Source organism: Manihot esculenta, chromosome 13 (genome assembly GCF_001659605.2).
Source record: "Manihot esculenta cultivar AM560-2 chromosome 13, M.esculenta_v8, whole genome shotgun sequence".
Lineage (NCBI taxonomy): Eukaryota > Viridiplantae > Streptophyta > Magnoliopsida > Malpighiales > Euphorbiaceae > Manihot > Manihot esculenta.
In genome coordinates this window covers 35,416,435-35,559,239 of record NC_035173.2, presented here as the reverse complement: position 1 = coordinate 35,559,239, position 142,805 = coordinate 35,416,435, and the positions used below count along the sequence as shown (strand labels likewise).

General features: G+C 35.0%; 14 protein-coding genes and 1 long non-coding RNA gene across 21 annotated transcripts in view; 4 read left to right on the top strand and 11 right to left on the bottom strand.

The window, feature by feature from the left end:
* The first annotated feature begins 3,002 nt into the window (after nt 1–3,002).
* LOC110630360 (dnaJ homolog subfamily B member 13) lies at nt 3,003–6,214 on the top strand. The gene is made up of 3 exons (XM_021777816.2): nt 3,003–3,487; nt 4,015–4,436; nt 5,554–6,214. Exons 1-3 carry the CDS (start codon nt 3,323–3,325, stop codon nt 5,990–5,992), a joined length of 1,026 nt encoding a protein of 341 aa, XP_021633508.1. The 5' UTR covers nt 3,003–3,322; the 3' UTR covers nt 5,993–6,214.
* An 852-nt stretch (nt 6,215–7,066) lies between these two features.
* On the bottom strand, nt 7,067–27,450 carry LOC110629833 (homeobox-DDT domain protein RLT2). 2 transcript variants are annotated; one of them, XM_021776987.2, is made up of 18 exons: nt 26,622–27,450; nt 25,913–26,389; nt 24,139–24,218; nt 23,556–23,984; nt 23,391–23,480; nt 23,135–23,299; nt 22,773–22,995; nt 21,726–21,826; nt 20,407–20,493; nt 20,163–20,315; nt 19,906–20,061; nt 16,874–17,083; nt 16,106–16,795; nt 15,479–16,024; nt 14,478–15,101; nt 14,272–14,376; nt 8,972–9,235; nt 7,067–8,143 (listed from the first exon to the last, which is right to left on the bottom strand). In XM_021776987.2, exons 1-18 carry the CDS (start codon nt 26,770–26,772, stop codon nt 7,367–7,369), a joined length of 5,328 nt encoding a protein of 1,775 aa, XP_021632679.1. In that variant the 5' UTR covers nt 26,773–27,450; the 3' UTR covers nt 7,067–7,366. The 2 variants fall into 2 exon arrangements, with proteins under 2 accessions (XP_021632679.1, XP_021632678.1); XM_021776986.2 differs by having other exon boundaries at nt 7,067–8,146; nt 26,622–27,438.
* Nucleotides 27,451–37,757: 10,307 nt separating this feature from the next.
* Nucleotides 37,758–38,565, bottom strand: LOC110630371 (protein DMP7). Its single transcript, XM_021777833.2, has one exon. It carries the CDS (start codon nt 38,472–38,474, stop codon nt 37,821–37,823), a length of 654 nt encoding a protein of 217 aa, XP_021633525.1. The 5' UTR covers nt 38,475–38,565; the 3' UTR covers nt 37,758–37,820.
* A 3,029-nt stretch (nt 38,566–41,594) lies between these two features.
* On the top strand, nt 41,595–44,350 carry LOC110629541 (NAC domain-containing protein 73). Its single transcript, XM_021776560.2, has 3 exons — nt 41,595–41,996; nt 42,077–42,266; nt 43,438–44,350. Exons 1-3 carry the CDS (start codon nt 41,841–41,843, stop codon nt 43,977–43,979), a joined length of 888 nt encoding a protein of 295 aa, XP_021632252.1. The 5' UTR covers nt 41,595–41,840; the 3' UTR covers nt 43,980–44,350.
* Nucleotides 44,351–49,090: 4,740 nt separating this feature from the next.
* LOC110629540 (zinc finger protein NUTCRACKER) lies at nt 49,091–51,822 on the bottom strand. The gene is made up of 3 exons (XM_021776559.2): nt 51,442–51,822; nt 50,964–51,360; nt 49,091–50,461 (listed from the first exon to the last, which is right to left on the bottom strand). Exons 1-3 carry the CDS (start codon nt 51,557–51,559, stop codon nt 49,525–49,527), a joined length of 1,452 nt encoding a protein of 483 aa, XP_021632251.1. The 5' UTR covers nt 51,560–51,822; the 3' UTR covers nt 49,091–49,524.
* A 6,312-nt stretch (nt 51,823–58,134) lies between these two features.
* LOC110629629 lies at nt 58,135–61,285 on the top strand. Of its 5 annotated transcripts, none has more exons than XR_006348306.1 (4): nt 58,135–58,505; nt 58,649–58,868; nt 58,968–59,182; nt 60,728–61,285. It is a non-coding gene; the product is annotated as an uncharacterized LOC110629629 (long non-coding RNA). The 5 variants fall into 5 exon arrangements; XR_006348307.1 differs by having other exon boundaries at nt 58,137–58,505; nt 60,752–61,285; XR_006348308.1 differs by having other exon boundaries at nt 58,142–58,505; nt 59,109–59,182.
* A 626-nt stretch (nt 61,286–61,911) lies between these two features.
* On the bottom strand, nt 61,912–62,785 carry LOC110629449 (glutaredoxin-C9). The gene has a single exon (XM_021776421.2). The coding sequence runs from the start codon at nt 62,624–62,626 to the stop codon at nt 62,156–62,158; it is 471 nt and encodes a 156-aa protein (XP_021632113.1). The 5' UTR covers nt 62,627–62,785; the 3' UTR covers nt 61,912–62,155.
* A 21,149-nt stretch (nt 62,786–83,934) lies between these two features.
* On the bottom strand, nt 83,935–89,437 carry LOC110630359 (prohibitin-1, mitochondrial). Of its 2 annotated transcripts, none has more exons than XM_021777814.2 (6): nt 89,310–89,437; nt 87,174–87,362; nt 86,031–86,147; nt 85,213–85,383; nt 84,668–84,880; nt 83,935–84,445 (listed from the first exon to the last, which is right to left on the bottom strand). In XM_021777814.2, exons 2-6 carry the CDS (start codon nt 87,348–87,350, stop codon nt 84,251–84,253), a joined length of 873 nt encoding a protein of 290 aa, XP_021633506.1. In that variant the 5' UTR covers nt 87,351–87,362; nt 89,310–89,437; the 3' UTR covers nt 83,935–84,250. The 2 variants fall into 2 exon arrangements, with proteins under 2 accessions (XP_021633506.1, XP_021633507.1); XM_021777815.2 differs by lacking the exon at nt 89,310–89,437 and adding an exon at nt 89,159–89,182.
* A 1,398-nt stretch (nt 89,438–90,835) lies between these two features.
* Nucleotides 90,836–91,749, bottom strand: LOC110629516 (fasciclin-like arabinogalactan protein 9). The gene has a single exon (XM_021776522.2). The coding sequence runs from the start codon at nt 91,699–91,701 to the stop codon at nt 90,949–90,951; it is 753 nt and encodes a 250-aa protein (XP_021632214.1). The 5' UTR covers nt 91,702–91,749; the 3' UTR covers nt 90,836–90,948.
* Nucleotides 91,750–93,265: 1,516 nt separating this feature from the next.
* On the bottom strand, nt 93,266–97,741 carry LOC110629515 (MLO-like protein 9). The gene is made up of 14 exons (XM_021776521.2): nt 97,066–97,741; nt 96,906–96,963; nt 96,605–96,795; nt 96,284–96,400; nt 96,022–96,082; nt 95,502–95,590; nt 95,311–95,385; nt 95,153–95,238; nt 94,962–95,011; nt 94,718–94,758; nt 94,436–94,609; nt 94,269–94,304; nt 93,970–94,098; nt 93,266–93,873 (listed from the first exon to the last, which is right to left on the bottom strand). The coding sequence occupies exons 1-14, from the start codon at nt 97,180–97,182 to the stop codon at nt 93,364–93,366; spliced, it is 1,734 nt and encodes a 577-aa protein (XP_021632213.1). The 5' UTR covers nt 97,183–97,741; the 3' UTR covers nt 93,266–93,363.
* Nucleotides 97,742–100,538: 2,797 nt separating this feature from the next.
* Nucleotides 100,539–105,387, top strand: LOC110629886. The gene is made up of 2 exons (XM_021777080.2): nt 100,539–101,409; nt 105,047–105,387. Coding segments are annotated over exons 1-2 (711 nt in total). The 5' UTR covers nt 100,539–100,699; the 3' UTR covers nt 105,048–105,387.
* Nucleotides 105,388–106,804: 1,417 nt separating this feature from the next.
* Nucleotides 106,805–108,093, bottom strand: LOC110629655 (trans-resveratrol di-O-methyltransferase). Its single transcript, XM_021776730.2, has 2 exons — nt 107,246–108,093; nt 106,805–107,154 (listed from the first exon to the last, which is right to left on the bottom strand). The coding sequence occupies exons 1-2, from the start codon at nt 108,053–108,055 to the stop codon at nt 106,849–106,851; spliced, it is 1,116 nt and encodes a 371-aa protein (XP_021632422.1). The 5' UTR covers nt 108,056–108,093; the 3' UTR covers nt 106,805–106,848.
* A 14,475-nt stretch (nt 108,094–122,568) lies between these two features.
* Nucleotides 122,569–123,931, bottom strand: LOC110629743 (trans-resveratrol di-O-methyltransferase). The gene is made up of 2 exons (XM_021776847.2): nt 123,114–123,931; nt 122,569–123,025 (listed from the first exon to the last, which is right to left on the bottom strand). Exons 1-2 carry the CDS (start codon nt 123,885–123,887, stop codon nt 122,711–122,713), a joined length of 1,089 nt encoding a protein of 362 aa, XP_021632539.1. The 5' UTR covers nt 123,888–123,931; the 3' UTR covers nt 122,569–122,710.
* A 10,787-nt stretch (nt 123,932–134,718) lies between these two features.
* On the bottom strand, nt 134,719–136,102 carry LOC122721619 (probable O-methyltransferase 3). The gene is made up of 2 exons (XM_043949943.1): nt 135,513–136,102; nt 134,719–135,167 (listed from the first exon to the last, which is right to left on the bottom strand). Exons 1-2 carry the CDS (start codon nt 136,035–136,037, stop codon nt 134,838–134,840), a joined length of 855 nt encoding a protein of 284 aa, XP_043805878.1. The 5' UTR covers nt 136,038–136,102; the 3' UTR covers nt 134,719–134,837.
* Nucleotides 136,103–141,102: 5,000 nt separating this feature from the next.
* LOC110629742 (trans-resveratrol di-O-methyltransferase) overlaps nt 141,103–142,805 on the bottom strand; it is a 1,717-nt gene continuing 14 nt past the window's right edge. The window contains exons 1-2 of the mRNA XM_021776846.1: nt 142,058–142,805; nt 141,103–141,436 (exon numbers count right to left, since the gene is read on the bottom strand). The exon at nt 142,058–142,805 is cut by the window's right edge and continues 14 nt beyond it. Of these exons, the coding sequence (XP_021632538.1) occupies nt 141,110–141,436; nt 142,058–142,805 (1,075 nt within the window). The 3' untranslated portion in view covers nt 141,103–141,109. The remainder of the gene's footprint in view (nt 141,437–142,057) is intronic.

Below are 142,805 nucleotides of genomic sequence, written 5' to 3'. Positions count from 1 at the left end.
TAATATAAATTAAACTATAGTTTATGAATTAAAAATAAGTGAAATTATAAGTTTTTTTTATTTTTTCCTTAAAAATAATTACATCATAATATTATTATTATATTATTTAAAAGCCATCATTTATATTTATTAAATATATTTTGATTTTTCTATGGTTTGATATCTTCAACAGTTTTCTACTAAATTGAATAACTTTTTAGCCAATTTTTTATGAGTAGCTAAGAAGATCCAAAAAAATACAGTAGCTATCTAAATTTGTAGTAGGTATGAGATTTCAGGATTTTAAAAAATTTAATTTAGCATGTTCAGTTAAGTAGTGTTAGCACTTTATTAGAATTCATCTACTTTGTGTACTCAATTTCTTAAAACTTCATACTTTTCTTGATCTTCTATTTGAAATACTCATCTTCCAAAGTGATGCTTTTTTATTTAGTAAGGTATAATAGCTCATAGAGATATTTTGGCGAAAGGCATTAGAATGAATGTTGGCAATGAAAGTAATACCCTCATTTGGCAATGATCCGTGGTTATCAATGTGGCTAGTTTTCTTGTTGTTTGACTACCTTGTTACTTCCTTGATGGACTAGCATAGCCTAGATTGAAATCACAAGTTGGTGCACCACCTTTTTTTATTGGCTCAAACTCACGCTATTCTCTCTTTATAAGTGGCTTTTAGAGACACTTTTAATTTCTTGGTCTTGCACTTTGAGCAAATTGAAAAGTATACTGTTAAGCCTGACTATGTGTATCTCATTCAGCATTCTTCTAGCTAGCTTTCTATCTCACAACCTTCTTCTTTGCATTGCCTCTCAAGGTCTATTTGGTAGTGAATTTGGGCTTACATGTTCATAATTTGCATAATTTGGTGTTGCATAGATTTAAAGTTTCTTATATACGTCCCCTTTTCTATGTACAATTAAAAACACTAGCGCATACTTTTTTTTCTCTATCCTCATACTAATGTCCTCTGGTTTATTAGCCTTTATTTGTAAGCTGGATGTTGCAATTTTTTTTAGCTTTCCATCATAGTAGGAGACTCTTCGGGACTATTTTCGGCATGAACTAGACTGTATATCTGTCATGTAGTTTGTTTATTTTACTCATCGAAATATACTAATAAAGGAGTGTTTAAACTTATTCTTTTAGATCCCTTTGCTGCTTTATTTCACATTGCTCTCACCCACTTAGAACTTCAGTAGTATAGTTTTTTTTTCCTGCTCCTCCATCATGCGCTTTTCAATTTTTACTTAGACGGGAGGTCTGATTACTTCTTCATCACGAAGTCTTGAAATTTAATACTGATAAGGTCTGGAGGATCAGTTTCTCGTGCTATTGTTTCTGTCGTGGTTTGGGACACTACTGGTGCTCTAGTAGATGAGGTAGTTAAACATGTCGTGATTTGGTATACTCTGACTTTTATTATTGATATTATAGCTTTACATTCTTAACTGTCTGGTCTTGCATTTGAACTTACGCATCAACAAAGTAATAGAGTTATTGACATGGTACCTAAGTTTTGTTTGAGAAATATTTTGCCATTTGACTGGTTTATAATTAGTTTGCTAGAGCTAACCGCTCTTATGAAAATCTATCCCCTTTATTAAGGGAGTCATGCAATACATTGATTTGCAAGAAAAAGGAAATTTATTATTTAATCCCTATAATATAAAGAAATTCATTAGCTAGTTCATCTATTTTTGAAAATTCATTAAAATATCTAAGACATTTTAAAAGTCTATCGATTAGTTTATTTGTTAATTTTAACAGTTAAATATTGTAATAAGGTCTAAATGCTCTCAGTATGGAAAGACTAATTAATAAATTTTTTACAATTCTGAGAGACCAACTAATAAATTTTTTCCAACTATAAAGACTAAATAGTAAAATACTTATTAGTTAAAATCAATGGAGAGACTAACTAGTAGACTTTTTAAAATATTAAAAATATTTTAGTATATATTATAAAATCGAAAAATACAATATAGAAGCTAAATAGTAATTTTTTCAAAAATTTAGTTGCATGATTATTTTTATAGTAAACTTCAATTTAATCCTTATAATTTAATTAAAACTGTATATTAGTCTTCGTATGTTTTGAAAACAAGCTACTAAGCCTTTACAACTTTAAAAAGATAAATTACTATTTTAGTCTTTGAATTTTTACAAAACTTATTAATTTGTCCATATTTCAAAATCATTAAATTAAAATGTTCTTATATTTTATAAATCTAACATTTTTAGTTCTTTTATTAAAAAACCATTAACCTTCTTTAATATTTATACTGTTTAATCCTAATAATTTTAATTATATATATATATTATTTAGTTCTTATAATTTTAAATATTTATATTATTTAATTCTTTTACCGATATTAAAATAAATTGATTATAATTTTTTTAAAGAATTAAAGAGTTCTATTTTACAAGAATATTTTAATTAAATAATTTTAAATTAGAGATGAACTAAAATTTTTTAAAAAAAATTTAAATACTTCATAATAATTTTTCCTTTTAAAAACAATTAACAAATTAATCTCTATATAATATTTTTTTTTCATTCATGATTTAATTATATGCTCTAACAATTTAGTTTATATATTTTAAATACATACATCAAACTAGTTCTTGAAGTATAATATAAAAAGGGTAATTTAATTATATCTTCTTATATTTTTTAGATATAGTTCATAATTTAAAAAAAAATCTATATTTATACGGAATTAAAATTGTATAGATATATAATCGAATTCATGTTTAATAATAAGCATATATAATTTAATACTATTTTTTTAATTTATACTTTTAAATAAATTCAAATAACTATATTAAATTATATTATAATTATATATTTGAATCACATATTAATTATATAGTTTAATTTTAGATGTTAATTATATATGTATTGTTTAATTTAAAATTATATCATTAAAAATATAATTTTTACTAAAAATTGTATATATATATATATTTTTTATTTTTAAAAACTCGATGTTGGTACTGTGTGAAGTACACGGAGGAAACAGAAACGAACACGTGAGCAGTCATTGGAAGGGCTGTGATACGTATTGTGTGAGACCCACTGTAACCTTACCAGGCTAAGAAAGAAACATTTTCTGATTCGGGAAACTCTCACATCAAGATTCTCAAATCATCGAAAGAGGAAAACCTTACAAGAACACCATACACAAGCGTTGCACCAACACCACCACTGCCGCCAGCAAGAGCAGAGCTTTGAAACCCATCATCACCGGCCGGAGAGCCGAAGTTTGTGTTTGTTTGAAGGGAAGGGAGAGGAAAGTGGAGAAGAATAGATCAAGTTAAGATGGGGGTGGATTACTACAAGATCTTACAAGTAGATAGGAACGCAAAAGATGATGACTTGAAGAAGGCTTATAGGAAGCTTGCCATGAAATGGCATCCTGATAAGAATCCCAATAATAAGAAAGAGTCTGAAGCTAAGTTTAAACAAATCTCTGAGGCCTATGAGGTATCGTGCCTATGATTTATTTGCTGCTTTTCAATATGTTTCTCAATCTTTTCTTTTTTTTAAATGTGTTTCCATAAGCATCAATCTTCGAAGTTACACCCACTGATCTTGGTATCCTTTTGAGTTGCCTCAATGACATGCGTTTTCTGGGTTTTGACTGTTCTGTTAATATGATAATATTAAAAAAAAAAATCCATTTTTATGTTTGGGATGATTACGATTACGTTTCTGGAATTGCTTTCTTCTGTATTGAACCTCACTAGGCTGTTGCTAACTGTCTTCTTTCTTGTTTCTCTGTTTGGAAATGATGGTTTTTGTCAAATTTCTTGAACACATTCTCAGTGTTGCTTGTAATTTATAATGCTTTTTTGGCCTGAGGGGTTTTATCTTGTAGCTCTCAAATTTTCAATCTTACTGTCTATGTAGGTAAAAACTAGTTGTAGATTACCCATTAGCAAATGTATGCCAAAATTTCATTATTTGATTTACCCTTTTTTTAAATTGAAACTTAATTTTTTTTCTTATAGGTTCTTACTGATCCTCAGAAAAGAGTAGTGTATGACCAATATGGTGAAGAGGGTCTAAAAGGCTCAGTACCACCCCCTGATACAGGTGGAACTTCCTACTACTCCACTGGAGAGATCCCTACATCATTCCGATTCAATCCCCGGAATGCTGATGATATTTTTGCTGAGTTTTTTGGGTTTTCAAGACCATTTGGAGGCATGGGAGGCGCTGGTGGAGGCATGAGAGGAACAAGGTTCTCGAGTGGAATATTTGGTGATGATATGTTTGGGTCTTTTGGTGATGGGGGAGGAGGGTCAATGCATCAAAGCGGCCCTAGAAAAGCTCCTGCAATTGAGAATAAGTTACCTTGTAGGCTTGAGGAACTCTACAAGGGAACTACCAAAAAGATGAAGATTTCTCGAGAGATTGTTGACATAAGCGGGTAAGGGTTACATTGTATTTTTTATGTTGTGGTGAAACTGAGCATCAATTTGTTTGCTTTTGCTTTAGACATTCTTTGCATAGAGCTTAAGATATGTAATGTTTATTATTGCTTAGATCAGGAGAAAAAAATGTATGTTGGTTATAAGGATTTAACTCAATATGTAGCTAGCAAAAGAGTTGGCCTTTTCCTGTCATAGAGAAGGAAAATTCCTGTTCTGGGTGTAATTTAGTCGTAATGATAGCTAAACATGAAATTGTATTTGAATCATGGAAAATAGTCTCCTTATTTTTAATCTATATTTAATGTTATGATGTGCATATTGAAAAGTTGGGACTTAGCTATTGATGGCAGGGCCCTTTTGCTACTAATACTACAATAATGGCAGTTTGTTTTGAGCGATAAGGAAGTACCGCACTAACTTGTTTGTCATTAGTTATAGTTTCTCATCTAAGTCTTAGCAGTTCTGACTGTGCTTGCAAGTTTGTTAAGATGTAATCTTATGATCCGACGTTGCTAAGTGACAACCCTGATGAGAGCTTAATAAGCCTCTTGGCACCCTCCCTTGTAAGCTGGCTTACTTAAAAGGGTGAGTTCTAACTAGTTGGCTTGTTCCTCACATGGCTAATATCAATGGCGTGGGGTGCTCAGTGGTCCATATCATGTCTGGAAACATCTAGTCATAGACTTTGTTTTGGGGGAGGTTTATGATGTCAGATTCTCCCTTTTAATTTAGGAGAACTCAGAATCTCCATGGACTTGGAAACATAAGTTGCAGTATAGTTGGCCAAACATGCAGGGACATCTGCATATCTCTTTTCATTTTACGGAGCAATAAATGGTTTTCTAGTGTAAGACTCATTAGTTATCTGCATCATCAACAGACTCGGAAACCTGAAACTTTTCTATACTTGTAGTATCTTGTACATGTTAAAAAAGACGATCTATGTGAAGATTCTTGCAGCAGGATCTGCATTGTTTAGAGTACCCTGCTTTGTAAGAAGAAGAAAAAGAAGAAGGGATAATCATTAGATTTGGCATGATTGTATCAGCCAATTGAATTGAAGCGGTTCTTGGAAGTTGGTTTTTCAATGCCTGTGTTTTCTTTTGGGTGCAGCAAGACCATGCAGGTGCAGGAAATTCTAACAATTGACATAAAGCCTGGATGGAAGAAAGGCACAAAGATCACCTTCCCAGAGAAAGGGAACGAACAGCCAAATGTCGTACCTGCTGATCTCGTCTTCATAATCGATGAGAAACCCCACCCCATGTTCACTCGCGATGGAAGTGACTTAATAGTCACGCAAAACATTTCTTTAGCCGAAGCACTGACAGGATATACTGTCCATCTCACTACCTTAGATGGAAGGAATTTGTCCATTCCAATCAGCAGTGTGATTCATCCGAACTACGAGGAAGTCATCCCAAGAGAAGGAATGCCAATTCAAAAGGACCCGACAAAGAGAGGAAATCTGAGAATCAAGTTTAATATTAAGTTCCCTACAAGGCTGACATCAGAGCAGAAAGCTGGAATCAAGAAACTTCTGGGTTCCTGAGATCAACTTTCAGAGAAAAAGAGAGCTTGTTTTGTGAATAGTCAAAATAGGATGAGGTATTGTGGAATGGAGTTTGTTGATGAAAGTATGCAATTTAGTGACAGATTTTGATAGTTTTCTGGTGCATGTGTTTTCTTTCTTGGTCATAGTTTGTCCCTAAATCTAAACGTAATATAGACAATGTCTAGTTATAGTTATCAATGAAAGCTTTTTTATTCCCCCTGTTGAATGTTGATCAAAGCATGTTACTGCCTTCTTCCTTCTTTTTTTTCCCCTCTGCTTCTCTGGCAGCTTGAAAATTAGCATTTAAAATAAAATTGCAGGTTGGATGGAACATTCTCTTTTTCCTTTTTTTTTTTTTAATACAATATAATTTTACAGATCCATGAGTAAGTTATTTGATTCTGTTTTTTTTTTCCCCACCCATTAGATGCGTTGAGTTGACTATGGGAATCCCTCCTGCTCCCGTCCCAAAATATATATGATGAAAAAAAAATTTTAATTATGCTTTTATTTGTTTATTATATTTAGTTCTGACCAAGTTCGAACTTAGAATTAATTTATCATATTTTTTTTATTGATTTTCTATTTTATTATTTGAGCTATAAAACTACTTTTTTAAAAAAATATTTATAAAAATCGAAAGTTATAATTTAATAAATTTTAATTGTAAAAACTTTAATACAAGTTTTAAATGATATTAAGAGTTCTTGTATGGACGTATAGAAAACCTAATGTTTTTAAATCAAATTATAAAAAATGATTTGTAAAAATAAGTAATTTTTCTGAGTCATTGTTTTTTTTCAAGAAGTATTTTTCTTTATTGACCAAGTTTATCCAAGCACTAAAAAATATGAAAATATTCTCTAAAAAATGCCTTTGCAAAATAAACAAGCATGTAAGAATATATATATTTGAGAGAATAAATCTTAAATGAGCTTTTTATTCTCAAATGGAACTTTGCGTTCTTACCTAGATAAAAGATGTATTATATCACGATTCTCAGATACTTCTTTAAAATAAACAAATAAACAGTGAAACCCAAATCTAAAATCCGAAGCAGAGGCCAGAGCGTAAAAAATCCGATGGTTTTCTTCCATTTGATATAAATGGGTGTAATAAGAGCAATTTCGAAGCAAAACCTCTTCTTCCTCTGAAAGAGCTTCAGAAGACTGGTTGGAAACTTCGAAGAAAGAACTACTGATTGTTATTCAATTTCAAGTACGGTGGAGGTGCTATTGGCTATGCACAATTACTGTTTTCTTCTATAAATTACATCTTCAAGTTCTGTTAGTGCAGAATACTAAAGAATACAAATTACAAGTAACTTCACTCATGCATTTAACATTTCTCTATGCCTGCTACCTTACTTGTCTAGTCACTGAAATCTGAAGATGTAGATCCAATGCCTTCTTCATCTGGGTCCCCATTCTGTTCCCTCATTTCATCCTCATCTGAATCCCCATTTATATATCCCTCCACTTCCATATCCCCTTGCTCATCTTCATCTTCATCTAATTCATCTTCTTCATCGTCATCATCTTCATTCACATCTATATTATAATCACTTCCCTCGAGCAACTCATTGGACTTGCCATTAAAACCACCTCCATAGTCGTCAACTGCAAGATCATCATATTCATCTCCTGTAGCTTGACCATTGTCATCATCATATTCTGATTTTTCTGAGCTACTGCTCAGATTTTCAGCATTCTGTAGTTGGAATCTTGCTTCATCACCATTCCAGTCATCTCTTTCCAATCTCCTTGGTGTTTTCTCATAGATTGTTTCTTTGGGAATTTGGGGCTCAACTGGTCTCTTCACTTGTTTCTGCCTACTTCTAATGCTGCGACGACCCCGCTTACGCCCTCTTCTACCACGCGATTGTGTTTTCCATGAGAGTACTTGGCCTAATCTGTCATTATTTGTGCTCATTCTTCTCTTGCTAGATTCTGATCTTGAACCAGTAACCTTTCTCTGGGATCTACCCCCACGGGTACGACCACGACCTCGGCCTCGAATCCCCCGCCCACGACCCAATCCAGCTATGTCAACCCAACTCTCTTCTTGCAATAATCCAGCTTGATGAGGAGGAGTTTCAGCGGCTTCATTATCTTGGGTATTCTTAGCAATGGCAAACTTGGAAGGAAGCTTCTAAAACAGGGATAAAATCGTCAGAAGCTGAACAAACTGTCAAATTAAATTAAATTAAACCATTGCATTAAAGATCCAGAAAGAAGATCCCACTAACATATGAAACCAGAACTAGCACTATGGACATCTGAAAACTATGATATATCAATGTTTTACACAAACACAAGGCCCATTACTTCATTCTCATCCAAGTAGGCGGAGATAAGTTACTAAATGGCTACTAGCTTCTCAACTTTGACCCCTCAAAGCACTCCTAACTCTCCAGTTTCATAGATGAAACAAGGAAACCCACACCCATCTTTGACTGGCTCCTTGAAAACTATAGGCACCTGAGCTAAACCATGACAACAATGCACCATGCAATTCCGGGCGGATGCCCAAGATTATGGATATTTGAAAACCAGGCTTTAAAATCAGAAATTTAACTTCTGCCTTGACTATAATTAAGCTGTAAGCCTGTAAACATCCTTGTCCAACTATCACTATCACCCATCTCTTTTGCATGTGCTCACACAACATGAAACTTTAAATTTAGGGCGTGCTTTGGGAGTAGAAGCAGCCATTCTATTCATGACATCGTCAAACTCTTTACAAGTAGTGCAGGATTAAAGCATTAGTCATTTTCTGATTGCAATTTTCAATAAGATGCAAAATGAATTGCAAGAAGACAACTGATGGGAAGAACCACTTCACTTCATAACAGCAGCCTCTAGTTTGAAAAGCAAATAATCTTTATACCGAGAGAGAAATGTAAGTGATCAAGAGAGAGAATCTATTCCATATCATTCAGGATTAGAGTGATGCTCTGTCAGAAGGATTACTTACAATGAAGTCTCCATTGCCTCTGTCCTTCTGAGACTCCACTTTTTGATGCAGTGTGTATGAAATGGATGAGTCAAACTCCATGATCCTCAGAGCGGCAGCTGCTGTGGTTCGTGGTAACCATGGAAGAACAGTAACTTTTTCCATTCCATAATAATCATTTGCAGCAAGTCCAGATGGATTGTCTGACCCTAAAAGTTCACTGGTGGTTTCAAAGCTCGAGGACAAATAATCTCTCTTAATGGAACCCTCCAACAGTGTCAGAACCTGAGGAAAAATATGGTGTTCAAAAAGGATATTCAAAGAATACACAAACACAGAAGAAGGAAAATTTTAGTGACCCAGGTAATTTGCGTAAAACCCAGTCACATTGAAAACCATGAACTCATAATCCTAGGATAGATAAGTGAATGCCAAATTATATATGCATCACACACACAAATACACAGTATGAGGAAAGGGGCCTGCAAAATTACTAAAAGCCTACAGACTCTCCTATTGTTGTCTAATTAATTTTTCTCTCTTATAAATTTATTTTAGTTTTAATTATTTAAAATTTTACAACAAATTAAATATTTTCATTTCGTATAAGTCAATCTATTCACATTAAGGATAGACTGGTTTGTTTGACTTGTTAATTATTTAATGATAACGACAAAAAGGGATCCAACAATCCACAAAAATGTTAAAAAAAATTAATAAACCCAATTCATGTGAATATATTTTAATAATTTAATAAGAGAAATAACTTAGAGAATATTACTTTGATTTGAAACAAATTTACATTAAATCACAATGTATATTTACTTCCTTTCATTTCCCTACAATTAAATGATCCTTCTTTTTAAATAATTTGATTACATGATATATTAATCTTTTCTTTCTTTTCAAATTTTTCCAAATTCAGTATTTTCTACTTGTGTTTATAACCAATGATACATGTGATTTTGTAACAAAAGTGACCGGGAGAGAAAAAAAATCACCAAACAGTTCTTTTCTGCATAAGATAACTAAATAAATTAAAATATTGATTAAGATTTTATATATTTTTTCCAAGGCAATAAGTAATGTGATTTGATTACAATCCATGCAATATACTTGCAACAATAATGTCATCTTTAATATTCCTTAGTGCATAAACATCTTCATTGAATATGGAATTTCTATTTCTATTCCTTTGGTGCTTTAGAATTTTTTAAATGAGATGAGGAAGTGGAGATTCAAACCCCCGACCTCTTGCATTAGAGGCAAACACTCACAATTGAACTACTGGCTAAATAGCACAGCTTTTGTTTCTATAATCTATTTACTATATATTGACTTATTTGCTTATTTTAGTGATATGATTTGATTTAATTACAAATTCTAGACATAAATTAGATCTTAATTATCTCTATAATTATTCTTTAATTATTTGCTTTCTGTTTAATTGTAATTTTTTGTGTATAAATAGTAATGTAAATCACTTGTAAAGGCTAAGAGTGAAATATAGAAACACTCTAAAATTCTTCAAAATTCTTTCCTAATTTTAGCATTTAAATTCAAATTTTCCTCTTTAGGGTTTCAAAATCTTAGATTTACCTTTTTGATATTACCCTATCTAGAAGCCTTTCCACCTCTCGCCGCCGGCACCATGAGAATCGCTGGATCATCGCCGGTTTGACCCCCCAACTCCGACCCAGAAAGTCCCGCATGTGAGGCTCACGCGCCCTCCCTTCCCAGCACGTGAGACATCGTTCAATGCTGCTTGGCTGCTCCGATCACTCTGGCGCTGATTCCAACAGTCTTTTCGGCCTTCCCGTGCCGCTACCTGGTCTTTTGGTGATTCGGTTGGGCTCTCTTGTGTGTACAACCTTGGGTACCTCTTATTCTTTCATGGTTCTTTTATTTTTACTATGACAAAAGGTAAAAAGGTCTCAATTCCTAACTCTGATAATCATTTCTTGCAAATTCGTCCCGTAAAACTTTATGAAACCAATTAATTTGCTTGGTCAAGTTCTTGTTTGTTGTTTATCAAAACTAGAGGACCGCAGGACTATGTCACTAGTAAGAAGAAGCAACCGGATGAAAGTAATCCAGATTTTCCTCAACGAGACTCAGATAATTGTCTTATTATGACATGATTACTTAACTCTATGCAACCTCATATCCCTAAGTCCTATTTTTTAATTGATACTGTTGCAAAAATATGGAAGAAGACTTTGTCCTTAACTTATTCCATAACTTATTCTAAGATTGAGAATGATGCACAAATTTATGATATTCAAAATAAGATTTATGATACTAAGTAAGGAGAAATGACTATTTTCCAATTTTATTCTGAGTTATGTGGCTTATGGCAGGAACTTGAGACAGACTGTACTGGAGATGCAGTCAAATTACGGAAAATAATTGAAAAGGAATGGGTCTATGATTTTCTTGCAGGGTTGAATATCGAATATAATCCAATTCGGGTCCAAGTGTTGAGGAAAAACCATTTTCCTTCTCTAGAAGAGGCCCATTCCCATGTTCAACAAGAGAAAAGTCGCCGACATGCTATGCTCTATACTGCACCAGTTGAAAAAGCTGCGTTAGCTACTAGTTTGAGCACACCGCAGCCTCCTAATTCTAAGAAAGATCACCTGCATTGTGACTATTGTGGAAAACCGAGGCATACCAAGAAGACTTGCTGGAAATTACATAGTCGTCCCACTAGAGGCCGTGGAGGAAAACGATGTACCTCTAGAGCTCAAGCTAATTTAGCAAAAACTATAGAAGAGCCCTTTAAGGAGGCAACAACTACTAAGTTTCTTTCCCCTAATGAAATTCAGTGTCTCAAGCACCTCCTGTCTTATATTGACACCTTTTCCTCCTCTAGTGCTACATCTAATTTTGTAAATTCAGGTAATGCTTCCTCCTCTTCTATTTCCCATGTGTCCGATCTACAGAATTGGAAGAAAGCTCTTGTAGATTCTGAATAGAAGAGAGCAATGATCGAAGAGATGAAAGCACTAGTTAAAAATGAGACCTAGGAGCTTGTTACTCTCCCACCTGGGAAGAAATTTATTGACTGTAAGTGGATATTCAGTTACTCACAACTCTTAAATGCTCCAATGATTTAGATAAACCCATTGCACAAAGAAAAGATATCAAATCTTGTACTAAATACTCTATTTCTAACACCCTATTTCTAATTTTGTTTCTTATGAATTATTGTCTTCCTCTTGTAGAGCCTTTGCCTTCTATTTCCCCTGTGTCCAATCTACAGAATTGAAAGAAAGCTCTTGTAGATTCTGAATAGAAGAGAGCAATGATCGAAGAGAGCAATGATCGAAGAGATGAAAGCACTAGTTAAAAATGAGACCTAGGAACTTGTTACTCTCCCACCTGGGAAGAAACGTATTGACTGTAAGTGGGTATTCACAGTGAAACACAAAACTGGTGGCAAGATTGAATGGTTTAAGGCCAGATTAGTTGTTAAAAGATTCACCCAAACCTATGGAATGAATTATCAAGAAACATTTGCCCTAGTTGCAAAAATGAATTCAATCAGAGTCCTATTATCTTGTGCAGCCAACTTGGACTGGGACCTATTGCAGTTTAATGTGAAAAATGCTTTCCTCCATAGAGATTTAAAGGAAGAAGTGTTCATGGAGATCCCTCTTGGGTTCGCTGATGAGAAGACACAAGAAAAGGTGTGCAAGTTAAAAAAGACTTTGTATGGGTTAAAACAATCTCCCAGAGCTTGGTTTAACAGGTTTAGTAGAGCCATGATGTCCTTTGGTTATCAACAGAGCAATACTGATCACACTCTGTTTATTAAACATCACAAGAGTAAGATCACGTGATGACAAAGAGGAAATGGCTCAACTAAGAAGGTTGTTAGCTCAAGAATTTCAAATCAAAGATCTAGAAAAGCTTCAATATTTCCTAGGTATTAAGGTGGCTAGATCAGAAAAATGAATCTTTATCTCCCAAAGAAAGTACATTCTGGACTTTTTGGAAGAAACTAATATGTTAAGAGTGTAAACTAGCAGAATCTCCCATTGAAAGTAATCATAAGATGCAAGCAGGAACTGGTGAGTCCATGGATATTGGAAGATACCAGATATTGATAGGGAGGTTGATTTATCTCTCACACACTCGACCGGATATAGTCTATACTGTTAGCTTAGTCAGCCAATTCATGCATGACTCTCGCGAGACTCGTATGCAGGCTGTCATTCGCATTTTGAGATACCTTAAGCCTGCACAAGGGAAAGGGCTTTTTTACTCTAAATATGATCACTTTCGAGTTGAAACTTTTACAAATGCAAATTGGGCAGGATCTCTCGATGACAGGAGATCCACCTATGAATACTGCACAGTTGTGGGAGGGAACTTTGTTACCTGGAGGTGCAAAAAACAAAGTTTTGTTTGCTCGGTCAAGTGTTGAAGCAGAATACAAAGTAATGGTCCAAGGTGTGTAAACTTTTATGCTTGCAGAAGTTATTGGGAGTTGAGATTGCCCGAGAGAGACATGATAACTTTGTAATGTGACAATAAAACTGCCATCGGTATAGCATAAAATCCAGTTCAACATGACCGAACCAAGCACAATGAGATTGATCAGCACTTCAATCTTTAATGAATAAACGGTGTGTTGAGCTTAGTTCATGTGACTTCTACTGGACAACTTATGGATGTTTTCACTAAAGGGCTCAACAATGGAATCTCTATGCACCAACTTGAGGGGAGAGTGTTGACTTATTTATTGATTCCAGTGATATGATTTGATTTAATTACAAATTTTAGGCATAAATTAGAATCCTTAATTATCTTTGTAATTATTCTTTAATTATTTATTTTCTGTTTAGTCGTAATTCTTTATGTATAAATAGTCATATAAATCACTTGTAAATATCAAAAGTAAAATATAAGAATACTTTAAAATTGTCCAAAATTCTTCACTATATATAAGTAAAGAACAAAACGGACTATCCAAATTCCTTAAACTTCGATCATTGAACTAAACTGGAATTGAATAGAATCACAATTATGATGTTTAGATTGAATAAGTATAAAATTGAGTTACAAATTTTAATTTTATCCGAATTTCATTTTTTAAATGTCCCATGCAACTTTTTAAACATAAAATAATATAAATTAAAAATTTGAGAAAATTTTATTGGATTAAAAGCTCATAGTATTGTGTATATCTTGAAATGCAATTGCTTAAAAATCCAAAAAATAATAGTCTCTCGTTTGGAAGTTGAAAAAAAAAAGGAAAAGAAAATTTTATAGTATCATCACCATCTTATAATAAAGAAAAGAACCAAGCAGACCTCAAGCAAGTCTTCAGCTGATGACGAGGACTGCAGCTTTGTTCCCCATGATTTTCGATAACCATTAGTCCAAAAAGGTTGAAGAGCTTCTGGCGTCAGAGAGACCTTCAAACACGCAATCCAGATTGAATAAGCTACATTCCAGTTGCCAAATTTTCATTCACAAATAACAATAATAATAATAATAATAAAAGGCAGGCGATCACCTCAATCAAAGCTAATTGCAATTTAAGCAACCTTATCCTCAGTGGAGAAGATGAACCATTAAAATTATAGTCAAGTCCAATCTTCAGTTTCTCTTCACGAGTCGAGTGTTTAGAAAAATTGAAGTCACTCCCAGAGTGCTGATATGTATTATTGCAAGAAGGACAACAGTCATCTTCAGATAAATAAATATCATGGCAGTAATCACAAACAGCAAGCAGTTGTCTGCATCTTTTCTTTCCATGCTTCATGGCACATAATGTTGAAGAATTAAAACACTCTTTCCATATCCACTTCCCAAAATCTTGATATCTCCTCAAGGCATTATTCCTCTCAGTTTCATTTCTTCCAAGCTCAATGGAAAAAGATGTGCTCTCAGACATATCAGAATCTACAACACATATAGTGCTGTTTGGGCTATCGATACCAGTGCTGCATTCAAGGCCAGTAACCACTTCAACTGCTTCTGCTTTAACACTTTCCCCACTTTGTCTTTCTATGCCAGCACACTGCATGTTCCTCCTGACAGCCTCCTTAAAGGGCATCTCAATCTTTTGTAACATCATGTGCAAGTAGGATTCCCGAACACCACGTACATCCAAAGATGCAAACAGAGAATCTAATGCCTGCATGCAAATTTTTGGAAATAATGAATGCACCGAAAAAGCAAGTGCATCCGGCAGTTCCACAAAAAGGGAAGATGAAGGGGAACGGGGAAAAGTAGGAAAAATAAGACAGAAGAAGGTGCACCAGTCATTGTTGCAGGGTTAAGAATAGTAAATCATACAAGCCCTGCAAAAGACACATATTGCATGTGGCAGACATCTCTTGCTTTTGCTTCCATCAAAAATTCTAGCAGAAAATGAAAGTAGAAATGTGTGCCACAGCCAGGATATTGCAGATACAACACCATGCACAAATGCACACACAAGATACATTCAGTATAGTATTGCTCATATATAAATTTTCAAAGCTAATGAGTGAACAAGAAAAAAACTGCTACCTGCTCAGTATCAATAAGCCTCCAACGACCATCATGAAGCTCAACAAAGATCCTGCCGCATCCAGGGTCATTGCAAGAAGCAGATGCCACAAACTGCCAGTATCGATTACGTCGACGATCTTGACCAAGAGGCAATGATCTGTACACATACATCTCTTCTGCCTTGTGACCAATAAAGGATTTTAGCTGTGATCTTGACTTGTCAGCAGCAAGTCCTGGTTGCTGATATGCGAGATTATCTGGACCTGCAGAGAGATCTTGCATGTGCATGTTCCCTTCAGAAGGCATATTATTTGGATAAGTCATGTCATTCTGTGGATCATCAGATTGTTCTTGCTGGGCGGAAGCATTCATAGGCATATCAACGGTAACCAATGGGCTTTGCCTAACCTCAGCTGTAGAAGTTGTAAGATTAGTTTCCACCTTGTTTCCAGTAAATGATGGATAATGCATCCTCGTCACATACTCTTCTTTCATGCGACGTTTATCAAGTTGCGCCTCTGCCCACATTTGCTTCTTCAAAGCATTCGCTGCTTCTAACCGTTCCTGAAATTCCCTCATTTAAGAAAATATACAAGCAAATTGTGTAATTTTCAAATTTTCACCAGGAGGAATAAGTCATTATACCTCGAGAACAAGCCGGATTGAGTTTCCTTCAATTGCCACACCAATCAACGAAACAAGTGCATTAAGGCGTTCCTCAACACTTAGATCAGAGTACTCCCCCTCCATCAGTCCCTGAACCCATGGTTCACCTAGGTTGCTTTCGTCAATATCTGCATCTTCTTGTTCAGTGTTAGTGGGTACACCAAGAAAGTCTCCAGATTGATCAATGGAAGAACCGACATTTTTTGCTTCATGAGTGCCTTTAGAATGCATTGAAGAGAAACCCTCACCAAGATTCTGAAGCCCAACTTTTGGAGTCCTCATGACATCACTGCCCTCCTTTCCATTTTCAAACTGAGTTTTTGCATTAAACTTGTTTGCTTCTGGAGAATTGTGATCCTCCTTCTTAGGGTTCAAGTCAGTACCAAAATCATCAACCTCAGGATCATCTGCAACATCACTTTCAGAATCTTCATCTCTTTCTGCTTCATCAGCATCTTCTCCATCTACAAAACCACTTTTAAATATCCGTATTCTTTCTCTGGCTGCAGAAAGTATTGCCTCAGCATCCACTGGGTCCTTCCTATATGCAGGTCGCACACAATACGTTGAAGGAGCCGTTCTCTCAAAAAGTTTTGAATCCCTTGACAAAGCAGCAGCAATTGAAGCTTCTGGTGTCTTGCTTGTTGTGAGATCCCTCAGTCCAGATCTCTTTAATTAAAAAAAAAAGGCGCCAGAAAATTAGGGTTGGGAAAGCAAGAAAATATGAATAGTTATTAATTAAATTACCTGGATCTTTTCTGCAACTTCTAATATTGTCAGACCCTTGCTTCCTTCAAGAGACAGAACATGGAAAGCTGCAAACTTAACAGTACCAGGTGTCAAGCAATGCCTAGATCTGCGATGATTAGAAAATCCTCTTTCTTGCATTATGGCAACAGCATTTTCAACTGCTGCACCATTGCGTAAGTTAGTAATCACATCTTCACCATCATTACCCTGAATTTAACACCAAAAAGCGTAAAAAACAATAATCAATTGAAATCAAACACAAAAAAGAAATACACTTAGAATTGAGTGAAAAACAAACATATCAGAAACATTCAAAATTACCCAATATAACAAATTATCTCTGATTGTTATAGCTGGATGCCAAATACGGCAACCATCAGAGTAATCAACCTAAGGATTTATTTTCTGCACAAGAGAACAAAATGCCCTCATATGATAATCTGTTTTCCTTGACAAAACCTTTAATCTTAACAAGCACAGGATTTTGCTCATTTGAGAAATCCTTTAATAGCTCTTACACTGCAAAAAAAATGCAATGCTTTAAGGCACTAGCATAATTTGGACAACCCTAAGAACCAATGGAATTGACTTGCCATTTTCAGTTTGGTTGATAGGCAATTTAAATAGATAACCAACCCAGTCACGAAACTTTCAGCCAAACTCAATCCAAGGAGAGACCATCATGTCTATGCTAGAAACAAGCATAAGATTCAGTGTCAATTAACTGTGGCTTATCAACCAAAAAAGCAAAAGTGAAAGCAAACTACTGAATTGGCTTGAAATTACCATTAATAATGAATTAAATTATCTAATGGCTTCAATTTCAATTGTTTTACAGGATGGCATGACAACTGATACCATTAGGGATGAGCATTAAACGGTTAAAAATGTAGAAACAAACCAAACCAAACTGATTTTTTTATTCAGTTTGGTTTTTGTTTTCAATTTTAAAAAACTTTGGTTTTTTGGTTTGGTTTGGTTTGGTTTGGTTAATTAAGTAAACACCGAAATAACCAAATCAATTTCCTAAAAGTGCTGCCGCTTTATATATATATATATACACATTACTAAAAACCCTAACTCTCCTCATTTGCATCTTCCAATCCACTGTCCATAGCCCTACCTCACCTTCCTCTTCTTCTTCTTCTTCTTATCCTTTGATTTGCTCTTTCTATTCTTCTCCTCCTTCAATCTGCTCCTTGTCTTCTTATTCAATCAATTATTTGATCCACCCATCTGCTGCCCCAGGCTCCCAAAACCCTCAGGTCTGGTTCTTTTATTGGTTCTCCTTGCAATCGTGCCTTGAAGATTGAGATTTATGTGGACAGCATGGAGACTCAAGTAGTCATGGAGAGTGGAGATGCAGGTCTGGCCGCCTCTGCTCCTTTGTTCTTCTACATGCGCTCCATAGGGCTCCACGCCTCCTCCACCTCTGCTTCTGCTCGAGCTTTGACAGTAGTTGCATGTGGATTTGTTGCATTGTTATAAATTTGATTGGTGTTAATTTTAGAAAGAAAAAGACAACAAGAAGAGAGAGAGAGCAATGAACATAAAGGCTACATCTTTCATTCACATCACTTGCAACTTAATACATAAGCTTTCATATTGATGATGAAAGATACAAAATATAGTTCCACAAATTACTCCTAAATTATTGATTTTGGTGAATGTATAAATTAAGGAGATTTGTCTTCCATTATCCCTTGTGAAAACAACTTATCCATACTTTAAGGAGTAATCTTCACCTTTAATTGAAAAAATTCTCATAAATTCTAATACTCCCTCTTGATGAGATTTTTCTAAAGTTACAAAATCAAGCCATTTTTTTAGTAGAAAATGTGGAGCATATGTGGGCTTAACACACCTTTTGATCTTATAGACTGAGCAAGCCAACACCTGGTTTTGCTTCCCTGATGGGTGGTGAACGTAAAGGTGCTCTTCTCTTATATATATATATATAAGTATTTTTTTTCTCGAGAAATGGAGGAGATAAAAAATTGAACAAACAGAATATGGACTTTAACCCTTGGCTCTAATGAAGGAGAAGTAGAGAGGAAGGACTTCAACCATTGGCTCTTAAATCATGAAGGAGAGAAGAGGAGCTTGAGAGTAAATCTCACAGCTTTGATATCTCAAATTCACAAGGCAAAATAGCTTTTGAGACTCAAACCCATAGCTTCGACAAGGAGAAGGAGAATAAGAAAGGAGAAAACCCTTTTTTTTAAGGCTTCGATACCATGTTAATTTTAGAAAGAAAAAGAGAACAAGAAGAAAGAGAGGGAGAGAGGAATAACACAAAGGCTACATCTTTTATTCACATCACTTGCTACTTAATACATAAGCTTTCATATTTGTAATGAACGATATAAAATATGGTTCCACAAATTACAACTAAATTATGGATTTTGGTGATTGTATAAATTAAGGAGATTTGTCTTCCATTATCCCTTGAATTATGGAGACAACTTATCCTTACATTAAGGAGTAAACTTCACCCTTAATTAAAGAAAATCTCATCAATCTAATAATGGGTAATTTTGATTGTATTTGTGGTGGGTCTTCTGCTTTTGGTAGTTTTTGTTGTATTTTCACATTAAGTTTGATTAGCTCCTCTGTGTACATCCTATTGTATTTTTTGAATTCTTCGTTTGAATCTTTGTATAAATTTGATATGAGATTTGATACATAATTCGGAGGGTTGGGGGGGAGGTTAGTGCGCCTAGTATTGGGAATTTGGGGAATGAATTTTTGGAAAATTGTCATTATCTCTGTCTCAAAACTGACGGTTTTTAACTGAATCAAATCGAACCAAGTCAAATCGGTTTGATTTTGTTCTTCTGTCATTTCGGTTCGGTTTAGAACCGATCCAACCAATTGCATAGTCCTAAATACAATAACTATAAAATGCTTATTGTTAAGAGTAACACAAGAACATATTATTAACAGTTCTGATTTCTGAAAGAACACCTCAGCTTTCACAAGACACATTTCAATGTTGAATAAGGGAAGCTGATGAAAAAGGTAAGCACCTCATTATCATCACGGATATATGCCTGCTCTACATTTCTTTTCTTCAGCTGTGGCCCAAATCCTGCAGATAGGGCAAACTGTCGCAATATTTCAGGCCAGGTTAATGGACTTAAGTGACGTTGCCAGATGCGTATATCAAAACCCCATGCATATGCCTGACACAGACAGCCAAAAATAATTTAAGATGAAAAACAAAGGATCAGCTGAAAATATGAAACTCCCACAGTAATCTGAGAGAGAGAGAGAGAAGACCTACCCCTTCAACAATCTGTGGATGTCCACCACCTGGATTAGCAGCGCTGTTCTGATTTGCACCCAACCCAGTGGCAGGTGTCCTTGCAACGTCCTCAATATCTTTAATTATGGTTCTTAAAAGTGCAAAATGAATCTCACCTAGTAACCTTGGATCCTGAAAGAGCAGAAAAGGAAATGCATATAAATCCCACTAAAAATTACAGCTTAGCTCATATAAATTTCAATAACGATAAGAAAATTCTCACATAATCATGAAATGCTTGGACAAACTCATCCAGAGTGAATGGCCATATCCCAAGGACATCTGCAAAAGTAATCAAGAACCTCCAAACCTGTACATTTACAAAGTATTTCAAGAGTCTTACAAAGAGCAAAAAAGAAAATAGGACAAAAAATTTGATTAAAGAAAGGCATTGGCATTCAAATCCAATGCCTTCAAAATGTTGGATTTCCAACCCCAGTAATCCCCTCCAACAATGTAATATGCCCACATCAGAAAAGAAAGAACTAGAAGGAAAAGAACACAATGTTCATAATGGGGTATTAAAGGTTAGCACACCAACGCGACATGAGGTCTAAGAGCCTAGGCGCGTAAGGCACTGGTGCACGCCTAAGAGAAGCGAGGTGTAAAAATTAAAAAAATGTGAATATGCCATCAAATTTCAAATAACAAAACATATAGTGCCACAATACTAAGCAAAATTCGAAAATATAAATTTGCAATTTAAGTAAATAGTCACAGTCACACACGACTCTCAAATAAAAACTAATCTTCAATTAATTAAATTCGTATAAACTATTATTTATTACATCCACAATATGGCATTTTCAGAATTTAATTCCAGTAAAATTTAATTTATTAATAATTTCCAATCTTCAATTTGTTATTTGCCATTGTAGTATCTCAATTTCACAATATTATTCAGCTGGCATCAAGCACAATCAAGAAGCAGGGCAGAAAGACCAAAAACTTAACAATCAACTTAGACCATTGAACAAATAGGCAGCAGCAGATATGAGAAAGACAAACCAAAATAGCAAGACTAATCATTGGACGAACTTAATGCCAAGACAGCAAGGAGAAATAGAGCAGCAAATGACAAAGATCAGCCAAAATTTCAACTCAAAACATTAACTTAACGTATGGCCATGCAAGAGAAGCCATGTACTTACACAATGGACTTCTTTCATCTGCTGTAATTAGAATGCAAAAGGTATACTTATGAATTACATATGGAGACTTGGAAGGGAAAAGATGCCCTTGCCTAAGGTAAATGGCCATTTTAACACCCAAAAAAAGTATGATTGGCATTCTATATATTTTAAAACAGAAGGTGGGTCATCCATTTTAATCTTTTTCTCTAAAGCAATCACTTCGGTCCATAATATGATGGCAAACAAAAGATTAGTGTTACAGGCTCACTGCTTAAAAGAAAATTTTGCAATGAAAATCAATTGGTATACTTATAAAACAATCTTACTGTGGTATGCTGATCATAATCAGTATCATCTCCTAATCAGGAAAAAAGCAAGGCAAAGAAAGATTTGGACCACTGAAACTCACCATTAGAAGATTCCCTACATTCTCTTCAGAATCACTCCAAGGTTGAACTGCAAAAGGCCGCTTTAATAGCACAGATTTGGGAGGGAACCTAACCAGCTTATCTATGAAAATCAAAATATGAAAAACATAAGCTCATAAGTCGTACTGAAATCAAAATTCACCTATAGTTCAACCCTATAAGCTTCTCGAACATATCTAAGCATGTCATAACAAATATCATCACTTCAGGTTCTGACTTATGGACCCATTTGATTAACAATAACAGGAAACCAAATCCTGGCCTCTAATAGCCAGCCCAATGTGGGCAACTCAGACAGCCAAAGCATTTCTATTCCTGGTTTCTCATTTCCATTCTCATCATTCCAAGCTACAGACACCTCAGAAATGGGAATAAATGCACATTCCCCATTGACGGACATTCATTCTAGATGACCACACAAGGCCTAGAGTTAGTGTTTTGACTAATTCTTAATAATTCACTATATATCTGCAAGAACAAACAATATTAATATTCTAACAGATAAAGCTGAATGTCAAATGACACATGTGCTATAGTCCTACTTTATATGAACATTTGAAATGTACCATCACATCCTCTAGTTTAGTCCATTACTTGAATGTTTGCAGACAGCATCAGAAGATATCAAAGATAAACTTTATGTTTTACTTTTAGAATTAATAGCATAAATGGCCTATGGTGCATGAGAATAACCACTCATCTCTTCCTCTTAAAATGTTCATTTTTGTCTCTTCTCTTTTATTTAGCCAGATAAGACACAAGAATATACGGGTAACTGAGCCACTTCCAGAATTACTAATGAAGGAACCTGGGATTAGCACGTTAGAAAAACTTAGGAGCATACAAGAATTGGACAGCAGTCTTCAGAAGAACATGAATCCATTAAACTACCACTTCATTGTAAATGGCATAAAATTCAATCATTGAGAAGACCCATGACAACAATAGAAGTTCACATAGCCCAAGGACAAAGTTCTTATAAGTAAATACACATCTCTAAACTGAAACTGAGGTCAGATATAACCAACCTCTAAATGAATCAAGATTCTGCAGAGTTTCAAAGCTAAGAGAAAGAATTGAAGGCAATCCCTTGGTTGAGGCAGCCAATTCCATGAGTTCTAAGCGTTCATCCTCTATTAGCTCCATTGACTCTTTAGCAATTCTCCGTGCAATTGCTCTCTCAGTAGCAGCTTTTTGTCTTGCTGCCTCCTTTTCTCTGCGTAGTTCTTCTTTTTGTCGCATTTTCTCAGCCTAAGTACAAAGATTAACCAAAATGTAGGGATAAAATCTTATGCATTCTCACATGGAAACATACGTGTGGATGGCTAAGCATCATCCACACATGCAAAGTTATAAAAAGAAAGCATGGAAATGGGGTTTCTGAACTTACTCTGATGGACTCCTTCTGCAAGAATCTCTCCCTCCGCTCCAGTTCACGCCTTTGCTCCCTCTGGTACCTCTCCTCTTCCCGCTGTTTTTCACGCAAAATCCTTTCTTCTTCCTTCCGCCTTTCACGGTCATGCCTTTCCATTTCTTTCCTAATCTGCTCCTCTCTCTGAATGTATAGTATACACAAGTAATGCAACACCATCAGAATAAAACTTACAGGTTATAGAAGAAATGATATATGGACAGTTAGATGGGACCTTTCGCCTCAAGAGATCTTGCTTTTCAAGCTCTTTTCGAATCCTCTTCTCATGAGCTTCAACTTCACGTGCTATCCTTGCCTCCTCACTCTGCAAGAAATTAAATAAGAAAAAACACTGGTACCAGTCTGCAATATGAAATATGACAGAATGCAGAAAATCTACCTTCCGCTTCCTCTCAATGCGCAAAATATCCTCATCATGAGTAACTCTCCTATCAGATGGCACAAATGGATTGTCCAATGCAGTAATTGGGAGAGCACCAAATTGTGAATCCACACCAATATTAGTTAAGGAGGTCTTTCGCAGCATATTATCATATTCTGCTGTAGCAGATGGCAACAGGTGGTTTTGCCTGCCTTCTTGGGGCATAAGATTTAGACTGGGCAACTGACTTGGAAAACCATAACTGGAGGGCACTTGCTCATTTGCATGCACAAATGGCCGGACTGTCGATGATGCTGCAGTCTTGGAATTATGACCGTCAAGCGGTGAACCGTATTGGTAGGATGGGGCAACTCTTTCATATGCTTCTCCTCTAACAGTCGGTTGCTGTGGAAGGAACTGGTACTCATGCACAGGTCTAGTAGCACCCTGAGTATGAGATGTGTGGACAGAGAACTTACTTTTCATATAAAAATTAGATATGGGCGGACAGTATTTAACACATGGAAAGCATAAATAGCAATATCAACTCCATTGCTGTCATCATATCTACCAATGCATAAATAAAAGACTGCAGCCTAACCTTGACAGGTTTCAAATCAGGTCGCTCATACACAGTGGCCTCAAAAGGCCGGCCAGGCTGCTTCTGCTGCCCAGCTGAAGCTGTTCTCAATACCATATGAGAAAAACTATCAGAATTCAATTTCAGCATTCTATCAAAAACACGTACAAAGAAAGGCAACGTGAATGTGCAAGTCAAAAGGCAGCATGATCAATGTTTCAGTGAAAGAAAAGAAAGAAATCTTTAAATTGGATGGAACAAATAGGGATGCAATAAATAAACATAGATCAAAGGACTTGTCACCAGGGAGTTAAAAACCTTGATTACCTCGCCTCTTTATGCACAAAGTTACCATGCATGTGAATTTCTCACTTCACTGATTCCATCTTCTCACAATGGTTGCTCACTATATTCCATTAACATGCCGCCTCCCAAGTTCTAACCCCAATACTTAATAAGACATTGGTCCATCTCCCTTAACATTCTCATACAACATACACACTTGCGCGGCATCCATTAATAAGCAAATCCTACTAAGCACAGCTGTAATGTTACTCTCCAAAAAAAGTCTCCCCTCAATTTCATGGAAACAAATCCTACTAAAAACTCTAAAACATGTCATCAGGACCACCATCACCCACCTTTGTGCAAGGGAAAAAATACCAAAAAATTATTCCCCCCATCTCTTTCTTGAAAACTGATATAGGAGCAATAACAGACAGTTGTCAAACAACCAGTGGACTTTAATCGATCCAGTGTTCAGATATTTTTTAAAATCTATGTTTATCCATCTCAAATTTAGAGTTAGCAAATATACATTCTTTTTCCCTTCTTTCTCATGTTCAACCTCTTTAACTCAGAATCACAAATCAGAAATCAAAACTTTGGAAGAATCCTCACTAACTAAAAGCAAATCTTTGTCTGTTCAAAGACACATCTCGAAAAAAGAAATAATATGCAATGTTGCTATTGTATTCCAAGATGATCATTGCACCACAACATACCAACTCAAGGAGTGATGAAAAAAACAAAGAAAATCATATTAACATAGGACTCTCTCTCTCTCTCTCTCTCTCTAATCAGATGGAGAAATTTTATATAGGCCAAATTCAATGTCAGTACTTATGTAAGAAAAACAATGTCATGTAAGCTTCTGAAGTAGTCAAACTTCACCTTAGAAATTTGAAAATTTTATAGAAAGGTTGTCTGAACTGGGAAACCCAGCTGCTAACACTTCTTAGGCATGTGATTTCCTCATTTCATTATAATTTGAAAATCTTGTTATAAAATTGCTTCCACAGGTAGCCCAAAGAAATTCATCAACTATGGATGTGGCTAAAACACATATCCCTCCCTACTTCATAGTACACTGGCAAGTAATTAGTATTTTATATTCCATTTAAGTTATGCTTTCTTCATTTGCTGATCTAAAAAACAAGGCACAGAATGCCTCATCTGAGTTAACATTATAACTTAAGCCATATAAAAAGCACCAACATCATCTGTAGCTGACATTTTTGCATGGAAAAAAAAATTCCATAGATTCATCCTCTCCATCTCATTGACAGTGCAACTGTCTAATGACTAAAGAGTACATGCATGATGCAACAATGTTCCACGCCAAACATATATCATATATCATTCTGCTCACTATTATCTGTGATGTTGTACTAACTAAAACTGCTGAGAATTCTCAATTAAAGCAAGTTTCCAATCTATAAAAAGGAATTCAGTTTCAATGCATGATCATCAAAAATGAAAGGACCAAGTTAAGGTATCTAAGAACCAAATATACCTAGAGGTGCACCAAATGCATCTGGTGGCAGGGGATCAAACTCCATTCCAAGAATTGGACCATCCTCTCTCAGTGGCTCTCCCAACTGAGCTTCCACAAATGCTATAGCTCTAAGCTCTGTTATGGACTGCTGTGGTTCATAGTACCTCTTCATTGCTGACATGTCAGCACCAATCCTCGGGACAGCCACTCCCGGAGTCCTGGCAACCAGCCGTCGTGGATCCATCCCATGACCAAATGGACTCGACCCTGAAGCAGATACTGACACAAGTTCATTTCCAACCTCAGTCACCGGCCCCATTTCCTCCCCAGCCGGTGTTGCAGAAGGTGCTGGTGAATCCTTGTTTTGGCGCTTCACTGACGGCGCCTTCCTGTCCTTCAAACGCCGGTGGCAGAACCACATCTGCAACTGGCGATCAGAGAGACCTAATTGAGCTGAAAGCTCAGCCCGTAACGACTCTGAGGGGTATGTCTCCACTGAACGAAATACAAATTCCCAACACAAATAAGCTAAAAATTTGACAAACGCCATAAGGAGAGGAAATATACAAGTTGAAAACTAAAGAGCAAGCATTCAACTATACGAAATCCAAATTTCGAACCAGAACAGAAAGAAAAAAAAAATTAATACAAGTAAACATATGACCTCTTAAGCTCAAAAGAATTTAAGTAGTAAGCTGCATTTCAAAAAGCATCTAAGTAAACAAACCAGCATAAGTTCTTTCCAGAATCTCAAGCTGAGAAGCAGTCTTCATTTTCCGCTTAGACTTAACTTCGCCTTCAGGAGGCTTCTTCTTCTCTCCTTCCACAGAACCACCACTACCACCATCACCAGCAGCAGCACTACCATTTCCGTCCATTGATGAAAACCCTAGAAGCCGAAGCTACCAGATTGAAATTAGCAATTAGAAATTAGCAATTAGCAATCAAGCATAGAAAAAAGGAGGAGATCGAAATCGAAGCAGAGATGAAGCTTAGTTAAGGAGAAGACGAGAGAACATCAAGCTTGATTGATTGATTGATTCACACAGTTTCATTTGGTCTCTCTTTCCTTCTATCTGTAAGCTTTGAGAATAAAAATAAAAATAAAGAAAATCAAAGATGAGATGATGATAGTGTGTGAGCAATTGGTGCGTGTGATTGAGATGTGCGGTTGTGAGATTTGGGAATATATATAAACAAAAATCATCTCAGTAATAAATATACTAATAGAAAATTAGAAATTCTTCCTCTTCTTGAAAATGATAAATAGTTTTTTGATTTTTCATTTAATTGAAAACTACTATCATATGAACGAGCAATTCTCTTTCCCATCATTTTCGTTTTTTCAATTTATATTTATAATTTTTTTGAAATAAAAATTATTTTTTTCAATAGAGAAAGAAAGGAAGAAAGAAATATATAGAGAGAGAGAAAGCGTTTGGTATGGTATTTTGTCAGATGATGCTTTTGGGAAGTGAAGAGAGAGTGGGAAGAGATTTTGATTCATTCGCGAATTGGTTTTTATTAATTTTGGTTTTTTTCTAAGGGACTGTTTGGATTTTTTTGTATAGAGAGGAAAGGAGACGAGAGAATGAGGTTTTGGATTCTTTTTTGGCTTTTGGATTTCGTAAGTTCTTACAAATCGAACCATTTCCTTTTCGATTTCTAGTCTACGCTCTGTCTTTCTTTTTATTCCCATAGACTACTCGTGTTTTCTTCACCACTTCAACCTAACGTTTCGGGAGCGTGCATTCACGCTTTCTTCGCATGGATTTGTTTAGCTAATTGCTTTATTAATCATAATAATTAATACTCTTTCCGCATAAAAAAATAAATTTATTTTCTTTTTGAAATGATGATTTTATTTATTAATTTTAATATAATTTTATTTTATTTATATTTAAAAATAAATTTTAGTAATTTTAAAAGTAATTTAATAATTTTTTTATCCATCATTTGATCATAAACTTCAATTTTCTTTTATAATTTTCAACTTTACTACCACCTAACAACGAAATGCTTCAATATCTCTTAAATAAACTTTTATTTATCATTAAATTTTATTATTATAAAAAAATTTATTCCTAAATATTTATTATTAATAATAATTTAATCTCTTATTATTTATCTTTTTAACTCTTTGATTATCAGTTAAATCAGTAAAATTAAATAGTAAAAATATGCGATGCACTTAAAATTTTTAAAAAAAATTACTATTTAAATTCTGTAATATTAAAAAATTAACTAATTAAAAAATTAACTAATTAATGTATTAATTTTAAAAAATATATTAAAATATTTCTATTATTTTTAAAAAATTATCAATTAGTTAATTATTTTATTATTTAATTTTTATAATTTTAAAAAATTTATTAGTTGATTCATTAGAATTTTAAAAATTTTGTTAATTAAATTAATATATATTTTATTTTATAATAAATTTAGATTAATATATATATTTTAATCAGACTGAAATTAAATTAATTTATTCAATTTCAAACAATCATTTTTCTTTAAAAGAGATACTCTTTTAAAAGAAAATAATATTACATTAGCTTGAATTAGTCAAAAAATTGAAATTGAGTGGATTTAATTCCAAAAACCCTTGTTTTGAATAACCAAAATCAATTATTCTGGATTAAAATCAGACCAAATCGATTGACATGTCTAACCCTAATGTGGGTTTGGTTGGGTACATTAATTTTGGTCCTTTGATAATGAATTAGCTACCATTTCTATTAAAAAAAAAAAAAGTACATGCAAATTTCAAACTTGTCATGTTGTTGAAAATTGACCAAGCTTGCCCTCAATTTTTATGATAAATTATTATGTAAACGTTCACCCTAAATTACATAGCGAAAACTTAATTTCAATTTTTGATAAAAAAATTCACTTAAATTATTATTAAAAAATTAAATAAGATATTTTATTTATAATAATTTTAAAATATAAGCCATGTTATTAGTTTTTTTAACATTGTTTGAGTTGATTTGATATTTGAATGATTATTAAGAGGTAAATTTGAAGCAAAAAATAAAATTAATTAATTTTAATTATGTGATTATGCGATATGATTAAGTCAAATAGGAATAAAAATTCAGTTAAGTACTGTCTTATTCAATATTTATTCAATTACTCTTTAAACTGTAAATACAATATAATTATTAGGTTCAGTAATAATATCTCTCAAACTAATTTTTACCGACCGTCGATGATGAAAATTAAAGATAATCGACTGTGGACCACGAAAATTAAGATATTATTATTCTTATATAGAAGTAAATTTACTTTAGTATTTTTGGCATAAATTATTTGAGGTAAACGTTTTAGTGCAAAATCTACTAAACAATTCATGGTGTTTAATTTGTTAACGTGGGCTTAACTCTTGAGTGGTCCACTTTTAAGAATATTAAGTAGAGATCTTAATTTTATTTGATTAATTTAGATTTCATTGCCTCTCTTTAAGGTCTATGTAAAATCTTTTATGTAGTTGAAAATCTTCTTTGCTTTGCATTCCACTCTTGACTTCTACATTTTATTTGTTATTTTATTTCACTTGCCCTATCTTTTGAAGGAATGAAAATGATAATTGCTGTGGAAATGCCAATCAAGTGCATTGGAGTGTGAGATATAGGAGTAATTAAATATTAATTTTAAATTAATTAAAATCAATTATATAATTTTTTTACTACTTAACTTTGTTTGATACTAATTTAGATTAATTTTTAAAAATCATAAATCCACCTTACATATAAGAGACAATAAGGCATAAATTATTTAAGTAAATTTATTATAGGCATAACAAATTAAATAATTTATTATTTAATTTATGTGGTATATAAAAAATCACTAATTAATTTTTAATTTTAAAAAATATATTAAAATGTTTATAAAATATTAAAATATTTATTAATCAGTCATTCATTAATTTTAATCATTAAATATTCTACTATTTAATTTATATAATATAAAAAAATTTATTAGTTGATATCTCAGTATAAATTAATTATTATTTTTTAAATATTTAACAGTTAAAATTAATAAAAAAATTAATTAATAGAATTTTAAAAATTAAAAGAATATTTTAATATATTATTTAAAACTGGTAAATTAATCGGTAAATTATCACAAAAATTAAATAGTAATTTTTTTAGTAAAGTAACTATAAATATTGATTATACGAGATTTACATGAAAAATAATAAAATTAGTTACAATATAACTCGTTTACCCACAATTAACAATTAATATTATTTTAATAAATAATTAATTTTAAATCGTTATACAACGTGTGGAAAAATTATAAAAAAAAAAAAAATCTTTGTGAGAGGAGATTTAATTAAACTAAGACAATATTTGAGTGGTAAATGATTAATGTAGTCAGAAATGTTTAGTTATAAATCCTTTACAAGACTAAACTGTATAACTTTAGAGTGACAGAGAAATTAGACAAATATGTAAGAATATCTAAATGTGATACTTAAAATATTACAGAAAATTAACTAATAAATAATTATCACGTAATCATTAATTTAAAATACAAAATTTGACCTATACAAAAATATCCACTCTTTTATCGGCTAGAATAATGCTTGAATTTCTCCATAATAATTATTGAGTTAAAATTAGAAAAATCTAGCTATAAAATTTGGTGATTACAATTAATAAAATTTTCATTGAAAATTATGAAGAATTTATTTATAATTAAAGTAAATATTATATTTATTGACATAAAGCGAAAATTGTCTACCCTAATGATTCATCTTTTATTTTTTTCATTGTCATTTCAAAATATATATATCATAAATGACAAATCCATGAGATAAGAAAAGATAATTTTTAGTAAACTTTCTCATAATGAGATAATTTTTAGTAAACTTTATTATGATGTTGAGATTCAGCGAGGTGTTCAAACAAGAGCATTTAGATAAAGGTCTTATTTGCTGAGTCGATCATCATTCTGTGATTGGTCCATTAGATTTCTCTATACTTGATTTTAAGAAATGAGATCTGTAAAATTAAATGGTCGGGAGAGAAGTTCTCAATGAAAACCTGTAATACCCGGCTAGACTCCGGTATCGAAATTCCTACCGTCCGGTGGGATCTCGGATGTCAGAGACCTCTACAGGGGTAAAATTATGTTTTCATAAAATGTTTTAATGTGCTTTATGATTTTAAGTAAGAAAGAAATTGAAATTTGAATGAAAAAGACCATGGAGGCATTTCCAGGTTCGGCCGCCGAACGTGGGATAGTTTAGGGGGGCAAGTTAGGCTTCCGAAAGTGGCTCAGGTTCGGCCGCCGAACTTGCATGAGTTTTGGAGGCACTTTAGACTGCCAAAAGTGGTCTGGCCAGCCCCTATATAAGGGCCCCATGGCCGAAGCGGGCGAGTTTTCTCCCCATTTTCGGCCAACGGTGAGTCCATGCTCTCCCATGGTCGTTTTTGACGATTTTCCTCCAATCTTTCAAGTTTTAACAAGTTTTAACTTGGTTTGAAGATATTTGAGCAAAAAGAATGAAGTTGGAAACTTGGAGACCTCAGGAGCTCGATCTCTCCCATCTCCGAGTTGGATCACCTCTTCTCTCGATCTTCAAGAGGTAAGAGTAGATCTCTAACTCATTCTATGTTTTAAACAAGTTTTATGTGATTTGTGGGGTAGAAATGCATGTTTAGGTTATTTTTGAGTTTATGGGTTAATGTTGAGTTTTTGAGCAATGTGGGTTGTTTATGTATGTTTGATGTGTTGTAGTTGGGGGTTTAGGATAGTTTGAAACCCCTAGGAACTTATGTATGTGTGTATGCATGTTGTGGAAGTGTTGGTTTTGAGTTAAATGGTTTGGGAGGCAAATGTGCATCATGGAGGCTGAGTTATGCCCTTTGGAAGAACTCAGGTTCGGCAGCCGAAGGGACTTTCGGCCGCCGAACCTGCCTGTGGAGGCAAGTCTTTGGCTGCCGAACCCTGCCCCCGAAAGTGGACTTTCGGCTCTGGAAGGGAGTTTCGGCCGCCGAAGGTGCCGCCGAACATGCATGAGTTTCGTCTCTGGAAGGAACCTTCGGCTAGGGGTGAGCAGTATTCGGTTCAAACCGAAAAAACCGACCGAACCGAACCGATTTAAAAATTTAGTTCGATTTTTTATATATTTCGGTTCGGTTCGGTTTTCAATTTCAAAAATTTCGGTTAATTCGGTTCGGTTCGGTTTTGATAAAAAAAAACCGAAAAAACCCAACCGAACCGATTAGTAATAATAATATGTTTTTTCAATAATATATAGAAATTAAATCATATTAAAATTAAAATATTTTAATTAAATTTTAAAATATTAAAAATAAAGTGTAAAAAATAAAAAATTATTAAAAATCGAAACCGATCAAACCGAATCGAACCGAATCAGACCGGTTCGGTTCGATTCGATTTCTGACCAAAATCGATTCGGTTCAGTTTTCATAAACACTCAAATTTTGGTTTTCAGTTTATTCGGTTCGGTTCGATTTTGAACCGAACCGATCGAATGCTCACCCCTACCTTCGGCCGCCGAAAGTGCCGCCGAAGGTGCATGACTTTCATCTCTGGAGGGACTTTCGGCCGCCGAACCTGCCCTGTCCAGCCTTCCTTTGCATGTTTTCTATGATTGTTTTAAGGTGTTTTAGGGGGTTTTTGGGGAATTGTTTAGAGTCATGTTCTTGTATGTTTGGTCCCTCATTTGAGTCCACCTGTGTAGGTTCGGACCCGAGGAACCGAGGACCCCAGCAGTGAGTTAGCTGCTTCCGAGTCTTTTCAGAGCTAGCCTGAGGTGAGTAGAATAACTCTTTATGTTTCAAAGTAAATAAATCAGTTTTAGAGCATGTTCATGCATCACGAATGCCATGAGATATATTAGGTTGTTTGCATTAGAATTCACGAATATGTTGCATTGCATAATATGATGATGATGTGGATGGGTGTTGGATGATCCTTTAGTCCTCGTATGATACGATGTGATAATGATATGATATGGTATGGTATGGAAGTCCAGGTCGAGGCCCATTCTACGCCTCTGGCACTATGTTAAGAGAAAGACCAGGTCGAGACCCATTCTACGCCCTTGGCATTATAGGAATGTTATGTTATGTATGTTATGTTAAGAGAAAGACCAGGTCGAGGCTCATTCTATGCCCCTGGCACTATTGGATATGTAGAGGACTATTGGTGACAAAACCATCCTTGATGTGATTTGTCTGTGATGTGATACATTCCATTATACCATATGTTTTAAATGTTTTATTATTCTGCTCACTGGACTCTAGTAGCTCACCCCATTTCCCTAATCCCCCAGGTATGCAGGTACGGGATAGGTCAGGAGGTCAAGAAGAGTAAAGTTATGTTTATGTAATAGTTAGATGTGGACATGATGAATTGTAAAGTATTGAATAGTCATGTAATAATGATATTGAGGATTAGAATTGTGCTTGACCCTATATGTATGGTATCCCCTTTGATACATGATCTATAAAATGTTTTTATGATGTTCATGTTTAACCAAGCTTAATATATGTTATGATACCCCATTGGAGCATTTGGTGAGGGCTCCAGTGTGTGGTTTATGTTTATGGTTATGTGCATGCACATGTTAAGTGTAACGACCCGGAAACCGATACCCTACCGTAACGGCCCGAACCGCCACCGGCGCTAGAATCCAGATCGGCTTAAGGCCGCCGGGACCCGTAGCAAGCCAAACATACCTCCTATCACCTGGTCAAATCCCATACATGATCAAAACTTTAACATAAAAACTGAAACATATGATGTATAAACCGAGCTTGATCTGTATGCAACATAACTGGAAACATAAAGAAACCCCCCTTACTAGAGCCCTCATCAAAACTCTAGCTGGGTCAACACAACATACATCAAGCCGGAGTCACATCCAAAGAACCAAACCTAACCTGTGCATGCATCAAACCACAAACATAAGACCTCCACTAGGGTCCTCATAAAAAACCATAGCGTGGTAAACAACACATGCCACAAGATTAGTTCAAACACAACTCAACATCTAGCACATTACATACATCATGTATTAAACAGGGACTAACCAAGTCTTAGGGCCAAGCACAGCACTATTCCATAAACATAACGCTACTATACTTGTATTACATCCATTATCTCAGTTTGCAATACATGTCCACACTAAAAGTACTAATCTAATACTATTACATAAGCAAAACCTTTACTCTTAAGACTTCCCGATCAACCTCAAACCTGCAACACTGGGGTTAGGGGAGAGGGGTGAGCTAAAAAGCCCAGTGAGTAGAAACAAAGAAAATAGTTCATTAATTACATGCTTTCATGAAATGCGTCACAGCACCAAACAAGTCATATCACGGATTGGACCTAACCCCAAAACATCCCTTCCAGTCTCAGTATGCCCGGCCCGGCCGGGTCTCACAACCTTCGTATGCCTGGCCCGGGCAGGTCTCACAACATCTCTAGGGCTAGTGGGGTCATCCTTGGTCCAATCTCCATCAACAGTAAATAATGCAATGCTTCATATTCGTGTAACTAGTGCAATCAACCTATTACATATAAACATGATGCATGAGCATGCTTTAGGCATTTGATTTCTTTAAAATAAAAGATTAAGTTAGTTCTACTCACCTCTGGCAGACGCTGGACTGACTCTGCAACTGCTAACACTGATGGCCTCCTCGATCCCTCGGGTCCGGTCCTACACAGGTGGACTCGAATGAGGTGCCAACACACTCTAAACAACTCATAAACAACTGCCCAAAAACCCCTCTAAACACCACTTAAACAAGCATAGAAAACACCCATGAAAAGGCTGGACAGGACACTTTCGGCGGCACCTTCGGCGGCCGAAAGTCCCACTCCAGAGACGAAAGTCAGGCACTTTCGGCGGCCGAATCCTTCCTTCGGCGGCCGAATCCTTCCTTCGGCGGCCGAATCCTTCCTTCGGCGGCCGAAAGTCTGCTTTCAAGCCAAAACTCAACTTTCGGGGGCAAGGTTAGGCGGCCAAACCATGCATCCAAAGGCAGGTTCGGCGACCAAAACCACCTTCGGCGGCCGAACCTGAGTTCTTCCTAGAAGGGCAGAACTCAGCTTCTCATGCATTCAAGCCTCCCAAACCTTCCAACACCCCAAAACAAGCACCCAACTTAACCAAAACATGCATAAACCCTTAACCATGCACAAAGGAGCTTAATAGCTTGATTAAACTCCAAAAACAACATCAAAACATACATAGATAGCTTATGACCCACATAGGCCAAAACCATCAAAACAACCCATAATCTCACTTGCTCTTTCCCACTCTTGCATACTCTCTCCCACATGCATAAAGGAGCATAAACTAACATAAACTCCTCAACACAAACATCACATAACATACATTGGGCATAAAAACCCACATAAAGCCTAACATGCATATCTACCCATACTTAACCATTAAAACCTCTTAAAACTTCAAAAGACACTAGGAAAGCAAAGATCTACACTTACCTCTTGAAGATCGAGGGTTGCGTGATCTCTAACTCGGAGGTGTGGAGAATCCAAGCTCCAAAAGCTCCAAGCTTCCAAAACTTGATCTAAGCTTGAAAACTCTTCAAAACAGCCATGGAACTCATGAAAACATGAAGGAGATGAAGAAAAACATGAAAATGGCCAAGGGAGGACAAAAACTCACCTGAGCTCGAGAATGGGGAGAAAACCCGCCCATTTTCGATCTGAGGGCCCTTTATAGATGGCCTGGTCAGAGACCTTCGGCAGCCTAACGTGCCCCCTAAACTCATGCATGTTCGGCGGCCGAACTTGACTTTCGGCGACCGAACGTTGGCTCGTTTAAACAAAGCTTTCGGAGGCCAAAGGCGCTCTCGAAGCCTTTCCATGTTCGGCGGCCGAACTTCACTTTCGGCGGCCGAACCTGGCAAACGCCTCCTTGGTCTTTTCTTTTTCAAAACTCAATTCTTTTTCATTTAAAACCATGAAATCAAGTGAAAATATTTTAGAAACACATTTTACCCCTCTAGAAGCCTCTGGCATCTTCAGAAATTCCAGATTCCAACGGAGATTCCGCCGGAAGGTAGGGATTCCGATGCCGGAATCTAGCCGGGTATTACATTAAGCTTGGTAAAGGAAGGAAAAAGTTTACAGTTTCATGTATATGTTGATAATGTATGGGATTTATTAGGTATACAGGATGTATGTTAGGCTTGCTACGGGTCCCGGCGGCCTTAAGCCGATCTGGATCCTAGCGCCGGTAGCGGTCCGGTTTCTGGGTCGTTACAAAACCCTTCAATGCTCAAATCGGGTTTAGGAATTTCATAGAGTTAAGGGAAATAAAAAAGAGAAAATAATAGAAGAGAATGGTAGTTATAGATTCTCCATGTGTGACAGAGAGAGATAGATCCCTTTTTCAAAAAAGGAGAGATTCATTTTTTTTTTCAGGGTTAGTCTGGTGCATAAATATTTTTAAATAAAGTTGATACTCCTGGCGCCATGTCCCCATTTTGATGGAGCAAGTATACTTTTGTGCAAGTGTGTCAGGCAATACATTAATGATAAGCTAATAAATGCAGAGCTGGCCAATTCGTATCCTCTACATGTGCGCTTTATAATTCATGTGTTGAATTAAGGAGACGATCAGCTCATAAGAGGTCGGCATCTTTACTCTAATTTCGTCAGGTCGTGCTAGTCTCATTCGACTTATATAGAAACGAGCTCATTTCAATTACTGAGATTGGCCACATTGGCGTTCAAAGTCTTGTTATAGTATAGACTTTTGAGAATATCAATCTGTCAGTCCCCTTCGATTTTTGAGGAGGTCGGTCTATTCGTCCCGAACTTGAATAAACTCATGCTAGTCTGATTCTTTATACTTAATAAATCAGATTTTTTACTATTCAATCCAATCAGATAAAAAAATTTTCAATCCATGTATACATGTGTCATTGAAAGTTCTATTTTTTATACATTATCACTTAAAACATTTGAATTTTTGGTAATATGATATTTTTTTTATATGAAAAATAAAAGAGGTTTGAATAATTAAAAATAAAATAAAATTGAGTGCAACTCTACCTATTATATTATTATATAAATGAAATTAAATATTTATTTTAAAATAATAGAAAGGATTTAAAATATGCAAGTTAATAGGCGAACGTATTTATTGCATATGTTCTTTTACTCGCAAGATATAGATTCTACCATCTTTAATTTAAGAAAAATTAAATTTTTATAAATGGAATTGTACGGTGATACACCAGATTGCGGGTGTAATAAATAAACATTAAAAAGAGTTAAAAGGAAAAAGAAGTGAAAGAGTTACAACAAAATACACTTCCCAGTTGCTATAAGGATGAGAAAGAGTTACCGCCATAAAAAAACACTTATCACTTGCTATAAATTAAAAGAAAAATTATTATTTAGTTTTTATATTATAAAAAATTTATTAGTTAATTTTTTAATTTTTAAAAATATATTACTAATATTTTTATTTTTTAAATTTATAAAAATTTCTTAATTAATTTTTTAAATTTATAAAAATTTTATTAATTAATTTTTCTGTAATAAATAGTATTTTAAATTTTTTAAAAATATTTAATAATTAAAATTAACTATTAAATTAATTAATAAATTTTTAAAACGTTTGAATTTATTTTTCGATGAATATATGCATGATAAATTATACAATAGTTAGCTAAAATTACCATCATAATATGTATGGTAAATTGCATAAGTTAATATCAAATTAATCCTTCATTAATACAGATTAATTCATTTTACATGCATAAACTTTTTTTTTTTTTTTTTTGTTTCTCAATTTGTGAACTTTCAGAAATTATGGCAAATCAGCATTAATCCATGCAAATATTTCTTGAAATAAACCCAGAAATTAATCAAGTACACATAAATTCAGTGGAATATAGTCCTATTGACGAGATAAAGGAGAGCCAATTCCATGACGTTTTGTAGGGAACACAAGGAACAAAACGCTACAAATCACCCCAACCCCAACAGGAATCACAACCAATAAATCCTTAACCTCATCAGTTGGTGCAGGATACAAGCAATCCACCACATTTTTGTCAAACAAAGCCACTGCTCCAAAGACCAATATGGACATGAATCCATGGAAGAAATCAATAAACCTTATCCGATAATTAGCAGCCTCTTCTGGCGACAGCTTTAGCGACGATGACGAATATCCATCGATAACCCACAAACCCTTGAACGTAGCCATTCCATATCTAACTTTACCTCTTTCATCTCTAAAACTATCAGTGAAGCATAGAACAAAGCAAGCAAAGGCACAAAGAGATAAAAGGGCTATGGTGAGTGAGATGCTTGTCGTGGTGTGACATTGGCCTTGATGGGTTAAAATTGGCGATAGAATTTGGAATGCAAGAACTGAACCTGTTGGGAGAAGCTTGGCTAAATGAGCAGTTCCTTTGAAAGTCTTTCTAATGGCTTTTTGTGCTGGAGTTTTTGGGAGCTTTTGGATATTTTCTAGAAGAGGCTGCTGTTCTTGAACTGATGTTTGAGTTTGAAATAACAATCCTTCTTCCATTGCCTTAATGTCCATTGTATAAAATGTTTTGATTCATTTGAATGCCTAGGGTTTGGAATTTATATAATATATACACAATTGAAGAACTGAAAATAGGAGATTTGGTTTGTACTTGTGTCATTTTTGTAAATTTTGTAACAGTTTGAATATTTTTATAGTGGGTGAGGGAATTTACTGTTGGGGAGTTTCATTAATTATTAATTAATAGTAATTAATAAATGGGGTTACAAATTTAAATACATAATAATTAATATAAGTTGTCTTATTGCCCTACAACTTCTCTCCATCAGTATTTATCAGCAATAGGTTGTTTGAGTATTTGATCGGTTTGATTTAAAATTAAATCGAATTGAATAAATTAAAAATTAAAATTTTAGTATTTATAAAAATTAAATCGAATTAATTTTAGTAAGAAATCAAATTGAACCGGTCTAATTTGATTTGATTTGATTTGATCAGTTTAAATTTTTAATAAATTTTTTATTTTTTATATTTTATTTTTAATATTTTAAAATTTAATTAAAATATTTTTTATCACTAATAAATTCGATTTATTTTTTTAATTTTTTTATTAAAATTGAACCGAATCCAAATTATCAAAATTTTTAAAATTAAAAATCAAACTGAATTGAACCGAAATGAATAAAAAATTAACAGTTCAATAAATTTTTTCAGTTTGAACCGAATACTGCTGATAAGTGGCTTACATAAATTTCCATCTCATATACGATTTTATTAAGGGAAAAAGTTTTTTGAATATAAATTTTCTTATTCTTATTGCATATGCCATTTTCCAAAATGACGTGATATTTTTAAGACATGGTGTAGCAAAATCCTGATGCTAAATGGTTTTCTGGAGGATTAATATTTTGCATATTAGCACAAATATTTAAATTTGTAAAGAAAATATTAAGAAGAAAGCTTAATTTAAAAAAAAAAAACATTTTTACAATTAAGAAGAAATCAAATTGGGAATTGATTTTTGTTTTTTTGGAAAAGCCCAAGAGAAATTGTAGAAGAAGACATTTGAGCAAATTTAATCTGGCCTACATGGGTTATGCATATGCAGTTTTTCTATTGATTGTGTTTGTGGACTTTGGGCCAGCTATACTATCCTAATAAATTACAGAACCTTCCCCATGATTATTTGATTCTTCTGTCACGATGGCCCAAAAGGCCGCATATGCTAAATGTATTTTGAAAATTTTTTAATTTTATTAATTTTTAATTTAAAATTATTAATATATTTTAAAGGTATGATAAATGTTTTTTAAAAATTATTAATTTATCAATTTTTTAATTAATTTATATTTTTATAAAATTGAAAGATTGAAATTTTTCATACTATAAACTCTAAATAGTGAAACACTTAATATCTAAAATTAACGAAATCCTAATCAGTAAAATTTTGAATATATCGTTAATTTAATATATTTTTTAAAATTAAAAAATTAATTAATGGGTTTCTGTATTATAAGAACTAAATAATAAGTTATTATTAAATATTTCATTAATAAATTTATTTTTATTTGAAATTAAATCAATGTAATATATATATAATTAATTGAATAATAAGTACACATATGCATAGTTTCATAAATAGTACCTAACTTGATGGTAGGACTAAGTATATTGAAAAAGGGAAACAATGGAGGAATTTACTTGTTTCCATGTTGACAATGATATATCATAGCTATCTAACATGGCTCTGCTCTTTGTCCTTGAGTTTCCTTTTCTCCTTCTTGAGACCAAGTTCATGACTTCATTTTTTTTTAAAAAAAAAGAAAAAGTATTCAAGTAAAAAATAATAATTTTTCCAATTATTAAAATATATTGCATTTTTATTAAAATTCATTAAAAGAGTAACATTATATAAAAAGAAACTCCTGTTTTATTTTTTACACAAATTAAGAAAATAATACATATATTAAATAAAAATAAAAATATTATGTTACCCTCTAATTAAAATACCTATACAAATATAATAAAAATAATATATTTATTAAAAGATACATAAAAAATATTTAATGAAGTATTAAAATATTATTTTCTAGAAATTTTTTTTATATTTCTAGAAAAATTTGGAGATGTTCTATTCTCGAAAAACAATAAGCATGCATATTTTTTTTTATTAAAGTAGTTAAAAAAATCTCCATTTTTGTAAAATTATTATTTTTTCCATTAATTAAACTCACAATTCTCATCTGGAAATTTTCAAGATATCAACTTTTTTTTTTTCTTAATATTTCCTTTTCTACAAGCATAACAAATTAAACACTCTCCCCTTAAAAAAATTCCAATAATTAGAGAGATGGGAGGTTTCCTGCTTTACATGAGAAGTCTACGTGAAGAAATAGAATAATGGTTGCTGCTGGGTTTTAATATTAATTTACTATATTTATTTATTTATTTATTATTTTAATTAATTATATAAATATGTTACGTAGCTTTATATACACTCTAGATTGACGTTGGAGCTGAAATCTCTTGTTATATCTAATGTGGTGAAACAGTGCAATTGTGATGTATAGAGCAATATAGCAGAATTGCCCAATCTCCACTCAACCTTCATTAACTCTTTGATTATAATCTTTATTTCCAATTTTATTAATCTCTCTACACTACTGGTTTTCAAGAAAACAAAGCTGCTCTTCACCCTGAGTAAAAAAGACCCCAAACTACTTTTATTCTCCTCCAAGTTTTCACACACAGTCACAAATCCAAACTTAAAATCTAAGCAACCCTATTTTTTATTTAATATTCAAAATTCACTAATTTAATTGTTTGGATTTGCACTAAACGCTATATTCTTATTAATGTACTGTAATTAACGTGATTGATCCTAAGATGAGTATATTGAGAAGTCTGATTAAAAATCTTTCGTACCAAATTTTTTAGAATTTTATTAATAAAATATGGCTCATAAAAAAAACATACCATTTCATCTCACTTTTTAGTTAAGCAATTTTAATTTATATTTATATATTTTTATAATTTTTTTTGCCTTTAATTCTTGCTCTTAATCATGCTATATTTGTATTAGATCATTTTCACCTTAATTTATTTTGATTTTTTAGGTGGCTCTCATGGGGAAAGGACAAAGAGGGTAGAGAGAGAGAGAGAAGTGTTTGATCAATCATGCAAAGGACTAAAAAGTGAGCAAAGGATTTAATTCCTTCCACTGCCCTCAAGAAGAAATGGCTTGAGGGACAACACATGCTTTAGAAGAAGAGACAAATTTGCTTTTCTCCTTTTCTCTTCTTCTCATCACCCATTCTTTCTCTCTCTCTCTCTCTCTATCCCTTAGTCTTTTTTTTTTCTCCATTTTTCAAAATTAAGGAGTAGCAGTAGAGGAGAGAGCAAGAAAGAAAGGATTCATTAATGACTTGGTGCAATGACAGTAATGATGTTCAAACCATTGAAAGAAGCTCTCCAGCTCCTTCCAATTCAACTACTGTTAATCTTTCTCAAACACACAAACACAGCCTACTTAAAAGCTGCCCTTCTTGTGGTCACCAGATCAAATGCCAAGATCAGGTTTTTCTTTATAAATTATCGTTTTCTCTTCACATTATCATCATAATTTTCTAATCATTTTCCTTTTGTTATTATCATAGGCGAGAATCCATGATTTGCCAGGGCTACCTGCTGGAGTGAAGTTTGATCCAACTGATCAAGAGCTGCTTGAGCATTTGGAAGGAAAAGTCAAGTCTGATGCTCGTAAGCTTCATCCTTTAATCGATGAGTTTATCCCCACAATTGAAGGAGAGAATGGAATTTGCTACACTCACCCACAAAAGTTGCCAGGTGAAAACATCCCTTGGATCTTGTCGAAAATTTCTAGTTCCTTATAGTATTTAAGATCTGGTATTCTTTTTAATCATCACATTCAATTTATGACTATTAAAAGTTAATTTATGATCAAAGTTAATCAATGGGAATCTTCTCCAGAACAGTAAAGTCTCATGTTCAATTAAAACTCATGCATGTAGGTTTCTCATGTTTGAAGTTAAAGATTAGGTCATTAATGATCTGAAAATCCAATAACTGCAAAAACTGAGGTGATCCATGTAGCTCTCTCTCTCTCTTGTGCTTAGGTTGATATCTGAAGAACCTGTAGACCCACAGTTATGGAGACGATATGCATTTATTTATGCATGAAACGGAGTGCACACAGTTTTCCATTGGATTCCAGTTTGCTTTGTGTGAGAAGATGAAAAAGAAAGAGAAACATTCTTCAGAGATTCAACCATAATAGTAGTTAACCTATTCTTCTCATTTGATGAAAACCCACCAACTAACTTTGCTATACATTTACAGCATTTTTCATTATAAAAGAAAGAAAGTAGAAAACCTTCATACCTAGAAATGAAGACACCCTCCAACTAACCCTAATTTTGCACAATATAATTCTTCTAAGCATTAGTTTTCCAATTATGGAAACTAAAACAATTACCCTAAACAAGAATGTAGGTCCAAAAATCATCGGGTCATTCTTAAGCAGATTGATTCAATAGCGTAAATTTTAGTCAAAATACATGGGGCAGGCTAGATCCTTAGGAGCACGGGTCCAACAGCCCGGTGATGTGATGTGAGGGAGAACAGCTGGCCCAGTCACTTCGCAGCCCTATCCGCATGTACGCCATAAAGAATTAAATGGCCGCCTGACGTGGAGAGAGGCTCTGATGCATCCGTACGTATAGATCAGTAATAGAGATAGGTAGCACTACAATAAATAGGCGGTTAAACTGGCAAACAAAAGGAAAAAAAAATCTCTGACTAAACTAACTTACACACTCACCGTATCCCTATTTTTTGAATATCAAAATATCGATATCTAATTAATTAACTGAGTGTTGGGATAAGTGATTTGCACTCTTGTTCTAAGATTGAGGATTCGATCTTCGTGCAATTCGTGTAAAGCATTTTATTTTTAACTCACCGTAAATATCACATATTTGTATCTTTCCCTTTGCAGGAGTCAGCAAAGACGGTTTGGTTCGCCACTTTTTCCATCGACCATCCAAAGCATACACAACAGGAACAAGAAAAAGAAGAAAGGTACACACAGACGCCGAAGGTGGCGAGACCCGGTGGCACAAAACCGGCAAGACTAGACCAGTTTTTGTTGGTGGAAAGGTGAAAGGATACAAGAAGATTCTAGTGCTTTACACCAATTATGGGAAGCAAAGAAAGCCAGAGAAGACCAATTGGGTAATGCACCAATATCATCTTGGTAATAACGAGGAAGAGAAAGATGGAGAACTCGTGGTTTCCAAAGTTTTTTACCAAACACAGCCTAGACAATGTGGTTCTTCCATGAAAGACTCTCCTCCTAGTTCAAAATTAAAGGGACAAAGTGGCCATGAAGTTGCTAATAGCCTTAAGAATTCTACTCTTGTTCATGAGTATTATAATCCTTCTTTCATTTCTTTTGATCAGAGTAGCCAAACAAGAGTAAATCCTCCACAACTGCTTCCTCATTTTGCAGCCCATGATGGGTCTTCTTTCATTCCTTGAAAAATAAAAGCAGCAGATGATTTGGTGGTGGAGAGCACGAGTTCCAATTATTGTGGAATTAAAGTGAAATAAATTACCAAAAAAGAAAATTAAGATTGTTAAAATTAGGGCAAAAGGGAACATGGGAAAGAGTAAGGTTTCTTTAGGTAAAGAGTAGAAGCCATAGCTAAAACTTTTTCTTTTTGTTTCTTGTAATTTGGGTTTTTTTGTGAACATATGAATGGCTTTGTACAGTGTGAGGAAGATGTAAATTTCACATGGGGTCATGACCCTTTTTCTCCGAGCATGTGTTAACTTTGGAAACTGTACAAAGAGGATTCTTACCATGAAAATATTCCAACTAGTTTTATGCTTTTTATTCGTTTCTTGCATCTTCTTTTTTGAACTTTACAAAATCATGATGATGATGATAATGATCCATGATGTTGTAAGAATGTTGAACTTCATGATGATTTAATATTGTAATTTTACATTTTTGTAATTAACTAATTAAAATTTGAAAATTTTTCATATGTATTTAATATACGTATACTACGATTTTTTTCCATGTATTATTTATTTATTAATCAATTAAAAAGTTTCCTTAAAGTTAAGATTGAAGTTTTCAGCACATATACTTTTTTTTTTAAAATAAAGAGAGATTTACAATTTAGTCCCTGAGTATTGCTATTATTAATAAGCCAATCCCTGTATTTTTAGAAACTTATTAAAATGTTCTTATCTTTTCTCTCCGTCAACAAAATAGTCCTTCCGTCTATTTATGCCTTTAAAAATATAATAAAAGACTAAATTACCTCCTTCTTCTTCTTCTTCTTCGGAGGAGGAGAAAAGAAAAGATAGGGACTATTTTGTTGTCAAAAAGAAATGATAAGGACATTTTAATAGATGTGAGAAAAAATAGGGACTATTTTGTTGACAAACAGAAATGATACGGACGTTTTAATAGATTTCAAAAAATATAGGGAGGGATGATTTCGTTGACGGAAAGAAACGATGAGGAAGGACTATTTTGTTGATGGAAAGAAACGATAAGGACGTTTTAATAGATATGATAAAAGATAGAGACTATTTTATTGAAGAAAAAAAATGATAAGGACATTTTAATAGATATGAAAAAAGATAAAAACGTTTTAATAGATTTTTGAAAATGTAAGGACTAACTTGTTAATAATAATAATATTCAAGGACTAAATAAAGGATTTTATTTGAGAGTAAAATTAGATTTTAAAAATTTTTTCTCTCCTCCTTTATCTAATTTTAACGGAAAAGAGGACGGAAGGACTATTTCGTTGACAGAAAGAAAACATAAAGATGTTTTAATAGGTTTCTAAAAATACAGGATTAATAATGATAATATCTAAAGACTAAATTATAAATCTTCCAAAAAATAAAAGTTAATTAGGTAATTCACTTATTTTATTTTATTTATTTTTTAGTAAATATTTGAACAAATAAAACAGAACAAAGATGAACATAATGAGTGATTTGACTAGGCCTTAACGGGTTTTTCCAGAATGGGCAGAGGCCCGGGGCTATTACACTAAGCTTTTCCAGAACTACACCCACTAATTTCCTTTTTTTTTTTTAGCCCAATTCTAGAATGATTTTGATCAAATATTATAATTTCAAATGGATTCGTGTTGCATCTCACAAATCGATTTTTATTTTTATATACATTTAACAAAAAAAAAAAAAAAAAAAAACCTTCATCGACAATAAGAACCCTCTCATAGCCACCTCTCTCTCTCTCTCTCTCTCTCGTCTCCGTCCTGCATGCAGAACTCAAGTCACCACTTTCCTAAATCCAGCAAGCAAAGGCTCGCCAGAGACCAAACTCACATGTTGGAAACACTCTTCAATGCCAACCAGAAACTCAAAACTGAGCTCGAGCTCGCGTACCAACTAGGATCTGGTATCAAAACAAAGGAGCCAGGCACAAAATCGAGCTAAAAAGGCTCAAGATATATGTTAGTACTTGCATCGACCTCACCTCTGAACTTTCTTACCAGGCACAACCATTATACACCTGGAAACATGGCTTGCAGCTTCAAGCATAGATAGAGATTACATAAGAGATGTTGATAGCTTCAGATGCAAAGAGCTATTGCAAGGATATTTTTAAAGCATACAGAAATGACCTTGGAAAATAGATGGAAGCTGTAAGTAGGAATCCTGTAATTTCATAACATAGAGAGTACAACCTGGATTTTAGGACATCGACACGATACTAGTTGGTAGCTTCAAGTTCCTGACTCTTAAAGTGTCGGATTGCACATTTTTGTCATTCCTAGATAAAAATTCCAATACTCATCTGTGTTCTACATGATTTGTTCTTGGGCACCAATACCTTCATGTTTAGATTTGGGAACATGCATGTACTTGAAAACTTCTCATTTTCATTATCCCGTTATAGGTCTTGAACGACTAGCCTGGCTGGAACTATTCATAATGCTTGGCTGTATCTCATTCAAAAGGGGTCCCGCTTAATGAGTTTCTCCCAAAATGTGTACAGAGTCATTGTTTTGTTTTCACTCTGTTTGAGAAGCAAAACTGACGCTTCTCATCTTTCTCCAAAATTGTGACAACTTGGTCTGCAGATTGTGTAAGAACATATAAGCATTATCCCAGGCAAAATTGATACCATATCAAATTGAAAAAAATTTCTTTTCTATATTGGACGTTTACAGCAAAATAACTTAATTATTATATGAATCGAGTACTGTAATATAAAATGCACTGTACTTATAGCAGCAGTTATAGATTACTAACGAATAAAAGAAAAAAAAGTGATCTTCTCAATCCTATTTCAAAATATTATATAAAAATAATTCGGTTGAGATTAAATGTATAAAAATAATTCAAAAGATATCATATAGATTTTTTATATTCGGTTAAGATTAGATATATAAAAATAATTTAAAAGATATCATATAGATTTTATACAGTGATAAAATTTTTTATTATTTTAATAAATTAATATAATAATACTATAATTAAATAGTACTATCAATCGTGTACATATTTAATCACATAATAAATCAATTACAAATAGTTATTATATTTTATAAAAATATTTTTAATATATAAAAATATTATAAAAGTTAAAATTTGCACACAAAAATATTTAAAATTATAATATAAATCTATATAATATTATTTAAAATTATTATATTATTTTGCTATTAAATATTATATGAAAACACTTAATTGTTTATAATTTATTAAAGATAAATAAATAAATTAATCTAATCATAAAATAAATTAATTAAATTTATTGTCTTTGATAAACTATAAATAATTGAGTTATCGCGTATAATATTTAATCACCGTATATTTTTATTTTATAATTCTAAATATTAATATATTTTATATATTAATATTTAATATATTTTATTATTAATATTTAAATTAAAAATATTCCTGATCTTATATAATTTCAATATTATAAAATTAATATTATTCTGTAATTATATACATTGCCATAAAATTAATATTATTCTGTGATCAAATACAATTATATTTCAATAAAAAATAAATTTAATTTTTATAATTTTAAACCTTCATATTAATTAATTAATTAATTAATTTAATTTTTTAGCATAAAATATTTAAAATTATTATATTATCTTATGAAAATATTAAGTTGTTTATAATTTATCAAAAATAAATAAATAAATCTAATCGCAGAATAAATTAATTAAATTTATTATTTTTAATAAACTATAAATAATCGAATCATCGCGTATAATATTTAATGACAATATATTTTTATTATATAATTCTAAATATTAATATATTCTATATATGAATATTTAATATATTTTTTATTAATATTTAAATTAAAAATATTCCTGATCCTATATAATTTCAGTGTTATAAAATTAATATTATTCTATAATTATATACATTTTCATAAAATTAATATTATTTTGTGACTGTGTATAATTATTTAATTTTTATAATTTTAAATATTTATATTAATTAATTTATTTAATTTTTTATTAATGATTTAATTCAGTGAGCTTGTAAATATATTTAATAACAAATAAATAAATATATAATTAGTATTATTTAATTATAATATTATTGTAATAATATATTAAAATTAATAAAATATATTATAAAAATTTTATTATAATAAAAAATATAATATAAATAAAATTATTAAATTAATATTATATAAAAATAATATATTAATTAATTAATATAATTATAATATTTAATAATTAAAAAAATAAATCATGGCATGGTGCCAAACCTAATTTTTATAAAAGGCGTTACGAACTAATTTTGACGCCACACGCTGATCAAACTTCAAATTTACAAATAGGTTTTTTATTTTCAATAAAAAATCCAATAGTGAGGCTAATTCCATATGGTGTTCTTAATTTTTTGAAACTAAAAAAAAAATTAATAATGAATTTACCAATTCTCTTAAAACATTACTTAAGATTCACGTCTTATGCCTCTTGAATTGTTTCAATATCTCAATTACAACAAATTTATATTGGAAAAAAAAAATTTTATTGAAATAAAAAGCTAAAATTTGGAGGTGGGAAGAAAGCAGTGATGTTCTTGACTGGCATGAACATGTGATTGTGAATTTGCTCCAACTTCAATCAATCAAATCAATAAAAGTTTACAAAACCAAAGAGACTGTCTGCTTCTCTTTTTTCTCTTTACACCCTTTTTCTTTTTATATGTCTCTGTGTCATCTTCTCTTCATGTGGGTAATCTATAGTTTGTGCTCCATCATTTTTACCCATAAACCCTAGCTTAATATTTGTCTAAACATGTAATGGAATTAGTGTGTCCTCTTAAATCAAATCTCTTCATCAAATATTTTTTGAATTAAAATAAAATATCAAATTGAGCAACAATAATAAGCTTTTAGCTCATTAAGAAGAGAAAGAAAAAAAAAAGAAGGAAATTTGTATTACATATGTACGGTCATGGAGGATGCTGAGTTTGATTTGCTTGGCTTCATCCATTTTCTGTATGAAATACTTAAATCATAGCTAATTTTTTTCCTATATTATATATGCATGGTTTGGTGACAGAAGAAAATTAGCTGCATTATATATATATATATATATATATATGAAATATGCTTTTTGCCACTGGAAAATGAGAATAATATTCTTTCTTTCAAGTCCTATTTCGACAAGATAACAACCACAATAGAGATGAAACAAATGCAATAATGGAGCTCAAAAGTTGCTCATACGTACTTTGCCCCCACTCCTCCCTTTCCCCTTTTATCAAAAATGAAAAATAAAAAAAAAAGAGCCACCATTTTTAAAGTGGTCAGCTTTTCAATGCTCAACAGGAATATGCATGGATCTCTTCTTTACTTCTTCAATGGCTTTTAGCCCTCATCATGCCACTCAATGTCACCTTTTCCTCCCTACAAAGTTTCCCAATACTAAAATCTCTCTTTCTCTCTCCTCAAAATTCCAACTTTATTGTTACCCATTTTACTAATTTCTCTATTCAGATTGAAAGCATGCGACCCATGAATCAAATTCCCCATATCACATCAAAATCAAATCCACCCATTCATAGTTGATGGGTGGCATATGGCTTGTTGTACACCAACTCCAAGAAAGTCTCTAGTTTGCCCTCCTGTATTCTCTTGGTCGCTCTGTATTTTTTGGCGTTTGGCTGTTGGGTACATTTGCAGCTGATGATTTAAGCTGGAAATATCATTCCCTGCTGAGTTTTCCACATCACTTGCGAGATTTGTACTTGTGTTTATTGAGTTTGAGCCATATAATCCACAGTACTTGTTCCCAGCTTCTTGAATACTGTTACTGTTGCACTTTAATCCAAAACTTCCAAGAAATGATGGGTCAGTTGAAGTTGCACCAATTTGAGCAGCTTTTTGAAGTAGGGCTGTGGCTGACATATTTGCTGCTGAACTTGTTTGATGGGACTGCTGTTGTGTGCTATATAAAGAAGGAACACTCACTAGTTGAGCTGCTGCTGCAGCATCCTTAACGTTGTTTAATGGAAGTGAGTTTGTGCTTGTTAACTCTTCATGAGCATTGCTTGAAGAGAACTTGTTTCCCAAGAAAGGCCAATTTAACTGATAATGATCAGACGGTGAAGGATTTGAAGATGAAACAAGAGGCTCACAAAATATTGTTCCTGATGAAACCATAGATCCAAGTTGGTGAATCTCTTGCATACCATTGTTGCTGCCTATTGCTTCATGGTGAACTTGGGGTTCTTGGCTCACCCACAAGGAGAGTCCTCTTGGAGTTTGGTCCATTGCCTGGTCATTGCTTGAGATTGGCTTGAAAATTGAAGGGAAATGCTGTGCCATGTTAGGCGCTACAGGACTCGTCCCCATAAGATGATGGTAGTTGAAGTTGGCGGAAACTGCAGCTAAGCCATTTATGTTAGCTTCTGCATTTAATCTTGCTGTTTCTTCAGCTAATGCATCACAGAACGCCCTGTGGGTGATGAAGCTATCTCTCCTGCTCACAGATTTTTTTTTAAGAAAAAGAAAAAACTCAATAAGCAATATAACTCCAAGATAAATCATTAGTATATATCATTAACTTCAAGAAATATTTTTGAGACTTCATGCCAATAATCTCTTTATCATGAATACCATCTCTTTTTTCTTTTTTTCTTCTCCAAAACAGAGAAAGAAAGGAAGCTACAACCACAAAAATCACTTTCTTCTTTTAAGTGTCTATGAAAATTTCTGTAGACAAAGAAAAAGCTTTTCTTTCCATCATATGCATCTATCACACAGACAAACATCTTACAACCACAAAAATCACTTTCTTTCTTTATTAATTATCTGGCTAAAGCTCCTTAGCCTTCTTCATTATTATTTGCTCTTAGACCTTGCTAATTATAAACTCCTGTGTCAAAATGAAGTCTTCTTAGCTATGGAATTCGTATATTTACACTATTTGTTCACCTAGACTCAGTCTAGGTAAGCGTTTCCGTATATTTATTTATACGTACCGAGAAAATAGAGTTCCACAGTCGCATTTGTACTCCCTAGTGCCACAGGTTTTTGAGTGAGCTTTCCAATCAGATTGCACAGCGTATCTCTTTGAACACTTGTCGCACTTCCACTTTTTCTCCCCATGTTTTCTGCAGAAATGCTTCTTTATACCAGTTAGGTCTCCAAGAGCCCTAGAAGGATGGTGATGGACACAAGTCTTTTCTGGGCAGACGTAGACTCGTTTTCTCACTTCCTTACTAGTCCTCTGCTTGAGCTTCCATGGAAGATTGTGTCCCCGGCGATGGAGTTGTAGATTCTGATCTCTTTGGAAACCTTTCCCACATATTTCACACAAGAATCTGTTGGTTGCCATGAGAGTTTTCGGCGACAAGGCTATGACTTCGGCTTCAGGATCTGTACATATATAGAAATATTAGTACATCCCATTAAATGAATAACTTTGACTATACTAGAAAAAGGGACGAGAGAGCTTGCCTGGGTTTCCTGGGAGGTTTCTCTTCCTCTTTACAGAAGGAAGATTAGATCCAGCAACTGGGTTTTGAACAAAACTGCCATTACTGGAGATTGCTTCTTCATCCATATTCTCTAACATGCGAAAAAAAAAGAAAAGGAGTTTATCTTTCTCAGTTGACTTGGGTATAAAATAGAGAGATGTATGAATAATGAACACAAGTGAAAGAAAGTCTCATCAAAGAAGAGTCATATATATTAGAAGTGTGATTAAGAAAAACTCAAAGAGAAAAAGAGATATATGCAAAGATTTTGATTCCTCTCTCTCTCTCTCTCTATTTTAATTTGTTTGGCTAGGTGGAATAGAATAATTATAATTTTGGGGAGAGGCGGTGAAAAGTTAAAGTTGGGACATGGAGAGAGAGAGAGAGAGTGAGAGAGAGGTGCATGATGACACATATGATGAGGTTGGGAAAGCCAGTCTCTATGCCTTTTCCATTTGGAATGATTATCCCATAATTTCTTTGCTTTTTGTTCTTCTATTTTTCAAATCATCCTATCTCCCTTATTAAACTATAATTAACTGCTAATTAATTTGATTTCATTTTTTTGAGCTCTTGCTTGATGGAAATCTTGGTCTCATTTTGCAAAATCTGGCATGCACGTGCATCCATAACATGCACGTGCCCAACTGTCGAGGAAGGTAAAAAATCCAAAGGAAACGACGAAAATATAACACATAAAAGGGAATAATCGTCCTAATGACAGTAGGACCATGGCATTCCCCAGTTCAATATGCCCAGATATGTTACCCACTTGCCCTTCTATTATTAATCCTTAATTAATTTTAAAAAATGGTTTTTAATCAATTTCATAAAGAAATAATTTTTATATTTTTTGAGAATTTTAAATTTTTTAACTGAATTACCTCTAGCCAAATAAAGCCTAAGATAACGTTGAAGGCGTAAAGCGGAATATTATTACTATTTGGGAAGCTGAAGTATTATACAGCTAATTAATAAATTAATGAAGTAATTTGAATATTAATGAGAGATTAATTAGTAAAGTATAGGGAGGAGGTCTAAGAGACAGAGAGCTGACAAAGGCAGTGAATTTTTGGAAGTATGAGCAGTCGTCTGGTTGTGGGCTGACTTTTCCTGTTAACCCTTAATCATAATCTAATCATGTTTTTGCTTTCTAAGTTAGTTTATTATTTAATCCTTTGGAATTTAGCTGTTGAACTGTGGCGGCCTTAGAATATTCTCTCCTTCTCCAACACTTCTCCCTCAAAGGCTTCAACTTTCAATGTCTCATGGGATTCTTATACTAACCCTACATCAAAGTTTTAATTAATCCTCTCTCTCCCTTTCTTTCTCTCTCTCTCTCTCTCAACGTAAAATTAAAGAAAAAAAGTCTCTCTCTTTGAAGAAATTGATTGCATAAATAAAAAAAAGTTAGCTAATTTAAACCGATTAGAAACCATATATAGATTTATATAGGGAAAAGCAAAATGTTGTCACCATGGGTATGTTTGTTTCTCTGCTTGTCTTTTAGTTAAGAAAATTGAACCCAATTATTACTTTATAATTTCTTTGTGCAATTCAAAGAAATCTTCACAAGCTTGTGTTTCCTATATCAAAAGATGATTTACATTTACAATGTCCCAATTCCTGATTTCAAGAGATGGTTTACATTATGTAAATATAGAAGAAATTATGACATTTTGAAATTAAACTTAAATTTGAATTTTATTTTTTGGGTAAGATTGATTTGAATTGTGATGAAGACAAGCAGAGATTTTGGATCTAGGAATCCAACAGAAACCCACATGCTTTGGCTATATGAAAAGTTAGAGAATATATGCTTTTATGTGAAGCATGTTATTTTTCTGATTATTTATGTTTTCTCCTCGTTTTTCTTTATAACTTTCTTTTCTTATTTGTGATACACATGTACATTACAGAAAGGATCATTAAATCTAATCCAACCAAACTTTTAAAGACATAAAGAAAAAAAGAAAAGTTGATTTGAATATTCATTGAAGATATTGGTAATGTTAGCTTCTCTCTCTAGGAAAGCATTTACCTTTTATTTTTTACCTTCAAACTGTCAAAAAAAAAAAAAAACCTTAATTAATCTACAACTTTAATAAAATAGCTAAGTCTTCTAAGAATAATTTTATATCTCCATCACATCCCTTAAATTAAGTGTGAATATTTATTTAATAAATAAAATAAAGATGCTCCACAGCATAATCATAATTATGAAATTACTGTTTTAATACTATTAAGAGTTTGATAATAATATAAAATTCACAAAATTAATTTAATTTTTTACCATATATAAAAATATTTTTTAATAAAAATTTATTTTATATTTAATAAAATTATAATTTTAGTCACTTTTTATCTGTTGTTACAAAGATCCGAAAATCGGATCGCTACCGACGTTAGAATTGAAATCGATTTAAATTATTAGAGCCCGTAATAAGTCTATCGTACCTCCTGTTATATCTGATATAATCCCAACCATAATCTTAAAAATATAAAAAAATATTTTTATTTCATTAAACAAAACACGACATGTGCATACACACATAACTGAAAATATAAACTCATATTAAAATTCTCATCAAATGCTCTAATATAGTCATCATTATATGTCTCTTAAATTTAAAACTTTTATAAAAATAAAATCATAAATAAGGGATCATAAAATAAAATTCGGACAAAACATAATTTTAATCCATGATACATTACATGTCCATAACTATACTATTACATAAAAGCTATACCATAGGATATTGCTGACCTCCTAAGCTAACTTTGATCCTGCAATCTGAGGTTAAGGGGAAAAGGATAAACTACTAGAGTCTAGTAAGCAGAAACATAAATATAAAATATTTTAATAAAACATATGATTGTATAAATACGTTATAACACAAACAAATTCACTTCAAGATGAACTTGTCACCAATAACCTTCCATAATTTCAATAGTGTCCGGCTTACAATGGGTACTCCTCAGGACTTTCTCTTAAATATAATATAACATATCCACAATGTCAGGCCAGTAGAATGGACACTTTGATATTTCTCTTACATAATGTCAGGAGCATAAAATAGGTCTCGACCTGAACTTTCATATCTATCATACATTATATAATATGTTAAGGGCTAATGGGTCATCCAATATCCATCCTCAATAATAATTAATTATGTCATGCATCATATTCGTAAATTCTAATGTAAAATAACCTAATCATACACACATGACATTCATGATGCATGAGCGCATGGTCAGACTTTTTGATTTCTTTAAAATAATAGTTTAGTTTAATTCCACTCATCTCTAGTTGACACAAGCCTAGATATGAAGAAGTTGTCTTACTGCTGGCTCTACAGTTTTTCAAGTCTGATTCTATACATATGGATTTAAATGAATAACAAAACATAACTTTTACAACTCTTAAAACTATTTCAAGAAATCCCTAAAAGCATATAAGAAAGCATGTACGACACGATATGAAAATGGCTGGACAAGAAACTTTTAACGGTAAGTTCGACGGCCTAAAGTTCTCTTACAGATTCGAAAGACAAACTTTCGGAGGCATGTTAGGCGGTTTGAAGGACAGCCTTTACAGGCGGGTTTGACGGTTAAATCTGGATTCTTCTGCAATGCAGAACCTGATTCTGCTTCAGCCAACGACCCTCAAAACGCAATCAAATTCACAGGTAACAGCTAAACTAAGCTCAAACTAACAACCAATAACTTCAGAAGCCCTCAAACACATCATACAACACACGACATACCACATCCAACCCAAAGAGATTAAAAAAAAAATTTATATATTCCATTCATATATTTATCCTCACCTTGAATATCAAAACTTGCATGCCATAAAAGATGGATTCTAATAGCATGCATTCTAGGATAAAACTGAAAAAGAAGGTTAAGATTTCAAAGGAATATGAACTTATCTCTTGGAGGATCAAACAACAAAGAAAAGGGAAGAAAAAGAAAAATTATTGAGAGAAACTTAAACTTCAAGCTCTTAATCTCAGATGTTGATCTTCACAACCAAAAAGGAAGAAAAGTGAATCTTTTGCAAACGATTTAAGAAGTAAAACTCAAAAGTATCAGGGAAAGTATGTGGAACTCACCTCTGTCTTAAAATGGAGAAAAATTTCTCTCTATTTTCGGGCTAAAGCCCTATTTATAGGTAAACTGAAAAGCCATCTTCGGCGGCCAAACCTGAAGGTTTAGTAGTCAAACCTTAAAACTTTTCTAAAACATTATTTTTAAACACATTATAAAATATTTAAAATTTATTTTATAAACTCATTTTACCCTTCTAAAATTATCAGTTTTGAGATTCCGGATTCCAACTGAAAGTTTGAATTCCGATATTGGAATTTAGTCGAGTATTACAGTTGCGAAAAAAGTAACTACTTTTTTATACTATGATAATTGAGAAAGATACACTTATTTTCAAATGGTTAATATTAACTTATGACTTCAATTAAAGTATATAATACAACAGCCTATAATGCTGCTTTAGACTGTTTTTTATAGTGGTAAAAATTTGAATTCTAAACCTTATAATACGAGAATCTTTGATGATAATGTAAAAAAATCACTTGATTACCTAAAAGTTTAAATATGTAAATGGGTAATTATATATATATTTTTAACATTAATTTCTTTTCAACTAACAAATCAAATAAGAAGTCTAAATTCTGCAGAGGTCTATGCACATTTTTTCTAGGATTAATTAGATTAATGCATAAGGGAAGAGAAGCTAGATGTAGCTTTTTCCACCTTGGCAGAAAATAATGCATGGCAAGTGAAGATGGTGGACAACTTGTCTAGCAAAAGTTTCGTCCTTTAATGAGTTGGTGACAGTATCTAAGCATTTTGAATATGGAAGAAGACAAATAGTTTTCAATGAATGATTCAACCTTCACATATGAAGACACTATATGGAGAGTTTGAGAAGAGACTTAAAGTTTGTAAATGTCACCTAGTGGATCCATGATAATGCCTTGTTGTTTTTGTTATCATTTACCCATTTCCCTCTTTCCCTCTCATCATCTCTTTCTTACATGTATGGCTACTTTTGGTCAATTTGAAAAGATATAGTATAGGAGTATGTAGCTATCATTTGTTGACTATGACTTTGAAGTTTACATTAGATTAGTTTAGGCTTATGGGTTTTTTTTAGGGTTCATATCTATATATTTATATTTAAAGTTTCTTCAAATTAATTATTGAGCATCTAAGGTTCATTTTATTTCGCCAAATATATTTTTAACATTTTTCTCAAGTTACTAAAAAAATTAATGGAAAATATTGTTATTTGAGTTACTAAAAAAATAATCAACGAAAAATATTTTTATGAGTAAAGAAAATTTTAAGTTATATTTTTCTCTTTTTTAAAAAAAAATATTTTTTATACTTTGAAAATTGTATTGATATATTTATATATAAATTTAGTAATATATTTTATTTTTAAATTAAAATTAAATAATAAAAAATAAGTTATTTTGTTAGAAAATATATAAAATATTTTTTATAAAAAATACTTTTTAAATGTAAATTATTTTTCGTAAATAAACAAAGTAGTTTAAATATAAATCATTTGGGATTAGATTTAAATTAATTTCATGATTTGTATTGGAGTGATCTTTTTAAAATTAATCTAAAAGGACCGGAATTCAGTCTATTCATATTAATCACATGATTAATTTTCAATTTTTTTTAGTATTTTATGAGAGTTAATATAAATAATACTCTCCCGTCTCATATTTTTGTTTATTTTATTTTTTTACACAGGATAATTTTTTTTATTAAATTTTTAATATTTTGAGAAATTTCTTAAAAATAAAATAAAATATAATTATAATAATTAATTTATATAAAAAAATGAAAAATAATTTTGAGATAAAGTGAATAAAAATTATAAGGAGGGAATATGCTATTTTTAAACCGGTCGAGTTAAAATCATCGATTTGTATGAATATACATTTAATTATTGTTGGAACGGCAACATGCTTTAATATTGTTTATAAAAGAAAAAAGGAATAAGAATATCTGAAACTGGAACTGCCTTGTCCTAACATTGCTTGAAGCAGTGGATATCCTCTCCTAGAAACATTGAAAGAGACCACCACTATGTGATAATTCAATCAAATGACAATGTACCCATTTCAACAATATATAATATATAAGAAGATTAAAGATTCTCCTTTTGGCTTTGAAAGCAAAGTTAAAGCTCATCCCACTTCAATTCCTCTCTCCCTCCATGGAAATGGAGGGTCCCTACCTGTTCTCTTCAAAGGGAAATTATAGCAAACCTCTCATTTCACCTTTAAGTATATGTGTGTGTTTTAGAGAGAAAGAGAGCATTAATGCCCAAATCATAGAATTAAGTATTCATAATCAAAACATAAACAGAATTATTAAGTATTCAGAAGAACCATCAAATTCTTTATGAGCACTGAAATTCCACTAAGAAAAAAGAAGTTATAGATTGATGAGGATTTGGAATGGTGATTATCCATTGTTAATGATTGATATATTATTGCATGTATATGCATTTACACAAGGAAGCAATAAGAAAATACTACAACTTGTTCAAAGCATATTCACTAGCTAATTTAAAACCTGGCATGGTGAAGACATGTATCTTCCACTATAATTACTCCAACAAGAAAAAGGTTATAATGATTATAGAAATTGATTAAGAAAAGTATTCCATCTTATCTTTAATTAATAAAAATTTAATATCCCGAAGGATCTGTTTAAAGGAAAAAGGTTTGCTTCTTGGAGCATTCATGGGTTGGAAACTCCTATATTTTCTGGAATTGTGGAGCCGTGTTTAAGCATGATGCCTCTTCAAAGCTGGGCTTGTGAAAGAGGCACCAGCCCAACAACACTTCGTCGTCTACTTGTGTGCTGAAACGCCAGATATCATTATTTCTGGCGCAAAGCATTCGATTCTCGCAGTCCCTCAAAATCCATGTACGATTACCCAATTTACTCCGTCAAGGCTTCTTCTCTAGTTTTGCTTTAGCGGAACTAACCTAAGTGAGCTCCATTTTAACCATTTCGTGTCTTTCTTGTCCGTTTAATGTGTTTGATTTTGTTGTTCAGATGTTCAAACTGAAATTTCAAATTTCATACTGAAGTAAAGCATTTAGGTTAATTTTTTATTTTATATGTTGTGGCAGTGGTGAACTCAATATGTTTATTTTTCAATAATGGATGCAAATGCATTAGCAAAATCGAAGAGGGCTCACTCGCTAACCCATTGCAAAAAGCTCCATTCTGCTCCAAAATCAAAACTCCCGGGAACTGGAAATAAGGCATTGGTGGAAGCAAGCTAAGGAGAAGCTCCCCAGTCTGGTCTCCCTTCAAATCGGGATCGTTATGAGGAAGAATTCGATTCAGGTTCTGAAGACCATCAATTAAAGCCTCTGAATTTGTTAAAGAGTCCTGATTAGCTAATCTAGACATTTGACTATATGTCTGTTCTTTTTTTTTGTTTAGATGGCTTCACCACTGAGGCCATTCTATTGTTGTTTTTTTCTTCTTTCTTTTTTCTGATAACTTTGTTGATACATGGCATGAAATTTTTGGTGTATCACTGTCACAGGGGACTTTAAACTTGTAGTAGGGTCTTTCTATCAGTCAGGGAAGAGAGCATTCTATCGTGGATTGGGGATGATGATTTTGTTGTAGAGAATGAAACAGCTGTGACTGAGGTAATTGGTTACTTACAATTCCCTTTTAATGATAATAAGATATTGTAACTGAGAAAAGAAGGAATCTAGTGATTCAAAAACTTTGAAGCATACAGCTGCTTTACATGCCTGTTAATTCTGGACGGTGATTAATTCTCTCCTTTGTCGTTGTCCCCCCTGCTATATAAGTTATATGTTGGATGTGATCATGTGAGTGCTAATGGGATAACTCATTGTTAAATTTGGGCCAGACCTAACTCACCCCAAAAGCTAGCGCAAGGGGAGGATTGCCTGTGGCTCATATAAGGGGCACATTACCCTTTCCACAACCGATGTGGGATTCAACACACCCCCTCGCGCCCAGAATTTTATTGGTGCGTGACACATTTATGGGAGGCCCAACATCGGATGGGGAGGCTCTGATGGCATGTTAAATTTGGGCCAGACCTAACTCACCCCAAAAGCTAGCTCAAGGGGAGGATTGACTATGGCTCATATAAGGGGCACATTACCCCTTTCCACAACCGGATGTGGGATTCAACACTCATGTCTTAAGTGTCATGAAAATGAAGCAGGCCTCAAGGTAGATGCTATCCTTGAAATCAAGTAAGAGCAACGTCTTAAGCGTCGTGAAAAGAATTTAGCTCTGTTAAGTTTCTATATTTCTCTTAGAGCAACCCCACTTGCCTTAATTGATGTCTCTGTAATAGGAATTCTTATTTGACTTGAGATTATGCCTGATATCACAGCTTAGAATTGACATTCTGCCTTTGGGCAGCAGCATCATATGATGAGATAATTTAATGCAAATTAACATATCAGCAGATATGGTTCCCGGATCTTACTTTGAGGCTCAACTACTTTATTATACATATTCATTGTACTTCGTTTCCAACAAATCATTTTTTTGAATTCCCTAAGATAGTTGAACAGCCAACATGATCAAGAAGCCATATAGTTTGTATTGGAACTTTAAGCTCATCAAATTTAATGGAAATTAACATGTTGGCTTCATAATTTGTATTGGAACTTTATGCTCATCATATTAGGATGAGAATTTGCGCTCAACTCTAGATTGCATTACAATTTTACAAGTTTAACAAATGTTATGCTGCACTTTAACTTTTGCAATTGCAATTACCTGGAAAGGCCAAAAGCTGTATGAGATGTGTTAATATTGATAAGGGATATGTCTCAACTTCTTTTCTCCAACAAAGTTGATAAAGGAAAGGAGGTGAGGTACGCAATCATAGTTTAATGGAAACTTGTGAGATCAATTTCTTGTTTGATCGTTCCCTAGAACTCTATAGATAGGTGTGTTGCTTACTGGCTGTGAACCTTTATCGGATATCAAAAGCATGTGAATTCTGTAGGTTCAACAGGAAATGAAAATGAAACTGAAACATGGAATCTTTGGTTGAAGTTGCCCAGTGATTTGGAGTGTAGGCATTTATCATTATGTCAATGCCGATATTCCTACCACTATTTTGTTATTCTTTTTCCCTGGCTTAGCTTATCATATGTTTGCTTTCTTTCCTCTTGTTGCCATGCTGGAGCGCCCAACAGAATTCAAAGTGGTTTCTGTTTCAGAACCCAAGAAGAAACTATCCACATTTCAGGCCTGAGCTGCTGAGGCAGAACTGGATATGCTTCTCGACTCATTTAGTGAGACAAAGCTGCTTGATTCTTCTGGGTTCACGTTTGCTGCTGCCCCTGTGCACCAAAAAGAGGCCTCTGTACATCTGCCAAAACATACAAGAAACACCCTGGGTTCTTTGAAATCAACACCACTTTCTGCCAAACTAGATGATGGGCTCGATGATGTCCAATTTATCAGACTGCCCACCGTGAAATTCAATCATCTTCCTTTCAGCCTGTAACCAAGTCTAAAGTTTTGGATGATTTTGGATTCATGGTTAGATACAGTTTGAATCCCTCACTTGTGCATTCTTACTTCTTGTGTTTCCACTGCTACTTATTCATTACATAGCTTCACCCTTTTGTTCATCTTTCAACTGGAAGCCTGAAGACAGATTCTAATTAATCTTGTTTTCAATCATAATTTTGTCTGAGATGGGATTGGATTTGGGTTTTATTTTATTTTGATTTTGATTTTCATTTTCATTTTGAATTCATAATTGATGAAATTTGTCCATGGCTATATCCAATGAAGCAAAAAGTTGGTGAGATTTTGTAATATTATCTGCCTAATTGGATGAAGTATTAATATCATAACCATTAGGCATTAGCTGTTAATGAGAGTGACATGAGTATGACATTATCTAAATCTAACATGTTAGTGATGTCTCAAAGCTATTCATGTTAATAAGTTTAGTTTCCATGTGATCCAAACAGAACAAAGCTTCTTCTTTTCCAACCCTAATTTGCTAACCCTAAAATGCCTGGAAACAGCTGTTATTATTATTTTCAATACTATTACTTACTGGCTGATTAAATAGTCAGATTTTTAAATTTAGTCCAATCATTAACCGATGAATGCAAAAAAATTGAAAATTTAAAGTTTAATTAAAATAAAAAATATCAATATTTATGAAATATTTCTCAATTAATAACATAATTAATCTTTATTTTTTTAGAGATTAGCGGTATAGAAACTCAAACTTTCTTCAGATGAATAATATATTAATATATTATCTATCCAAATTAGACTAATTAATCTTTACTTAATTATATTTCAGATTATCTTAATTCATACACCAAGTATTTGAAACTTCCATATACAAATAAAATCACAAAAAAGGGAAATATTTATAGTATCCCAGAAAGCTTAAATTCCACAAATCGTGTTGGAGATATGGGAATTTGTATTTCTTTTCTTTCTTTCTAGCAAAATTACAATCTGAAATCTAAAACCCAAAAATAACTAATCCTCCATTTCTTGAGAACTAAACTGCAGCAATCAGAAAGCAAAAGAGGGTAAAAGAAAGAAAACAAAAGAAAAAAAGAAGTTAGAAGAGATCAAAACTGCAAGAATCAAAGCCACAAAGCTCCAGCTTCTTTCAGTATAGGCACCAATTCTCCAGAAATATGAGTAGCCATAAGCCTATCCAATCCTCCAAACAACTTTCCACCAATAAAAACACCAGGAAGCTGCACTTTTTTAACATTATCATTTCCACCTCCAACAATTTTATTAACAATCATCTCCAATTCTTGCAAAACACTAATCTCATCTTCTTCATCAATCTCATAGATTGGTGGGTTCACACCAAGACCCAATAGCAACCTCTTCACTACATGGCTCATACAGCACCCACGCCTAGCAAACACTATAATCGCATTCTCTTGCACCATACTCACCATGTTTTTCGACCCTTTTAAGAATTGTTCATTATCATTAGCCGTGGTGCGGCTAAGAGTAAGAGCCGGTGGTGGCCGTGTTAGAGGGTTGGTGGTGGTGGTGTAAAGCGGCACCCATGATTTGTAAGGGATTGCTTGCTGCATCTTAAGCTGAAGATAGAGAAATCAATGGAGAAATTGGCTAAGAGAGAGAGAGAATAGAAATGGGTAATGGGTAGTTGTGTGTGGTTTTTGAGATGAGAAGAGAATTGAGATATATAAATGGAGAAGAGAGAAGACTTTGATTATTTGGAAGGCAGAGAGAAGAGGGAGGCGTCAACGGCAGTTGGGTTTGCTTTTCTTGTTTACACGCTGTATGTGGGCTGTAAGGTGACGTTTCAATTGTGTCATCTTTTTGGGTATTTTATTAGGCACATGTAATGCACCTACGTCTTCTTTTCTATTCTCTTTTATTTATTTATTTATGAAAAAATTATTACATTTATAAGAATATCAATGTATTGATAAAATATTTATTAAGCACAATTTCACAATATTAATAAATAAATTAACTGGACAAAATATCTAAAAGAAAAAGACACACAAAATACGAAAACTGACGACTCGTACTTCTTTTTTGTCGACTTTTTATTCTTATTGTTCTTATTTATCCATATATTTTAATAAAAAATTATTGTTATTATGACATAATTTAAATAATTCTATGTGCGTTTCAATTAATTTATATTACTATGTGCGTAAGCTTACGTGCTATTTCAATCACATTCACTACTCATCCACAATGCTTTAGACCTTTGAACCACCAATAATTCAATTCTTAATTAATTATTTTACCAACTACATATTTAATATTAATTATAAAACATCTCCTTTAAATATACATTCAAAATACTACCTAATTTGTTTAATATTTTATTGAAGTATTATTAAAAAAATAATAAATTATATCCATCGTCAAAATAGAACTGTATTCCGATTAGTCAACCTAAAAAAAAAAAAACGTGAGGTAATTGGCAGCAGCTCGACACTTAAATCAATAAAGTGCAGAGCAGGGTTAGGGTTAGTGTAATGTAATGTTTAGAACTCAAAAATAATTATATAAAAATTACGTATTTTTATCTCTACAATCATTAACTTTTATATTGTAAGAAGATAGTATTAATTATAGTGTTTTATGAAAATTCAACTGGCGCCAGCTAATTGACAGGAGATCGTACGATTATAGGCGTAACAGGGATCTGCTAGATTATACACGTTAACAGTAACTTTATGTGAAAACTAAACTATAAACCCTAAACTTTCAATTTTTGCAGGGGAGGGTGAGTCTTGATAAAAAATCGGATACTATAGTATCTGAGTCTTCCTTTCTACGGGTGGGACTGCGTGTCGACTTATCAGACTCTTATCACATATTTCTGTCTTATGATAACAACTCATAACTTATTTTGGGCGATTGTTGTGATACACTAAAGGTTCCCGTGGTGGTTTTCGATTCTTCAGATTTGAATGTGACAATTGTCTTCACGATATGGGACACATAGCTCACTTAGATTGATTATTTCCTGCTCATGTCGCTTTACCTGCTCTTACCCCTAAATAATGATTGTCTTGTTCTATGAGCTGCATTCAAAACCTGCCGTTGAAACCATCGTATAAAAACACTACTTCTCCTCCAAATGTCACTTTTGCTTACATATGACTTTTGTGCTTTAGGAAAGGCTCGACCATTCCTCTTTTCTATTTATAGAGCTCCCAAGGTAACTTCTATTCGCTTTTTCTTTCATAGTAATGAATAGGAATACTTTTTTCTTTTCTTCTGGTGGAAGTTTTGCCTCAAGCTCTTCCTCCGACGACCCCATTTATGCTTTGCCTCCCATCGTTTCGCTAAGGGCGGTCCATGAAAGTGAAGGCAGCATGATCAATGACATTCCTTCCATACTAATCGAGAAAGATATAGAATATCTTCACGACAAATACCGCATCTCTCGAGAAATTTTTCACGTCTTCACTCCATGTCCGAGCGTTTGCGTAGATGACCAGATTTCTGCGGAGGATGCCACTATGGTGTATGAACAACAACTGAAGGCGGGTCTTCGGTTTCTCATAGACCCATTTTTTACTGAAATCCTCCGCTTTCACAGGCTTTCGGTCACCCAACTGCACCCTAATAACTAGAGAATTTTGGTGGCATTCTGATTTGTCTACTTCAACAATAATATTGAGCTGAGCATAGCGCTCTTCTCTTAACTGTACTAGCTGAGTACGCTTAAGAATGAAGAGTCCTGGCTCTTTAGTGGAAAGAAATGCTAGACACTCTTCGACTGGTTATCCTCACCTTGAATTGCTGGAAGAACAAGTTTTTTATCCTCCGTCACAAAGTATCTGGGGATTTTGGTCCTCTCCGTGCCAATTGAAACATATATGTGGAGCTGAGAAAAGATGGAATTCAGCCGCGAAGGTACAAGGAAGAGGCTTTAGACTTTCTCCAGAGGATGGCTTCAGCTTAGAGGGTGAACATCAACATGGTGATGAGGAATGCCATCTTGTCTTGGCAGAGCCATTTTCAGGTGGAACAGGCTAGAGCTCCTCACCCGCCCAGTCTCCATAGCCCTCGGGAAAACCCTTCCCGTGCTTTAAAGCATGGTACTTTTTCTTCCAACTTTCTTTATTTTTAGAACTGCCTTGCTTAATCATGTTTTGTTCTGTGCAGAAATGGCTGGAAAGAAGAACAAGTTTGTCGAGGAAGCTCGCGCTGCCCGCAAGGGTAAAGCTGTTGCTAAAACATCTGGTCCACCTCCCAAACGGGCTCGTCGGGTAGAGGAGATAATCATAGCTCTTCCCCCCTCCTACACTTGCAATTGAGGAAACAACCCCCTCTTAGCCCGAGTCTTCTTCTAGGGATACTCCTATGGCAGTCCTTGTTCATGATGCTAGTGTTGAAGCATTATGGCCCCAGGGCATCCAACATTTAGCGCTGACTCTGACTCAAACTGCCTCTCTTCTTGAAGAGCCCCGCCTATATATCCTTATTGCAAAGAATGTCTTGAGGCTCGAAGACTGTCATCGCCTGAATGTCATCGAGACCGACGATCTCTACGACAACATAATCCACTCCGCAATGGAGAGTGTTCTCTGTGCGTACATGACCAAGGAGCAGAACAAGACTCTGAGATGAGAGTTCGGGGCACAAGAGATGTATAAAAGTCTTCTGCAAGAGGAGTGCTTGAGAGTAAAGGCTTGGATTGATGAAGTGGAGGGTACCATAAAAGAGACGCTGGAGTCTGTGGACAAGCTCCAAGCGAGCGTGGACAAGCTCCAAGCGAGCCTGGACCAGGCAAACGCTTCAAAGTCAATCCTCGAGAATAAGGTAAAGATGGCCAAGGATCAAGTGGCTATGCTTCAGCACCAATTCCAGGAGCTGTAGTCTCAAGTTGAGGAGAACCGGGCTGCCTCTACTAGGATCCCTGAACTAGAAGCAGAACTTCAAAAGACGGTGGCCTGAGGAGGAGAGATATTCATCGAGGACCAAGAATCTGTCAAGAAAGAGCTGGTGAAACGATTTTCTTCTGAGGACTTTACTTGATAAATGGCATCTTTCCAGAGGGGGGAGAGATGAGGATGAGTAAGAGGAGGAGGGACAATCTGAGTACAATCCCATCAACCGGGTCTCTGTAGACAATGTAGTAGATGTAGAAAATACTGATGTAATGGAGACTCGAAAGGAGGAACTTGAAGATTCTTCTCTTATGTAATCTTCCATGATTTTATTGAAAATATCTTGTCATTATTTCCACTAAGTGTTTATATGCTTTACACTCCTTCATAAGCCTCATCCAACCATCGTCAAACAAGACTTAAATAATCTCTTTAAAAGATTGTTAAGGGGTTAAAATCTAACCATAACGTTTGGTCACTGGCCTAGCTAGTGGCCATAAAATAAATAACTTGGAAAATTCTCATAATGGGACCAACACCCGGACATGTGGTCTGGCGGATACGCGCCTTGTGGTCTGGGCATGAAATGCCTTAGTAACTTTTTGTGAGGCAGGACTAACACCCAGTCATATGGCCTAGTTGATATTTATCTTATGGCTTGGGCATGAAATGCCTTGTTTAGTAGGACTAACACCCAGAATATGACTTGATAGAATATGCCTTGTGGCCTAATATAAGACTCTTTATTTAGTGGGACTAATACTCAAATTATAGCTTGACGGAATTCTCCTTGTAGCCTAGCATAAGATGTCTTATTTAGCGAAACTAACACCCAAAATTATAGCCTGATGGAACCCGCCTTATGGGCTGGTATAAGATACCTTGTTTAGTGGGACTAACACTCGGATTGTGGTATGGCGAAATCCGCCTTGTGGCATTTTCTTGTCTCCTTCCTATCCTCGCATCTCTGGCTTTCGATTTTGCTTTTGACTTGTCCTTTTGTCCTCTCTCAACGCTCAGGCTCTATCATCCAACCTTATGTACTTTCAGACTTTGCCCATTAGCTGTTGGTACGTAGCGGCAGGACTCTTGATCGAAGAACCAATGAACTTGATGTTGCGCATTCCTTTTCTTAATGTTTCACATACTATCTCATAATTTAATTTTTCTACCTGTATTGCTTCTGCATTGAACTGTGAGATAAAACACCTTAAAGGCTCGCCCTCTTCTTGGCTGATCTTTCGCAAGTCAGAAGAGAGATTTTTAGGAGGTATACAAATAATAAAATTGAATTTAAATAACATAGCAAGTTGTGTAAAGTTCTAAATTGAACCTAGACTCAGATATTGGTACTATTTTTTAGCCAAACCTATGAGTGTTGACAGAAATACTCGGCACAATACGAATGTAATACTCGGGTAGACTCTGGTATCGAAATTCCTACCGTCCGGTGGAATCTCGGATGTCGGAAACCTCTAGAAGGGTAAAATCATGTTTTTATAAAATGTTTTCATGTATTTTATGGTTTTAAGTAAGAAAGAAATTGAGTTTTGAATGAAAAAGACCATAGAGGGAAATCCAGGTTCGGCCGCCGAACCTCATGTTCGGCTGCCGAACATGCATGAGTTTTGGAGTCACCTTTGGTGTAACGACCCGGAAACCGGTACCCCTCAGTAACGGTCCGAACCATCACTGGCACTAGGATCCAAATCGGCTTAAGGCCGCCGGGACCCGTAGTCAGCCAACTATACTCTCTGTGTACCTGATAAATCCCATTCATAATATAAAACAATACTCACAATCCTGTAAAACTCTGTAGGCTTAACCACTGCTACTCAGAAATGTCAATCTGAAATGGCCCTCAGGGCCTGTACCAGGGACTACTATCTGCTGTGGTCCAGGGATTAATACAATCTGTAACACATCCCACTGGTATCTCATCGAAGCCATACATTAAGCCTAACTCACACATTTCTCATCAAGAAACGTAAAACAGGATTGTGTACAAGGGATGAATCACACATCACACTATAGCAGTGACACTAGGGAAAGCATAAGTCTATCCAGTATATGACAGTACATATCTATCTATTACATTACAACTAATCTTTCAATTACATCATGTCCACTATCCTATTACAACATACATTCATGCATAACTGTCCTCTGTACTCTTGCTGACTTTGACTTCTCCTAGCTCTCTCAGAACCTGCAAAACTGGGGTCAAGGGAGTGGGATGAGCTCTAGAGCCCAGTGAGGAGGAACAATAAAAACAGTTCATTCATTACATGCTCTCATGAAATGCATCACATCACAAACATATCATCTCAAGGATGAACTTGTCACCATAGCCCTCTACATACATAATAGTATGTCCAACTGTGCCAGGGGCGATGAGGCCTCACCTGGACTACTCTGAAGTAACTCATATCATAACATGTCCAACTGTGCCAGGGGCGATTAGGCCTCACCTGGACTACTCTGAGCTCTGATCTGACAGCCCAGCTGTCTCACTCATAGTACCAGGAGCGACCTGGACTAACCAGGGGCGACCTGGTATGGCTATCTCATGCCACAACTCTGTATCTGTGCTCTATCAAGGGCTAAGGATCATCCAACATTCATCCACACAAATATCAGCTTATGCAATGCAGCATATTCGTGGAATCTAATGCAATACAACCTAATACATAACATGGCATTTTATGATGCATGGATCATGCTAGATTCGTGTCATTTCTGAATGTAAAATAGTACAGTTAGTTCCACTCACCTGTAGTCTCTACTTGGCTACCTCTAGGCTACCTCTAACTCTGAAACAGCTACTACTGCTAAACACCTTGGTTCCTCGGGTCCAATCTTACAGTGGAGGACTCAAATGAGGTACCAAACATACTCTAACATAACTATGAACATCTCTCCAAAAACCCTCTACAACATCACAAAACATGCATGCAAAACAAGCAAAGGAAGGCTGGACAGGGCACCTTCGGCAGCACTTTCGGCGGCCGAATGTCTCCTCCAGAGACGAAAGTCAGGCATGTTCGGCGGCCTAACTTGGACTTTCGGGGGCCGAACCTGAGTTTAGCCAGAACTCAGTTTCGTGCACAAGGACGCCTGTCAGTCCCTCCATCACCTGTTCAGACCTCAACACATGCATTTAACCCTTCTAAAACATGCATAAACACTTCAACAAGCCTAAGGGAGCTTCACATAACTTTAAACTCCAACAAACAAGCTCACAAGACACACAGCAAACATAAAGGAGTCATAAACCCTATGATGCACATCTCATGCAAACTCATGCCTAGCTCCCTTTTCCCTTTACAAAACTCATAAAAACATCATAAGAACCATGGATCAACACTTACCTCTTGAAGAACAAAGGCTGAGATGATCCAAACTCAAAGATATGGAGAAACCAAGCTTCAAAAGCTTCAAACTCCAAAACCTTGTTTAAAGCTCACAACTCTTCAAAACAAGGGTAAAACTCATTACAACCGTGAAAGATTTGAAGAAAAACCATGAAAATACTTTAAGGAGATCAAGACCTCACCTAGGTCAGAAGGAGAGAAGAAACCTCCTCCTTTTTCTGCCACTCGGTGCCCTTATAGATGAGCAACCGCCTCAGGTTCGGCTGCCGAATCGCATGCAAAACTATGCAACCTTCGGCGGCCGAACTTAACCTTCGGGGGCCGAAACTAGGGAACTTTAGGCGGCCGAACTTAACCTTAGGGGGCCGAACATGGCAAAATGCCTCCTTGGCCATATCTCTTCAAAACTCAATCCTTTTCTACGCTAAACCTTTAAAAACACTTGAAAATATTTTAGAAAACTTTCTCTTACCCTTCCAGAGACCTCTGACATCCTCGAACTCCCCCGGACGGTAGGAATTCCGATGTCTGAATCTAGCCGGGTATTACATTTGGCTTCCGAAGGTGGCCTGGCCAGCCACCTATAAAAGGCCCCATGGCCGAAAATGGGCGAGTTTTCTCCCCTATTTTCGGTCAACGGTGAGTCCATGCCCTTCCATGGTTGATTTTGATGATTTTCCTCAAATCTTTCAAGTTTTAACAAGTGTTTACTTGGTTTTTGAAGTTTTTGGAGCTAAGATCAAGTTGTGGAGCTTGGAGACCCAAGGAGCTAGATTTCTCCTATCTCCAAGTTAAGGATCGTTTCTCCTCTCGATCTTCAAGAGGTAAGCTTAGATCATACCCTTCTTGTATGTTTTACACAAGTTCTATGAAGGTTTATGGGGTAGAAATGCATGTTTAAGTTAGTTGTTTAGTGTTAGGGTTTATGTTGAGTTTATGTATAATGTGGGTATGCTTTGTGTTATTGCTGGGGGTTTAGGATAGTTTGAGACCCCTATATGTTTGATTGTATGTGTATGCATGTTGTAGAATAGCTGAATGCATGTTTGGAAAGTTTGGGAGGCATAAATGCATTGTGGAGGTTGAGTTTTGCCACTTTGGAAGAACTCAGGTTCGGCAGCCGAAGGCACTTTCGGCCGCCGAACCTGCCTGTGGTGGCATGTTTGGCCGCCTAAGCTTGCCCCCGAAAGTTTGGACTTTCGGCTCTGGAGGGCAGTTTCGGCCGCCAAACATGCATGAGTTTCGGATCTGGAGAGAACTTTCGGCCGCCGAAGGTGCTGCCGAAAGTGCATGACTTTTGGATTTGGAGGAGGGTTCGGCCGCCGAAGGTGCCCTGTTCAGCCTTCCTTTGCCTATTTTGCATGAATGTTTTGAGGTATTTTAGGGGGATTTTTGGGGAGTTGTTTAGAGTCATGTTTGTCTATGTTGGTCCCTCATTTGAGTCCACCTGTGTAGGTTCGGACCCAAAGGAACCGAGGACCCCAGCAGTGAGTCAGCTGCTACAGAGCAGATCAGAGTCAGCCAGAGGTGAGTAGAACTAAACTATGTTTAAAATAATGAATGTTTTTAGCATGTTTCATGCATTATGAATGCCATGTTTATATTAGGTTGTATTGCATTAGAATTCATGAAGATGATGCATTGCATTCTTTGTTGTTGATGTGGATGGATGTTGGATGACCCATTAGCCCTCAATATATATGATGATTAATGAAAGTCCAAGGCTGCCCATGTCCACACGTCCTGGCATTTATTTATGTATGATAATTAATGAAAGTCCAAGGCTGCCCATGTCCACGCGTCTTGGCATTGTGTGATTATTAAGAGGAAGTCCTGCGGAGCTCCGTCGAGGGTCGGGCACATTGGAATTAGAGGATTATTGGTGATAAGTCCATCCGTGATGTGAATTGTATGTGTTGTGATGCATTCCATGAAAGCATGACTTATGATAATGTTTTATGGTTCTGCTCACTGGGCTTTTTAGCTCACCACATTCCCTTAACCCCCAGGTGTGCAGGTACGGGATAGACCAGGATGTCAGCAAGAGTAAAGTCATGTTTATGTAATAGTTAGATGTGGACATGAAAATGTTGTAATGTAAAGTGTTGAATAGTCATGTAATGTAATGATGATATTGAGGATTAGAATTGTGCTTGACCCTAGTATGTATGGTTAATCCCTTTTATATACATGATCTATGTAATGTTTTATGTTAACCAAGCTTAATGTATGATATGTTACCCCATTGGAGCATTTGATGAGGGCTCCAGTGTGAGGTTTATGTTTATAAACATGAGTATGCACAGGTTAAGCTTGGTGAAATGAAAGAAAAATTTTATGGTTTTATGTATATGTATGATCATGTATGGGATTTAACAGGTTTGCAGGATGTATGTTAGGCTTACTACGGGTCTCGGCGACCTTACGTCGATCTGGATCCTAGCGCCGGTAGCGGTCCGGTTTTCGGGTCGTTACAATGAAATCATTTGACATCTTTGAAGCCGCATGGTTGTCCTAAAGATTGCCAATGACTTTTGAGATCTACTGTTTCGTCGTATTTGTCCAAACTTGAAAGTTTGAACTTAGCGAGAAATGTCTATACCAAGATCTCTTTTGAAAGGGGGCAAGGTATCGTCCAGCCCATAATCCTTCTCTCGCTCCTTCTGATACTTTTGTATGACCTATATTAGCTTCCAGTCGATATCCTTTGGAGTCTCGTCCGATGATTCTTCTTCCTCCAGCTTTGCCTTCCCCTTGGACTGCGTTTGAATTGCCTTTGTTCGAGTCCTTGGGGTATCAATAGAAGTGTCCTCCCTTACCCTTGGAGTCATAAATGATACCTCCCCTCGAGTTTTTTATTATTCGAGAGTAGCCTGTAACCTTTTGATGTATTGGAATATGTGCTCATTGTTGAGATTTGCTTTATTGACCATACAGGGTGTGTTTTATCCATTGTCAAGAGCGAAAGAAATGATAGCGCCTTTATTAACAACAACTTTAGCAGCATCTCGTGATCCCTCAGCCATTTCGAAAGAGAAAAAAAAAAGTTTTCTTTTTAAGAGAAAATGAAAGACCGATTTCTAATCCAATTGAACGGAGATAATCTAATGGAAATTTCCGGTAATCGAACCAAATGATGTGGCCAAAATAGAGCCGTATTTGTAACACCCGGCTAGAATCCGGCACCGGAATTCCTAATGTCTGGTGGAATCCGGGGTGTTGGGATTCTATATAAGGGTAGGCGTTGTGTTTTCTAAGGGTTATGAGATGTTTTAAGGTTAAGGGAAGTGAGTTTTGAGTTGAAATGACCTAATGCAGTTGAGCCAAGTTCGGCCGCCGAAAGTGTGTTCGGCCGCCGAAAGTGTTTGGCTTCCGAAGGGAAGTTCGGCCTCCGAATGTTGCATGGTCTTGCCTGTGATTGGGCAGCCGACGATGAGTTGGCTAGTGAGCTGAGTCATGGCTTTTGCCAGATGTTGGCCTCAGATTCTTGCCATGAATGAGCCACGTCTTCTATGACTCATCTGCAAGTGTTTTGAGCAGCTCATGCAGGAGTTTGCTCATTTACCAAGTTGTGAAGGTTTTGAAGCAAAAAGTGAGCTTTGGAGAGTTAGTGAGGGTGAAGAGAGTTGATCCGTTTTCCTTTGTTGAGATCACTCACCAGGAGGTAAGTGATGTGTTGCCTATGTTTTTATATGTTTTCTGAAGGTTTTATGGGAGTTGTGAAGAGAGCGATGCATGTTTAGGTTTTCAACGGGAGGTTTGCGGATATATGCATGAATATATGTTTCTGTGTTATGTTTGATTTGTTGTTTGGGGTATTAGATAGTTTTGGACCCCTGTGATCATATACATGAGTATATGTATGTTGAGTAGATGAGATATGCATGTTTTGAGAGCTTGAGGGGAAGGAGAAGATGGTTTGCCGTTGAAACTGAGTTCTGGATGAACTCAGGTTCGGCAGCCGAAAGTTCATTCGGCCGCCGAACCTCCTGCATGGTGACTTGGTTGCCACAGCTTGCCCCCGAGTGTTTTTGCATGTTCGGCTCTGTTTGGGGGATTCGGCCGCCGAAGGTGCCGCCGAAGGTGCTTGAGTTTCGTCTCTGGAGAGGACATTCGGCCGCCAAACCTGCCGCCGAAAGTGTTCTGTCCAGCTTTTCTTTTGCATGCTTTGCATGGCTAGTTAAGTGAGTTCTTGGGGAGTGTAATAGAGGTATTGATAAGTTAGTTTGGTCCCTCATTTGACTCTTTATGTGTTACAGACCAGAGGAACCAGAGAGAGCAGCAGTGAGTACTGCTCCAGAGGTAAACCTGCAGAGTCAGTCAGTCCAGTTAGCCAGAGGTGAGTGGAACTAAACTTATGACTTTTAATGGAACCACAACCTGTTTTTAGCATATCTCATGCATCATGTTTATGCCATAGGTTGATTGCATTAGTATTCACGACTATGTTGCATTGCATTGTTATTTGGTGATGTGAGTGAATGCTGAATGATCCAATAGTCTCAGACAGGAAGTCCAGGAGCCTTTGACTACGCCCTGGCACGTATAACAAAGACCAGGAGCCTTTGACTACGCCCTGGCAGGTATATAGTAAAGTCCAGGAGCCTTTGACTACGCCCTGGCAATGGTAAGTTCACAGGTGTTATATACACATATACATATATGACAGGAAGACCAGGTGCTCGATTCTACGCCCTGGCACAGAGTTACTGGGACTATGTGGTGACAGGTTTACTCTTGATGTGGCTTGTCTGTGATATGGTGCATTCCATGAGATCATATTTTACTGAGATGTTTTACTGTTCTACTCACTGGGCTATAGAGCTCATCCCACTCCCTTAACCCCAGTTTTGCAGGTTCAGTGTACAGTGTACAGGGACAGTCCAGCAGAGTACAGAAAGAGTAAAGAGAGTTGTAATAGTTTAGAGTGGACATGTAATAATAAAGCGATGTAATAGTTGTTGCTTGACCTAGTGAAGTATGTTTTGTACATGATCTGTATATGTATATATGTTTTCTTGTATGTGAAAACCAGGCTTAACAGGTATGAGTTAACCCATCTAGAGCCAGCTCTAGTCAGGGATACAGAGTACAGAGTACATGAGTACAGAGTACAGAGCTAGTGCATGCACAGGTTAAGCCTTGGTTCAGAAAAGAGTTTTATTTTCACAGAAAATGTATGATCATGTATGAGGTTTACAGGTACACAGAGAGTATAGCAGGCTTGCTACGGGTTCTGGCGGCCTTAAGCCGACCTGAATCCTAGCGCCGGTGACGGTCCATTTTGGGGTCGTTACAGATTGGTATCAGAGCCCTAGGTTCACATGATCGGACCTATAGAGTTAGTGTTGGGCTCAGACAGGTTAGAAGTGGTCAAGCACAATAGGAACTCATGTCCACTAGGATAGGGTCTTGAGTCCTATCTGTTATGATATGCCATGAGAGGTGTATGTGTATGATTGATATGTGATGTGTATGTGCTAAAGTGGTATGTTATATGTTGTGTTTTCAGAGCAAAGATGCGAGGAACTCGTCGATCAGCTCGATTGACTGGAGTCCCACCAGAGAATGAACCAGCTGCTCGTCCTCCTGCATTGCCAAGGGCAAGGTCTCAGAGATCTAGCAGGGATGGTACGTCAATAGACCCGAGAAGGTCTGTCGACGAGAGCAGAAGAGGAACAGCTAGGGGAGGAAGATCAGAGGAAAGGAGGGAAGCTATGGAGATAGATGACAGCATGGGTATAGGCAGTTTTGAGGAAGGCATGGGAGAGTCGCAGGGAGGTGCTCAGACCTCAGGTTTTGGCTATCCAGAGTATCCGATGGGAGGTATGTCGGAGTACTCGAGTTTTGTGCCATATCCTCCGTATATGCCTTATATGCCTTATCCTTACTACCCACCATATCCTATGTATCCATCTTCCCCTACCCATCCAAGTGCAGCACACCTAGAGTCAAATGACCCAGTCCTACCACCAGAACCAGTAGCCCCTGTTGTTGACAGACATGAACCTAGCTCATCTGGAGGTAAAGTCCAAATGACGGAGTATTTGAAATTGGATGCTCCTAAATATAACACAGGAGATGATCCATTTGATTACCTCAGAGCAGTTAGGATGATCACCGGTGAATTGGGAGCAGATGATAGGAGAGCCATTGAGATGGCAGGTTTCACAATAAAATGCAAGAAGGCCAGAGAATGGTTTAAGAATTATGTGGAGCCTAGAATGGACAGCATGTCATGGGGAGAGTTCGCCAATGAGTTTGCAGGGTGGGCTTTTCCTGACAGTTCCAGAGAGATGAAGATAATTGAGTTTGAACAGTTGAGACAAACAGATGAGATGACTGTTGATGAGTTCACAGATAAGTTCCTAGATCTGCTTCAGTATGTGGGTCAGGCCTATGATACTGATCAGAAGAAGGCGAGGAGATATACCATGAGACTTCATCCCAGGTATTCTTCTTTGATCCTTCCAGCAGAAAAGGAGAGTTTTCACTCTATTATAGATGCAGCTAGGAAGATGGAAGCTAGTGCTAATAGTCAGAAACAGTCAAAGGCACAGGCTTCGGGTTCTAAGGCCCCCAGTTCAGGTTCAACAGGCAGTAAAAGATGGGATAGAGCGAGAGGAACAAAGAGTAAGTTCTGGAATAAAGTGAAGTCAGGTCTGGGAATAGGTAGTGGCTCAAGCTCTGGCACAGCTCCAGTCTGCAGACGATGCGGAAAACCACATGGAGGAGTTTGTCGGTTGGGATCTACAGCTTGTTTTCGATGTGGACAGGAAGGGCATATTGCTCGGGATTGTCCGCAGATGACTTTTGCACCATCCCAGCAGATGAGTTCAGGCAGTGTGGTACAGCCAGTTGTACGGCCAGCAGCTCCAGTCATGCCTCAGACTAGTGGCAGAGGTAGAGGGAGAGGGGTAGCCTCTACTTCAGCAGCAGGTTCCCGAGGTGGAAATCCGGTAGCCCCAGCACGGATTTTCACAGTGACACAGGAGGAGGCTAACACGTCGAACACAGTGGTGTCAGGTAATCTCATCATTGGGTGTTCAGATGTGTATGCTTTGATGGACCCCGGTGCTTCTCATTCCTTTATTGCTTCGAGAGCCATAGAGAGATTGGGTTTGATCAGTTCTGAGTTAGAGTATCCTCTCTGGGTCAGTGGACCTAGATGTGACCCATCAGTGGCAGTGTCAGTCTGTCGTTTCAGTCCAGTGTTTATCGAGGGTAGATACCTTCCAGCTGACCTTGTGGTTCTAGATTTGACGGATTTTGATGTCATTCTAGGGATGGATTGGTTATCTACATATAGTGCTACGTTGGACTGTCGAGAGAAGTTAGTGAGTCTCAGAGACCAGGATGGGTCAGAGTGTGTCTTCAAAGGAGACAGGAGAGGTACACCCAGAGGTATGATTTCAGCCCTTCAGGCTCGTCGTTTGCTTAGGAGGGGTTGTCAGGGGTTTCTAGCTCATGTGAGAGAGCTAGACAGTCAGGTGAGGGAACCAGCCACAGTACCAGTAGTCCGAGAGTTTCTCGATGTTTTCCCAGACGATTTGCCAGGACTACCACCTGATAGGGAGATAGGGTTTGAAATTGAATTACTGCCAGGTACCAGACCTATCTCTATTCCTCCCTACAGGATGGCGTCAGCTGAGTTAACAGAGTTGAAAGACCAGTTACAGGACTTGGTAGATAAGGGTTTCATCCGCCCTAGTACCTCACCTTGGGGTGCTCCAGTGCTCTTTGTCAGAAAGAAGGATGGATCCCTCAGACTTTGTATCGACTACAGACAGTTGAACAAGGTCACTATCAAGAATAGGTATCCTCTACCTAGGATTGATGATCTATTTGACCAGCTAGCTGGAGCAGGTTGTTTCTCGAAAATAGATCTGAGATCTGGGTATCATCAGTTGAGAGTCAGAGAGGCAGATATGCCTAAGACAGCTTTCCGGACCAGATATGGGCATTATGAGTTCTTAGTGATGCCGTTCGGGTTGACTAACGCCCCTGCAGCATTTATGGATCTCATGAACAGGGTATTCAGTGAGTTTCTGGATCACTTTGTCATTGTGTTTATCGATGATATCTTAGTGTATTCCAGAGATGCAGAGGAGCATGCCCAGCATCTGAGGATCGTGTTGCAGACACTGAGAGAGCATGGTTTATATGCCAAGTTCTCGAAGTGTGAGTTTTGGTTATGGAGCATTGCCTTCTTGGGACATGTAGTATCAGCAGAGGGTATTGAGGTAGACCCCAAGAAGATAGAGGCTGTAGCTAACTGGCCCAGACCCACGACAGTGACTGAGATTAAAAGCTTTCTGGGACTGGCAGGTTACTACAGGAGGTTCGTTCAGAACTTCTCAAAGATAGCAGCTCCTATGACCAAATTGACTCAGAAGAACCAGAAGTTTATCTGGTCAGACCAGTGTGAAGAGAGCTTTGAGGAGCTCAAGAGGAGATTGACAACAGCACCAGTGTTAGCTCTGCCTGTCAGTAATGAGGATTTCACAGTGTTCTGCGATGCATCTCGAGTGGGATTGGGTTGTGTATTGATGCAGAGTGATAGAGTAATCGCTTATGCTTCTAGACAGTTGAAGAAGCACGAGTTGAATTACCCTACCCATGACCTCGAGATGGCAGCAGTTATCTTTGCACTTAAGATGTGGCGGCATTACCTCTACGGGGTTAAATGCGAAATCTTCACTGATCACAAGAGTTTACAGTACATCTTAAGTCAGAGAGAGCTGAATTTGCGGCAAAGAAGGTGGGTCGAATTGCTCAGTGATTATGATTGTAAAATCCAGTATCATCCGGGTAAGGCGAATGTTGTCGCAGACGCCCTAAGCCGGAAGTCATTAGGCAGTTTATCCCATATAGCAGCAGAGCGGAGACCAGTTGTGATGGAGCTTTATAAGCTCTTTGACGAGGGATTACAACTAGAGTTGTCTGGTACAGGTGCGGTGATAGCACAGATGAGGGTGACACCTGTGTTTCTGGAGCAGATCGCTCAGAGACAACATGAGGACCCTGAGTTGCTAAAAATTGCCAGGACTGTGCAGTCAGGCAACAGTGCAGAGTACAGATTTGATAGCAAAGGGATCCTTCGCTATGGGAGTCGACTTTGTGTACCAGATAGGGGCAGTGTGAAGGAAGACATTATGAGGGAAGCTCATAATGCGAAGTATAGTGTTCACCCAGGAGCTACCAAGATGTATCAGGATCTGAAAAGGGTCTATTGGTGGCCAGCCATGAAGAAAGAAGTGGCGCAGTTTGTGACAGCCTGTGAGGTGTGTCAGAGGGTGAAATTAGAGCATCAGAAACCAGCCGGAATGCTTAACCCATTACCGATTCCAGAGTGGAAATGGGAGAACATAGCCATGGATTTTGTAGTGGGTTTACCAGTAGCGTCCAACAGGATAGACTCGATATGGGTGATTGTGGACAGACTCACGAAATCTGCTCATTTTCTTCCAGTACGGAGTAACTATTCTGTGGATAAGTTGGCACAGGTCTATCTGGATGAGATAGTGAGATTACATGGAGTTCCAGTGTTTATAGTTTCAGACAGAGGACCTCAGTTTACCTCCCGCTTTTGGCGGAGTCTGCAAAGTGCGATGGGTACGAGATTGGATTTTAGTACTGCTTTCCACCCACAGACTGATGGACAGTCAGAAAGGACCATCCAGACCATAGAGGATATGCTTCGACTATGTGTGTTAGACTTTGGCGGTTCTTGGAGGCAGCATCTACCTTTGGTGGAGTTTGCCTACAATAACAGTCATCATGCTAGCATTGGGATGGCTCCTTATGAAGCATTATATGGGAGGAAGTGCAGATCCCCTGTTTGCTGGGAAGAGGTAGGAGAGAAGGCGCTTGCAGGGCCAGAATTAGTAGACATTACCAGTAGAATGGTACCCATGATTAGAGAGAGAATCAGAACAGCGCAGAGTAGACAAAAAAGTTATGCAGACGTTCGCAGAAAGCAGTTAGAGTTTCAAGAGGGTAATTGGGTATTGCTGAAAGTGTCTCCAATGAAAGGAGTGGTTCGTTTTGGAAAGAAAGGTAAATTAGCTCCACGGTACATTGGACCCTTTGAGGTGTTGCAGAGGATCGGAAATGTGTCGTATAAGCTGGATTTACCTGCTTCTATGGAGAGGATTCACCCGGTATTTCATGTTTCTATGCTACGACAGTTTGTGTCAGATCCGAATCAGGTTCTGAGTGAGCCTGAGGTGGAGATTCATACAGATCTCACCTATATAGAGCAGCCAGTATGGATTCTGGACACGCAGATCAGACAGCTAAGGAACAAGGAGATTCCGATGGTGAAAGTTTTATGGAACCACCATAATCTCGAAGAGTGCACATGGGAGACGCGGGAGTCTATGCTCCAGCAGTATCCATATTTGTTTTGAGGTTCGTTTTCTCCTTGTGTTTTGTTTTTGTGTGTTTTAGGAACATTCGAGGACGAATGTTCTTAAGGAGGGGAGAATGTAACACCCGGCTAGAATCCGGCACCGGAATTCCTAATGTCTGGTGGAATCCGGGGTGTTGGGATTCTATATAAGGGTAGGCGTTGTGTTTTCTAAGGGTTATGAGATGTTTTAAGGTTAAGGGAAGTGAGTTTTGAGTTGAAATGACCTAATGCAGTTGAGCCAAGTTCGGCCGCCGAAAGTGTGTTCGGCCGCCGAAAGTGTTTGGCTTCCGAAGGGAAGTTCGGCCTCCGAATGTTGCATGGTCTTGCCTGTGATTGGGCAGCCGACGATGAGTTGGCTAGTGAGCTGAGTCATGGCTTTTGCCAGATGTTGGCCTCAGATTCTTGCCATGAATGAGCCACGTCTTCTATGACTCATCTGCAAGTGTTTTGAGCAGCTCATGCAGGAGTTTGCTCATTTACCAAGTTGTGAAGGTTTTGAAGCAAAAAGTGAGCTTTGGAGAGTTAGTGAGGGTGAAGAGAGTTGATCCGTTTTCCTTTGTTGAGATCACTCACCAGGAGGTAAGTGATGTGTTGCCTATGTTTTTATATGTTTTCTGAAGGTTTTATGGGAGTTGTGAAGAGAGCGATGCATGTTTAGGTTTTCAACGGGAGGTTTGCGGATATATGCATGAATATATGTTTCTGTGTTATGTTTGATTTGTTGTTTGGGGTATTAGATAGTTTTGGACCCCTGTGATCATATACATGAGTATATGTATGTTGAGTAGATGAGATATGCATGTTTTGAGAGCTTGAGGGGAAGGAGAAGATGGTTTGCCGTTGAAACTGAGTTCTGGATGAACTCAGGTTCGGCAGCCGAAAGTTCATTCGGCCGCCGAACCTCCTGCATGGTGACTTGGTTGCCACAGCTTGCCCCCGAGTGTTTTTGCATGTTCGGCTCTGTTTGGGGGATTCGGCCGCCGAAGGTGCCGCCGAAGGTGCTTGAGTTTCGTCTCTGGAGAGGACATTCGGCCGCCAAACCTGCCGCCGAAAGTGTTCTGTCCAGCTTTTCTTTTGCATGCTTTGCATGGCTAGTTAAGTGAGTTCTTGGGGAGTGTAATAGAGGTATTGATAAGTTAGTTTGGTCCCTCATTTGACTCTTTATGTGTTACAGACCAGAGGAACCAGAGAGAGCAGCAGTGAGTACTGCTCCAGAGGTAAACCTGCAGAGTCAGTCAGTCCAGTTAGCCAGAGGTGAGTGGAACTAAACTTATGACTTTTAATGGAACCACAACCTGTTTTTAGCATATCTCATGCATCATGTTTATGCCATAGGTTGATTGCATTAGTATTCACGACTATGTTGCATTGCATTGTTATTTGGTGATGTGAGTGAATGCTGAATGATCCAATAGTCTCAGACAGGAAGTCCATGAGCCTTTGACTACGCCCTGGCACGTATAGCAAAGACCAGGAGCCTTTGACTACGCCCTGGCAGGTATATAGTAAAGTCCAGGAGCCTTTGACTACGCCCTGGCAATGGTAAGTTCACAGGTGTTATATACACATATACATATATGACAGGAAGACCAGGTGCTCGATTCTACGCCCTGGCACAGAGTTACTGGGACTATGTGGTGACAGGTTTACTCTTGATGTGGCTTGTCTGTGATATGGTGCATTCCATGAGATCATATTTTACTGAGATGTTTTACTGTTCTACTCACTGGGCTATAGAGCTCATCCCACTCCCTTAACCCCAGTTTTGCAGGTTCAGTGTACAGTGTACAGGGACAGTCCAGCAGAGTACAGAAAGAGTAAAGAGAGTTGTAATAGTTTAGAGTGGACATGTAATAATAAAGCGATGTAATAGTTGTTGCTTGACCTAGTGAAGTATGTTTTGTACATGATCTGTATATGTATATATGTTTTCTTGTATGTGAAAACCAGGCTTAACAGGTATGAGTTAACCCATCTAGAGCCAGCTCTAGTCAGGGATACAGAGTACAGAGTACATGAGTACAGAGTACAGAGCTAGTGCATGCACAGGTTAAGCCTTGGTTCAGAAAAGAGTTTTATTTTCACAGAAAATGTATGATCATGTATGAGGTTTACAGGTACACAGAGAGTATAGCAGGCTTGCTACGGGTTCTGGCGGCCTTAAGCCGACCTGAATCCTAGCGCCGGTGACGGTCCATTTTAGGGTCGTTACAGTATTGCGATTGGTCAACCTTTAAGGAAGAAAACGTAAGGTGGTTAGCACCTGTAACAGTCACTCCAATGCTCAAGTCAGTAAACTGAAGAGAATGACGAGTGTAATATAATGCTTAAAATTTAAGAGTAGTTGTGTAAAAATTGCGTACTTTTATCTCTACGATCATTATTATTAATACTATAAGAAGATGAAGTTAATTATAGTATTTTCTGAAAATTCGGCTGGTATCGACTAATTAACAGAGAATCCTGCAATTATAGGTGTAATCAGGATGTGCTATATCATATCTACTAATGGTAACTTTATGTGAAAACTCAATTTTTAAAAAAAAAAATGATAAAAAATCAAGTGCTACAGTATTCGATTCTTCCTTTCTTTTCATGGGTGGACTGTATATTAACTTATTAAATTTTTACCACATAATTCTGTCCCGGAATCACAACTAAGTCAAGTTTTTATATCAATATATATTTATTAATTAAATTTTTATTTTTAAATTAAATTACATTGTTTTAATTATCAAAAGTTTTAATATAAATAAAATTATTGTAATTTTATAAAATATTATATTTTCTATTTTATCTGTAATTTTTAAGATTATTTTATTTTAAAATTATCCTTCCGTTTTTGAAAATTTAGAAGTATTAATTTTCTTTAAATAAGCTTTAGTTTTTCTATTTTACATTATGTATATATATAATTTGTAATTAAATTAAACTTTTTGTTGTAATTTAAATGATACAAAATTTGTAAATTATCGTATAAGAATCTTAAAGGATGACTATGAGTAGAATTTAGCGTTGTAGAGACGAAAACCGTGTGGTACTGTTACGCTATCATAACCCAACAAAACAGCCGCTGAGAGCTGGCGGACGGCGGACAGTGGACTACGTAATCCACACAAAATTTTTAATCTCACCGGCCATCATGAAGCGTGTGTGCGTGATGTCACCTCTGGGCCCGCCACGTGGAACTGGTGTTAGCTTCGAGCGATAATATGTCAGAACAGTGACCTCTAATATCTGCCACGTCACCTGGAACATCCCTCACCCCGCGTGATTACGTTTTAATGACGTCATCCACTCATCTTTTATGGAAGCTGGCCTAAGCAATTTTGAAAATTCTACCCACCAATTAAATTAAAATTTTGTGGATATTATTTATTTATTATTTAAAAGTTAAATAATTAATTGTGTCAAATTCAAAGATTAAAAAAATAATTTAATTAAGAATAATAATATTATACATGCATTTTAATATGAAAGATATATTTGTGAATGGATAGATCTGTCCATAATTTTTGTTATTTTATTTATATATATATATTTAAAAAAGTAATTTTATTATTAACTTTTTAATTATATTTATTTTAACAATATTAAATTTTATTAAATATTAAAAATATTTTAAATACTTATTTAAAAAAAATTAATGAACAGTTATTTTAAAAATAAAATAAAATTAAATAAGATTATAATAATAAATTTATATATTACGATAATTTAAAAAATAAATAAATAAAAATTATGAAATGGATGGATATTATATTTAAAATTAAAAGATTAACTCTATTGAATTTGAAATATATTGTTAGACTATCTAATACGTCAAAAAATATATAAAAAAAAATTATTTACTTATTATCCTAAAAATAAATTAAAACTATAATAGAATGTGATTATTTTTAGAAATATTTGGAATTTATAGAATTTAAAGATTACAAAGAAAAAATGGTTGTTGAAGATGCATCATGTGCAACCAAAAATGGTTAAAATATCAAAGGCAAAGCAGTAAGCTTAGTAGTTGATATGTCAAAAAGGTCGACGAATACAAGTAATCAAATTGAATGCAGACGTTACTGCATGAAAAAATCCAGCCACCTTCCATCACATTCTTGCGTCATCTAACCCTACATTTATATTATTAATCTCTAATTTCATCATAAAATGACGTCGTCGCATCTAATCTCTCTCACATGCATACGATTCATGCACAACTTGAAAGAGTTGCAAGATTATCCAAATCTAGAATTTCTGGTTCTGTTCATAAGGAAGCTTCCTTCTACTACAAGTTCAAACCAAACTTGGCCTAATTCTGTTTGATATCAAATGCTTAACTAACTCAGTTTGATTCGATTAAAGTCCTATGTTTCATATCCAACAAAGTATCTATCAGCATTCAACTCCATTGTTGAGTATTTCAAAATTATTAAGAATCATCTGAATACAACAAACCAGTGTGCACCGGAAAGATCCGCCAGAGACGTAAACTGAAATTGATTCAAGAATACTCTGACTGTATGTACCAAGAACGCCCACCAGAGAGATGCCCTACTTCTTCCCATGAACTGCCAACTCCATCTTTTGAAGGTTCAGTAGCAAATCATCTGAATTAAGGAAAACCTTGTTGGCAGAATTTGAGATTGTATGTGCAATTTCTCTTGCAGCTTCAATCTTCCTAAGGGTGATAAATGCAGGGTTGTTGGCAATAGCCTGACCTATCAGCTGAGCACTTGTAGCTTCTCCCTGTCAATCACAAACAGGCAGAAATATTTTTTATGAGGTCGTGAATTCAAAGGTTAATTATCAAGCAAAGCAAATAAAGCACGAGATTATTTCTTTACTCTCCTCCCTCCCACATGAAACAAATTTTCTGGGCCAATCCCAAGGATAAAGCTGGAAGATTTGTTTATTCTCCATGCCACATCTCATAATTAAACTAGATGACAAGCAAGTATTTCTTCTCACCTCTGCTCTGATAATAGCACTTTTCTTGTCTTGTTCAGCTTTTTCCACAATAAATTTAGCCCTTTCAGCTTCTTGTGCAGCTACCTGTTTGGCTTCAATTGCAGCGGTAAATTCTTTCCCAAAAGTCAGGCTAGTAATGGACACATCATCAAGTGCAATGTTAAAATTGGATGCCCTTTCTGTCAAAATCTTCCGTATTTCTCTGCTAACAGCCTGCAAAATTGACGTTAGTAAACCAAGTCTATTCGATGAAAGAAAATGGTTAAGGGTTCAAAATTCAATTGAGGTCGAACTAAAGTTTAGCTAATATGATATCAAATAAATATTATAAAATTAGTAAAAATGTTTTTATTATAATTCTTTTATGCATTTAAAAAATTATTAAAAAATAAATTTTAACATATATGTATGTATATGTGTGTGTGTGTATTACTATGTGAATCACAAAGATTTTATACAAATTTAACCCACCTTGCTTTTAGACAATGGTGTGAATGGAAGGAAAGATTTTAATTGCACATATCCAAATCATTTGAACTAATTACCTCTCTCTGCGTAATTAGCTGGCTGGCATTATACTGTGCAACGACAGCTTTCAGCGTTTCATGAATGATCGATGGCAGAACTCTTTCATTGTAGTTTTCACCAAGGGTTCGATAAATTGTAGGTAATTGGCCTGCCACAGGACGAGTAAGAACCCGAAGCCCAATCTTAACCTGTACAGCAATTTTAAGATTGAATGTCTCAAATACCTGGACTTAAATACGTACAAAGCTTGAGAACAGAAAAATGAGTAACAATGGAAAATATATCCATCATACACAAATCAACGGGACAACATCCTTGCCTGGTCCTAATACCCAGAAAATAAATTCGAAAGTGAAAACGCAAAGTGGAACATTGAATGAGAAAAAATCTAAGTACGGCCAAGAGGACAAGGGATCACATCTAAGATATGCAATCATGCACGAGGAGGAGAAAAACAATATATGATGGTATAAATTCATGAATAGTGTGGGATTAGAATCTGCATGAAAAGCAACTTATCAGGATCTGGCGAAGGAACAAAAGGAGAGACGGAAGAAATGGACGTTGGAGAAACTTCTTGGGGTACATTTTTCAAACATCACTGGTGGGGAAAAAGGGAAAAAAAAAAAGGAAGAAAAACAATAGAGCAAAATATGGCCCCATATAAACCTGGGAACAACTAATTGGGACAAAAAAGGTCTAGCTGATGTTACGAAATTGAAATACTTCAATCAAGTTTTTAAGTGCATCAACAGAAAAAATCTCATAAATGAGAATTTTTTACCTATGCACTAGAGCATATATATAGAAAACAGTAAAGGCCCACTAAAGTTACCATTTGGAGATCACGACTCCCAGAAGTACTCTCTACCAGATGAGGTCGTGCTCGAACATCATAAATGACTGGGCGTTCAAACCAAGGAATGATGAGGTGTGTCCCCTCAGGGTAAACCTGCACACTCAACAAATACATTATCTTACTAAACACCAAAACTCAGAAAAAACTCTGTGCTATTAAATTGTAAGGTGCTTTGTCAAGTAAATCATAAGGTGTTTTTTCCGGTTCTATTAAAAGAACTGTGTAAATTTGAAAAAAAAAATAGCGGAATAGAATACAAAATCTAAAGATGGGAAGAAAGGAACATTATTATCCAGGACAAGTTGAAAAACAACACTGCAAATTTCAATCAAGCACAGAAAATCTGCCTTCTAGTAATCAGAGCATCTCTCCCAATTACAATCAATGAAAAACTACCAACACTCTTGGGTCATGCATGAGAGGCAAGAAGAATTAAAGTGCCACAAAAGAATATATAATGATACAAACACAAGACAAAAGAAATAATTAGTAGTTGGAAGAATGCCTGGGAGCTGGTAGCTGTCACGTATCAAATACCAAATAAATGATTAAAACAAGGTATCATCCACTCAACAACAATAAAAGCTTAAAGATACTCATTGGTAAATTAGAACATGAACATAGAGACTTTGATGTTCTTTTGTTCTTATTTTTTAAATTATTGTAGTCTAATAAGCACTTTTTAAGGATGGTTGATTGAAAAGTGGGGTCAGAAGAAGAAATTTTGGGGTAATTAATGGCACAGTTGCACAGAAACTACACATAAGAAACTATACATATTCAACATCAGGCCACAAATCAATTTATTTGGATCAGGTTAAACTTCTTAAATTAGTTCCTGCTAACATATTTCTTTGCATTTCATGAAATGATAAATAAAGTATATAACATAAAAAAAAGTGTAGTGAACATAGCCAGAAGAAAAAAATAAGATAAGCATGCTTAAGAATTAACAAGTTCTTAGAATAAATAAGATACGAGAAAAATATGAGAAAGGAAAAATAAATACATTTCCAACACAAAAACCATGTATGAGAAGGAAGTCAGATTTGATGTCAAAGTTTTATTGGATATGAGCTTGTTCACAAATTCTAATATGAATTATAATAGAGTAACAACCTTGTCTTTGACACCAACAATACGATTGAACACAATGGCTCGATGCCCTCCATCAACATTGTAGAGACTGTTAGCAGCTGCATACAGGCCAATACCACCAACAAGACCAATCTTAATTAAAGTGGAGGCTGCACCACCACCTGGCACCTTAGGAACTTTGACATTGTTGAAATTCATTTTTTCCAAAAGCTGAGAATAACATTTTGTTGTTAATAGGATAAACTATTAAAGGCAAATACTCAACAATGTCTAAAATGTCCAGCAACAACTTGAGCTATGATAACAAGCATGTGAGAAGAAACATAAGTTATTTCATGGATAGGCAGATCAGACTTTTTAGAAAGAAAACCAATTATGGGAAGCACATATAAATTTCCGATCAAAGTATGCATAACGGTAACTTTAACTAACTTCATCAAAAGGAACTATTTAAGTAAAATTTTCAATTCCATGTAAAGAACCCCACAACTCTGCTAGTAATGAAATATTAGCTAGCTAGAGGAAACTCATTACATCTAAAATTGCAAAATTTTACCTACTCTTGACTCAAACTTAATATCTGTTGAAACAAGGGGAAATCTCATACTTGTCAAATCAAAATCTTCATTTTGTGAATCGGGAATCGAGAATTGAGTCGTAAGATTAAAAAAAAATTAAAAATTAATTAAAAATAATAATTGTTCTAAAAACAAGTATAAAAATATCATACTCATATTTTAATAAATATAGATTATCATTTGTCTAACTAAAAATATGTTTTATAATAGAATAATATATTCTTATTATGTTATACAATTTTATATTATAAATTATAAAACTCTTAAATTGTACACAGTGATTATCATTATGTATGTATTGAAACTCTCATTTAAATTTTATCAGATGATTAAATAAAAAAAAGTATAGCAGGTTATATTAAAAGACTAAAATATACTAATATAAAATGTCATAACTTGATAACTGTAATTAGAGGAGTAAATGAATTAAATAAAAAAAAAAAGAGAAAGAAAAAGGAGAGAGAGGGAAAAGAATGGATGATGGAAGAAAAATAGCTAAGGAAAAGTTTTATGTGCACCTTTCATAGCAAAAATGAATGAATTCTGAAATTAACAACCTTTTAGAAGAATAATCCCTTGAATAGAGTGAAAACTCAGTTGTCTCATGTTGATTCACCTTATTCATTATCGATTCTTTAGACTTGGTCACAATTTAGGTACATTTGCAACTTGCCTCATAAATGCAAACTGTGGGGATGTAAACTTGAATCGAGAATCATAAGATTCAAATCCAGAATTCGAATATAGAATTGGAAGATTCAAATAAATCAGAAGATTCAAATATAGAATCGGAAGATTCAAATCCAAAAGGGGAAGATTCGAATAGAGGATCATAGATTCGAATGGATATGGTGGCAAATAGATTCCAATCATAGTAAGATTCTAACAACAGTGAAATCTACTTTCAGCCTTCTCTTACTACTTTTTCTATAACTATTTTTTTTAAGAGTTCACAGCCTTTTAAATTGACACTTCTATTCTCTGTTATAGTTTATGAGAACGAGACATAAGAGACAACTAACTCTCTCTCTCTCTCAGAAAACGAAGCAAATTTTGCGCATTTCTTTATCATATGTAGCATCAAAATGCCTTCAACTGAAAAACCAAACATTTCCTATTTGTCCATTAACCTTCCAGTGGTCATAAAAAATGCTCTAGAATACAACAATAAAAGAAAAAACCCAATCATGAATACATTTTTCTCTAGGCACACACCAACGAAGAAATTGAACGGAATTAAGGTCATAAAAGACATACTCTGTGACTCAAATGAAAACTCAACTTCAACATTTTTCACAATAAAATAGAAATGAATCGAGAAAAGATCATCCACATTTGGTTGCTGAGAAAGTGAAGCAAAATACTTATACAGATGTAAGTTGTTTTAATATTCAACAAATGAAAAGAACCAAACTCAAATTAAGCCACCTGGAACCAAAATCTTAGACCCAGAATGTTGATTTCTCCCCTTTCCAAAGAACTTTCTCAGGCATCAAACAGAAAATGACATCATAAACAAAATTTAAAAAGAAAATGAGAACTGCAAAACAAGAGGAAAGAGAGAAACATATGTGCATACCTTGCAGCCTTCTGCTCTGAGAGAAAGAGAAGGGGTTTAGGGTTTATAGCTTCGAACGAGAAAACGAAATAGTATCGGGCTTCCTACGGTGAGAGAGCCAGCGGTTTTTAGCGAGTTTTTGGGCTTCATAAAGTGGCCCATGGATCTCAAATGGAACCAACTTAATAATAATAAAAGGAAAGAAAATGTTAAAATTTATAAATAATAATGTCAATTAAATCTGATTATTTAAAATATTTAACAATTAACTCGAAATTTTGAAGTGAGAATTAATAGATAAATTAATCTAAAATTACAGCTGCTGAGATGTGAGATCTTACTGATTTGGCAAAGAAGTTGTTAAACAGATGAGGTGGCCACGTTCAGACAGATCTCCGGAAGGGTATTTTAAAAATTAGCCGGGACTCTGAATTCGCGTAAATTAAGAAATATAAATTGAAAAAAAAAAAAAAAGTTCATACTGAGCATATCAATTGTTGGTAATTTACACGGCTTTGGCAATCCATTAATTATTTGAAATAAGAGAAATTCTTATCCCAATCAAATTATATAAATATTTAATTAATTATAAATCATTAAATAGAAATTACCATGAATTTAACATGTATAATATATTTTGATTAATTTAATTATAAATCATTAAATAAAAATTATCATGAATTTACCATATATAATATATTTTGATTACTTTCAAAAAAAATAATATATTTTGATTAATTAAATATATATTTACGTGTAAATTAAACTTTTTCTAAATAATTTAAGTAAATCACTTTTATCGGTTTTGACAATAATTTTTAAATTAATATCAAATACGAGTGTTTTAATAAAATTAATTATAAATATATTAAAATAACTAATATTACCAAATAAAACACATATTTACTTTAATATTATTGTTGAGATATTGCTAAAAAATCTCATTTTTAATATATTAATTATAAAATATTTAAAGTTAATTTATCATTAAAGTTTAACATATTTTAATTATAAAAAAATATTAAAATGATAAATTAAATTTTGCACATTATTTTTTAATATTATTTAAAATAATATTTGTTTGAAAAACTTTTTTTTTAAATTCTATATTTAATATCAAATGGCGTTTAACAAATATACTTTCATAATTTATCATGATAAAATCACTATAAATCAATAATTTAACTAAGGCTAACTGGACTAAAAAACATTTATGTCAATTAATAATTTTATCCAATTTTGTAAGTTTTGGATCAATCCTCTAAATCTCAATCTTGACAAAATGTATACTTACGTGAAAATCAAATTTATCTCCAATTAAATATTTATTTTCACCAATTTTTTAAATGAAAATATTTAATAATTAGTCCAAAATTACAATTATTATATTGAATAAGGAAATCATCAAGACGTAAAAGGAAAAAAAATTACCATATATATCAAATAAAAAAGCAAGTAAAATAGCTATTTATAATACAAAATGACAAAGAATAAAGCAAATAAATAATGATCAAATGAGGAAAAAAAATTATTGAACCAAAAATTACAAAAAAAAAAAAAAAAATTACACGCAAGAATATGAATTCTACAGCAAATCCCAGAAGAGGATTGAGAAAGAAATCAAATTCATAAGCAAATCACTTTGTTCAACAAAGATTTCTTAAGCAAGAAGTACTCCCATGCATGCCAATCCTAGCCCAAGAACAAATCCCAACGCCACATTTTTACTCTGTCCACCAGAGTTGTCGTCGGACGCTGCAGGCTGTGAAGCCACCACCGTTGAGTTCGTTGACCCACCAGACGAAGTCTTGGCCGGTGGTGCCGGAGCTGCCGTTGGTGCCTTGACTCCAAACAACTCCTCAGGCAACATCACCTTGTCAACTTGGTAGACTGCTAAAGGAAAATTTTGCCTTAAAGCATTGTTGATTTGAGTCTCAACAACACCACTTGACACATTAACTTGGTTGCCTTGGCCTGTAAAGTTCAGACCAAAAACGCCACCGTCTTGGCCGGTGGCCTGAGTTCTAACTGGGTTGCTAACTAGTAAAAGATTGCTCAAAGTGTAGAATTTTGGTAAAATGTGATACAGAACTAGTTGGACTTGTTGCTGAATACTGAGGTCATTTAGGGCACCGGCTTTGAGGTTGTTGAAAGCATTATCCGTGGGAGCAAGAACCGTCATGCCCTCAGTGGAGCTGTTGAGCTGGTTTTCGACTTGGTTTGCAACTTGGGTCGATGTCAGAAGCCGAATAAATGTGGTGAACTGGCCATTTTTGTCAAGAATTCCGGTGAGGTTGACAGGGCCAGAGGGTGATGGAGCTGGGGCTGAAGAGGTCTGAGCTTGGGTACGGAGAGAGAGGAGGAGGAAGAGAAGAAGGGTGGTGAGAGAGAGGGAGACAGAAGTGGTGGACATGTTGGTTCTCTGGTGGTGGGATGGGGCGGAGGGGAGGAGAAGGGATTAATCATATTTATATGTAGATTGAAGAGGTGTGATCATTAATAATTTTATTTGTTTTAATAAAATTGAAACCATTTCATCACGGTAAGAATTCAATTTTCGATCTCATTTAATAAAATTTTAATATAATATTATTTATTTATTTTTTAATTGAGTTACAATTAAAAATAAAATGGAGGTGGGTTGGGACTATGGTGGAATGAGCTGGCTAGAGGCTTGAAACTAAGACAAATTCTAGTGATAAAGCTGGCTAAAGACTTGACCTTTAATAATAAAAATAAATAACAAGTCACATACACTTAAAGGAAATAAAATTGAATTTTGTTTTTAAAAAATTAGAAATTAAAAGAGTTCAAATTTCTACATTTATTATCAAACTAAATCGGTGCGTTTGAAATTAAATTAAATTTAAATAATAAAATTATGTCGGATTAATGAAAAAAAATTAAGAGATAGAGATAGATGAACTGAAGGGAGAGAAATTATTTAAATATTGATTGATTTGTTTTGTTATATAGCAAATGGACAACACAAAATTAATTATTCAAAATGTATTAGTCAACCAACTTATGATTCAACTACTTCATTTTTCTTCTTATACTATATTTCCTACTATACTCTAATAGAAAAAAAAATTTAAAATTATACGGTTCTAAAAATTATTAAGTAAATAATTATAATTTAATATATATAATAATTTTAAATTAAATTAATTCCAAATGAGTATAAAAAATTAAAAATACATTTAAATTAAGACAAAGTTGAGAGGAAATAAAAGGTTGATATGCTTCCTGGTGGGAAAGGGCAGCCTGGCATAAACATAGCATGTGAGAATATGGGATAACTCTAACTACTACATCAGGCTTCTGTACCACATTCTGCCAATGTTGCACAAAATGCTGTGTTACATTTTGTTATCCATATTATTGAATTTAAATCTTTTTTAATAATTTTTTTTCTTTTATCATTCTAAGATGCCAAAATTAATATAAGAAAACACAAACATATGACTGATAGTTTCAATTTATTGTCAAGGAAATTGTTTCAAGAATTATGATATTTTGATTCAAATACTAATGACAATCGATTAAAAAAAAACACAGGTGGATTTGGAAGCCAGCATGTAGAAATGCATATAATTGCATACCTCAAACAGCCAAATATTATTATTTCCTACCAACTCTAATTATCTTGAAGATAATTACTAACCAACAGAAGGTGATATCTTTATTCTGTTGACATTTCATTTTCCTTTGCAAATTGCAATTTTTATATATAGCAGAATGGAATAGCCAGTGTTAATTTCAAGATCTCACACCTAACCCCCTTCATATATATATATATTTATATAAAATGGAAATTTAAAAGAATACTTATATTTTCTACTTATCAGATAGAAAATTGGAAAAAAGAAAACTGAGCAAAATTTCAAATTTCCAGCTCTAAGGTCCAACTCTACTGTTTTACTCTATATGCTTATATAAGATGTAAAACCAGGCTGAACAAATTTCTAAGAAAATTTTAGACCAAAATAATAATTTTATTTATGGATATACATTAAAATTGTAAAACCATGATAGTCCCAATCTATATCTCATCGTGATCAATATTCAACATTTAACTATTATAGACACATCGATTGTATGGAATAATTTTTCGTTCATCTGGGTTGGAATATTTACTCATAACAGACCAATCTGAAAGTTGAAGATCTCCATCTAAAGCTTTGGAGTCATCTTCATCATTTTGTTCTTCCATTTTTGAACTATTTTTTCCACTAACCCTTTTCTTCCAACTGCTTGCAAAGGAAATCTCACCGTCGCTGGAGGTACCAGCTTCCTCTGCAGTGATTTCTCTTGTGGAAGAAGTGCTTGGAGAGGTAGCTTCAATGGCAGTTTTATGAGTATGGTTATCATCTTCTCTTGTCTCAGTATGATTAGGGCTCATGAGTGCTAATTGATGAGAATTTGAAGTGCTAGTGCCATAAGAACACTGTAATTTTAATGGCTGCCTTGTGGTCGTAGTGGATATTTTATTGGGAAGTGGGTGCCTTGCTTTCCAGAGCCAATTCTTGAGCCCTTTAGTTACACGTTCAGTGAATACAGCTCTGTTCATCCCAGAACCCATCTGTGATCAAGATCAAGATCAAGTCCCAATTTCACTCGCACAATAATACGTGTGTTAATGAGTAGCATTCTATTGCATTATGTTCAGTGCTTGTACCTGAGTGACGAGTGCGTAGATTGGTAGAGTCACATAGCCGCAGAGGAACTGCACGCCCATGCCTGTTGTGATCCTAATAGCTATATCTTCTGTTTCTTTATTGAAACAAGATCTAAGGCCGTACTCATACTGTTTTCTCATTCACCAGAGGTTAGTTTATAAGGATGTGACTGAAAATCTCTTGAAGCTTGTGGGTTTTTCACCAAATGATGGATTTTAAACAAATCCATGGATTCATCAAAACCCAACAATCCTCTAAGCAAAAGTGGCTTTATGTATTGAGAATTTGAGATACCTACCCATGCCCAGGTGAAAAATGCAAGCTGAAAGGAATTCTGCAATCACATTCAGTAGCTTGGAATGATCAATATTTAATGCAGATTAGAGAATAGGTGAACTCCCACATAAAGCAAGCTGGTTTTAACTTTTAAGATTAATTGGTCCAGTTTTAGAGGGCATTTTCTACCTGGATTAGGATAAATTGCAGCAGATAGAGCAGCAATTTGGGTCTATTAAACCAGAAATATTCATTGCTGGGCTTCACCAGAAAAGTTCCTCGAATCACTGACATATTCTTGCAACTCTCCACGCACATTTGAGTTATTATAGCTTCCATCTTTGTCCCCACTGCTAGAACAAGCTGTAACAAAGAAAAGAAAGTTACAAAGAGCAAACAAAAGTTTAACCCCCAGTTTCCAGAGGTGCCTTTGCAAAGGATAATAATATTGGGATGTATAAGTCACTATACCAGAAGAGGAATAAATGGCAGCCAGTAGTAGTTGTAAAACTCTGCAGATCAATCAGATACAAATGTCACAGGTAATCAGAAAATTATAGAATACGCTCTTAATACATAAAAATAATGCATTGCATACAATAATGGAGTCCTCCTAAAGATGGATAATGAATCTTATAAAAATGTGAGAGAAAGTAGTCCATAACGCTGGGAATACTGAATATTTTAACATTGAACGAAAATATAAATATTTTACCTTTTGCACAGAAAACAATGAAAAACAGGGACAAAATCCAGATCCATAGCCTGCAAGAAAGAGTGCCAACCTTCTATTTTGGAGTGATCTGTTTCTTTTCCACAGGTTTTTATATATTATGTTATATTATAATTGAGCCCTGCTTATTCCAAGATTAATTGAGCGTTCCAGTAAAGAAGCAAATGTTTTACCTGATTCCAACTATCTGCTGAAAATCATCATCAAAAGCTCTGACAAGGAATTTCTGGAAGTTGAATGTGCCTTCAGCAACATTGGCCTGCCAAAACAAGACCATAGTTGACTATGTTTTCGACTTGCAAAAAATGGGTGATATGATCTCATTGCTTACCAGGATGAAGCCATTGCGAAGTGTGAAGTAATCAGCTTTGGAGGCTGAGCCACTAAATTGACGAATGAAACATGCCTATACGATTGAAATAACTATTCAGATTTTCTTTTCCCGGACAAAATAGAATTTTTAGAAGAGCAAGGAAGTAAAACCAGTTGTGGAGTTAAATGGATACATCTTTATTCACTCACTGGCCAAAACAATAGAGGATTATCACTCCATATTTTTAAATGTCTTCTCCCAAAAGATGTTTGGTGGGTGAGCCTGAACCTTCTTGGATCTGTACATATGAAGTTCATTTTAGTAATGGGGACGGAGGATGCCTCTAAAACCTGACACCCCATGTCGACTTTTTAAAACTATATGAAGTTTTCTAAAACAGGGCAAAATACAGAGGTGATCCTGTGCACATATAATTATAGAACTGCATAGTCAGTTAGGGTAATTGTGTTGGTCTTGCCCTAGCTTTAAAGGTGCAGAGTAAGAACTTCTCAATTTGAGTCTCTCCATCGATCTATTTTGAGGGGAAAAAAAAAAGGACATGGCTGTCTTCTACCTTATACTTCACATTATTACTTGATCCATATGGTTGTCCATTCAATTGAGAAAAAAAAAAAAAGAAAGAAAAAGAAAGACTGTATAAACAATGCAATTGGAGAAGACGCAAAATATAGAGTTAGAATATTGGTACTAGGATTGGAGTTAACCTACCATTAGCAATCTGATACTCAAAGGATTGAGTCTCTTCCTCCCATGCTTTCCATCTTCTCATCTGCTCGCAATTGAAATTTTTTGAATTAGCCAACATTTAAATGCAGTAGCTGCTCAAAAAATTGTCAGAATATGCATAATCTAAACTATAATGCCTCAACATCTTCTCTTGAAACTAGTCTGCAATTGTTGGATTGTTACCCAATACAATTTAACTCATTACTCATAATATAGGAAAAGTGAAATAAAGCCAGATTAGTACCTTTGCCATCCCAAGAAACATAGTTAATATGCAGTAGATAACATGAAACACAGCTAACACAGAAATGAACACCTTTAGCTGCAACACTCCTTCCCTTGATATCAGCGACACCATTCCCTATACCCATTTTAAGCCAAAATATAGGAGATTCGCATAAAGATATCAACATCATCACCCACAAGTCATGATTGTATATTATCATTATTATTTTCTGTTGGTATGCATCAGAAATTTTAAAAGGGACTGAACCTCTAATTTCCTGCAATATTGGCTGAATAGCATTTTTTTAAAATTTAGTTCCTGATAAAGGTTGTTGCTCACCTTTGCCTGACAAAAGGATTCACCTGAGGTGTCGCCGGAAATGTTTGCAATTTGTGTTACAGATAAAGCAGCAGGTCCTGGATCTTTGCATGGAAGAAAAGAGTTTGCCACTGATTCTCTTACACAGATTTTTGATATGGGTACTTCAGATATTGTGAGAAGTAATGATATGAAACCCATTGTCATCATCTCTAAATTAATTAAAAAACAATTAGGAAATCAAATGACTAATATGATCTAAATCAACTTAATAAACAAGTGAAGAACTTGATGCAAAGGCTATTGCCAGACTTGTGCTCACCTGTTTCAGTCTTCTCGAGGGCGCTAACAAGGGATTTTCTTCTCCTTTTCCTGAGAAACTGAAACATCATATGTATACAAATGAACTTAACACACATTAAAACAAAAAAAAAAAAAAGAAAAAAAAAAAAGAAGAAGAAAGGATGCACTTGTATACATACTTCTGCGAGGCAGTGAAGAGCAACTTCAAGGAAAAAAGAAATGAGAATAAAGCACAAACAAACAATTGAAATAGCCCATGTTGGAGTATGCTCAAGGGACGCATTCCCCTGCTCCATGTATATATTATTTTTGCTTCAGCTACTACAATGCAATTAATTTTCTCTTGTTTATGAGACTCATATAGCCAATGATGTTATTTTGGGGATTACTGGCTGTAACTAAAACGGACAATTTGTCAAACACATAGCTATCAAAAGTTATTGAGTTGGACATTAGATAATTCCAACTCGAGAGCTCACATCCTTATCCACTTCAATATCACCGAGTTAAAAATTATGCTGCAAATCCTTGAGATTTCACTACCAAAAACACAGCTAAATTGGCTAGAAGATTTTGTCAAGTTCACGACACTGTCAGGGCTGGCTTAAATTTCAATGCCCCAAAGCTTCATGTGCATGAAATTTATTGATTTTGAAATTTTAAGCCGTAATGTAAAGAGAGTTACAATAACAAAGCAGAACAAGGACAACTGGGCACAGTTTTGTCAAAATTTGCAATCAAAACGTTGAAAAATTCTCCATTTTATTTGAACCAAACGTCTAAATTACTCTGAAAAAATGAAAATCCCCCTAAATACTTTGGATATGGATACGATACTTTATTAGGGCATGATCTCGTCAAGTGATAAGTTGCTGTGGAATAGAGACATTACAAATTTAATTCGCTGAAAGTTGATATTTATATTTTTTTTAAATTATAAACTAAAGTAAATTATATTTTATATATTTTTTGTTATAATATACAAAAATATTAATATTGTTTATAATTTTAAATTGGAGGTGAATAAAAATATATTGAATTAGAACTAAATTATTTAGAATTAAAATCGTTTTGAACCATAAAATCAATTGAAGTGACAATTTCGACTTAGCTTATGTAAGTAGTTCATAATTATTTTAGACTGAAAATATTATGAGATTAGGGATGGCAACAGATCGGGTATTTTCGGGTACCCGATCCGACCGAACCCTAATAGAACGGATTTGGGTAGTTATAATCGGGTTTGAGATGAGTTCGGATTTTAAAAATAATACCCGTTGCGGGTTCGGATCAGATTCGGATTTTATGTACAGGGTACCCACTACCCGAACCCGTTTATATAAATAATTAATTTAATATAAAAAATATATTTTACAATAATATTTATAAATTTTTTTTATATATTTATATTTAAAAATTTAAATTTAAATATTCTTTAAAAATATTAAATTTTTTAAATAAAAATTATTAATGAAAAATATTTTTTATATAAATTATTAATTAAAATATATAAAATTAAACGGATTTAAATTTTATTCGAATAATAATAATCGGATTTGGAACGGATTCGGATAGTTTAAATTAATTTTTAATCAGATTTAAAACGAATTCAAATATTACTAATATAAATTAAATTCGAATTCGGATAATTTAATTTTCGCGGGTACGCTACCCGTTTACATCCCTATATGGGATAGATTGTTGATGTTGCGTCTTTAAAGGCATGCGGTTTGCATGTTTGATGGTTTCGATGACACAACCGATGCGATGATTGCTTGTTTTCTGCGGGCTCCATTTTGTTGAGTTGGCGATCTGGCTTTACTTGCTTACTGTTATTACATGAGGCTACTGCCGGATTTGGATGGTTTGAGGCGGTGTGGACTGTTCATTTTCTCTAGGGTGGTGTCGTCGGTTTCGATGTTCATGGGACGGTGGAAGTTGGTGCGGTGCGAGTTCATTTTAGGCTCGGGCGATTTCAAATGGTCTCTTGATTGGGTGTGTTGCTTTGGGACTAGACTTGGATTACCTAGGTTTGGGCTCCTATTGGTCTTTGAATTATGGGCTTGATACTTAGTTATTGGATTCGATGTGGCTTTTTTTAGGGCTCTTAATGTAATGTTTACAAAAACACACACATCTATATATATATATTCTTTTGTCGGAAAGAAAAGAGTTCAATTGTTCATTTGGAAAGGGCTCTAAGCCCATTATGGAACACCATACAGGCCTAGACCCTAAATTAGAAAAAATAATCCCCACCGCTGATAACTTAGGGCACTTGGCATAGAAAGTCTTTTAAATTAAAAATTCTCATCAATTTAAGAACTAATATACTATCATATACCGTTAAAATTAAAATAAAATATTAACTGAAAATATATAAGAGAATATCAAAGTATTTAAAAATATTATTTTTATTAAGGGAAATTTACAATTTAGTCCATGAATATTATCATTATTAACAAGTCAGTCTCTGTATTTTTAAAAACCTATTAAAACATCCTTATATTTTCTTTCCGTCAACGAAATAGTCATTCCGTCCTTTTTTCCGTTAAAATTAGATAAAGGAGGAGAGCGAAAATTTTTAAAATCCAATTTTACCCTCAAATAAAATCTCTTATTTACTCTTTGAATATTGACATTATTAATAAGTCAATCCCTACATTTTTAGAAATCTATTAAAACGTTCTTATCTTTTTTCACATCTATTAAAATGTCCTTATTGTTTCTTTCCGTCAACAAAATAGTCCCTCCTCCTCCTCCTCCTCCTCCTCCTCCAAAAAGAAGAAGAAGAAGATGATGATGATGAAGAAGGAGAATGAGAAGATGATGATGAAGGAGAAGAAGAAGAAGAAGAAGAAGGAGAAGAGGAAGAAGAAGAAGAAGGAGAAGAGGAAGAAGAAGAAGAAGAAGAAGAAGAAGAAGGAGGAGGAGGAGGAGGAGAAGGAGAAGAAGAAGAAGAAAAATAAAAAAAAAAGAAGAAGAAGAAGAAGAAGAAGAAGAAGGAGGAGAAAAAAAAGAAGAAGAAAAAGGAGGAGAAGGAGAAGAAGAAGAAGAAGAAGGAGGAGGAGGAGAAGGAGAAGAAGAAGAAGAAAAAGAAGAAAAAAAAAGAAGAAGAAGAAGCAGAAGAAGAAGAAGCAGAAGAAGAAGAAGCAGAAGTAGAAGAAAAAGAAGAAAAAAAAAGCAGAAGCAGAAGAAGCAAGAATAATTGATGAAGAAGAAAAGGAAAGAGGAGGACGAGGAGGAGAAGAAAGGAGGGTAATTTGGTCTTTTACTATATTTTTAACGGTAAAAATAGACAGAAGATTATTTCGTTGACGGAGAGAAAATATAAGGACGTTTTAATAGGTTTTTAAAAATATAGAGATTGACTTGTTAATAACGACAATATTTAGAGATTAAATTGTAAATCTCTCTGTTAGTAATAATAAAAAGAGAAAGGTAAAGTAAAATAAATCACCGATAATTAAAGGAGCTAAGGTATTTCCACAGAGAGAGAGAGAAGTGCTTTTCATTGCTCGGAGGAAAAGAGAAATTACAACACGAAGCTTGTGGAAGGGAGGCCAGTAAACATCCACTCACGATTCGCCACGTACGAATCTGGACCCACCTGTGATCCTCCACCAATCTTAATCTCTCCATTCCTTTTCCTTCTCTCGTCCACCCAGCCCACGGTATTACAAAACGCCACAATAATTCTCGCTTTCACCTTCCACGAATCAAGATCCAATCTCTCTCTCTCAAAAGAAAGAAATAACCAGCTGTGGTAGAGTTTGTGGTGTTTGCAGGCGGTGGTGGTGGCGGTGGTTGTGGATGGCAAGGGCCAACAAGTATTCCTCCGTTAACTTTAACCATGTCTATGATAAAAACTTAACCAACAACGGTACCCCTAATACCGCTAACAATACAACAAAACAGCCGTCTTCTTCTTCTTCATCTGCTCTGTATTCTGCAATATCTTCTCCCAATACTTACAAAAACCATCTTTCGTCTTCCCGCTCCCATGGCCGTATGCTGGTTCTGACCCGTCCCTCTCCCAAACCCGTTTCTTCCGTTGCTACCCAGCCCACTGTTTCACCTTCTCCGCAAATCCCATCGACCCAACAACCTCAAGTGCCTAATTCGGATCAAGCGCGGTCTGAACCGGAAACCGACCAGATTTCTCTCCGTCCCTTGGGTCGAACGGGGGCTGCTCCGTGTGTTTCTTCTCCGGTGCTGGTACCGGAGAGGGAGAAGGAGGTAGCGCCCTTGGTGGGATCCCCAAAGCCAGACAAGTTCGTGCCGCCGCATCTCAGACCAGGTTTTGTTGGGAGGGAGGAGAGGCCTGGTCCAGAGGTTTTTAGGGGGAAGGAGGCGATTCAGAGGCCACATCCACCGCAGCAACAAGATTATTTTGTGTCTGCGGGTGAGTATGGACGGCCTAAATCTGGCGGTTATGAGAGGATGAAGAGAGGCGGCGAGTCAGATCTGGGTTTGATGAATCGTCCCAGATCCAGTGGGAACCGCCCCAATTCAAGTGGATGGTATGGTTCTCGCCAATCTAATCCAAATCGTTTTTGCTTGAGTTGATCATTTTGTTTATATATTGTGCCTTATTTACTTGAAGCTTAGAGTGTAGGCCTCGTCATATTATTTATGCTATTCTATTATTCTATTATTCTATCATTTATTCTTCATTTGTAATGATTCATCTTTCCTAGGGTTGTTGTTTGATGAGCATTATCTATTTGCAGTATTTGTAATCAGATTTCAATTTGTTGGTGTCAATTGTCACAAATATTTACGTTAAATCTTAGAAAAGGAAAAGAAGAAGGTATACATGTGGTTTTTGTGCAAGCAATTGCTTATAAGATGAAAATTTCCAAGAGTTTCAGTGAGAAATGTTTCAATTTGTTTAGAGGGGTTGGCTGTTGCAGATTTGCAGTTGAAATTTTTAGGAAGGTGTTGAGTTTGTTGACCTCTTGAGCAATATTCTAGTGACCATACTATATTATTATCAGGGGTTTTGACCTTTCGGTATTTTAAAAACTCTAATACCAGAATGTTTTGCCTTGCAACATATTTACCAAAAGGTGATAGGTTGAAAAAGTAAAAAAAGCAGTCGCTATTCTATTCAGGACTGGCTAATAAATATAAATAAAATAGCTAATCAGGGAAATAATCACAAGCATTTGCTTGTATGTTAGTGACAACAAGATGGTCTGTGGTCGTGAGTCATGGCACGTCCAACAAAGAGACGTGAATATAGCTCAAGTTTAGTGCTTTAGTAATTATCATAAAAAGTGACTAGAAAATTAGCTTGGCATGAAAGGGATTTTTGCATGTAACTCTGACATGGTCATGAACATAGTTATTAAAGGCTCAAGGAGCAGTAAGGTGCAAAGGAGCACTAAGGTGCAAAGTGGTTGTGGGGCTAAGGCAGAACGTGCAAGGTGCAGGCATGCATTTGAATGGAGTGAGGTACAAAAAATAAATTTAAGAAAGGAAAATGCAATTTTAGATAATCAAGAAACCAAGAAGCAGTTAGGATGAAAGATAGAAAGAGAATATTGAAAATAATGCATGGGAAGAGAGATTAAAAATGACTAGTTGTAACCAGTAATTCTAAGTTTGAAGAATTTCTTAATTATCAATATTGGAATCTAGTAGATTGGCAAATTTCAAGTCCAAGTTTTTTGTTTTGGTCAATTGAAGTACTTGCCAAGGGTGTAATAAAGATACGCCTTCCTAGACCTTACTTGCACCTTCATATTGCTATTCTAACTCACATTCACTTGTCTTTTCATGTGGTAATTGGGAAAAAAAAACTTAATTTTTATATATTGGATAATTTAATTTGGAAGTTTGTTGGTTATTTGATATTGTCTTGTTGGTTTAAAAATAACTAATAGCAATTGAAATAATTTATTTGTTTTGTAAGGTTGATTTGATTTTTTTTAATGATCTTTATAAAAAGTTTTTATCGTGCTAAATGTTACTAAGTTTATATTATTTTTTAATTTGAGTCTATGTAGATATGATGTGATAAATGTAATGGACATAATTGTGTTAAATTTTGTAGTGTTCTGAGCCAAAATTTATTGGGAATGAAATTGCAGGTAATGATAGATTTTGTAAGTTGTTTCCTGGATATTTTTTTAAAAAAAAGTTGAGTTATTGAGAAATTATGTTATTGTGGGATTGTAGGTACAGTAAAATAAAATAAAATATTTGTCATACTTGAATATTAATTTTTTATATAAAATATAAAAAAATTAACATGTATTTTTTCCACCAAACTAATAATAGTTAATGTAATTTATTGTAGGAAATTAGATTTTATTAAAAAATGTAAAGAAATTATTAATAATTATAATTAATGAATTACATAAAACTTTTATAATTAAAATAAGGAATATTTAAAAAAAAATTCTTTTTGTAATAATAATGATTTAAATTCATAATTACACAAATTAGCATATTAAACTGAAGTGCAATATTTCATAAAAACATTTTTTTTTGCACTACATATAAAAAATTGACAAAATTTGAAGGGCAAACCTACTGTGAAGGGAGAGTGGGGGTGAAAACCCAAACTTTTCAGTTCTACATATTTTTTGGGATCAAATTCAGCTTTGTGTAATAGGTGACTGGTGGGTTTCAAATAGCTTATGATAATTTAATTTACGACCATGTCAAAATCACATGCAAAGATTCCTTGCGTACAAGGCTAATTTTCCAGTCACTTATGACAGCAACGAAGGCACTAGACATGAGTTATATTCACGTCTATCTACTGGACGTGACCATGGCTCGCTACCATCTTGTTGGCACTGACATGTTAGCAAATGTCTTGATTATTTTTCATTATTGGCTCCTTTATTTTGTTTATTAGCCAGTTGTGAATTAGAATAGCAATTAGGCTGTTGCTTTTTTAACCCACCATCTTTTCTTAAATATGTATTGATGCAACACATTTGGCATTAAAGTTTCTTAAAGACCATCAAAGGGTCAAAACCCCTTATAATCGTCTGGTTCATATCGTTTGTCATACTTGATATTGAATTATTTGGTGATTCAGTATATTTTGCTGGAGAGACATCGGCTGAAGGGTAATATAAACCTGTAACTAGAGGAGGTACTCTTAGAGGCAAAAGCTGGCAATGAACTTGTTAAATTTAGGCCAGGCCTAACTCAACCCAAAAGATAGCTCAAGGGGGGAGGAGTGCCTATGGCCTATATAAGGGGCACGATACCCCTTTCCACAACCGATGTGGAATTCAACACACCCCCTCACGTCCAGAATTTTTACTGGTGCGTGACACATTTATGGGGCGCCCAACATCAGATGGGGAGGCTCTAATACCATGTTAAATTTGGGTCAGGCCTAACTCACCCCAAAAGCTAGCTCAAGGGGAGGAGTGCCTATAGCCCATATAAGGGGCACATTACCCCTTTCCACAACCGACGTGGGATTCAACAGAACTGATTTGAAAAGTAAGAATGTTAAGCTAGCAGTTCGGATTATGAAAATATAGATTAGAAATGAATGTATCTTAAGATGATGGAAGAGGCACCCACTGAGGGTAAGTTGAGGATTATTTGATTGATTTAAAGAAATGCTGATGGTTTTTCATGTCTGATCATTAGCTTCCTCATGTGATTGGGTGGTAGTAGTCGGAGAAGCAAAAATGACATAGGTTACCATAAGTGGAGCCAAATAAAGGGGCAGACTTGCATGATTGACTTCAATTAGTTTGGGGTTGAAATTAAGCTATGGGTTCATGCTATTGGGTTGTGAATATTGATTGTCAATGCAGTCACAGAATATCTTTGAGGAAATTGATTGGAGATCAAGGATGATTGCATTGTTAATTTTAGCAATTTAATGAAAGGTCTCAATTTATCGAATGCTGTGCAAGTTAAATCAAATACTCTCTGGTAAGGGGATGATAATGACACTAGTGTTTCTGAAATAATCTGCTTGCATTGAGAATTTTATGCTGGGCATTGAACCAATTCAAACAGGCATTTTATACCATTGCGTAATAAAGTAATTCTTATTGCATGCCATTGTATAAATAAGCTTAGTTCTATTGATTGATTCCCCTAGACCCCCTGACTATTTTTGTAAACTTTACCTGAAGTATCTAACTTTGAATCAATGTGCTTATCAAGCAGAGGTTCATATGAAGTAGTTTAACTCATGGAAGATAGGATCATACCTGGTGGTACCTTTTGAGTTTCTTAACCCTGTCGATAGAATTCACATTGAAATGATGTAAAGCTAAAGGATCTGGGACCTGCATCATTGGCTCAGGTATTCAATATTTGTAGCTGTTTAAAGAAGACATCAAGGTGCCTGCAGAATGTAGAATTTACTTGTGTGATTTTTTTTCCCTGTTTAATTAGTTTTTTTTAATATGAATTTTGAAGGTGAGCATATACCTCGTCTATATTTATTTTCCTCTAATGTACTCGAAAAACTTTTGTTTTGTAAGACGTTCTCATTTTGTTGTTCATCTATTTCTATTGCCATCTTCATATGCTACTGCTATGCTGTGGCTTGCTTTTGAACAGACTTTAGACTCGAAATATTGCAGTGCAGGAATTGTATAGGAATCGGAATTGGCATCTAATAGCTTCATCAGTTCTACTGCAGTGTACAGGGAAACGAGTTCATATGGTTTGAGTGTAAATTTGTAAAAGTTTTCAACTATTATAGAGTTTTGAAATAGAAAATAATGCTTTTATCTTCAAAAACATTTTTCCAAATGACATGTAATAAGAGTGAATTACTATTAAATCCCTGAGTTTGTAGGAAATTTTTTAGTTCATCCTATTATTAAATTTGCTCAATTGCAATGTCTTTAGTATGGATTATTGAATTCATTCTAGAAAGCCAATTGTCAATAATAAATGATTCTTACAAAAACACAACTTATGTTCATTCTGATAGAATTTCAGTTATTCCATCCCATTCTTTTACATAACTGCAATGATGTTTTAGAGTTGAAGACCTAATTTAGTTTAATTAGCAAGTTGAATGTGAACTTTTTTGCTTTTTAGTATATCATAAACCAAAGCACGATGTTAGGAATTTCAGTTAGAATTTAACTTTGAAAACTCCCATTCTTTTATATAACTGTAATGATGTTTCAGAGATCAAAACCTAAGCAAGTTTATTAGTTGGCTAAGTAATCTGAAAGGAAGTGGGAGTCTTAACTTATAAATAAAAATTGAAAAAAATGATAAAATAAACAGAATTTTAACTCTTTTAAATTGAGTATAGATCTTTAAATCCCAAGTAAACCTGCAATTTATTTTTAATTGTGAAATCAGCTTATACAGAAAGATACTATTATCTTCATTATTATGAAAGCAACACATGCTTTTACTTCAATTATTTTCTTTTTAAATGTAATATTTTATTAATTAAGAAATAATCCCATTTGAATTTGATTATTTAAATAATAAAAGTTATTGTATCAGTTGGATTTCATTTGAGGGATAGAACCATTGAACTTGGTGGATAAAGTTTTCTTAATTTAGATATGGACAAAACTCTGACAAGGTTTTCTTAAATGATAAGGTTTGATATGGGAGTGTAAGACAACGATGTACAATTTTTTTAATGAAAATAATTGAACTTCAAGCTTTTGCTCAACAACTTTGCAATTCATTTAATATTGAATTGCCACGTTAGGTGAGGTCAACATTTGATTTAAAATCCTGTTGAATTAAATAAATTAAAAATTAAATTAATTTGATTTAATTTAATAATTTAATATTTTTTTATATATTATTTTTAATATTATAAAATTTAATTAAATTATTTTAATTTTAATAAAAATATAATCTCTCTATATTATTATAAAAAGTATAATATTATTAATTAATACACTAATAAATTTAATCGGTGATATAGGAACCGTACAATTGAAGAAAATTAATTTCATTAAAATAAAAACAAGAAGATGAATTCAAGCATAAACCTCAATGATAGCTCTCAGGCCAAGAACAGGATTTATTTTATAGCTGCTGAATCCTGCTTCAAAAAAAAGCTTAGCCCACTCTTCTTCGTTCCTCTCCTTACCAGAGACCAGCACCATCATGTCCAGATCATAAAGCTCTATTGTTTCACTTGATTTTTTCACACAATTTTCATCCCCCATTACTATGTCTATAATTATCACCTTCCCTGGCCTCTCTCCTTTACCAATTACTGCCTCTCTGCATTTCTTCAATAATTTCAGGCACTCTTCATCCTCCATTATGTGAAATACCATCTGTTAATAGTAGCAAAAAATAAAATTAATAAACTCGAGACACCTTACAGTTTTGCAAACGATTCGAATACGAATTGGGTATTATGTATACCTTTAGCAGGACTGCATCTGCTGGAGGAATATAATCAAACATGTTACCTGCAAGAAAATTCAAGTTCTTGTCATTTTGCAAGCCAGCAACCACATGTGGGAGATCCAACACAGTGCACTTCATGTTTGGGAATTTTTCAGAAATGGCCTTGGCCATAATTCCTGTGCTGCCTCCTACATCAACAAGTGAATTCAAGCCCTTGAACACCTCCTTACACTTGCTATCATTAACCAAAACTTCAATAACCAGTGAGCTATCACTAGCCATGGCTTCATTAAAGGAACTATTAAACTTAGCTTCATGACTGGCAAAATCCCAGAATGTTTCCCCATGTGCAATACTGAATGGAGTTGGATGATCATCATTTTGGAACCAAGAACTCAAGAAGTGCGATGGTTCTGTAAGAATAGGATCAAGAGCTGCGAGCACGTGTGGTCTAGCACTTTGAGGATGGTCCTTGAGGAGGAGAAGAGAAGTTTTGGTAAGCAAGTAGCCATTTTCATGGCGATTATCACCAAGTTTCTGCAAAGAAAAGAAGCCTGAGTGGACAAGAATACGCATAAGGCGATTGATGTGGTGGGATTTTGATGGGTTGATTTGTAGAGCAGAAATGAGCTCAGAAAGAGTCATGGGTTGGCCATGGCTGTGGATGATATCTGGGATGTGAAGCTCAACTGCGCATTTCAATGACATGGATTTTATGAAGTTGAATGTGTGATTCCATATATGAGCTTGAGCTTCAAGCAGATAATTTCTGCTCTCTCCATCGCTGAACTCCATCGTTTTTATTTTGTTCTTGCTGCTACACATCCTTACTTAGCTCTAGCTCTAGCTCTCCATTTATATATTGGAAAAAATTTTGATATTTAAAAAAAAATTATAATTTAGTCTAACGTTAGAATTAGAATTAATTTGTTGATGATTTTGTTAAAAATAAAATCTCTCGTGTTTAATTTAATTTACTATTTAATCGTTTAATTATAATTTTATATTTTTAATTTATTTTAATATTATATAAATTTAATTATAAATATTTTATTATTTATAAAATAAGTACCTATAAATTTACAAGTTGATATTAAATAATACACTTATTTATAAATAATTCCTTATATTTTTATAAATTATCTTTAATATTATAGTAATTTTCAAATAATTTCTACAATTTTACACATTGATCCCTACTTATTTTAATTATTTATGAATAAGACCTTATATTTTACTAATAGATTTTGAATATTTTAATTATTTAAAAGTAAACCTTATATTTTTATAAATTAATCCCTAAATATTGTAATTATTTACAAATTATTCCTATAATTTTATAAAATTGATCTCCATTTATATAATTATTTAAGAAAAAGACATTATATTTTACAAATCAATTCCTAAATATTTATTCATTTATAAAATTATAGGAATTATTTTAAATAATTGACATATAAAGGGATTGATTTGTAAAATATAAGAATCAATTTATAAAATATGATATATTTATTGTAAATAATTATAAAATAGGGAACAATTTATAAAATTATAGGGATTGTTTATAAATAATTAAAGTATGTAGCAATTAATTTGTAAAATGTACAGCTGTAACGACCCGAAAATCGGACCGCTACCGGCGCTAGGATCCAGGTCGGCTTAAGGCCGCCGGGACCCGTAGCAAGCCTGACATGCAACCTGTAAACCTGTTTAATTCCATACATGATCAACAACATACATAAAAATTAAAACTTTTCTTTCATTCATTCTCTCATACACCAACTCAACCTGTGCATGCACTGAACATAAATATAATCATAAACATTGGCCCCTCCGTGGGACCTCATCAATGCCCCCAATGGGTGGCATAACATGTGTTGAGTTGGTTTACATAAGCATTATAAAACATCTAAGATCATGTATAAAAAAGGGATTACAATATACTATGGTCAAGCACACTTCTAAACCTCAATATCATTACATTACATATCTATACATCATTATACAAATTCGTCATGTCCACATTCTAGCTATTACATACATAAGATTTCATTACTCTTGCTGACCTCCTGGTCTACCCTGTACCTGCAAGCCTGAGGGTTAAGGGAGAGGGGTGAGCTATTAGAGCCCAGTGAGCAGAATAATAAAACATTTGAAACATATGATAACATGAAATGCATCACATCACAGCTAATCACATCAAGGATGAATTTGTCACCAATAGTCCTCTACATGGTCCAACTGTGTCAGGGGCGTAGAATGGGCCTCACTGGTCTTTCTCTTACATAATCATAACATAGCATAACATAGCATTCCAACTGTGCCAGGGGCGTAGAATGGGCCTCACTGGTCTTTCTCTTACATGGTGCCAGGGGCGTAGAATGGGTCTCACTGGTCTTCCTTACCGTATCATCATCATATCATAACATAGGAGGACTAAAGGATCATTCAACATTCATCCGCATCATCAACATATTATGCAATGCAACATATTCGTGAGTTCTAATGCAAGCACCCTATTATATCTCATGGCATTCATGATGCGTGAATCATGCTAAAACTGGTTTATTTATTTAAAAGCATAAGAGTTATTCCACTCACCTCTGGCTGAAGCTCTACTGACTCAGAAGCAGCTGAACTCACTGCTGGGGTCCTCGGTTCCTCGGGTCCGAACCTACACAGGTGGACTCAAATGAGGGACCAAACAACTAGAACATAACTCTAAAAACATCCCCCAAAAACCCCCTAGAACATCATGAAATAATCATAGAAAATCATGCAAAAGAGGGCTGAACAGGGCACTTTCGGCAGCAGGTTCGGCGGCCGAAAGTCCCTCCAGAGCCGAAAGTCAGGCAGGTTCGGCGGCACCTTCGGCGGCCGAAACTCCCAGACAGAGGCGAAACTCATGCATGTTCGGCGGCACTTTCGGCGGCCGAAACTCCCAAACAGAGGAGAAAGTCCTCTTTCGGGGGCAAGCTTCGGCAGCCGAAGGCTGCCTCCACAAGCATGTTCGGCGGCCGAAAGTTCCTTCAGCTGCCGAACCTGGTTTCTTCCTTAGTGGCAGAAACTCAGCTCTCCTATGCATATACGCCTCCAAAACTTCCCAAACATGCATAAACCTATTCTACAACACACATACACAATCATACCAGCTCCTAGGGGCTTCAAACCATCCTAAGCCCCATCTACAACACATCAAACATGCATTGGCAAGCCACATTGATCAAAAACACAACATAACTCAAAAACCTAACTATGAGCTAAACATGCATTCTACCCCATAGATCTTCATAAAACTTACTTAAAACATGCATTGAGCTTAAGATTGGCTCTTACCTCTTGAAGATCGAGAGAGAGACGACCTAAACTTGGAGATGGGAGATTTTCAACTTCCTTGGGTCTCCAAGCTCAAAACTTGCTCAAAACTTAAAATTCTTCAAAACAAGATGAAAACTTGTGAAAATCGTGAAAGATTTGAAGGAAAGAACTCAAAGATTGGTGAGGAACGGCGGAGAGCTCACCTTGGCCGAAAATGGGGAAAAAGCTCGCCCGTTTTCGGCTAAGGAACCCTTTTATTGTGGCTGGCCAGGCCACGTTCGGGGGCCAAACGTGCCTCCGCATGCATGCCATGTTCGGCGGCCGAACTTGAGGTTCGGCCGCCGAACTTGAGGTTCGGCCGCCGAACCTGGACTTCCCTCACTTATGCCTTCGGGGGCCTAAGGCACACCCGAAATGCCTGTATGTTCGGCGGCCGAACTTGAGGTTCGGCGGCCGAACCTGGGTTTTCCTCCAAGGTTATTTTCATGCAAAAACTCATTTCCTTTCATGCTTAAAACATAAAACACATTAAAACATTTTATGAAAACATGGTTTTACCCTTCTAGAGGTCTCCGACATCCGAGATTCCACCGGACGGTAGGAATTCTGATACCGGAGTCTAGCCGGGTATTACATTCTCCCCCCCTTAAGAACATTCGTCCCCGAATGTTCCTCAACTAGCACATAGCATGGCATACACATATCATACATACAAAGCACATATAACTCACAAGGAACTAACCTCAGAAAAGATAAGGATATTGCTGGAGCATGGACTCCCGTGTCTCCCAAGTGCATTCTTCCAAATTATGGTGGTTCCACAGGACTTTCACCATCGGGATTTCCTTATTTCTTAGCTTTCTGATCTGGGTGTCTATGATCTGTATTGGCTGTTCAACATAGGTGAGATCCTCTTGGACCTCCACATCAGGCTCACTAAGAACCTTGCTCGGATCTGACACAAACTTTCTCAACATCGAAACATGGAAAACCGGATGGATTCTTTCCATTGAAGCAGGTAAATCCAGCTTGTACGACACATTCCCAACCTTTTGCAAGATTTCAAAGGGTCCGATGTATCGTGGGGCTAGTTTACCTTTCTTCCCAAAGCGAACCACTCCTTTCATTGGAGACACCTTGAGCAATACCAGATCCCCCTCCTGAAACTCTACTTGCCGTCTGCGGATGTCTGCATAACTCTTCTGTCTGCTTGCAGCAGTCTTGATCCTTTCTCTGATTATGGGTACCACCCTGCTGGTAATCTCTACTAGCTCAGGCCCTGCCGAGGCCTTCTCTCCAACTTCATCCCAGCAAACAGGTGACCTGCACTTCCTTCCGCACAAAGCTTCATATGGAGCCATCCCGATGCTAGCATGATGGCTGTTATTGTAGGCAAACTCCACCAAAGGTAGATGCTGCCTCCAAGAACCGCCAAAATCTAGCACACACATTCTAAGCATATCCTCGATAGTCTGGATGGTCCTTTCTGATTGTCCATCAGTCTGGGGGTGGAAGGCAATACTGAAATCCAACCTGGTACCCATGGAATTCTGCAGACTCCGCCAAAACCTGGAGGTGAACTGGGGCCCTCTATCGGACACTATCGAAACAGGAACCCCATGCAGTCTGACGATCTCATCGACATACACCTGCGCCAATTTGTCCACAGAATAGCCACTCCTGACAGGGATGAAGTGAGCAGATTTGGTGAGTCTGTCCACAATCACCCATATGGAGTCCAATCTGTTGGACGTCGCCGGTAACCCCACTACGAAGTCCATAGCTACATTCTCCCATTTCCACTCTGGAATAGGTAGCGGGTTAAGCATTCCAGCCGGCTTCTGATATTCCAGCTTCACCCTCTGACACACTTCGCAGGCTGACACAAACTGTGCCACTTCTTTCTTCATCGCTGGCCACTAATAAACTTTCTTCAGATCTTGATACATTTTGGTGGCTCCGGGGTGAACGCTGTATCTTGCATTATGAGCCTCCCTCATAATGTCTCCTTTTAGCCTTATGTCATCTGGTACACACAATCGACTCCCATAGCGGAGGATCCCCTTACTGTCAAATCTGAACTCACTGTCCTTGCCTGACTGAACAGTCCTGGCAATTTTCACTAACTCTGGGTCCTCATGCTGTTTCTGAGCCACTTGCTCCAGAAACACAGGTGTCACTCTCATTTGGGCCACTAAAGCACCTGTACCAGACAACTCCAACTGTAGACCTTCATCAATGAGCTTGTAAAACTCCTCCACCACTGGTCTCCTCTCTGCTGTGATGTGGGATAGACTGCCTAGCGACTTTCGGCTTAGGGCGTCTGCCACAACATTCGCCTTACCCGGATGATACTGAATCTTGCAATCATAGTCACTCAGCAGCTCTACCCATCTCCTCTGTCTTAAATTCAAATCTCTTTGACTCAGGATGTACTGCAGGCTCTTATGATCTGTAAAGATCTCATATTTTACCCCATAGAGGTAGTGCCTCCACATCTTGAGTGCAAAGATTACTGCTGCCATCTCTAGGTCATGCGTGGGGTAATTCAACTCGTGCTTCTTCAGCTGTCTAGAAGCATAAGCAATTACCCTTTCATTCTGCATTAGTACACAACCCAGTCCCACACGGGACGCATCACAAAAGACTGTAAAGTCTTCCTCACTAGATGGCAGAGCTAACACTGGTGCTGAAGTCAACCTCTTCTTAAGCTCTTCAAAACTCTCTTCGCACTGGTCGGTCCACACAAACTTTTGATTCTTCCTGGTTAACCTGGTCAGAGGAGCTGCAATTTTTGAGAAGTCCTGAACGAACCTCCTGTTGTAACCTGCTAAACCCAAGAAACTCATGATCTCTATCACTGTAGTGGGTCTAGGCCAGTTAGCTACAGCTTCCACTTTCTTGGGGTCTACTTCGATTCCATTTTCTGACACCACATGCCCCAAGAAAGAGATGCTCCTCAGCCAGAACTCACACTTAGAGAACTTGGCATACAAGCCATTTTCCCTCAAGGTCTACAAAACCAACCGCAGATGATGGGCATGCTCCTCTGCATTCCTGGAATACACTAAGATATCATCTATGAAGACAATAACGAAGTGATCCAGGTATTAGCTAAACATTTTGTTCATGAGATCCATGAATGCTGCAGGGGCGTTGGTTAACCCGAACGGCATTACAAGGAACTCAAAATGCCCATATCTGGTCCTGAAGGCTGTCTTCGGCACGTCCTCCTCCCTTATCCTTAGCTGATGGTACCTCGATCTCAGATCTATTTTGGAGAAACAACCTGCTCCGGCTAGCTGGTCAAATAGATCGTCGATCCTAGGCAACGGGTACTTATTCTTGGTAGTGAATTTATTCAACTGCCTGTAGTCGATACAAAGCCTAAGGGATCCATCCTTCTTTCTCACAAACAAAACTGGTGCACCCCAAGGTGAGGTGCTCGGTCGGATGAAGCCCTTTTCTACCAGCTCTTGCAACTGTTCTTTCAATTCTTTCAACTCGGCTAGAGCCATCCTGTAGGGAGGGATAGAGATCGGTCGGGTTCCAGGCATCAATTCTATCTCAAACTCTATCTCCCTAGCAGGTGGTAAACCTGGCAGCTCGTCTGGGAAGACGTCTAGAAACTCTCTGTTGTCCCTTGAGGCAACCCAAGAGGGGGGGTGAATTGGGTTTATAAAAAATTAAAGGCAAAGACAAGAAATTAGAAGAGAATAGGGAAGAGAAAAATCAACACAATGATTTATAGAGGTTCAGCTATCCAAGCCTACGTCCTCTCCTCAAGGTCCACTTGAGAGTTCAAATCCACTATCAAATCTTCTTTGGGTGAAGATCAAAACCCTTACAATCTTAGAGCAAGCCTTTGCTCTTTACAAATCTCCTTTTTCACTCAAGAGCAATTCTTTGCTCAATGCCAGACTCACAACAACAGAATCTCTCAACAACCTTTTCTCACTCAGAAAAGCCAATCAATTACAACACAAATCAAGCTTTCAAGAAATCAATGCTTTGGCTCAAGGTTTTGAGAGAGAGAGAGAATGATAAAGCTGTAATCTCAATAAATATTTGCTTAGATGGTTGTTGTAACCTTACAACAACAAAAACAAGTTGTATTTATAGTTCATTCATAAATATGGCCGTTGGGGGTGCATTAAATGCAAAAAGAGCCGTTTATGTTCAGAAATAACCGTTATACCGCGTTCAGAAAAACTCAGGTTCGGCGGCCTAAGCTTAGAGTTCGGCGGCCGAACCATTTGGGGCGAAGAAACTATTCCTTTAAAACTGAACTTTCGGCGGCCTAAACTCAATGTTCGGCGGCCGAACATAGTGGACTTTCGTTTCTGTTCCTCTCTTTCGGAAGCCGAACTTTTGGCTTCGGAGGCAGACTTAGAACCAACTTTCGGCGGCCGAAGGTTAAAAGTTCGGCGGCCGAAAGTGCGGGACTTTCGTCTCTGTCCCTCACTTTCGGAAGCCGAAGGTTGCACTTCAGGGGGCTGGTTGAAAATCCACTTTCGGCGGCCGAAAGTCAATGTTCGGCGGCCGAACCTATGGGACTTTCGTTTCTGTCCCTCACTTTCGGAAGCCGAAGGTTATACTTAGGGGGCTGGTTGAAAACCCACTTTCGGCGGCCGAAAGTCAATGTTCGGCGGCCGAACATAGGGGACTTTCGTTTCTGTCCCTGACTTTCGGAAGCCGAAAGATGACTTTAGGGGGGGCAAAAATTAATTCTTTAAATCTTTGAAAAATCATAACTTAGGCTGTAAAAATCCTTTTTTCAAACCGTTTGAACTTTTGCAACCTATATTTTTAGATCTTTCATTTTGATGAAAAATAATTTCAAAATCACTTCTTTTGGAAAATTTCATTTTGGTCCCTGAAAGTCAAGTACTTTTAAAAAGTGGCCATATCTAAAAGAACTTTTAGAAATGAAAAAGCCCTTGAGCCATCACAATCAATTACTTGAAATTTACAATGAATAGAATTTAACAAGGCATAAACAAAAATAATTTCTTATCCCTTTCTTGTGGTATGCTTCCATAATTGGCACTTTTCACTTTTGTGATTGAAGCAATTTCATTTATTTTAATAGGGAACCTGCAAGCTCAATACAAACACCTTTGAAGATAATTAGTAGCACACCAATTGTTTATTAATCATCAAAACAAGGATTAGGACATTTAGGTCCAACACTCTCTAACCACTGGCACCGAGGCGGGCTCTCTAACCTGACTGCTAAGCTCTCTCACATGAGCCAAATACCCCTGACATCCCTTCCTAAGCAACCTACGAGCCTGAAGAGCTGATATCAGACCTCTAGGTGTACCCCTCCTATCTCCCCTGAAGACAACCTCTGACCCATCCTGATCTCTGAACCTGACTACCTTGTCCCTGCAGTCCAAGGTAGCACCATGGGTAGATAACCAGTCCATCCCTAGAATGACGTCAAAATCTGTCAAGTCTAGAACCACAAGGTCGGCGGACAGGTATCTTCCCTCGACAAAGACTGGACTGCACTGGCAGACTGACTCTGCCACTGATGGATCACACTTGGGTCCACTGACCCAGAGAGGACACTCTAACTCAGAGATCATCAACCCCAACCTCTGGACGGCTCTCGGAGCAATAAAAGAATGAGATGCACCAGGGTCCATCAAGGCATACACATCTGAACAACCAATGACTAAGTTACCTGCCACCACGGTGTTAGATGCATCTGCCTCCTATTGAGTCATCGTGAAGATCTGTGCTGGAGCTGATGGATCTTCACCTCTGAAACCCGCTGAAGAAGAGGCTGCCCCTCTCCCTCTACCTCTGCCATTGGCCTGAGTCGCGGTTGGAGCTGCTGGCTGAGCCACACTACCAGAAGCTGTCTGCTGAGACTGTGCTCCAAAAGCTGCCCTAGGACACTCCCGAGCCATGTGTCCCTCTTACCCGCATCTGAAGCAGGCTGCTGTCCCAGCCCGGCAAACTCCCCTGTGTGGCCTACTACACTTTGCACAAACTGCATTATCCGCACTAGAGCTCGAGCCACTCCCTAGTCCCAGACTGGACTTGACCTTGTTCCAAAACTTGTTCTTCTTCGACTTCTTGGTGGTACTACTCCACCTCTTGCTACCTGAAGCTGTTGCACTAAAAGAAGAAGAGCCTGGGGTCTTAGAACCAAAAGGCTGTGCCACTGACTACTTAACTGTCCCTTGAACGATGGCACTGGCCTCCATTTTCCGGGCCATATCCACTATGGCATGGAAGCTCTCCCTATCTGCTGACTGGATCAAGGAGGAATATCTGGAGTGGAGTTTCATGATATACCTCCTTGACCTTTTCTGGTTCGAGTCAAGATTTTGCCCTGCAAATGGCAACAACTCCAAGAATCTGTCTGTGAACTCCTCTACACTCATCTCATCAGTCTGCCTCAACTGCTCAAACTCTATCATCTTCAGTTCCCTTAAACTATCTGGGAAAGCCCATCCTGCAAACTCGTTTGCAAACTCTTCCCAAGACATGCTGTCCACTCTCGGGTTCACATAATTCTTGAACCACTCTCGTGCCTTCTTGCACTTAAGCGTGAACCCAGCCATCTGAATGGCTCTACTGTCATCAGCCCCAATATCATCTGTGATCACCTTAACCCTTTCAAGATACACAAATGAGTCATCCCCTTTTTCATACTGAGGAGCACCCAGTTTCATGTAGTCGGTCATCTTGACCTTACTCCCACTGGCTGAGCTAGGTCTAGAAGGTTGAGTAACTGGGGCTGCTGGTTCTGTAGGTGGTGGAGGTGGTGCAACATTTTCTGAGGTATGGATTTGGATAGTAAGGTGGGGGTGGATACATTGGGTATTGTGAATATGGTGGGTAGTAGGGTGGGTATGGCATCTGTGTGGGATAAGGGGTGAAGCTAGGGTAATCCGATGTACCTCCCATCGAATACCCGGGATTTTATGAGAAGTGTGGGTAGTGGGGTGGCTGAACAAATCCCGAGGCCTGAGTGCCTCCTTGGGACTCTCCCATTCCCTCTTCTGACATGCTAACTCCCAGACTGCCATCCCTCATCTGCTCTACATCCATATCATCCCCCAAGTCTTCTGACATTCCTCCCTGAACTGTTTCCCTCACTGATCTGCTCCTACCCAGATCCAGAGACATTCTAGGGTCTCTTACTGCTCTTTCTCTGTTAGACCTACTAGACATTGCCCTAGGCAATGTAAGAGGACGGGCGCTCATGCCCTCATCCTCAGGTGGCACTCCAGTCAATCGTGCAGATCGACGAGTTCCTCTCGTCCTGTTTTCTGAAAGGCATCACATAACAAGCAAACATTAGCATGATATGGTTCATGTGGGCACACATGAACCCTCATCACATACATCACATATCATTAATGCACATGCATATAATCATGGCATTTCACATCATCATGCAATACAGGACTCCATATCCTATCTTAGTGGACATGATCTTCCTATTGTGCTTGACCTTCTATAACATCTATGAACCCGACACTCTAGGTCCGACCATATGAACCTAGGGCTCTGATACCATTCTGTAACGACCCAAAAATCGGACCGCTACCGGCGCTAGGATCCAGGTCGGCTTAAGGCCGCCGGGACCCGTAGCAAGCCTGACATGCAACCTGTAAACCTGTTTAATCCCATACATGATCAACAACATACATAAAAATTAAAACTTTTCTTTCATTCATTCTCTCATACACCAACTCAACCTGTGCATGCACTGAATATAAACATAATCATAAACATTGGCCCCTCCGTGGGACCTCATCAATGCCCCCAATGGGTGGCATAACATGTGTTGAGTTGGTTTACATAAGCATTATAAAACATCTAAGATCATGTATAAAAAAGGGATTACAATATACTATGGTCAAGCACACTTCTAAACCTCAATATCATTACATTACATATCTATACATCATTATACAAATTCGTCATGTCCACATTCTAGCTATTACATACATAAGACTTCATTACTCTTGCTGACCTCCTGGTCTACCCTGTACCTGCAAGCCTGGGGGTTAAGGGAGAGGGGTGAGCTACTAGAGCCCAGTGAGCAGAATAATAAAACATTTGAAACATATGATAACATGAAATGCATCACATCACAGCTAATCACATCAAGGATGAATTTGTCACCAATAGTCCTCTACATGGTCCAACTGTGCCAGGGGCGTAGAATGGGCCTCACTGGTCTTTCTCTTACATAATCATAACATAGCATAACATAGCATTCCAACTGTGCCAGGGGCGTAGAATGGGCCTCACTGGTCTTTCTCTTACATGGTGCCAGGGGTGTAGAATGGGCCTCACTGGTCTTCCTTACCGTATCATCATCATATCATAACATAGGAGGACTAAAGGATCATTCAACATTTATCCGCATCATCAACATATTATGCAATGCAACATATTCGTGAGTTCTAATGCAAGCACCCTATTATATCTCATGGCATTCATGATGCGTGAATCATGCTAAAACTGGTTTATTTATTTAAAAGCATAAGAGTTATTCCACTCACCTCTGGCTGAAGCTCTACTGACTCAGAAGCAGCTGAACTCACTGCTGGGGTCCTCGGTTCCTCGGGTCCGAACCTACACAGGTGGACTCAAATGAGGGACCAAACAACTAGAACATAACTCTAAAAACATCCCCCAAAAACCCCCTAGAACATCATGAAATAATCATAGAAAATCATGCAAAAGAGGGCTGAACAGGGCACTTTCGGCGGCAGGTTCGGCGGCCGAAAGTCCCTCCAGAGCCGAAAGTCAGGCAGGTTCGGCGGCACCTTCGGCAGCTGAAACTCCCAGACAGAGGCGAAACTCATGCATGTTCGGCGGTCGAAACTCCCAGACAGAGGCGAAAGTCCTCTTTCGGGGCCAAGTTTCGGCAGCCGAAGGCTGCCTCCACAAGCATGTTCGGCGGCCGAAAGTTCCTTCAGCTGCCGAACCTGGTTTCTCCCTTAGTGGCAGAAACTCAGCTCTCCTATGCATATACGCCTCCAAAACTTCCCAAACATGCATAAACCTATTCTACAACACACATACACAATCATACCAGCTCCTAGGGGCTTCAAACCATCCTAAGCCCCATCTACAACACATCAAACATGCATTGGCAAGCCACATTGATAAAAAACACAACATAACTCAAAAACCTAACTATGAGCTAAACATGCATTCTACCCCATAGATCTTCATAAAACTTACTTAAAACATGCATTGAGCTTAAGATTGGCTCTTACCTCTTGAAGATTGAGAGAGAGACGACCTAAACTTGGAGATGGGAGATTTTCAACTTCCTTGGGTCTCCAAGCTCAAAACTTGCTCAAAACTTGCTCAAAACTTGAAATTCTTCAAAACAAGATGAAAACTTGTGAAAATCGTGAAAGATTTGAAGGAAAGAACTCAAAGATTGGTGAGGGACGGCGGAGAGCTCACCTTGGCCGAAAATGGGGAAAAAGCTCGCCCGTTTTCGGCTAAGGAACCCTTTTATAGTGGCTGGCCAGGCCACGTTCGGGGGCCGAATGTGCCTCCGCATGCATGCCATGTTCGACGGCCGAACTTGATGTTCGGCGGCCGAACCTGGACTTCTCTCACTTATGCCTTCGGGGGCCTAAGGCACACCCGAAATGCCTGCATGTTCGGCGGCCGAACTTGAGGTTCGGCGGCCGAACCTGGGTTTTCCTCCAAGGTTATTTTCATGCAAAAACTCATTTCCTTTCATGCTTAAAACATAAAACACATTAAAACATTTTATGAAAACATGGTTTTACCCTTCTAGAGGTCTCCGACATCCGAGATTACACCGGACGGTAGGAATTCCGATACCGGAGTCTAGCTGGGTATTACAACAGCCTTATTCACAAATAGTTATAATATGTAGGAATTAATTTATAAAATTATAAGGATTATTTATAAATAATTGAAATATTCGGAATTAATTTATAAAATATAAGGATGTATTTATAAATAAATTTATTATTTAGGATCAACTTGTAAAATTTTAAATAATTATTCGTAAATAATTAAAATATTTAAAGATAATTTATAAAAATGTAAATATTTATATATAAATAAGTACATTATTTAGAATATTAGCGTATAAGGACTATAATTATAGTTTACCTTATTTTACATGAGTTGATATGAAAAACATAGAAAATAAATATAATATTTTAATATATTCATAGATTTAATCCAGTGATAATTATATCTAAATAAATATGAGATATCTCGAATTTTATTTTTTTAATTTTTAATTTCAATTTTAAAAATAAATATAATATTTTAGTATTAAACAAACGGAACGCTGTTAATTTTTTTAATAGGACCCATTAATTAGGATGGATGATTCATTTGCCACATCATTAAAACGACTCATGTTTGTATTACGTTGGAAATAATCAAAATTTATATATGTTGGGGTTAGGTGATCTTTTTTTTTTTTTATGTACAATTATTTAATTAGGTGGCTTGATTTCATATATTTCATGTTTAACATATGTGAGAAAAAAAATAATTATAAATTCTTTAGAAATTATTACAATGAGCTAGCAAAATATTTTTTTTTGTTAAATAGTGATTTCGAGTTTAAATTTATAGAGTATTTTTAAAATTTGAGAATGAATATTTTTTTTAATAAATTTAATTAATGTAAATTCGAATGAGTTAAACGTGTATATTTTAGATATTAAATAATTTAAAAAGAATTATTTTTTAAATTAAGGTCGGTTGGCATATACCAAATCCCACTTTCATTGTGATGATACTCACTTTCCTTTATAATATATGCTAGTGGAGAAAATGGAAAGAAAGCAATGATCGAGTTGGGAAAGAAAAATTAAAAAAATAATCATCCAATTTTATAACATTAAATACATATGATTGTGTTCAATTACCTATTAAAGTTGGTTTATGTTTTTTAATTAGTCCTAAAAGAGACAATAATTTCTTTAAAGTATTCGTTTAGTTTTACAATTTATATATGGTTTAGATTTTTTTGTGTTCTACTATATTAGTTGTTCACACATGTAGTGTTTGCTTGGAATTGATTATACATTCTTTAAATTAAAATGATAAAGTTGCAAATATATATAAATTAAAGCATGATTCATGAAATAAAATATAAATGATTATAATATATACATATATTTCCAAACCAAAAAAAAAAAACTTGTATTATGGCTGGCTTTTGATTTTTTTTTTTAAAGTAATTAGATTGTATTTTGAAATTGTTAGACGAGTAGAGTGCAATTATAAAAATAGACACAAATTAAATAAAATATAAAAAATAATTTTAAAAATAAAATATTTTTATTAAATTATTTTATATAGGGTTTAATTTTAAATGATTGTAAATTTTTTGTAACTGATGGATTCGTCGCAATACTATTATAACTGCTCATACTTTAATAATAAAATTTATTAGATATAATCGTCTTTTTATTTAGAAATGGTATATCTTTTTGTTTGATAAAATTTTATTAATTTCAATAGTTTTATTTAAAAAAAATATTTAATAAAGAAAATTCATAATTTTTATGAGTAAAATAGTTGGCAAAAATAAAGAATAGCAATAATTGATGGACTAATATATATTTTAAAAAAGAAGCTGAAGCTAAAACCATTAAAGCCATTAACAAATCTCTCACTTAATTATTTCGAGTACAGCACTAGCTTTTGATTTTGTTCTGAACCAAATTTGATTTTAAATTTGATTTGAACGGTCTAATTAAAAAATTGAACCGATTTCTAGTGGGTCTACTCTTACCTCACAAGACTACAATGATGCACTTTCCACCAGACTAAACCTCATGGGAATAAAAATTTTGGTATGATAATGTAATATAATTATGATTACATTTTATATTTAATTATTCTTTAAAAATTTAATATATACTTCTATTCTACGATCAAAGTATATAACACAATAATAATTACGATATATTATATTATTTATTAAAAAATAATTTTTATTTAGATTACGTCTACATAGATTCATAGTATAAATACATAAAATTTATTCGGTCTAAATACTTATTTGGCATATATTATTATCAAACATAATCTTATTTATATCTTCTATTCATAAAAATTAAAGGAGAAGAAATCCAGCAACCAAGAGAGCTAACGTAGATGTAATGATCAAGGATAAACTTCGATGAGAGCTCTGGGTCCTAGCACAGGGTTGATCTTATAGCTGCTGAATCCAGCACTGAAGAAGAGATTTGCCCATTCCTTTTCATTTCTCTGCTTACCGGTAAGACATGACATGGCTGTTATGTCGAATAACAGCTTTGATTCAGTGATCTTATCATCAGCATCAGAGGTCTGGTCTCCCACCACCATGTCAATGATCATGACCTTCCCTCCTTGTTTCTCATTTCTGATAGTAATTGCTTCTTTGCAATTCTTTAGTATCTTCACACAGTCTTCATCTCTCCAATCATGCAATGTCCACTGTTTGTAAATACCAAAACTAGTTTAACATTCCAAGTTTTGGAATAAAAAATTTAATTATTGCAAAAAAATTTAAAGTATTCACAACCTTTAGTAAAACAGCATCTGCAGGTGGAACAGCCTTAAACATATCTCCACCAACAAAATTCAAGTTCTTGCTGCCTTGCAAATCACCAACGACTCGTGGTTGATCAAACACAGTGCAGTTCAAGTGAGGGAAAGCATCAGCAATGGCCTTAGCCATATTTCCAGTGCCACCCGCAACATCAACCAACGAAGTAAGCCCCTCGAACACCTCCTTACATTTGACGATCACCGCTTTGCCAATCAGAGAGCTATCACCACCCATGGATGCATTAATCATCCGATTAAGCTCAGATTCATGGCCTGCCTTATCCCAAAGTGTCTCTCCAAATTCAGTTAAAAATGGTGAAGAATCATCATTTTGGAACCAAGTGCTCATGCTGTCATATGGTTTTGTCAGATATGGACCAAGCACCAGATCAATGAAGTGCTTGTAAGTGAAAGGGTTATCCTTAAGGAGGAGACGAGAAGCTGGGGTTAGGGAATAGCTTTCTTGGAAGTGATTATCGCCGGCAACTTTCTCCGACGTAAAGAAACCCAAGTGAACAAGAAGACGCATGAGACGGTGGAGATGATGAGTTTTTGTTGGGTGGACAGGCAGAGCAGCGACCAGCTCAGAAAGAGTCATGGATCTGCCATGGCTGTTGATAGCATCTGGGATGCCTAGTTGAACTGCACATCTAAGGGACATGGATTTGGCGAAGGAAAATGTGTGATTCCATATATGAGTTTGAACTTGAATTAGCTCATCAATGGATTCCTCGCTAATAAACTCCATGACAATTAATCGAGCCCTTTAGTAATCTAAAGATTGCTACTAGCTTTGTTGATGCATGAATTCAATTCTGATTTGCTATATTTATAGCAGTATTTTTACTGTTGGCTCGATTTTTTAATCAATTTAGTGATTATCAAATCTGATATAATCTAATATTTAATTAATTTTAATTTAGTGATTTAAAAAAAATAATATTTATGTGATATAAATTTAAATTTTAGAGGCATTTGATGATAAGCTTTTAGAAAATGAAAAGATCGCTTACGGGTGGCTGATACAAAATATATAAACTGCATTAAGATCTAACTCTAAAATTAAAATTATTTCGAATCGATTAGTAAATATTTTGATTTTATTTTTTATTTAGATCATAGTATATTATATTTTTATTGTAATTTTATAAAATAAAGATTTTTATATTAATAAATTATTTAAAATTATGATAAATAATGCATAAATTAAAAATATTATAAATAATAATTAAATTAATTATAAAATTTATTATTATAGGATAAAAATTATCCATGTGCACAAAAAATAATTATATTATATATTTTTAAAATTATTATACATATTGGATAATAATTAATATTTTTACATTTATTTCATAACATAAAAATTTAATATATATTATTATTAGTCAGGTTATATGACAATAATAATAGTTATATAATTTACCAAAACACACAAAAATAAGTTTTTTTGCTGAATAAATTATTTGTTCCTACAATATTTATATAAAATGCAGAATGAACCATAACATTTTTCATTACTAATAATTAACACTTAAATATTATAAAAATATAATTATTTTAAACTTATGTAAGAACATGAATTATATTCATTTTGTAGTTACAGTTTATAAAATTTAAAAATTAAATAGTTTAATTTTATAAAATTCAGAGGTATTTAAACTTTATATTGTTTTACCTTGATATAGTTAGTTTAGTTCCCAATAATAAAAATACTTTTATTAATAAATATTATAAATTAAATTATTTATTTTAAATATACCTTCCAGATATTAAATTAATGACGTGGTCGGAGATTAATGACGTGGTCGGAGATTAATGATGTGATCGGAATAAAACTACGCTATAATTGACTAGATCTGAAAAAAGAGAACGTGAGGTGATAGATATTCACGGCAACCACTTCAACGCTCAAGTCAGTATGAGAATACGATGAATTACTTAGAACTTGAATGATATAAAAGAATGGCATACCTATATTTTTGCGATTTTTTTCTTTTTATATTCTAGAAAAATGGAGAGTATTTTCTAATGATCCGGCGATGATGTGGTCAACTACTTGACAAGGGATATTGCTAGCTAGCTAATAGGTAGATGATTCCGTGATTACAAGCATAACGGGATACACTGACCGGTTCTTGTTTAACGGTAATTTTGTATCGAAACTCGTTCTATTCTGGAGAGAGCGAACCTTGATGTCGAATCAGGTGTTTGAAATATCTAGGTCTTCTTTTTTTTGGGTGGAACTACATTAATCACTTATTAGATTCTTGTCACCTAGCCCCAATCTATGGTGATATCTCATGGCTTATTTTGGGCGATTGTTATATAGTATCAGAGGTTCTCCTACTGGTATTTGATTCTTCAGATTCGAAGGTGGCAATTCGATTACGTAGCATATTTTGACTGGCCTTTACCGCTTGCTTCGTGTTGCCTGTCCTTGGTCACAATGGTTGCGCTATTTTTCGAGCTATATTTAAAACTTTACCGGCTATGCCACTGTATAAAAACCCTCATTTCTCTTCTTTTTGTTTATAACTATCATTTGTGGGAGATATGAATGGGGTATTTTCTTTTCTTTTTCTAAGAATAACCAGTTCTGTGCGTAGAATATCATCATGATCTACGAATAGCAGCCGAAGGCAGGTCTTCATGAAGGTGTATCTTCATGAAGGTGTAAGTATACTGCTTAGCCCTGAGGACTGCAACCAGTCTAACTATAATGGCTTTTCAGCATCACGATCCCAAGGAGAGGGATTGGATTATGCAAGATTGATTCTGAGGGTCAGGTCAGGAAAACAGTTGGAGAAGCAGTCCTTCATGCAGCTTTTCCTAGACAGACGACATCTTTCCGGAGGATGAGATCAAGCGAGAGGCTGAGGAGAACCCTATCAATCGGGTCTTCGCTGATAGATTTTTAAAAAATTCTGATATAATAGAGACTTGCCCAAATCCATCTTATCTCCTTGTGATCTTTTATAATGAAAGTGCATATTTTGTATACCTTTTCTTGGGTGTTTTATGCTACCAACAATTTGAACAGGAGACTACATCTCAAACTATGAATTTGGTGACCACCATTTTTTACTCCCAAAGAAGGGAGCTAAAGCATATTCACTTTGCAGGACTTATCACCCGACTTAATAGATACAAAATAATTTACAGAATTTTTGTAAAATAAGATAAATACCTGGTCCTATGGCCTAGCGGATTCTCACCTTTCCGCCATAAAACGCCTTGAGGTGATTTTATAATAAGAGACTTTCACTCAGTCACTCATCTAGATTTTTTGCCATAAGACTCGCCTTATTAATATTTGATTGACGCCTTCATCTTTTTGGGGGATTTTCATACCTACCTCATGGCTGTTTGGCATGGGTGACTTAACTGGTGGGACCAGCATCTCGATTATAGTCTGTTTAAATCCACCTTATGATCTAACCTGGCGGAACTTGCCTTGTGGCGTTATTTAGTGGGACCAATATCCAGATAATCTGACGGAACCTGCCTTATGACTTGCCTTGGCGAAACTTGCCTTATGGCTTTATTTAGACCAATGCTCGGATGGTCTGGTGGAACCCGACTTAGGACCAACGCCTGAATGGTCTGGTGAAACTCACCTTGTGATCTGGCCTGGTGGAACCCGCCTTGTAGCATTGTTTAGTGGGACCAACGCTAGAATAGTCTAGTGGAACCCACCTTGTGATCTAGCGTGGCGGAACCCACCTTGTGGCCTTCTTCTTATTTTCTTAAACTTTTTGAGGAAGGCAATCCCTCGTTCCTTATCACTGAAGAACACAATATATTAAAAAATAACTTGTTATTGATAAAACATTCTAAGATTACAGATATTCCAGGAATGGGGGGGATGACTCGACCATTTCGTTTGGTCAGCTTATATGTCTCCGGACGAATAACCTTCGAGACCCTAAACAGTCATTTACAGTTCTCGCCCAACTTACCAGACCTGGCACTATCACTTGTTACATATGTTCTTTTTAAGAACTAGATCCCCCATATTAAAAGCATGCGGTCTGACCTTGCGGTTGAACATTCTGGACATTTTATTTCTGTAGATCGTCATTCTAATTGCAGCCTTTTCTCATAGGAATTCGGCTTGATCCAAATTGAATTGCATTTCTTCGAAATTTTCTGAAACTTCAGGGTATTGTGTCTTGAAGCTGCTTACTTGAATTTTCACTAGGATGACTGCCCTAGCCTCATATACAAGAGAAAATGACATTTCTCCTGTAGCTATCCTAGGAGTAGTCTTGTATGCTCACAGTATGTGAGGTAACTCTTTGGGCCAGTTGCCCTTGGCTTGATCGAGCCTTTTTTTAGCCCCTGTAGGATGGCCCTGTTTGTTACCTCTGTCATACCATTAATATAGGGGTAATAGGCTGAGCTCAACCTCAAGTCAATTTTCCATTTCTTGCAGAAATCTTTAAACCTGGAGCTTGTAAATTGAGTTTCATTATTGATGATCACTATCTTTGGTATTCCAAATTGAGTGAATATGTGATAAGCGGTTGTCGAAGCCGTAAAAAATAAACCTATTTAACAATCAACAATAAACTTGTAGATAGTGGCAATAGGGTCGAACCACAGAAAATTGACACCAATGATTTTCCTAATAATGACTAGGTTAAGTAAATAACAAGTAAATAAAAGAGGGGGGGTTTGATTTGATGAATTAAAACTAAATAGTAAAAGAAAGCAATAATTTAAAGAGATGAGAATTTCAATAAGAGAAAAGCTTCTAGTTGAAGTATGGATCTTTTTCAGATTGTTTAGAATTGATCATTGATTCTTTAATACTCCTATTTATCTCAACAAATTAGTTTAGGATGTGGAAGACGCTTCTCACAATCCAAATTCCTCCTTAGTTATAGTTTGATTAGGAAACGTTCGCTAATCAAACACTAGTTAACAAATTGCCAAGGAACGTCCTTGGGGCCTTTGGCATCGAACAACTGTTGACTGTATTAAGACTTAGAGAAACCCAATTCTATCCTTGCCAACCGCGTGGTCAAGTTTAGATTATGCAATTTGATTAAATGTGTATTTGAACAACCTAAGCAATTACGGACCTAAATCATTCAAACAATATTACTTAAGCAATTTAAAAGCAATGGACCCTTATTGATTCTAAAAGCAAAGTAATAATTATGGAAAGCTCAAATTGCATAAATATTGATAATAAATAGAAGTTTAACAATGGAGATTTAAATCTCCCAATTCATCACAAAATCTGAAATTCACCAACTTCAACTAGAAAAGGATAGAATTTAGCCACTCATGGTGGACAAAATCTCAAAAGAAAGAAAAGAAAAGAAAGGAAGAAAGCTGCTGTAATTTTCTGCAGTATTGCTGAAGATGGGATGATGATATATTGGTTTGGATGCTGCCCTTATATAGCTGGAGAATCCCAATTCCAATTTGATTAGGGTTTTGGAATCTCAATTTGATTTGGTCTTCTTTGTAGTCTTTGATTCCTCTTTGGATTTTGTATTTGATTGAGAATGGAACTCTCTAAGTGAAGGGCGTGGCTCTTGGGACTGATCTTGTGGTGTTTGAAGTGGATTTGGACTTCTTTTCTTTGAATTTAGATTTTCTGCTCTTTTTCCGCCTCTGCTGTAAATTCTGCTGTCAAGGTGATTTGGGCAGTTTCTGCGAGTGATTTGGGCAAATCACTCGCCCAATCTGCCCCAATCGTTCTCTGGGATTCAGTCCAGTTTCTGTCTCTGTCTCTGCGAGTGATTTGACCAGTTTCTATGAGTGATTTGGGCAAATCACTGACCCAATCACTTCTGCCTGTTGCCTCCAGGTTTCTGCTTCAGCTTGATTTGGGCAGTGATTTGGGCAAATCACTGACCCAATCACTTTTCTGTCATTTTTTGCACTTTTTTTCCATTTTTTCAATTTCTTCCTTTTCTGTAAAAATAAGGTAAAAACCATAAATTAAGCTAAATAATGTGTAAATAAACAATAATAAAGATCATAAAAATGTGGCTAAATTATGTTTGATCAATATGTTTTTGCTGATGAAAAAGATCGCTTGTTGGGTAGTGATGGACTGCACTATGTCAGCCTCTATCCATCTGCTAAAATGATCTACTGCCACGATTACGAACTTTCTTGACCCAGATGCCTTAGGGAACGGGCCTAGGATGTCTATCCCCTACTGAAAGAAAGGCCAAGAGCTTTCAATGGCTGCTTGCATTTCTCTTGGATTCTGGGGATATTTGTATATACTTTGCATCTTTGACTCTTCTGGACAAGTTGCTTCATATTTTGTATTATCATTGGCCAGTAATACCATTGTATGAATGCTTTCTAGGTGATTGTTCGGACTCCTTTATGTCTCCCTCAATTACCTTCATGGATCTCCTGTAGGATTTCCTGGCCTTCCTCTTCTGTAACACACTGCAGCCATGGCTGTGTCGAGAATCTCCTGTATAACCAACTATCAATTACTGCATATTTTGAAGACTTCCTTATTACCTGTTTGGCTGATAACTCATCGGCTGGAAGATCATCTTGTGTCAAAAATTTATATAGGGTGTCAACCATGATTCTCCCTCTTATAAGGGAAAAGACTCTTCCACTTCCATTGTTGGAGTGTGTAATCCCTCAAATTGAAATGGTTGAGTCAAGTGTTATTCACCCGCCGCCGCCATATTGGCCAAAAGATCCGCCTCTTTATTGTTGCCTTTGGCAACCTTACAAAGTTCGTAGCTGTCATATCCTTCTTTGATTCTCTCCATTAGGAACCATACTTTTTCTTCGTATTTGACAAGATTCAGTTCTTAGATTTTGAATTGTTTCTATTACTAATTAGTAACCAATTGTAAGTTACTAAAAATAATGAATTTTTGTATATCTAATTCCTTGATGATTTTCAAGGCCATTATTACAGCCTCGTACTCTGATACATTGTTGGTGGCATTGAAGGCGAGTTTTGCTGCATACCAAAACTTTATACTGGTTTGAGACTGCAATAAGATCCTGATTCCAGAACCCTCGGCTCCACAAGCTCAATCTGTCCAAACTTTCCACTCTCCTATGATTGATTCAGAGGACTCCGAAGGTTCTGATGGCAGAGTCATTTCCGCAACAAAATCAGCTAGCACCTGGACTTTCATTGCTTTTCTTGGAACATACCTAATATCATAGGCCGATAATATTACTGTGCAAGTAGATAACCTCCCTGAAAACTCCAGTCTGTATAGAACCTTTTGCAAAGGATAATCGGTTCTGACTTCTATTGTGTGTAACTCGAAGTATGATCACAGCTTTGTGGCTAACATTAGAACTGCAAACGCCAACTTTTCTAAAGGAGGGTAATTAAGCTCCGCCCCTTTCAAAACTTAGTGGGCATGATATACTGGGCTTTGCTCCCCATTGTTTTCACGAATGGGTACCGAGTAGACTGTTTTCTGTGACACAAACAAGTATAAAAATAAAATTTTGCTTTCAAAAAGCGGTCTTAGTAACGAAGGAGATGATAAAAAGGTTTTTAGACTTTCAAATGCCTTTGCACACTCTTTCCCCCATTCGAACTTACCTTTGCCTTTTAAGACTTTGAAGAACAAAAGATACCTTCTAGCTGAGGATGATATGCAATGATCCAGGACAATGACTCGCCCATTCAATCTTTATACCTCATTAATAGTTTTGGGTACTTTCATATTTTGGATGGCGTTGATCTTCTTAAGGATTGCCTCTATGCCTCTTTCTGAGATTATATATCCTAGAAACTTCCCAGCTTTTACCCTAAAGGTACACTTCTCATGGTTCAGCTTCATATCCGCCTTGTCTAGTATGTCAAAGACTCTCTGGACATCTTCTGGATGTTCTTCCAAAGATTGACTCTTCACTACCATGTCATCCACACACATTTTGATTGTTGACCCTACCATGTCTTTAAAGATCCCTCGGATCAGCCTTTAGTAAGTCGCCCCATGTTTTTTAAGCCAAATGACATCACCTTGTAGCAGTAAACTTCTTCATCTATTATGAACGCATGCTTCTCTGCGTCATTGGTGTCCATCATCATTTAATGGTATCTTGAAATAACGTCAAGAAAAGAAACCACTGCATGACCTGAGGTCGAGTCTACTAACCTATCAGTAGACGGCAATGGGTAATGATCTTTTGGACATACTTTATTCAGGTCAGTAAAATCAACGAACATTCTCCATTTTCCTTTAGCTTTCTTCACCGGGACCGCATTGGTGAGCCATGTGGGATACTGGACTTCTTTTATCAATCTTGCACTCAAAAGCTTACCAACCTTTTTTTTTATCACTTGCTGTCTCTTTGGTGCAAACTTTCTTTTTTTTTTTATTGGACTGGTTTAATGGTTTTGTCAATAGATAGCTTATGAGTGATGAGAGTCAGATCCACACCTGTTATATTTTTTGAAGACCAAGCGAAAGTGGTTACTTAGCTCTTTAGCAACTCTATCAAATAGGTATTTATTTCACCGGTTAATGCAGTATTGAACCATACCTTTTGTTCCTTACCTAGCTAGTCCTCATCTATTGGGTCTGTTGGCTCTGCCTTTACGTGAGATTCCAGTTTCTCCAGTAAGTCGATAGGCATTGTTGCTTTCCTGAAACTTTTTGATATGTGCCCGTGACCTTCTTTGACCAACTTCGGATTACCTTGGACTATGGCTATTCCCCCTGGAGCTGGTAGCTTAATACACATAGCACCCATATTAATAACAATACCATGGCCGTTTAGGACTGGACGGCCAAGTATCACGTTGTACACAAATGAGATATCTACCACCGCAAACTCTGCATATAACTCTCGCCTATATTTTTTATTTTTCAGTATCAAGAAGAGATTGATGGTATCTAGCACTGCCACGATCTTATCTCCTAATTCTACTAATGGATAAGAGATTTTGGTAAGATTATTTTTGTCGAAGCCTAACTTGTTAAAAATATTTATGATGAGAAAGTTAATAGAACTACCTCTATCCACCAATACTCGCCTTACCTCATACAAGTTCAGGAGGATCTTAATGACCAACGGGTCATTCTGAAAGAAACCAATCGCTTTGTCAGCAGGACCGAGCCTTACCTCTTGCTTGGCCCATGGTTCTCGATCAACTGACAAGACGTCTTATGCTATACACTTATTTTTTCTTTACCCTTATCAGGTCCTCCTATAATGACATGTATAATTCTGACCACTTCAAAAGATAGAGATGAGAGATTTCTTTTTTCGAGAGAAAAGGAACAAGGGACCGATTTTAATCTAAATGAATAGAGAGAATTCAACAGATTTCCCAACAACGGAACCAAATAATGTTATAGAGATTAAATTGATGACATGGTCGGAATGGAGCTACATTGTAATTGGTTAGACCTGCAAAGAAGAGAATGTGAGTTGGTGGGTGCCCACAGCCGCCACTCGGACACTCAAGTCAGTATACTGAAGAATTAGGAGAATGTAATGAATTGGTTAGAATTTGAATGGTGTAAGAGAATAACGTACCTTTACCTCTGTGTTTTTTCCTTTTTTATATTGTATAAAAAGGTGGAGATAAATATAATATTTTCCGGTAATCCGGCGATGATGTAGCCGATTGCTTAATAAGAGATATTGCCAGCTAATAGATTGATGACCCCGCGATTACAGACATAACGGAGATATACTGGACTCTCATTATTTAACGGTAATTTTATACCAATATTTGTTCCATCCTGGAGATGGTGAGTCTTTATGTCGAACCAAGTGTTTGATATGTCCGGGTCTTTCTTATATCGGGTGAGACCGCATTAATCACTTATTATTAAATTCTGGTCACGTAACTCCGTTTAATAGTAACAACTCATTACTTATTTTGAGCGATTATAATACAGTATCAATATCATATTAATACAGTTGAATGTATTCTTAAAATTGTTAAAAAAATATTATTATTTATATAAAATTAGAATAATTTCAAACTACAAATTTAAAAAGTATCAGCATAAAAAAAAAGTAAATTTTATATTATAAAATTAATGATTTTATAACAATACACCATCTAAACCACTGTCACAGTTAAATAGGTTAATCCTTCAAACACACGGAGGATGCATATAGAACAAAAACCACTGTGACAGTTAAATAGGTTAATTCTTCAAACACATAGAGGATGCATATAGAACAAAATTTCAGTTTTATAATCGATGAAAGTGTATTGTAACGTTTTTCAATAAAGTAAAATTCAATCTTAAGTTACCATCATTCAATAAGTGAGAAGTTTTCCGATCAAAAAGTAAATTCACTTTACAAAGCACCTTCTCCTGATCTTAAAATAAAAAATCTCTCGTCTCTGTAAACCTTGATCTATAAACTCAAAGAACGAGAAAGAAAGGAATAAAGACAAACACAACAGCCAAATGAGATAGACAAGGAAACTATAACAAAGAAAATTGTGACATAATCAAACCCATAATTGGTTTAAGTGGTGGGGCTTGATTTATATTTTTCATTTTATAATGTGAAAAAAAAAACGTGAATCTATGAGAAATTTCTATTATTATTATTAACTTATTTATCTTAAATTTAAAATCATGATAGCTCTTATTATTAAATTTAAAATAATAATATTTCATATATTAAATGAGTATATGTACACTTGATATATACAGTTAACAAATTTTTTTTAATATTTTAATAATTTGACTCAATTATATCGATTTTGATCCCTTCTTATATAAAATCAAAAATCAATTCACACCCATTCAAAAAAGAAAAAAAAATCATACACTTAGAGTCATTGATCAAGTCTAGCAATTTAATTCAAAATCTGAACCAAACTCTAGCAGGTCTACTCTGATTCATCCAACCCCACATTTTCAACTTGCAATTTATCAATGTTGATATTAATATGATTTCATTATCTTTCAGGTTTAACATGCGAGTAATTAAAAAGCTTTCATTTTCCTGGAAAATAAAATACTATTATTATATTAAATTAGATCAATCATATGACATCATGTCATTTTCATTAATATTTTTTTGTCTTGTCTATTATTTTCTGTCTCACCCTTTCCCTTTGATGTCTTGTTTCGTTACTTAAATGGTTTTATGCCAAAAATAGTGGCATTTATTTTTCTTAAATAGTGATAAAAAAATTGTTACTAAATGAATCTAGCTTCTTTGATCATTTTAAATATCTTGTAAATTTTCTAATCAATTTAGTGATTATAAAACTAATATGATATAATCATTAATTAATTTTAATAATAATAAATAATATCATTAAAATTGAGACATTAAATTTAAACTTTCATAAATTTAAATAAATAAAAAGAAATTATAAATATTAAACGCAATAAAATGAGAGATTCCATCATTTACAATAAAAATATATTTATACATCCAAGAAGTGAAATGAAATTAAATTCGAGGGTTGGATATGAAATATTAAATTAATCGAAATATTGAATAGTATATAAAAAAAACATATATTCATGAATTTTTAAATATAGGGAAAACATATTCATGAATTTATATATCTACACAGATAACAACCATAATCCCTTCATAATTCATAAAACTTGGTCTAATTATGAACATACACCTATAAAATCTTCATTCTTCAAATAGTTCAGCATTTAACTCTTATTTCTTCGTATCATACATGAAATCAAGGAGCAAGCTCATCCAATTGTCATCTAATTGTTAATTAAGGATAAATCTCAATGAGAGCTCTTGAGCCTGACACAGGGATTACCTTATAGTTGCTAAATCCAGAATCCAAAAAGAGCTTTGCCCACTCCTTTTCATTTCTCTCCTTACCAATGGCAGAACACATCATTTCCATATCAAACAGTAGTTGTGCTTCAGTGATCTTATCATCTTCTTCAATACTATTCCATGTTTGGTTTCCCATCACCATGTCAATGATTATGACCTTATTCCCTCTCTGCTTCTCATTCCCATTTTTTCTAATTGCCTCTTCGCAATTTTTCAGTATCTTCACACATTCTTCGTCTGGCCAGTTGTGTAATATCCACTGTTCATAAATATTTTGCTCAATTCTATAAGCTAAATTAAACACTTTAATCATTCTATAAATCTTATGTAAAGGAAAATTAGTCAATTTATTTTCGCCTTAACCTTCAAGAAAATGGTTATATTATATATAAATATGAAAAATTTACTTTTTAATCATGAAAAAATTCATTAATAGATCTCTCATTTTGAAAAATATATTAAAATATTATTGATATTTTAAAAAATTTACTAATTAGCCTCTCTATTAATTTATCATTAAATGTTATAAAGAAGTATAAAATTTTATAAGTATAAAATATTTTCGATACAGAAAATTAATTAATAAATTTCTACGAATATATACCTTCAGTAAAATTGCATCTGCAGGAGGAACAGCCTTGAACATGTCTCCTGCAAGAAAATTCGACTTCGTATTGCCTTCCAAATCAGCAACAACATGTGGGAGATCCAACGCAGTACATTTCAAGACAGGGAATGCATCAGAAATAGCTTTGGCCATATTCCCAGTGCCACCTGCAACATCCACCAGTGAATTCAGCCCCTGAAATACCTCCTTACACTTGACAACCACTGCCTTGCCAATCAGGGAGCTATCATTAGCCATGGCTCCATTAAACAAATTATTCACTCTAGCTTCATGGCTTGCATATTCCCAAAGTGGCTCTCCAAACACTGTCACAAATGGATTGGGCTCATCCTTTTGGAACCAAGTGCTCATGCAATTATATGTTTCTAAGAGAACTTGATCAAGCGCCAGCAATACAAAGGAGCTGGTGCTTAAAGGGTTGTCCTTTAGGAGAAGACGAGAGGCTGGGGTAAGCAAATAGCTTTCTTGATCAGCAGTTTTCTGCAAAGTAAAGAAACTCATGTAGTCATGTGAACAAGAAGTCGCATAAGGCGATAGAGATGGTGTGTTTTAGTGGGGTGGACTGGTAGAGCAGCAACTAGCTCAGAAAGAGTCATGGCTTTGCCATGGCTGTTAACAGCATCTCGTATGGCTGATTGGAGCGACGGATGCAGAAATTTAAATTGGGAATCCAATTTTATTTTTATCAGTAACAACTTTAATTTAACTTAATTTATAAAAAATACTTATTTTACATGTATAAAATTTTTAAGGTAAAATTTAATTTTAAGTAGAGAAACAAAAAAAATTTTACATGTATAAAATTTTATAAATTAAATTAATTTACTTACTGTTAAATATTGATATGAGTTTTTAAAATTTTTTAATATGAGTTTGTTTAAATTATTATATGTTAAAAAATATTATGTGATTTTAATATTTTGATTTATATTTAAAATTTTTAAAATTTAAAATAATTTTTTATTTATGCTAAACAGTAATATTAATAGTGCTCTAAATTTTTACGAAATGATAAAATTATTATTATTTAATTTTATTAATTTATAAAAAATTAAAATACAATTAGCAAATTTAAATCACAATTAATAATATATTTGATCAATTTAACTTTTTTTATTATATTTAATTATCATAATATTTATAATTTCAATTGTTCAATGAAAATAATCCGTGAATAACTTACCTTATAAATATTTTTTAAAAAGATTAAGTAATAAAATTAAAATTTTAAAGATTAAATCTAAATTTTTTAAATTGAAACAAAAAATAAATAAGAAAAGGGATATATATTAGGATGACTATTTTAAAATGTATTGGTATTGAGATTTTATTTATAAGGGAATTATTATTAGGTTCCTGAATTTTTAAAAATTTTACTAACTTTTATTTTTATAAAAGTTATTCAATTAAAAGGTTTATATATTTTATAAAATTAAATTGTTTAGTCCATTTGTTAAAATAACTGTTAATCAACTTATTTTATTTTTGATAAAAAAAATAAATAGTATAAATATTTAAATTTATAAGTACTAAATGATACATATAATTAAAATTATATAAATTAAATGATATAAATATTCAAGATATATTAATAAATTTATAAAGATTTAAAAATTTATTTTATAAAATATAAAAATATTTTAATTGAATAATTTTTAAATAAAATAAATTAACAAATTATTTTAAAAATTTAGAGACCGAATGATAATTTTCCTTCGATTAATAAAATTTACATAAATATCCTATTAAATTTTCAAAAGGTTCAGCCCCCATGGCCCTGTTTGGGTTGTCATTGCCTAGTTGAACTGCACATTTCTAGAGCCATGGACTTGAAAATGTGGAATGTATTCTTCCATATATGAGTTTGAGCCTCAAGCAGCTCATCTATGGTCTCTCCGCCGAACACCTCCATTAGTTGATGTATTACTTTGTTTAACTAATCTCTAGATATCAGTTTATGCATCTCCAACATTGAGTGCTTCTATTTATAGCATAGAATTTTAGAATGAAAAATTCTTATGTTTAGCAGGTGTACATGCATCCAACAATAATGTAAAATTGAGGTGTATAAGTTAAATTAATTTAAAATTAAAATATTATATTTATATGTCACACTACCGTGTTTTTGAGAAAATTTATGGCATTTTTTTATGATGTATATTTTACAATTGGACGACTGTGTGCACTAGTCATATAACAATTTTTTCAAAAATTTATTAAAAAAAATAATAAATTACACTATAATTTTTAAATTTTAGTGTAATTAATAAATTAATTTCTAATTTTTTAAAATCGAACATTTAAATTTTTCTATAATCAATCCATTTAACTTAAACATTAATCAATCGGTCAAAGTAAAATATTTTAAATACTTAAAATATCCTTATAAATATTTAAATTTTTGTTAATGTTGGTAAAACATTTTGTATTGCGTGAATTACACTTTAACTTTTAAATTTTTAAATTGTAGTATAAATTAATGAATCAATTTTTATATTTTTAAATTGAATTCTTAAATTTTAAAATTATAATTCTTTTATTTGTTATAAATATTAGTTTAAAATTAATGGATGAACTTCTAAAAATATAATTTTTTTTAAATATTTTTTTATAATAATTTATAACCTGCTTAAAATTATTAGATACCACTTACAACCGGTTGAAATCTTAAAACCTTAGGGGGAAGATAGATAAAACTTTTTAGAATCCTCAGTCCATTAGAGCAGAAGAAAAGAAAATACACCGTGGAGGGCAAAAAAACTCAACTGAAAACAAACTCCTTACGCAACATTCTTGAACATAAGCAAATCTTGGGAAATACGATTAGATAAATCTTCAACCAGGAGCATGTCTTCCCCTTCGAAAATGGTGCCAAGAGACTTTCTCAAGTCTAATGATTTTACGGCTTCATAGAAAGGAGAGAAAGGTGGAGTATCAATGCCTTGGTCATGATAGAGAGCCCTATTTCTTTGGGAGAGAGTCTCGACTTTTTGAGGCCCTTTTCTTTCCACCAAAGCTAACTTTTGAATAAAGATCACTGAGCTCAATAATGGGCTGCGCTCTTGAGTTGGATCTTTGCTTTAGTAACCTATTAGACTTATGGAATGATAAAGGAAGATTGCTGTCCAAGCTCTGCGCTAATTCAAGGTGGTTACAGCTGGATTCTCCTGACCCAATTGAATTAACATCATCATCTGTGCTTTTATTATTGCATTCCTCTACCTCTACAGACTCCAACCCTTTTTCACTATGATCTAGTTGTTCATTATTTTCTTTAGGAGAAGAGGTTACGGGAAAATTTTCAAGGATTGCTCAAAGAAAGTGTCTGAACAATATCCGGTTCAAATTTAAAAATCGATTAAACTAAAATAATTTAGAAATTTAATTTAGTTTTATTTAATTTAATTTTAATTTTTATATGTTTTTTAGTTACATCAATTTGATTTTAAGAATGCAGAATTCAGTATAACCAAATCGATATTAATATATGTTAATAACTAATCTTCTATTTGTCTCCATGGTAATTGTCATTTAGCAAGACGTTATGGTTCTATGTGTACAAACCCTAACTCACACTTTATCATTCAGCCGCCCTCTCGACTTCTCTTCTCCCTCTCTCTCTTTTTTTCTTTCGTCTCTTCTTCCTCTATTTTTCAGTCCTCCATTTGCTGTCTCTCCACCTTTGATTAATTCAACGCCCGCAGCAGTAATAACATCTCTCCTTCGCATGATGAGCAGCAAATCTTGCACACACAATAACTTCATCGCGCGTCGTGCAGAAGCACCGTTGCTCAGCACCACCATCGCGCAGCACCCGCTCAATCAATTTTTCTCCCATCATGCATCATGGTTTTGGATGTTATTTTTGTTATTTGACATTGAAACGTTGTTTTTTTTTTTTCTAATTTGTAATATAGATCCATATTATTATGATTTGAGAATGAGTTGTTGTTAATATTAATCTTTTTGAGGTTTGCATTTGATCGATATATAAATAGAATATAGGAGGAAGAGTAAGGAGAAAATCGATTAACGAATTGAATTGAATCTATTTAATTCATCGAATTAAATATGTAGTTTGGTTAAATTTTTATTATTAACTAAAATTCAATTTTTAAATTTTTTAATACAATTTATGTTTTATCGGAATCAATAATTTATTAAATTCCGAATAGAACTAAAATTTAGAGAGATGACTAAAACTTTTTTTTTTAAAAGAATAAAATTTAAAATTTTTGAGATTTACTTATTACCAGACTAAATTTGTAAGCGCCGGCTAAAATTGACTTTTATAATCATTGTTTTCAAGGAAGAAAATCATTTTTTAGATTTTAAAATTTTTATTAAAAATTTTATATATAAATTTATTAAAATAGTTTATTTTTACATCAAAATTATATAATAAAAAATAAATTATTTTATTGTAAAATACTTTTTATCGAAAAAATATTTTATAAAAAATATTTTTTAAATATAAATTATTTTTTATAAATAAATAGAAACTAATTATATTTTGTTCTCACAATAATAATAATACTTAAAAATAATTTAATTTACATTAAAAAAACCTAGCATTTGGACTCCCACGTAAAAAATTTTACGAGTAATGAAAGTTTGTGGCACAAGTTAATATATAAAATCAGAAATTTTGGAAAGTATTTAACAATTTCTTATCAATTAGTTAAATTAATTTCAATTTGATAAACAAAATTTAATTAAGCATATTCAATAAGTTTAGTTTAAAATCTTCCTTTACTAAATAAATTATTTTTATTAAAAATTCATAAAGTTCAAATAATTTATATGACCGTATGATTATAATTTTCAACATTTTGTATACTTTATGTCCAGTCACATAAAATTAAGATTTCCTTTATTTTACTAACATTCAAAAAATTTAGTTAATAAAAAATATTTTTTAATTAAATAAAAAATTAAAATATTTTTTAAAAAATAATTTTTTTAAAAGAAAATCTTTTTTTTACACATTAATATTCTTATTATGATCTTTATATAAATTTCTTAAAATAATTTATTTTTAAATTAAAATTATATAATGAAAAATAAGTTATAAATTTCTTAAAATACTTTATTTTTAAATTAAAATTTTATAATAAAAAATAAGTTATTTTATTAAGAAATATTTTCTATAAAAAATATATATTCTGCAAAAAATATTTTCTAAATATAAATTATTTTTTACAAAATGGAGGTTAATTATATTTTAATTTTTAGAGATTACTGCAACTAATATAATATAACCATTACTTAATTTTTAATGTAATGATATTTTAAAAAAATAATATCATTAAAATTATAAGATGTCAAATTAAATATTAAAAATGTGTAATTGCAAAATGACAATATTAACAAATTTTCATGAATTTTTAGACATAACATAAAACAAATCACACCCATCATCCTTTCATAATTCATAAAACTTGGTCTATTAATTATGAACACAGATATATTGAAATCTTTATTCTCCAAGAAGTTCAGCATTGAACTCTTATTTCCTTATATAATACATGAAATTAAGCAGTAACGTAAATTAATTATTAATTAATTATTAATTAAGGATAAACCTCAATGAGAGCTCTGGAGCCTAACACATGATTTATCTTATAATTGCTAAATCCAGCATCAAAAAAGAGCTTTGCCCACTCTTTTTCATTTCTCTCTTTACCAATGACACAACACATCATTTCCATGTCAAGCAATAGCTGTGCTTCAGTAATCTTATCATCAACTTCAGTCCTATTCCATGCTTGGTTTTCCATCACCATGTCAATGATTATGACTTTCCCTGTCTGCTGTTCATTCTCATTTTTTCTAACTGCCTCTTTGCAATTCTTGAGTAGCTTCACACATTCTTCATCTGGCCAGTCGTGTAATATCCACTGTTCATAAGTATTTTTCTCAATTCTATTAGCTATATCAAACTCTTTAATGATTCTATAAACCTTATATAAAAGAAAATTAATCAATTAATTCAATAGTTAAAATTACAGGAGTTTACCGTCTTTTTTGATAAAATTATTAAATAGTTTAATTTTAACCTTCAAGAAAATGGTTGTATAAATATGAAAAATTTACTATTTATTTTTTATATTATAAAAAAATTTATTAATTGATGTCTTAATTTTAAAAAATATAATAAAAACTTTTAAAATTTTAAAAGTGTCTCTATTAATTTTATCATTAAATATTATAAAAAACTTTAAAATACTCTGATAAGAAAAAATTAATTAGTAGTAAACTTTTATAAAATTAAGAGATCAATTAATAAATTTATTCAAATAATAGAGATTGAATAGTAAAATATTTAACGGCTAAAATTAATGGACAAACTAATTAGTAGACTTTTTAAAATATTAGAAATATTTTAGCTTATTTTTTAAAATTTTAAAGATATTTTAAGTTATTTTTTAAGATTTTAGAGATATTTTAACTTATTTTTTAAAATGAGGAATCAAAATTTCTCATAGAACTAAATAGCAATTTTTTCTATAAATATATACCTTCAGTAAAATTGCATCTGCAGGAGGAACAGCCTTGAACATGTCTCCTGCAAGAAAATTGAGGTTCTTATTGCCTTCCAAATCAGTAACAACATGAGGGAGATCCAACACAGTACATTTCAAGTCCGGGAATGCATCAGAAATAGCCTTGGCCATATTCCCAGTGCCACCTGCAACATCTACCAGTGAATTCAGCCCCTGAAATACCTCCTTACACTTGACAACCACTGCCTTGCCAATCAGGGAGCTATCATTAGCCATGGCTCCATTAAACAAATTATTCACTCTAGCTTCATGGCTTGCATATTCCCAAACTGGCTCTCCAAACACTGTCACAAATGGATTGGGCTCATCCTTTTGGAACCAAGTGCTCATGCAATTATATGTTTCTAAGAGAACTTGATCAAGCGCTATCAATACAAAGGAGCTGGTGCTTAAAGGGTTGTCCTTTAGGAGAAGACGAGAGGCTGGGGTAAGCAAATAGCCTTCTTGATCAGCAGTTTTCTGCAAAGTAAAGAAACCCATGTGAACAAGAAGACGCATAAGACGATAGAGATGGTGTGTTTTAGTGGGGTGGACTGGTAGAGCAGCAAGTAGCTCAGAAAGAGTCATGGCTTTGCCATGGCTGTTAACAGCATCTGGTATGCCTAGTTGAACTGCACATTTTAGAGCCATGGACTTGAAAATGTGGAATGTATTATTCCATATATGAGTTTGAGCCTCAAGTAGCTCATCTACGGTTTCTCCG

What these genes read in the sequence shown, in the direction of transcription:
- LOC110630360 (XM_021777816.2), top strand. Translation starts at nt 3,323, where the DNA reads ATGGGGGTGGATTACTACAAGATCTTACAAGTAGATAGGAACGCAAAA. An exon ending in AAATCTCTGAGGCCTATGAG is followed by an intron (nt 3,488 to 4,014) that starts GTATCGTGCCTA and finishes TTTTTCTTATAG; the next exon opens with GTTCTTACTGATCCTCAGAA. An exon ending in GAGATTGTTGACATAAGCGG is followed by an intron (nt 4,437 to 5,553) that starts GTAAGGGTTACA and finishes TTTTGGGTGCAG; the next exon opens with CAAGACCATGCAGGTGCAGG.
- LOC110629833 (XM_021776986.2), bottom strand. Translation starts at nt 26,772, where the DNA reads ATGGACGGAAATGGTAGTGCTGCTGCTGGTGATGGTGGTAGTGGTGGT. An exon ending in TCCAAGCATTTCATGATTAT is followed by an intron (nt 20,316 to 20,406) that starts GTGAGAATTTTC and finishes CTGCTCTTTCAG; the next exon opens with GATCCAAGGTTACTAGGTGA. An exon ending in TGCAATTAGCTTTGATTGAG is followed by an intron (nt 14,377 to 14,477) that starts GTGATCGCCTGC and finishes GCGTGTTTGAAG; the next exon opens with GTCTCTCTGACGCCAGAAGC.
- LOC110630371 (XM_021777833.2), bottom strand. Translation starts at nt 38,474, where the DNA reads ATGGACATTAAGGCAATGGAAGAAGGATTGTTATTTCAAACTCAAACA.
- LOC110629541 (XM_021776560.2), top strand. Translation starts at nt 41,841, where the DNA reads ATGACTTGGTGCAATGACAGTAATGATGTTCAAACCATTGAAAGAAGC. An exon ending in AGATCAAATGCCAAGATCAG is followed by an intron (nt 41,997 to 42,076) that starts GTTTTTCTTTAT and finishes TTATTATCATAG; the next exon opens with GCGAGAATCCATGATTTGCC. An exon ending in TCACCCACAAAAGTTGCCAG is followed by an intron (nt 42,267 to 43,437) that starts GTGAAAACATCC and finishes TTCCCTTTGCAG; the next exon opens with GAGTCAGCAAAGACGGTTTG.
- LOC110629540 (XM_021776559.2), bottom strand. Translation starts at nt 51,559, where the DNA reads ATGTTAGAGAATATGGATGAAGAAGCAATCTCCAGTAATGGCAGTTTT. An exon ending in AAACCTCCCAGGAAACCCAG is followed by an intron (nt 51,361 to 51,441) that starts GCAAGCTCTCTC and finishes ATATATGTACAG; the next exon opens with ATCCTGAAGCCGAAGTCATA. An exon ending in TGTGGAACTCTATTTTCTCG is followed by an intron (nt 50,462 to 50,963) that starts GTACGTATAAAT and finishes ATCTGTGAGCAG; the next exon opens with GAGAGATAGCTTCATCACCC.
- LOC110629449 (XM_021776421.2), bottom strand. Translation starts at nt 62,626, where the DNA reads ATGCAGCAAGCAATCCCTTACAAATCATGGGTGCCGCTTTACACCACC.
- LOC110630359 (XM_021777814.2), bottom strand. Translation starts at nt 87,350, where the DNA reads ATGAATTTCAACAATGTCAAAGTTCCTAAGGTGCCAGGTGGTGGTGCA. An exon ending in AGCTAATTACGCAGAGAGAG is followed by an intron (nt 84,881 to 85,212) that starts GTAATTAGTTCA and finishes TCAATTTTGCAG; the next exon opens with GCTGTTAGCAGAGAAATACG. An exon ending in GTGCTATTATCAGAGCAGAG is followed by an intron (nt 84,446 to 84,667) that starts GTGAGAAGAAAT and finishes TGTGATTGACAG; the next exon opens with GGAGAAGCTACAAGTGCTCA.
- LOC110629516 (XM_021776522.2), bottom strand. Translation starts at nt 91,701, where the DNA reads ATGTCCACCACTTCTGTCTCCCTCTCTCTCACCACCCTTCTTCTCTTC.
- LOC110629515 (XM_021776521.2), bottom strand. Translation starts at nt 97,182, where the DNA reads ATGGAGCAGGGGAATGCGTCCCTTGAGCATACTCCAACATGGGCTATT. An exon ending in ATCCTCTATTGTTTTGGCCA is followed by an intron (nt 95,386 to 95,501) that starts GTGAGTGAATAA and finishes TCAATCGTATAG; the next exon opens with GCATGTTTCATTCGTCAATT. An exon ending in CAGCAGATAGTTGGAATCAG is followed by an intron (nt 95,012 to 95,152) that starts GTAAAACATTTG and finishes TCTTTCTTGCAG; the next exon opens with GCTATGGATCTGGATTTTGT.
- LOC110629886 (XM_021777080.2), top strand. Translation starts at nt 100,700, where the DNA reads ATGGCAAGGGCCAACAAGTATTCCTCCGTTAACTTTAACCATGTCTAT.
- LOC110629655 (XM_021776730.2), bottom strand. Translation starts at nt 108,055, where the DNA reads ATGTGTAGCAGCAAGAACAAAATAAAAACGATGGAGTTCAGCGATGGA. An exon ending in CAGATGCAGTCCTGCTAAAG is followed by an intron (nt 107,155 to 107,245) that starts GTATACATAATA and finishes TACTATTAACAG; the next exon opens with ATGGTATTTCACATAATGGA.
- LOC110629743 (XM_021776847.2), bottom strand. Translation starts at nt 123,887, where the DNA reads ATGGAGTTTATTAGCGAGGAATCCATTGATGAGCTAATTCAAGTTCAA. An exon ending in CAGATGCTGTTTTACTAAAG is followed by an intron (nt 123,026 to 123,113) that starts GTTGTGAATACT and finishes ATTTACAAACAG; the next exon opens with TGGACATTGCATGATTGGAG.
- LOC122721619 (XM_043949943.1), bottom strand. Translation starts at nt 136,037, where the DNA reads ATGAGTTTCTTTACTTTGCAGAAAACTGCTGATCAAGAAAGCTATTTG. An exon ending in CAGATGCAATTTTACTGAAG is followed by an intron (nt 135,168 to 135,512) that starts GTATATATTCGT and finishes ATTTATGAACAG; the next exon opens with TGGATATTACACAACTGGCC.